This window comes from Notothenia rossii (genome assembly GCF_949606895.1).
Source record: "Notothenia rossii genome assembly, chromosome: 5".
Taxonomy (NCBI): domain Eukaryota; kingdom Metazoa; phylum Chordata; class Actinopteri; order Perciformes; family Nototheniidae; genus Notothenia; species Notothenia rossii.
In genome coordinates this window covers 71,821,585-71,965,763 of record NC_136903.1, presented here as the reverse complement: position 1 = coordinate 71,965,763, position 144,179 = coordinate 71,821,585, and the positions used below count along the sequence as shown (strand labels likewise).

The 144,179-nt window shown below is 39.7% G+C and overlaps 10 protein-coding genes and 1 long non-coding RNA gene across 15 annotated transcripts in view; 4 read left to right on the top strand and 7 right to left on the bottom strand.

Moving 5' to 3' along the window:
* The first annotated feature begins 6,384 nt into the window (after positions 1-6,384).
* Positions 6,385-10,832, top strand: apof (apolipoprotein F). Of its 2 annotated transcripts, none has more exons than XM_079683398.1 (2): positions 6,385-8,022; positions 8,660-10,832. In XM_079683398.1, exon 2 carries the CDS (start codon positions 8,693-8,695, stop codon positions 9,986-9,988), a length of 1,296 nt encoding a protein of 431 aa, XP_079539524.1. In that variant the 5' UTR covers positions 6,385-8,022; positions 8,660-8,692; the 3' UTR covers positions 9,989-10,832. The 2 variants fall into 2 exon arrangements, with proteins under 2 accessions (XP_079539524.1, XP_079539523.1); XM_079683397.1 differs by having other exon boundaries at positions 6,386-8,022; positions 8,657-10,832.
* LOC307040508 lies at positions 9,882-18,435 on the bottom strand. The gene is made up of 6 exons (XR_013808524.1): positions 18,365-18,435; positions 16,788-16,856; positions 16,550-16,618; positions 16,119-16,274; positions 15,849-15,908; positions 9,882-10,017 (listed from the first exon to the last, which is right to left on the bottom strand). It is a non-coding gene; the product is annotated as an uncharacterized lncRNA (long non-coding RNA).
* A 6,547-nt stretch (positions 18,436-24,982) lies between these two features.
* stat2 (signal transducer and activator of transcription 2) lies at positions 24,983-37,045 on the top strand. 2 transcript variants are annotated; one of them, XM_079680664.1, is made up of 24 exons: positions 24,991-25,217; positions 26,046-26,183; positions 26,291-26,435; positions 26,592-26,687; positions 27,532-27,624; positions 27,723-27,801; positions 27,955-28,034; positions 28,158-28,309; positions 28,544-28,702; positions 28,797-28,886; positions 29,339-29,398; positions 29,539-29,559; positions 29,650-29,743; positions 29,960-30,007; positions 30,116-30,199; positions 30,349-30,447; positions 31,116-31,251; positions 31,521-31,573; positions 32,650-32,735; positions 32,824-32,960; positions 33,045-33,233; positions 33,432-33,486; positions 33,684-33,775; positions 36,178-37,045. In XM_079680664.1, exons 2-24 carry the CDS (start codon positions 26,053-26,055, stop codon positions 36,411-36,413), a joined length of 2,415 nt encoding a protein of 804 aa, XP_079536790.1. In that variant the 5' UTR covers positions 24,991-25,217; positions 26,046-26,052; the 3' UTR covers positions 36,414-37,045. The 2 variants fall into 2 exon arrangements, with proteins under 2 accessions (XP_079536791.1, XP_079536790.1); XM_079680665.1 differs by lacking the exon at positions 33,684-33,775 and having other exon boundaries at positions 24,983-25,217; positions 36,178-36,375.
* A 2,089-nt stretch (positions 37,046-39,134) lies between these two features.
* On the bottom strand, positions 39,135-41,745 carry gpr84 (G protein-coupled receptor 84). Its single transcript, XM_079684438.1, has 2 exons — positions 41,607-41,745; positions 39,135-40,601 (listed from the first exon to the last, which is right to left on the bottom strand). Exon 2 carries the CDS (start codon positions 40,598-40,600, stop codon positions 39,362-39,364), a length of 1,239 nt encoding a protein of 412 aa, XP_079540564.1. The 5' UTR covers position 40,601; positions 41,607-41,745; the 3' UTR covers positions 39,135-39,361.
* A 1,969-nt stretch (positions 41,746-43,714) lies between these two features.
* On the bottom strand, positions 43,715-81,536 carry LOC307038981 (zinc finger protein 385A-like). Its single transcript, XM_079680666.1, has 8 exons — positions 81,129-81,536; positions 59,405-59,550; positions 55,315-55,425; positions 47,764-47,935; positions 46,837-47,151; positions 46,064-46,251; positions 45,719-45,805; positions 43,715-45,584 (listed from the first exon to the last, which is right to left on the bottom strand). The coding sequence occupies exons 1-8, from the start codon at positions 81,139-81,141 to the stop codon at positions 45,348-45,350; spliced, it is 1,269 nt and encodes a 422-aa protein (XP_079536792.1). The 5' UTR covers positions 81,142-81,536; the 3' UTR covers positions 43,715-45,347.
* Positions 81,537-90,217: 8,681 nt separating this feature from the next.
* Positions 90,218-91,405, bottom strand: LOC307038982 (neurogenic differentiation factor 4-like; the record flags this gene model as incomplete). Its single annotated transcript, XM_079680667.1, has 1 exon — positions 90,218-91,405. One exon carries the CDS (start codon positions 91,403-91,405, stop codon positions 90,407-90,409), a length of 999 nt encoding a protein of 332 aa, XP_079536793.1. The 3' UTR covers positions 90,218-90,406.
* Positions 91,406-97,448: 6,043 nt separating this feature from the next.
* Positions 97,449-102,267, bottom strand: endou (endonuclease, polyU-specific). The gene is made up of 9 exons (XM_079683131.1): positions 102,050-102,267; positions 101,433-101,555; positions 100,718-100,840; positions 99,010-99,190; positions 98,720-98,925; positions 98,264-98,377; positions 98,067-98,173; positions 97,828-97,970; positions 97,449-97,740 (listed from the first exon to the last, which is right to left on the bottom strand). The coding sequence occupies exons 1-9, from the start codon at positions 102,105-102,107 to the stop codon at positions 97,620-97,622; spliced, it is 1,176 nt and encodes a 391-aa protein (XP_079539257.1). The 5' UTR covers positions 102,108-102,267; the 3' UTR covers positions 97,449-97,619.
* A 4,594-nt stretch (positions 102,268-106,861) lies between these two features.
* On the top strand, positions 106,862-110,592 carry tsfm (Ts translation elongation factor, mitochondrial). Its single transcript, XM_079682545.1, has 6 exons — positions 106,862-107,015; positions 107,284-107,433; positions 107,536-107,664; positions 108,162-108,284; positions 108,656-108,737; positions 109,525-110,592. Exons 1-6 carry the CDS (start codon positions 106,968-106,970, stop codon positions 109,917-109,919), a joined length of 927 nt encoding a protein of 308 aa, XP_079538671.1. The 5' UTR covers positions 106,862-106,967; the 3' UTR covers positions 109,920-110,592.
* A 50-nt stretch (positions 110,593-110,642) lies between these two features.
* myl6 (myosin, light chain 6, alkali, smooth muscle and non-muscle) lies at positions 110,643-115,239 on the top strand. Of its 2 annotated transcripts, none has more exons than XM_079682546.1 (6): positions 110,643-110,774; positions 111,041-111,068; positions 112,428-112,571; positions 113,199-113,372; positions 113,915-113,992; positions 114,864-115,239. In XM_079682546.1, exons 1-6 carry the CDS (start codon positions 110,772-110,774, stop codon positions 114,890-114,892), a joined length of 456 nt encoding a protein of 151 aa, XP_079538672.1. In that variant the 5' UTR covers positions 110,643-110,771; the 3' UTR covers positions 114,893-115,239. The 2 variants fall into 2 exon arrangements, with proteins under 2 accessions (XP_079538672.1, XP_079538673.1); XM_079682547.1 differs by lacking the exon at positions 114,864-115,239 and adding an exon at positions 114,152-114,854.
* Positions 115,240-116,050: 811 nt separating this feature from the next.
* Positions 116,051-130,527, bottom strand: smarcc2 (SWI/SNF related BAF chromatin remodeling complex subunit C2). 2 transcript variants are annotated; one of them, XM_079682131.1, is made up of 27 exons: positions 130,486-130,527; positions 130,132-130,362; positions 128,732-128,851; positions 128,371-128,456; positions 128,151-128,232; positions 127,432-127,524; positions 126,154-126,223; positions 125,991-126,060; positions 125,703-125,778; positions 124,944-125,188; positions 124,654-124,778; positions 123,306-123,359; positions 123,031-123,068; positions 122,810-122,940; positions 122,321-122,392; positions 122,088-122,201; positions 121,847-122,000; positions 121,510-121,626; positions 121,363-121,425; positions 121,020-121,278; positions 120,351-120,512; positions 120,137-120,198; positions 119,925-120,045; positions 119,685-119,848; positions 119,466-119,600; positions 118,298-118,676; positions 116,051-118,087 (listed from the first exon to the last, which is right to left on the bottom strand). In XM_079682131.1, exons 1-27 carry the CDS (start codon positions 130,510-130,512, stop codon positions 118,023-118,025), a joined length of 3,315 nt encoding a protein of 1,104 aa, XP_079538257.1. In that variant the 5' UTR covers positions 130,513-130,527; the 3' UTR covers positions 116,051-118,022. The 2 variants fall into 2 exon arrangements, with proteins under 2 accessions (XP_079538257.1, XP_079538258.1); XM_079682132.1 differs by having other exon boundaries at positions 128,151-128,226.
* Positions 130,528-139,038: 8,511 nt separating this feature from the next.
* c1ql4b (complement component 1, q subcomponent-like 4b) overlaps positions 139,039-144,179 on the bottom strand; it is a 17,212-nt gene continuing 12,071 nt past the window's right edge. Inside the window, exon 3 of the mRNA XM_079680957.1 lies at positions 139,039-140,308. Coding sequence (XP_079537083.1) covers positions 140,129-140,308 — 180 coding nt within the window. The 3' untranslated portion in view covers positions 139,039-140,128. The remainder of the gene's footprint in view (positions 140,309-144,179) is intronic.

The following is a 144,179-nucleotide window of genomic DNA, read 5'->3' as shown; positions in this document are numbered from 1 at the left end:
AGAAGAAATACATCCCATAATTACTTACAAAGTAAATGTATTCATGTTCAACATAAGAACAATGACTGAATATAACAGGATAACAGTACAGAACTGTGTTAGCGTGTTAGACAAAAAGTGTGTGTGTGTGTGTGTGTGTGTGTGTGTGTGTGTGTGTGTGTTAGGGCTGTGCAATTAATCGTATTTTAATCGCAATTAAGATTTTGGCCTGCCACAATTACGAAAACATAATCGGAAAAAAATGAATTTTGCTTTGCTAGGTTGTGACACTGCACTACAACATATTTGATCTAATTAATTTTAGTCTAATTTATATTTATTTATATATGTTTAATAGCTTGTAGAAGTGCGCTCCAAAATATTTGTTGATCTTGTTTATTGGTATTTATTATTTTGATATTATTTATTTAAATGTATAATTTATTTTTGTATTGGTTTTTCAGTTGAATTATACGTTCAGGGTAATCAACAGAGAAAAAGATACTGTTCAAATTATTATTTGTTTTAAAGTTCAATAAATGGATGTTTTCAAAGTCAATGAATAATCGTATTTAATAATCGTGATATCAATTATTGACCAAAAAATAATCGTGATTATGATTTTTGCCATAATCGAGCAGCCCTAGTGTGTGTGTGTGTGTGTGTGTGTGTGTGTGTGTGTGTGTGTGTGTGTGTGTGTGTGTGTGTGTGTGTGTGTGTGTGTGTAAGAGAGTAACAAGAGCTATATTCAGAGCTCTGCTGCCTTGGCTACACTATTTCATCGTTGCTGTTGTGTGATTGGTGTTTAGCTACGGTATTTAGCGTCTACAGAACCTCCGCTTTTAGTGTTGCCGTAGACCCAAACGTCGCCCGGAGGTCCCCCGGTGTTGTTGCGGGAGCTGCTGCCCTAGCTAACGCTTCACTAGCTAACGCTACATTAGCAAAACAATCGCTAATTTATTTTGCAAAAGGTGCAGCGGGCTTCAAACACGTCCCCCCCACTGGTTTCAACCAAACACTAAATTAGATGTTTTCCAACCATACGGTTGAACTGACACTTCCCCATATTTATTTGTAAGTAGATTCGAAGATACCTGAGTTTCTGACTGCTGCTAACTGAAGCTTGGTTGCTAAGTTACTAGCTGGGTTTTCTCCGATAAGGGGCCGGGGGAAACAAAGTTAGTGATTACTAGTTCCATATTGATTTATTTCAATACAAATTGTTGGGGGGAACTGAAAGGCTATTACCGTACTGGTTACTTTGCAGCCCAAAACACATTGAGACGCGATCTCAACACAGAAGTACCTTTCAAATCATTTTAAAGACCTTCTAAATCATATTTAAGACCTTTCTTATTTTTTTGGTCATATTTAAGACCTTTTTAAGGCCTTAAATTCAGATTATCAAATGTAAGACTTATTAAGACCCCGCGTGAACCCTGTAAATAGCTAGGAGCTCTTCTTCGATAATTTGGCGTTGACAGAAAACCACTCTTGACCAAGCACCTGGAAGAACCCGGAATGTCCTTCCTGAAACCGCAAACTAGCCCCTGGCAACAAACCCAAGACCCGACCCCCAGTTCGCTGCCGAATCAGCTCACGTGTCTGACATGACTTAACGTGCCGAGATACATCTCTCTTGAGACCAGGCCAAAAAACATACCGCATCATGTACCCACATGTTTTACGGACACCCAGATGTCCCGACTGCCCATGCGCTTTCCTGAGGATCTCATGCAACATAGATCAGCTGCTCACGTTAGAGAACCTCCAGCTGCTCCTCTGAAGGTGCCCTAAAAAAAATCGTCCACACTCCCCATGTTGACAACACTGTGTGGCACGTTACGCTACTTACACAGCATACACGCCACCGCGGTCTGTCCCACTAACTGCCTCACAGAAACTAGCTAAACTCCCCAACTAGTCTTCAGGTGCTAGAACTATGGCGGGCACTTACGCACTTTATACCGTACGCTCAGCGAAGCGACCAGCAAACCGGCAACTCCACCTGTAGCCTCGTCGTGCTCCCGAGCTCATAGCTCTAACCACACTAACAGCCCCCCCTACGATCTCCAAGGAAGACCGTACTAAACCTAACAGGGACAGCAACCACGGTAACTAACATGACTGTGCTTGTACTCGCTGCCATACATTCCCTGTACATTTAAACTGCAATGCACTAACCCCCGTAACGCTACTCCCAAACAATCAGCTGCATTCCGCGACAACAGCTGTGCGTAATCCGCTTCCACAACGAACATCCAATAACAAACGTTTCCCAGGTCCAAAACAACGAGCCCCCATCTGTTACAACCCGGCTCCTGGACTGCAAAAAAAAGCAGGGAGACGAGACGAGGGATAAGAATATAACAGTTGTTTATTCTCAATAAACAAATAATGCAAGGAACCAGCCACAGGTCCCCGAGGCTTCTTCTTCTTCTTCTTCTTCTTCTTCTTCTTCTCTTTAATGGCGATTCTTCTTCTTCTTCTTCTTCTTCTCTTTAATGGCGGATCGCTTCCACTTGGAGCATATATCGCCACCTACTGTTTAGTTATTAAATGTTCATACTAAATCCTTGTCCTCAGACCAGTGCTTTTGAGGAATTTGAAGATCAGCTTGTTTGCTTCATTTCTTGATTTACTTTCAAATATTGCCTTGAAATCCATGTCCTTGATGTTGAGTTGTTCCAGTGATTAATGGCGATTCGCTTCCACTTGGAGCATATATCGCCACCTACTGTTTAGTTATTAAATGTTCATACTAAATCCTTGTCCTCAGACCAGTGCTTTTGAGGAATTTGAAGATCAGCTTGTTTGCTTCATTTCTTGATTTACTTTCAAATATTGCCTTGAAATCCATGTCCTTGATGTTGAGTTGTTCCAGTGCAGTTTTCAGAATGAATCTTTGTCTGTTATAGTCCGGGCAGCTAAAAAATACATGATGTATTGTCTCTGGTTGTTGGCAACCATCACAATTGCCATTTGGATGTTTTCCAATCAGATGCAGTGATGAGTTTAGTCCAGAGTGTCCCAATTTTATCCTGCTGTTGATGCTCTGCTCTCTTTTACTACTCCCCCAAGTGCTTCCTGTTCCTACTTCCCTTTGTATCTGATATAAATGTCTTCCTTTGGTGTTACTGTCCCATAGTTTTTGCCATTGTTGCTTGATAACCACTTTAGTAAAAGATTTGACTTCTGCTCTACTGATGGGTACCATAATATCAATCTGGTTTGCTTTCAAACCACATTTTGCCAGTTGATCCACTACTTCATTCCCTCTAATGCCCACATGCGCTGGAACCCACACAAATTGAACAACAATTCCCAGATGAACTAACCTAAACATGCTTTGTAAAATTTCATGTAAAATATCCTGACGACATTCTGAAGAGAAGTTGTTTATACTCTCCAGAGCTGCACTGGAGTCAGAGCAAATGACCACTCGCATTGGCTGTATTTCCTCTACCCACTGAAGTGCTAGAGAGATAGCCATCATCTCTACTGTATATACTGCAATGTGATCACTTGTACGCTTTCCCACTTTGACTTTTAACTCAGGAACATAAAATGCACAACTCGTTAGACCATTTTCTGGATTTTTGGATCCATCAGTAAATATTTTTATAAAGTGCCCATATTGTTCATGTAGAACAGTGTTCACATAAGCCTGTACATTGAATTTGTTTTTCATTGAATGTACCCGTTTCAATAGTGATAAATCTACTATAGGTTGAGGTAGCAACCATGGTGGAACAGCTGATAACAACACCGTCGGACTAATATTCCATTCCTTAACTTTGAATTCCTTACATATTTCCGAAACACAAAAACAAAAACTCTTTTTTTATTTTGTTACTTTCCCAACTTGTTTGTACAGTTTGTTTAGTAGGGTGAGTATCTTTATGACCCTGTAGATTTGCCCAGTAATGAACAATTAACTGCTTTCTCCTCAAAGAAATAGGTACTTCTCCGACCTCTACCTGAAGTGCCGACACTGGTGTAGATCTTACTGCCCCACAGCATATCCTTAGTGCTTGTGCCTGGACTCTATCTAATTTTTGAAGAGAAGAGTATGCAGCTGACCCATACACTATTAGTCCGTATTCTATGGCTGATCTAATTAAGGCCGTGTATACGTTCCTCAAAGCAGCTTTATCAGCCCCCCACTTAGTGCCTGCCAAGCACCTCATAACATTTAAAACCCTTTTACATTTATCTACGACTTTATCAATGTGAGTACTCCATGTGACTCTCTCGTCCAACCATATTCCCAGAAATTTAAATGTCTTCACTTTCTTTAGTTCTTGTCCATAAAGTTTTAACCTAACCTCCTCACCTATCCTTTTCCTCGTAAAAAATAAAGTTTCAGTTTTTTCCACCGACAATCTAAACCCCCATGTCAGAGACCAGCTTTCAATTTCCCTAATGGCTTCCTGAATCTTAGCTACAATATATTTTACATTTCTGCCCCTTTTCCAAATAGCTCCATCATCTGCAAAAAGTGACTTACCAATATCAGATCCTACTTGTGTATATATATCATTGATCATGATAGAAAATAAAAGAGGACTGATGACACTCCCCTGCGGGGTTCCATTTTCAACTTCATGCCTTCGAGAATATGACTTGCCAACTCGGACTCTGATGGCACGGCCAAACAAAAAATCCCTAATCCAATTATATACATTACCTCCCAGACCCATAATGTCCAGTTCTATTAATAATCCTTCCTTCCACATCATATTGTAAGCTTTTTCCACATCAAAGAATACAGCTACAACACACTCCTTGTTCGCTTGGGCTTTCCTGACTTCAGACTCCAGGCACAGCAGTGGATCTAAAGTACTCCGCCCTCTTCTAAACCCACTCTGATAAGGAGTCATTAGTTCATTTTTCTCAATGTAGTATGTTAGCCTTTCTGTTATCATTCTTTCCATAACTTTACACAAGTGTGATGTCAGAGCTATAGGCAGGGGTGCACATAACTGGTACGCAGGTACGCATGCGAGGCAACAATCTGAAATGCGTAACGTCACTTGTGTCACTACGCGCCTTTGCGTACCTGATAGGTCATCAAAACAAAACACATATTTCGTCTACACGTGTTTCTTGTCAACACTCAGTGGAGTAAATTATTAGACATGTCCAAAAAAAACAATGACATTAAGCAGCCACTTTGCCGTTTCGCTCCCTGCAAAAATCTTCGGACTTTCTATGACTGATTGAACTGGGTGCTGGCCGAGCCGGGCAGGACATAACCGACGGACCTGTGAAGCTTCACAGGAGAAAGAGGCTTAGATCACTAGACGACAGAGTTGTTCATCGTGTGCACAGACAGGGCTGCTGTTAACGTCAGTGTGTACAACAGAATTGTACCAAAACTATGTCAACTGGTGGGGTGGGAGACTCCCCTGTGCACATTCTGTGCCCCGCGCACACGCTAGAGAACTGCGCAAAATCAGCTGATCACAACGTTCACGCTCTGTGGTCAAGCTGCTGCAGTTTTATTTACAACAAAGTGGAGTAAAACACACTGCAGACTTACTCAGGCTGTTAATTGAAGAGTTTGAAATCAGACCAAGGTGGAAGAAGTGTTACTCAAGTAAAATTAGAAAAGTATTATCATCAAAATTGTAGTTAAAGTAGCGACAGTAAAAGTAGTCATTTTGCAGATTGGTCCATTTCATAATGTATATGATATGTTTTATAATTATTGATCATTAAAGTGTTATAAAATGTGTTTGAATGACTTTGTATACTGCAGGGTAGATTCTGAAATTTTTAATTTTAAGTCTGATTTAAGACTTGATTATATTTCACATCATTAATCCAGATCTGTAAAGTAACTAAAGGTATTAAATAAATGTAGTGGAGGAAAAGTACATGATTTACCTCTGAACTGTAGTGGAGTAGAAGTACAAAGTAGCATAAAATAGAAATACTCAAGTAAACTACAAATATCTTAAATTGTACTTAAGTACAGTACTTGAATAAGTGTACTTAATAACTTCCCACATCTGAAATCAGATATGACTCCAAGTCGTGATAATTTCTTAGTATTTGATCCTTCAACTTGGCCTCAGGAAATGCAAGGACTTCACAGTTTTGGCAACAAGTTTCGGAGAAAGCAAATCGGAGGCTTAAAAAGAGACAGGGAGGTGCATCTTCATCATCTTCATCATCTAGCATGCAAGAAGTGTAAATAGAGGACAGTGAAGGAGACACTGAGGAAGTCAGTGAGGAAGACTGCACTTATCATGTGGGGTGAGTACCAAACCCTGTCTCCTGGTACTCATCTGAGTAACTCACTAAAAAAGTTATGTGCACCCCTGGCTATAGGTCTATAACTGCCTGGACTGGTTGGATCTTTCCCAGGTTTCCTAATAGGAATAATGACTGACTCTTTCCATATTATTGGCAGCTTCCCTTTCTCCCAGATCTTATTGTACATCTCCAGCAGCTTTCCTAATGCAAAATCACTTAATTTGGTCAACATTATATAACATACATTATCTTTCCCAGGAGCAGTCATTTTACACTTACTTAATGCTCTTCTCAACTCTTGAATAGAGAAAGGTATATTTACAACACTCTGCGACGAATGTCTTTCTTCATATACATTAGGATGCTCATCTAACACTTCCTGCCTCCTGATCTTACCTTCTTCTGTCAAATTTTCCGAAGAATGAACTTGTCCCCGAGGCTGGCACGGAGAGAGTGCTTATCAGCTCTCACACAGGTGCAGCTCGTCAGGCAATGGAACCTGCAAACACAAACCACACACGCACACAACCAGACGGCACCCCACGTGGTGTGGAGGGATCGTCACATACTGTACAGAGGACGAAATGTTGTAGTGATTATACAACCAGAAGATCTATGGCCATTGAAAAAGCCTCCACTGATGGTCAAGCAGCCACAAAATCACAACAATAATAAACTCCTTCAGTAGCCACAGTTCACAAAGTAGCAAGAGCATTAAGGACTGATAACCTGGACTAAGTTACCTCTGACACAGGTTTTTGTGCTGCTGTCTTTGTTTTTGGCTACCTATGATAATTTGTTCTTGAATTAGCCTGCTGCACTCTCGCATTGTTTATTCTATTGTGCATATAATCATCAAATTCTGCATCCTTTTTAATGTTACATTAGATCTTACTTTTAACAGAGATGTATATTTATAATGTATAATGGTGCATCATTGCTATCCAAAGAAAATCATGTATCTACATTTTTGGATTTTCATTTAGGAGTGTTCTCATGTTCAACATTGTCCTACTTCCTGAGCTAATGTGAAAGAAAATAGAATTATCTGAAAATAGGCTCTTTTCTTTAAACATAATTTTTTTTGAGATACACTTTTTTCACATGACAGCAAGAGCCTGCTGCAGGGTAAAGTCCTGCTATTCTGGGAGCCAAGTCTTAGTGCGAGTGAATGGGGCTTCACAACATAAAGGAAACCTTTTTCTAAAGGAAGTAAGAACAGGAAAGTTATGTGTTAAGATTTCAAAAACAAATATATATGTATGGACAGTAAGAAATCCTGCACTAACAAAAATACATCCATTATGAAGTGGAGTTTTGTTTATATTTTAAAACCTATTTTATTAATTAAATGTCAGTCTTAACCTCAGATAGCCCCGTTTTCCTCCCCTGTCTTGAGTGTGTAAGAGATAAATGTGCTCACGGCATGAGGGGAGATTTCTTTCAAGTATTTGGGTCAGAAACAAAACATAGCGACTGAGAGAGAGCAGAGCGCTGGGGGAGGGATGAGAAGATAGCAGGGCAGACAAACAAAACTGCTTAAGAACACATGGACTTTCCCCACTTGAATCAATATTCAAGCCCCGATCTCCCTGTTGAGCAATGAGGCCGCAGAGAAGAGGGAGCTGAAAGACAGATGAGACAGAGGGAGGGCTGTGGGATGTCATGTGTAAAGAAGGAGATTCTCATTGGAGGCAAAGAGAAAGAACATCGCTATACACGCTGAAACCATCTCTGTTGCACTGCTGCACTCTGGACTCCACATCCTAGTGTTTTAAGGTAAGTGCTGGACACATAGCTGCCAATAGATACAAAGATGAAATAAAAAAAGATGAAGGTTTGGATAAAACAACATTTTTATTTTTAGTTGCAGTTTGTTCAGGGGGAAAAAAGACAAACTCAATGTCGAGGCTTCATGTTGGGATGTGTTGCATTGTTAAAGCATGTTTTAAAACATTTTAAAATGTAGTTTTTATTTATGTTTGAAATGTGTGGTTGCACTATATATGTCCCTGTGGCAGAATGTGAGAATCTTGACACTGGATAACATTTTCACTCACAAATTATAAAGCAAAACTGTTTTTCATCAATCTTCCTGATAAAGATATTATGATTTCTCTTCTTGTAGACTAATAAACTAATTAACTTTGAATGAGCTTTTTTTGCAGGAGGACTGCATTACAATTCTGAAATCATAAATTATACATACATCATTTTTACACTAGAAATGTTACATAATGAGAGATGTTCTTAGTGTGTAGTGTGAAACAGGTGCAGCCACAAAACGTCCTAGTATAAATCCAGTTCATCTCTGCATGAGTGTAAGAGACAAAGTCACTTAATTGCAGAAATAAGAGAACAAAGATGACTCATTTGGTTGTTTTTCTTTTTGTCCCTCTTGTGTTTAATGTAGTAGCTTTGGAGGAGAACAATCTGTAACAAGACTGGCATGATGTCCTCAAAATTGAAGTGGCTGATTGTGATCCAGCTCTTGCTGAATGAACAGGCTTTGTGTAGGGTCCCTCCTCCTCTGGCACTTAGAAACACTCTTCTTCCAGAAGCAGATTTCAATGAGGTGGGAGAGGAGACAGCCAAACAGGAACATCCATCTCTCCTTGAATCCCAACTTGATGTCCCATCTGCAAAAAAACCTGAACCTGTATTAGGGGTCGAACAAAAAGAGGAGAGAGTTCGATCTGCCCAAAATATAACATCCGTGCTCAGGGCAAAGCTCGTGGGGAAGATTCAAGATCATCTCCACATCCAGGGGAAGGTAAGCTGTGAAGAGCTGCTGTCTGCCAGCACTGTGGACGACCCATCATCCTCTATGTTCCCCCAGGAGCTCCTGGGGCTTTCTTTAGTGCCCGTGTTGTTGGTGGCAGGCTGCCCTCAGGAGGCACACACCTTGGTGCTCAAGCTGTACGGCCTTTTAGGAGTGGCTGACACGGAGGAGCTCCTGATGGAGGTAGAGGGTCTGATGGAGAGGAGGATGATCAAGTCCACGCCTGCACCGGCATATGAGAGGGATGAAGCAGGGCGCCACATAGAGGCTGTGATGTTTAACATCCAGCAGCTGGCCACGGTGGGGGAAGATTCCTCCAAGCAGGAGGGTCATTGTGAGGGTTGGAGCAGGGTGAGGGGCACCATGCTGGCAGGAGCAGCAGTGGAAGGAGCCACAGGTGATCTACAGGAGGCCGTGAGCTCCTGCGAGAGGCTGGGGGTCCTGTGTGCCGGTGTGACCAGCAGTGGACTCAAACCTGGGAAGTACCTGGCAGTGTTTAAGAAAGGCAGTCGTGTCCTGCCCTCTGAATCCACAGTGTCTGAGTGTTGGATCCGTCAGTGCAGCACAGATGAGGATGTTTGGACCTCTGCTGCTTCAGGTGGACGTCTGAAACGCAGCCCCAGAAGCTGCATCAACAAAAGCGAGCAGCGCGTGTACAACGTGGTGGAGTGGATCCCTGCGGTCAGCACCCTCTACAATCTGGGCACAGCTGTGTACTACGCCTCGGTCAACTGCTCTGCAACCGCCAAGGAGAGAGCCATCCTCAGCGCCGTGGACCTCGGCACCGACGCTCTCATGGTGGCCACGGGGGGGACGGCGGGAGTGGCAGGCTACGCCCTGGGGGCAGGGATGAAGACCGGTGTGAAAGCTGGCGTCAAGTATCTGCTCAACTCCATGAAGAAGGATGATGATGTGCTGGTGAACCAGTTCAGCTGGGAGGACGGTGTCATCACCATCCAGTAGACTGGGGATCAATAAATTAAGCTGCAACGCTTGAGCAATAAATATTGTTATAAGTAGTTCATTTAAAACAACACAGGATCAATGTTTGATGATTGACATGGTTGAAGATTAATTGGTTTGTTTTTTAAGGAACAAGATTACACATTTTGGGGATTTTCAGAATCAAATTGAAAAGTACAAATGTTTTGTCTGTGTGAGCGCACACACACATTTAATTTGTAATCTATTAGACACAATGATTATTCTTCTTTTTTTTTTTATGACGACAGTGATTTTCGAATTAGTATGTAACTCATGTAAATTAGTTTTGAAGTTCCTTTGGGGCAGATACGCCTAAAATGTAATGAAAATTCAATTACAGTAAAAAGTTGATTACATTACACTTTAATCTCAATGTAAGGAATAGAATTAGGGCCATATGTGATTTTTGTTTTGTTGATCTGACCAATTTTTGTTTGTTTTTTCAGTCAGAACTCAAAATAAAATGATGTCAATAATATAAAGGAAAAAGAAACCAGGTCATAAAGTACATTTTGAACATGTTAGCTTTTCGATAGCGTCTTGTTTGGATAATGGCTAATAGTGTAACATTGTTTTATATTAGGCAGTAACGTTTGAAGAACTGGTCTCAGGAAATTAAACCTTTAATCCTCAAGAATTTCATTTTGCTTTCCATCCAATGTCTACATTTTGTTGTTACCTATCTGTGAAGACATTTTGTCAGGTCAGTCATATTCCCACCTCTGGTGTTAACTGCAGGGACAATAGACAGAGAACTAAATAATGTTGTTATATATGCTTTTTCTTTGTTTAAAAGGTCAATAAATTGTACATTTAAACCTTAGAGTGACTGTCAGTGTTGTAGTTTTGCACAGACATAAAGTGTTTGTATTTGTATAGTAAGATGGTCTAATGGTTACAAAACAGTTGGCAATTGACAAGAACATACTATTCAATGTGCCTTTTCACATAAAACTATGATTTATATGTATGAGTCATGGTGTGCATACTTAGCTCTAGCCACATCCAGTACTTATGTCTAAACAAAGTTTTTATTTAAAATATGTACAGTATATTTTAGGGTATACAAATCTTTACCACTCGGCATCGGTTGAGACTAATGGGTTAATGTGAATGGGGAATGGAGTAACTGACTTTTCAAAGCCTGTTAAAGGTCCCACATGCCTGCTGCTGATTTACAAATACACAATCTCCTCCAAGAAGAAACTAAATCAGCTCCCTGCAGACACGAATGAATGTAAATAAAAACATGTCTGCCTCTTCAGATCTCAACATAATAATGATAATAATAATTTCGATTTTTATAGCACCTTTCAAGAAACCCAAGGACGCTTTACAATGGGAATAACAAAACAAAACAATTATAATAATCACAGACACACAGGTTGAAAAACAGATTGCTGGGTACTGCATTTTAGCTGGGGCCGAAGGCCTGAGTGAACAGATGGTGTTTCCCAACCCATATTATTTCCTAACAATGCTAATAGAACATAGGAGCACTTTTGATAATGCTGATGTGTAACTACTCACATGCTGTGCTACAAAGTGCAAACCATGGTGTACCACCAAATGTTGGTGTATCATACCGTTTCACCCTGTGATAGAAATTTGGCCTAAGTGGGATCTTCTTCTTGTCCAATTCATACTGCAACCAGCAACCTGTCCCAAACAAGATATTTCATATGGGCCCAAATGATTATCATAAACAGACGTGAGTAATGAAAGATGAACAGTTAACCTGTTAAGCCCCAAGGTCCCCGCCGGCGGGTACTTTTTTTTTTTTTTTTTTCACGACACTTTTTCTCAGGGGATCCTAATATTTAAGAACCTATTAATGTGTTATACCAGATTAACGGGAATAATCTCAGCTAACTGACGAGACAAACCATTGTTACCAAAACAAAACACAAGTCTCATAAGAAGCATCTAAATGACCCCTGAGCGAAAAATGCTAACGCACTTTGGCACAGAACTCAAGATAAAAGATATCCTTATTACTTATTGTAGCTCAGGGGCGTAGCTGTAAATTCTGGGCCCCATGAAAGAATCTATTTGTGGGCCCCCAATCCATGCGAGTGCGCGTTAGCGCGCACGCTAAAACATTTTTGGCCATTTATTTATTGATGAAAACGCATAATATGGTTTTTACCTATACATTGGGATCAGCAGTTCAGCACCTGAACTGTTGGTGGGTGAGCCTAGTAAAGGATGTCGCATTGCGTTCATCTTCCATGAATGGACCAATGAAATAGTCTACCAAAGAACCTTGAGTCGCACTAGCTAATGTAGGCATATTTTCCCCTATTCTTGTGACAATGTTTTCTGATACTCAACATACAAAAGCTGTTACTTGTCCTGTCTCTCTGTAATCCCATCTCCAACACAAATAGTCTACTCAAGCACACTATTAGGTTGACAGACACATACATTTTGATGTGCTCTGTACTATACAATCGTTCCCTGCTTGGATATACCTTTTACGAAGCAGATTTTGAACTGTCGCGGGCAGAGCACTAGCTTTTTTGCTGTAGCGGCCGGGTTGCTGCCTTTCTCAGCAGAGTGCTAAAGCCCTACCTGTTACACGCGCAAGTAATTCGAGGAGGCGCGAGTGACAAGTGTTGAGCTATTGGTGGGGACAATTCAGGATTCTTGGATACTGGTGGGGTCATGACCTTGCGTCCACCCCCTAAATGACACGATGACCCAACCTTGAAAACCCTGTTGAAGTTAATGAACTGTAATGGACTGCAAGAAATCAACATGCACTGACTATCAACTTTATCTTCTATCTATTTAATTGAAAATTACACCCAATCCAGGAATGAACAAACAAAAAATCTCAACATTCTTTGACTTATTAAATTAAGATTTGAACAACACAAGGACAAAAGTATAAATTAACTGAAGATTTGAACACAATTATAAAACAATAAAGTCTCAGGACATGAACACACTTACAGCAAACAATGAAAAATGTAGTGCTAGAGGACTATGCATCAGATAGTAATTGTTCACAATGTGGGCTATAGCCTGTCAGCTTACGAAAGGGAAACATCCAACAATCCTGTCATAGACTGGATTTTTATCCCTAAATCCCAAACGCCAATCGCCGGACCTTCTTGGTGGCAAAATCTTTTACGAGCTCTTTGAAATCAAGTGACAGAGCCAGCTTGCTTTCAATCGATAACATTGCAAGGCTGTTCAACCTCTCTTGCGACATGGTAGATCTTAAATAGCTCTTGATAAGTTTAAACTTACTAAATGATCTTTCACCACCAGCTACGGTAACTGGGAGCACCAAGAAAATTCTGAGGGCAATGCAAACGTCTCGAAAAATGCTCTGGAGTTCCATCTTGTATATTGCATTCAGTAAATCAAGAGAGCTACAATCAGGGGGGAAAGTGGCAGAAAATATTTTATTGAGATGCCTTATCTCACTCTCAAACTGATCTGTGAGATCCTGTGAGTATTTCTCCCTCAGTGGCTGACACACAGAAGCCATGACACTGTCACTCAACTTCCCAATTTTAAGTATGGCAGCAAATTCTTCAACAATATTTGCTGTTGTTTGGAACCGAGTGTCCAAGTCACTTATGATCTGGTCCATGGCAGTGAGAAACACAGTGTTACGGAATGTTGTTTCTGGCCTATCCTCCTGACCTGTTCCTTCAGCAGTTTCATCATGAAACCTCTTCCTCCTCCTCTCACGGCAAAGTTCTTTTTTGAAATGAGGTGGAACCTCCATTTCCTTAGCTACCATTGATGCCTCAGACAGAATAGCATCCCATCTATTTCTGAGAGTCTGCATCTCATCTCTTAGTGCAGCAACATTACCTGCCTCCACCTCTATTGAGATTTTCCCTGACTGGAGTATCACATTTCTGTCATCAATAGATTGCAATACTTTCACCCAAATGGTGAGAAGGACAATGGCATCAAATGACATGAGGTAGTTCCTTAGACCAACAGCTTCAGATCCGGCTTCACCTGTGAGACTGCATGAGCTCAGTATGGTAGCAAGGGCTTCAATGACACCAGGTAGGTGCTTTGCTACAGATTTCACAGCATCAATTCTCGCACTCCAGCGAAGGTCAGATAGCGTATGTACAGAGCAACCTGTTTTCTTTTTGTATATAGACCAACGAGATGGACTGGCACTTACAAATGTGTAGAGGCGGTTAATGTAACCAAAAAAGTTGGACACCTCAGTGCTCGATTCTGCAGCATGCACGCCTACCAGATTCAACGTGTGGGAGGCACAAGGTGAGAAAGTAGCAAGATTATTCTTTTTCAGTATTTGGGCTTGGACTCCATTGATTTTCCCTGACATATTCGCTCCATTATCATACCCTTGCCCCCTGCAATCACTAATGTCTATCCATAGATCCAGAAGCACACTCTCCATCATGCCTGCTATTTCACATCCGGTTTTTCCGTTGAAATCTTTGAATTCAATAAATCTTTCAGTGATCTCCCATTCGCCTGTGTCTTCATTATAATGTACATATCATATTTGCTCGGTGTGGGAAATGTCAGGCGTTGCATCACAAATGATTCCATAGTATATGGCATCCTCCCTTTCCGTCAGAATGGTTTTTAAAACCTTTCCCCCACACAATTCAAAAAACTCGTCCTGGATGTCTGGGCTCAGATAATGAGTTAGCTGGCTTCCTTTTTTGGATGTCCTGATTTTGTCTCAGTGGTCTTTCAAGAGTGGATCATATTGTGACAAAAGTTCTAGCGTACCTACAACATTTCCATTGTGGACATCGCCCAAAGCATGTGTTTTACCTCGGAAAGCTAAATTCCACTTTGCCAAGTGCAGAGTGACATCAAGGAGTCTCTGCAAGATAGCTTTGTTTTTCTCAATTTCAGACGGTAGCTCTCTCTGCAACTGATGATCAACGCCACATGCAGTCATAACCGAACACTGTAGGTGTTTCCATCGCAAATAACAGTCCCTGTGATTCCTACTTGTTTCATGGCTTGGGAATTTATCATACATGCGACGCCACTCAACGTCACACATCTTGTATCCCTGGTCACTACTCAAAGCACTAAGAGAGGGTATTTTTTGCTCCTTGGAGAAAAGAACACATGGTATGCAGAACAGTGCATTTGCACTTTCACTGTGAATCAACCAATCCCTTTTCACTTTTCCCCTACCCTTATCTGCTTTGGTGTATTTCAAGTAATCTGGAAATCTCTTTCCCTTTGAATCATGTGGAAATTCTTGATCTGTTTCTCGCATTGCTAATTTCTTTACAATAGTTGCCCTGTCCTTGTCAATCATCCTAGCTGGGAACAACCCTGGGTCAAGTGATAGCAGATCTTCTATCTCAAACACCACTACAGGTGGCTCAGTATCTGTGGCATCCTGTGTCGGAGCCTCACTTTGTCCCTGACATTGACTGTCCATAGCTGCTTCCTCCTCATCTGTGCTGCTTTCATGGTCCTCGACCTCTTCTTGTACTGGTACTTCTGCCTCTTCAGCTCTGCTCTCCTCCTTGGCTGCCTCGCTCGAGGGCCCTGGCTCTAGAGTATCCATAGTGTACATAATTTATAAAATGCCCTATAATAGTAATAATACAGTACAGCTCGAGCTATCTCTTAATTGTTATAATAATAATAATATTAATAATTTGTATAGATATTTTCCAATTGCTCAAATCTAGCTATAGCTACTGTAACAACCTCAATGTAATGTGCCAGTGGTCAATGGTATTGCAATTACTGGAAGAACTAGAGTAACTAAATGTGAATATTACCTAAAGTTGTATTCAATGCATGGTAAGCATATTTAAAATCTGTTTGTTAACCCCAAGCCCTGCTGCTTTACCTCCCTCTCCTTCAACTGGGAGCTGGCCTGAGGGAAGGGGTACTGATCCTGAAGCCGCATCTGTGCATTAGAGCAGATGTGATTAGCATGTAACATTATACAGGTTAGGTTAGGTTAGCTAGCCATAGCAAAAGGGCATAGCTGCTGGATACAAATTCACTGGGTTCATCTACACTCATCTAATTTTTGATAGCAACAGGTAGCTAACGTCAGCCACAAAATGTTGGCCAAGCTGTTATGGGCTTCAAAACAAGTTCTGTCAATAAATACCTTTCTTGTGAAAATACTTGGTGACTAGCTGTCGACCTTTTTTATTATTTTCCTTTTGCTGACATTTTTTCTTTCGTTTCTGAGCTCCTGATTCATGAGCTGTAGAGGACATTTTCCTGTCAGTCTGTTCAAGCTGCTGGTGCGCTGCTGTGCCGCCTAGTTATAGTTGAAAGTGGAGGTGCAAGATTAGTAACTGGCAGGCAAGGGGTGGTTTGGAGTGGGTCAGGCACGACCACCTCCATGGCAGAATTTTTTTAATTTAATGAACACCTGTACGTGCAATTTCCTGCAATATAGAGCACAGAACTGTCTCAAAATCCTATGGGATCCTAAAGGATTCCTATAGGGTTCCAAAAACCTATAGAGATTCCTATAGCATTTTTTGACTAGGGATGTTATCCTACACTTTAAGCTGTCTGATATCCCATTACCTGTAACTCTTGGGTCTCTTTCTCACTTCCTCTGCCTCCTCCCTGAGTCTGCACAGTCACCACATCACTCTACATTAAGGAGAGCAATACACTTATGAGTACACTGAACTGGTTTGAATACACAATCTTTATGCTACTCTGTAAAGAAAGGGAGAGAGGGGGGAATATATTATCCAAGTATTCGTGTCTTAATTTGTTATGTTATCCTACACTTTAAGGTGACTGATATTTCCATTACCTGTAACTCTTGTGTCTCTTTCTCTCCTTCTCTGCCTCTTCCCTGAGTCTGCACTGTCACCACATCATTCTACACAGGAGAGCAATACACGTATGAATACACTGAACTGGGTTGAATACATGATTTTTTCTTTTTTCTACCATGTTCTACCTGGTTGGCTGGCTACACACACACACACACACACACACACAGTGTGCAGGTTAGTTACAGTAGGAGATGGGCTTCTATCATATTATCTTCTATCATTCTATAATTCATTCTTCTTTTATTTTCATTTCAGGTAGTTGTACCTTAAGAGAATTGAAGGCTGGCATCTGTAAATGCAGATGGATATAAGTACTTTATTCTTATTTTATTATCATTATCTTATTTCCAATTAAATGAAATCAGAAAATAAGTGGTATAATGGAAAATATGAAAGTCAATGCTTGAAGGAAAATGGACTTCCGAAATCAGTTTTTTATTTACTGTTCTGTAAAAGTCTTGTCGAATGTAAGGTTTTATGTTTTGTGTGGACCCCAGGAAGACTAGTGTTAAATGTGTTCTTTATTCTCGCGTCCAGGAGAGAAGCTTTAAAATGAGACTAAATGGAGTCTCTGAAAAGATTCAAATGGGATACTTTAATTAAAAAAAGGCGCGGTAGTGTTACAGACAGAATATTGTTCCGGCAGAAAACAGCTGTGATCTGGTTCTCCTGAGCAAGAAGAAGACAGCGGATCTCTCCTCCGGCGCTGCTATATATATCCTCTGCTGGCTCCTCCCCGCCAGCCGGCTCACCTCGTCTCCAATGTCCGTTATTGCATTTAAACAGAGGATAGGTTCTTTTCACATTCAATATATGCTTAACACGCCGTTTCTCCTCATATTCTCTTTCATCACTTTTCATTTAACACATTCTAAACGCTGTAATCAATACTCTAAACAATACTTCTCGGCTCGTTTGGTTTCCGGTCATTCCGGATGTTGTCACATGCTACTCTCGTCTGTAAACAATAATGTATTCAAATAAACTGTACTTTCATTTAATATTCAACATGGTAGTATCTCGACATCTATCGTTGTAGTGTTAAATCAGTAGGTTTCGGTTTTCACCACACCAAGTCATTTCGCTTCTCAATTCACCTCTTTAGGAAATCGTATATTAGCCACATGCTACATGCTAACCGTAGATGAAGGATTTTCAGAATAAAAGCTTAACTGCTTGTGCACAAGAATTTCTGGTTTTTCAGTATAAAAGAGCGTTTAAACTGACGGTATGTTTAAGCTACATTATACCATCAAAACATTGATTTTAATTTCTAACACTAGTTGTTGTCATGCAACAGCTAATGGGGATCCTAATAAACTCAAACTCTAATGGGCTTCGATCTACCAGGTAGCTAGCTAGTCAAACACACACACTGGTTGATGTTACTACCTAGCTAGCAAACGTCAGCTAACCGCTAGCTAACATAAAGAGTGACCTGTAATTCAATGCAGCGAAAATGAAGAGAAGGTGATGATTATAAATGTGTTTTATTGTATTGAGTGGTAGAAGTAAAGACATGTCTAACATATTCTTTGTTTGAACAACTTACTGAAAAGGTCTGCCACCAATGACAGACTAGTCGCGGGGATTTACACTCAGCCTACATGCATCAGGATTCCTGTGGGTGGGAGGCAGTTGATCAAACCATTGTGAGCGAAATGCGGGGGGGGGTCACAATCTTTGGAAACTTAAAAACTCGCTATTAAGTGTCTATAATCAGCACAAGTTATTTCATTGCGTATTGTTAATTCGATTGAAATGACATACTTATGTTTACAGTGATATATTGGGGGGGACATATCATATTTTTCATATGATCAAAAAGTGGGGGTGCAAAAGCACACGTTTGCTCCCCCAAGGTCAATTGTGGGGATGCACCTGCTCCGCTTGCTCCATTGCTCAGGCGCCCATACCATGCAATGAATGAAGGGAGGTGTGCTCATTCTGTCAAACAGAGTAACAAGCACCTGTTTGTTTCTTTTGTGACGTTTTTTTTAATGCAAGCAATTATACTTTTGAGTCATCTACATTAACTTACTTTAGGATAATAATAAAACCATATTAATAAAAAAATAATTCAATTTGTATGTAAAAATTGGAGAGTAAAAGTTAGCTGCTAATGGTAGCCACCAGAGTTATCGCAGCTTCCGGTCTTGGCTATGCGGCAGTCTCACACCAAGCCCCCAGGAAGTGCGCCGGAGTCTTCGTTGTGGCCAAACGGCAATACTACACTTCCGTTTGGTTGCTGGTCCCGGAAACACTTTTTCCCATTGACTTACACTGGGAAAGAGTGGTCTGTAACTCGTTGGATAATTTTTTAAAAATTAAATAAACTACCCAGTATGAACGTTTGTATAGCCCTTATGAAAACATTCGTTCCTCAAGTTGTAAAAATGTGCTAATAACGTTATTCTGATAGTTATTTCCCTCTGCATTATGAACGCGCATCTAACCCACGGACCTCGCTGCCCGGCACGTTCATGTGACATGTTCAGTACTACATGAGTTTGTCTTTACCCATGGATGCACAATAACAACGGACCATATCGCCTTACTGCCATCCCACGGAGCTGTAATAATGGATATATTGCACATGTTTGCTGTAATTCATCATTTGTAAAATATTATACTACATGGGCTGTATGATGTAAATCTTGTACCGTAAATGTTGTATTAAATAAAGTTAATATTACCGACGTAGATTAAGGTTCCTGTAGCTTCTTATTGCACTTGCAATATACCATTAAAATAGTTGAACGTAGCTGTTTGCTATTAGGCCGAATATATTTAGTCGTCATATTTATACATATATCATTAAAGATATGTGTCAAAGCTCTAATCAAATTAACAGTTGTATTAATTATAATTGTATATATACATATGTATATTGCCTGTGTTGTATATGTATACACACAAATGAACAACCTTGTGTTTTTTCAAAAGTTTTACAAGTTGTATTGTAGTGTTTATTTTAGTGTTGTTTTATTCTTATCCACATTTTGATTTCAGAGCACAGGACAGGAGAATGCTGGGCACAACATCACGCTCAACAGTGAAGCTGGCAATGCTGAACAAAACCAGTTATAATATTTATTCCGCTGAAAAAGTGAAAGCTTTACGAAAATGTAATTAAAAATACATAAGCATTTCAGGTAGAAATTAGCATTTTATATAGAAATTCACAAATATAAGAAATGAAACCTAAAAGAGATGTTAAAAAATGTATACCTCTGATGGCTGGCATAGTATAACTAGGTGAACAAAATAGTGACAACAAATGTTAATACAATTTATATAGATTAAACGGTAATATAATATTGATTACAATTATTCTATTAAAAAATCCACCAAACATTATCAACAGGAAAGCCCTCTGAAGGCATGTTATGGTTTGAAAAAAGTTGAGGATGGGGTCCAGACAGTTCAATCAGGAGAGACTTCATTTTGTTTAAAGAACATTTATTGACACATGTCATATGATAAATGTTAAGTCGTTGGCGATTAGACCCCGGTCCTGAAATCGTATATATAAGAGGGGAAAAGCAGCCTTGAGCATATAGGGAACCCCCCGGGTTCTAGACACTGGTGATAATGCTGAAGATCTGGATTTGATGAGGAGATGGGATGAAGAGGAGGTGTGATGAGGTCTTTGGATTAGCACTCCTGGTACTTGACATGATGAAAGGAGGTGGATGGGGAGGAGGCGGACGGCAGCATGAACACCTGGAATCACAGTTGACTGCAGGAGAGAGGAGAACCATTTTAAAAATTGTAATAATGTCAGCAAGACATGAACATATATAACCACTATCATTCAATTCTGTAATTGCAGGTTTGTTAGCATGATATTTCAAACATAAATGGCCTGTCTTAGTTTAAAGCCCACTCACCACGTCAGTGGCGGTTATAGACCAATTTGACTGGGGGGGCCACTGGGGGGCCAGTTATTTTCTGAAGGGGGGGGGGAATAAATGCAGGACGAAAAAGAGAACTAGACAGTATGAAGTAATTGCGCATAAGAAAACAATGCAATACAGTTATTGGTATTTGTTTCAGTACACTTCTTTATTTCAGATATATCTTATAGTTATTACTGTTAGCTTCAGCTTAAGTTATAGTACAATTTTTGCACTAACACCATATCATATTTATATAAAAATAAAGGCAACGAACATTTGTAATCTACAATTACACGGATACAATAGTTTAACTCACCTTCAATCATCGTGGTAGTCTCTCGAAACGTTCTAAACACCGCTCTAATGGGTCCTGAGTGCACCGCTCTAATGGGTCCGACTAGAATGACGAATAACGTTAGTTCCGCCTATTCCGTCATTCAATAAATCGTGTAATAAATCATACATTTTTTAATTTTTTCACTTTTAATTTTTAGGGGGGCCACAGGGGGTCAGAGGTCAGTGTTAGGGGGCACTGCCCCCCCCCCCTAGAACCGCCCCTGCACCACGTCAAGGTGCAGGCCACGAGTGAGGACACAACAACGATCACAAACAGTACATACACACAAGACAAAACTTACATACATATAAATAACTTACATATAAAATGTTTGGGTAGTTATTTTAATACATTGAAATACAATGAATACATTTAACAAATTGAATATATTTAACACATTGAATACATTTAATACATTGAATTCTTTGAATACTTTGAATACATTGAACACATTGAATACATTAAATACATTTAACACATTGAATACATTGAATACATTAAATACTTTGAATACATTGAATACATTTAATACATTTAACACATTGAATACATTGAACACATTGAATACTTTGAATACATTTAACACATTGAATATGCTGCTATATGCCGCTATATGTTGCTTGGATATCACTAGATCCTGATGTCAGCGTAATATAAAAGTACATAACGATTGATGTGTAATTTAGCATAATTTACTAGCTAGCCGCTAGCTGCTAACTGCCGCCTCGTTAATATAAATCCAGTACCATGCTGTCATGAACGCGCGGTGCTGTTACGTGTACGCAAATTCACGTGCCTGATGTGAACGAGCCTTTTGGGCGGCGTGGTTAAAGTTGCGCACGCTCTATGACCGCACATACGGTTACTTCTCAGGCATGCCGGGTAATCTGTGACGTTTCGCTCTCTCAAAAGTTGGGCCATTTTGTCATCATGCGCCATTGAGCAACTCTCATAGGAATGAATGAGGCCCCGCCTCCCACGCTGTATCCAGTTCTTATTATACATCCATGTCTCACACACACACATTACCAAATAAGGAGTATGTGGGAGTTTCCCTCGATTCCATTGGCTCTGACGGTTAGAAAGAGATGTCAATCAGCAAAATCGACCAAGGGGGGCCAGAGATATGGAAAATCCACCCAAATGACCCCAGAAGTGTTTTTTTTGTGCTAAATCTCTCTAGAAAGGTCAAATTTAACTTGTTTTGCATCAATCTTGATACAGGGTACTTATTATATGTTGTAGTTTGGATTCCTAAAGCTTTTAGTCTACCATCCCATCATTCAAGGGTGGTTTTCAGGAGTACAATTTTTTTTGGACGGACGGACGGACACAATAATTTGCATTTTTTTACTATGTTCAATCTGAATTTACTTTAAAATAAAAACATCTATATTGATTCTGACACTTCTGAATCCAACTCACAGATGTAACCTTGCTTTGAGAAAAAAGATTATTAATTTAACCCTTTTAGAAGGGAAGATATGGTCATTTGTTCTGGGAATGTCATTTTCGAGCCTGAGACCTGAAAAACAGGCTCGGGGCTTAACAGGTTAATGGTTTCTTTTTTCTGTCCTGTGAACTTTGCTCTTTGTGCAATTGTTGACTAATTAATTCTCAGTATCAATCCATAACTCTCTGCTTGATAAAGCAAACGTCCTACCTATAACTATACTATAACTGTATTTAGAGTATCACACATTACATGATCTAAACGCAGTGGAAAGAGATGAGTAACAAGCTTAGTATTGTTTAATCAGATAAGTCCAGTAAAGCACACCGCCTGCTTCCTGTTAACGGAAAGGGATTTTATTAGAAGAGTAACAATGTAAGCTCCATTTAATAATGTTGGAGAACATTTCCTTTTGTGTAGAGGGATGACAATCTCAGTTTGAAATCTGTCGTTTTCTCCCATCTATCCACATCACAAATCTAACATTAACAACATAACATCAACAATTTTATTTTGTTTAATTTAACAATTAATCAAAACAATGTGTTTTTGATGGTATCAAAGGCAAGTAGGCTGAAGAACAACATTTATGGGAATTTGGGGCTGACATTTTGGAGAACCAACAGTTCTATGAGTTATATATTATAAAAATAACCTTGGTTGAATAACGATATTTTGTACATTCAGTGCCCTTAAACTGCCTTTGAACAAACGCAAATAATAATAAAGAATAAAGAATAAAATGGACAGAGGATCTGAGCGCAATAGATCAAATTCTTTATATAATTCTGCCTCAGTTGATATACTTCAGGGAGGGGGCAATTTCTAAATCAGGACCCCTACATTTCTGCATCCAAATATGTGAAAGGTTTCTGCACTGGGGATTTAAATGTAGTCATTTATGTAATGGTATGGCATGGGTGACATCTAATGGTAAGAGTGGGAACTGAAGGAATGAGTGAAATAAATTATGTTATTGGTATGACAGCCACACATGTTTAAGTTTACATTTGGGGGAAATTGTAAATAATAAGTTACCTTATATTTAGTAGACACAGATTTATACGCGTATTTGGCTAATGTTGTAACCTATTATATGTGTTTACCTTTTTCATTTAATTGAGATTCTGCATACAAAAATGTTAATTTTACATTACTTTCAAATATTAAAGAGTGGGGATTGTGTCCTGACTAGACTTTTAGAGATACAATATGAAGGGTGGAAGTAACCATTTATAGATAAAAGTGGAGTCATGTCATGGAGTCAAAACATTGCCCGTCTCCGCCCATCACTCTCCTCCTCTGCTGCTGAAACCCTGATTCATGCATTCATCACTTCACGACTCGACTACTGCAATAGCATCCTCTATGGCATACCATCCAACCTCTTCGATAAACTCGAACATATCCAGAACTCTGCTGCCCGCCTCCTATCCTACACCCGCTCCCGAGACCACATCACTCCCATCCTCCAGAACCTCCACTGGCTCCCCGTCCGTCAAAGAATCCACTTCAAAGTCCTCCTCATTACTCACAAAGCCCTCAACAATCAGCCCCCCCCCCCCCCCTAGCTCACAGACCTGCTGCACCACCACACCCCTTCCCGCTGCCTCCGCTCATCAGAAGCCAACCTCCTATCCATCCCCACCCGCACCAATCACCGGACCTGGGGGGACAGAGCCTTCTCCGTCGCTGCCCCCTCCCTCTGGATCAGAGACTGCACCTCACCACCTTCAAAAAACTCACAAAAACTCACCTCTTCAATCTGGCTTTTAATGTGTGATTGTTTTTGTATTATTTGACCTTAACTTTAACTATATATTTATTTGTTGTTCCTTTCTTCTCTTTTCTTTTCTCTTCACTATTATATGTAAAGCGTATTTGAGCACCTGTAAAAGCGCTAACAAATTAAATCTATTATTATTATTATTATTATGTGAATTGAAAAAGGATAGAGGGGTAGAAATGAATGTGAAAGAGAAAAAATAGTGGTGAAAATGATGAAACATGGCTTTGTTTTCATTACACCTCATAATGTTTTATTGAACTTGGCATTACATTAAATTCCTTTAAATAATGTATTAATTATGTTATCATTATTGTCACTTGACTTAACATTTCACCTTCTTTTATTGTGTCCTGTGAATGCATAAACAGAATGTGTTTTCTTTTCTTTTTTGTGCGTCACATGCTCGCGTAATTACATCACAACCTAATTTCTCGGGAAATCTCGATACAAGGCATAGGTTTCTATTTTGCTCAGCGTCACTTCCCTCGCTACTGATTGACGTGGAAAGCGTGCCAACAGCGCGTGCTTTGCTGTGTCCGGCTCGACCAATAAGCTGTTAGTTCTGAACCCACTAGGAAACTGTGCTAGCGGTTCCGGACATTTCGGATCTTCAGTGACTGAACAGCAGTGATGTCAGAGCCAAAATGGTGCCCACTCTTAGAATAAGAAGAACCAATTGGGAGGGACTACTAGGTATCCAATGAAATGGAAATACAAAAAAAAAAGTGTTTAAGGAAATAACATTCACGCTCCTGCGTTTTGTCGGAAATTGTTTTTGTTTTACCAGCTTCTAACAACGGATAGCAGTTAAAGCTAGAAACAAGACTTAGCCAACCGTTAAAACTATAGTAATGCGCCTGTCTTAAATGCTAGCTATTTACTAAGACATTTATAACTGGTCTCGGACTGACAGCATAAAACAAGGTGAGTAAACATGTTGTTACTAATAATAGAACATATCTAGGCTGTAGACGGATAGTCAAAGACAAGCATAACATGCAAATACAGTATACTCAGTCTCAACTGCATACCACAATACGAAGTCATGTCATACAAAAGTAGCTTACATAATAAGCAGTCACAGGTTGTCCCTGTTTTCTTTGCTCCAGCTTCCTTCAACTGTTGATGATATAACTAATAGATCGGATTGTTACAAAGCTGTCATCGCACCATGTAATAACTTACATGGTTAAAAATGTTATGATCTAACGTTGAGCGTTTTATACTGTACAAAGAGCAACACAATAGTTTCCTAGCTGTATTCAGTGGTTTGAAATGAGAGAGACCGTTTGTGTTTAAGGAAATAGGTTTAGAAAGCAACTCAGGATTAGATACATCTATTTGACAGAGATACATGCACATGCAAATCTTTCAAAGGGGTTAACGTGTGGAATGGATGTGACATTGAATAAATAATGGTAGGTAACTTTGCAAATTAAAAACAACTTGGCAAACACACAAACAACTGAGTCATACATATTGTGTAATAAACAATTGGGAACCCGTTTTTGTAAACCTAGTCATGAAAGGGTTAACTAATAGAATGTGAATGTTTAAAGGATTGGTAAGCATACCTTCAACTTCAATCCACACCTTCTTGGTCCATTTTTTGTTTGTTTTCGATTTATTTGAATGCCTTACTTCGGAAGATTGTCAATAAGAACACAAACAAATCACTAAATGAATACAAAACTACCATTAATACTACTAACATTCTTGAAAATGTTTTACTCTTTGTGTTCCCTTAACCAGGGTTAGGATGGCTCAGTGGGATAAACTGACAGAGCTATCTGATGCGTACACGCAGCAGTTACATGAGCTCTATGACAGGGATGATTTTCCTATGGATGTGCGGCACTACCTCTCTGTCTGGATAGAGAAGCAGGATTGGTAAGGCAGCAGTGATATTATTCAACCAGCATTATATAATTCAAGGATTAGAGTGAAATGCCCTGTTTGTAAAATACTTCTGTTTTTCATTTCCTTTTTTTCTATAGGCAAAGAGCAGCCCGAGAACATGACTTTGCTATGGTGCTGTTCCAGGTCCTGCTGGAGAATCTGGATAACCAACACAGCCGCTTTGTCCAGAAGGAGTCATTCCTACTGCAGCACAACATTCGTCGCTATAAACAGGGCTTTCAGGTTTGATTGGATGGCATTTGTAATAGAGCAATAGCACCTTTGGGTGCCCTATTTTACTTTGAATTGGAAAAATCCACCGAAAATATGAAGATCATAATGGTTCTGATCCCATTGGTCATTGGCTTTGGCATTCATCTGACCTCTCTCCCCTGACAGAGGTACCTGGATGACCCCTGTGCCTTGGCTAACACAATCCTTTGGTTTTTGAGCAAAGAGAAGGACATCCTGCAGAATGCTGAGCTGGCTGAGCAGGTTGAGAAAACGTTTCATCAACTCATTGACACGCGTATTAAATGAGACACACCCTAGTAAATACAACATTTATTGACATAACAACCAAACTGATATTGCTCTATAATAGGCACTACATATAAATCAAATTAAGCTGTGTAGTTTGCTTGGCTGACAATATTGCATGGGCTTAAAGTTCCATGTATAAATATAACCTTTTATCTTGCATACAATACTTACCTTTGTTATATAACAACATATAATCATAGGTAACTAGTTTGCTGTCATGTAAAGGTGCCAAACAGGGATTAAGGTGAGCTAGCTAATTTGATTGCACAAGGATTCTTTTGTGTAACACTATGAAGCATCCAATTTGTCTTTTTGGACATTTGTTAATGTGACATCTAATTTTAAAGAATTTTTAAAAACTTTATCAAACAATACTTAATCAGCCCACTGTAAAATACCAATGCTATAGAATAATGCTAATGGAAAATGACATGAAAATGTGGTGTTTTTACAAAAAAAAATATGTATCATGTATTTGGTCATCCACCATAAAGGAATGGGCTGTGTTTCTGCAATACTATAATTCATAACTATTAAATATTTAAAACCAAGTTTACAAAGGACATGTTTAATGTGTCCTGTGTGAATTTCTCCCTCTGTGCCAGATGTACTGAACACATACTATGAACTCAGTGTGTGGGCTAAAAAGCAAAGATTTTCCACCAAGCAGTGATATCTTATTAACTGCCACTTTCACTCTCACGTTTCCAATACCAGGCGAAAATACTACCCTTCATTTTTTCTGAAGACTCTTAATCTCTATACCTGCTCCTCCTACTCTTTTGCTTTGTTTCAGGTCCAGTTGCTGTGTGTAGAGCAGGAAGCCATGGAGACAAGCAGCCAGCATGACCTTGAACGTAAAATGGTTGGCCTCAGAAATGAAGTGCAGGTGCAGATAATGTTGCTTGATGATATTATGCTTGGCTTCGTATTTGAATGATATTGCAGTTCATCCGTTTTCTTTTTCTCCGGACCTTTGGGACACAGTGCATGGAACATACAATATTGTGTCTGGAGGAGCAGCAGGACGAGTTTGATTTTAAATACCAAACACACAAGATGGAAGGTAAGCAGATCAAATCCTGGTTTAATTTGCCTTTTGTGACAATGTTCTTTGAGGAAGAGTAATAAAGAGGCCTGAATCACAGCCTCATGTTCTCTTTTGTTTTGATACATCTTGTATGGAAACTGTAATCCCACTGTGGAAACTTTTATGCAGCTGTGGTGGACGAGGCCGTGAAGAAGGATCAAATGAAAGTTCTTCAGAGTCTTATCAACAGACTGAATGACTGTAGAAAGGTACAGAGTTATCCCTATTTTTAAAGAGTTTTAAAATGTAGGCCTTTTTGGAAAATATAATAGTCTTCCTTTTTATATATATATATATATGTGTGTTTTGACTCATACAATCACCTTCTCTAGGGTACACTGTCAGACCTCAAAAAGCTCCTGGACAGGACTGAAGACCTGATCAACATTTTGGTGAAGAAGGAGCTGGTGGAGTGGCAGAGGAGGCAGCAGAAAGCCTGCATCGGATCTCCAAACAATGTTTGTCTGGATCAGCTGGAGAATTGGTATGTCCGGTCCCATTAGCTCCAAATCAACTATTATTTTCTTTGACCTTTAATGTAAAAATATATCAATAATCATTATTTTAATGAAGTGCTAAAATGCAGAAAACAATGCTGTTTTATAATTGCAACTGGGGACTTCCACAATCCCACTAATATCCCATATGTTGTGTTTCTTTGTGAGTTTTTTTGTCTTTTTAAGAATCGTCGTTTGCTATTGTCTCTCTTGTTTGGTAGGTTCACCTGTGTGGCAGTGTGTCTGTTCCATGTGCGTGAGTTCCTTGGTAAACTGGAGGAGCTTGTGGGAAAAGTGTCCTATGAAAACGACCCTGTGAAGGCAGAAAAACCTGCACTGCTGAGTAGAGCAGATACTCTTCTGAAAGAATTACTCAAAAGGTCTCACTTTTAGGAAACACTCTTAAACTCATTTGCATTCTCATGATTTCCTTGTGAAGTTTCCTGACATTATTGTTTTTCATGTTTCCTGAAGTTCCTTTGTGGTTGAAACTCAGCCATCCATGCCTCAGGGGAAAGGACCTCTGGTGCTCCGCACAAACGTCCAGTTCTCTGTCAAGACCAGGTCAGTGTGACACTCCAGGCAAACAGTATATTACCTTTTCTTCACTTTAATGTATGTTTGTAACATACTCTTCATGTATAGACTCAAAATGCACTGATTGGACCTTTTTTGGCTGTTTCCAAGTTCTAATGTTGATTGCCAAATCTAATTATCTTTCTTTCTAAGAACTATATACAATTGACAGAATGCACATATTAAAAAAAAATGTTCTTCAATTATATGTTCAAAAAATAAAACATTTACTATTTTATAAATAACATGTTTTTTCAAAATGTAACAGGAACTTCTTTCACTCTCACTTAATCACATCTTCAATTAAAAAGGCTCGAGCTTGCTTACATTCAAGACCATTTTGTAAACTTTGTTTTATGGATTGTTCCTATTTGTTTTGTTATTTTCTTGTTTCCTCACAATTTATTTCTGAAATCTTCAAACTGTCATAATATTTTCAGGCTTCTTGTCAAATTTCCTGAGCTGAACCACTCCATGAAAGTGAATGTATCAATGGACAGGTGAGACTCCTCCTTTTAGAGTAACGTTCCCTACAAACACAGCAAACCTGCAGCCTTGAATTATGAACTTCAAACTATACACAATGACGTTTTTGTTTCCGCACATTCATCACTGATTTTCTTTTCCCCCTTGAAATTAGGGAGGCTCCTCAGATCAAAGGGTGAGTGTTTTTTAAAGATAATCTAATATTAATTATTGAATAACTGTATTAAATTGAATTAGTTTTTACTGAACTCTTGTATGTTTATAGTTATCGACGTTTTAATGTCCTGGGGACCAAAAGCAAGGCATTGAACATGGCAGAAAGCCAAAGTGGAGGCATGGTGGCAGACTTCAGACATCTTGTGAGTCGTACTTTATTATTTGCCCCTTTTGTTTTGTTTGTTTGATGTTTGTTTGTTTGTTTGTTCACAATGTAAAGCGGCCTTGGGTCCTTTGAAAGGCGCTATACAAATTTGATCTATTATTAATATTTTATATTAAAAGATAAAAACAATTATTAAAATAAAACTGTTATATTGTGGTTTTGACTTATTTCATTTTTTCGTATTTGTCTATAGAATCTGAAGGAGCAGAAGTCTGGAGGTGGCGGCAAAGGAGCCAGTGATGTGAGTTGGCTTAGAGTCCAAAAGATACCGTCATTACTTGCTGTTATAATCAGTCAGAACTCAAGAAGATGTTAACAACAAATAATGTGTGTGTTTTTCCGAGGACAGGTTTCTCTCAGTGTTACAGAGGAGCTTCACATCATCTACTTTGAGACTGAATTTGAGATGAAAGGCGTGTCCGTTGCGTTGCAGGTGGACTTTATACTTCCTGTCTCGTTATATTGTCACGCTTTATCAAAATAAAAAATTAACTATATCTGCAATGTTAAACAATTAAGCATCATATAATTTATCTCATTGCCTTATGGAAAATGAGATTTCAATTTAGTTTTTTTTTCTAGGCCTCCTCCATCCCGGTGGTCATCATCTCCAACTCCAGCCAGCAGCAGAGCGCCTGGGCGTCGGTCCTCTGGTTCAACATGCTCAGTCTGGACACCAATGTGAGAGATCCCCATCACTTGGGCAATACATTATTGGCATTATTGGGCTCAAAATCAATAATAACCTCTTAGAATACATTAAATGAGAATGGTCTAACCGAAAAACTGTTCTGAACCTCCTTTTGGCTCTGCTTTAAAGATTTTAGAACATGTAGACCGTAAGTCACGTTTCAACGGTGAAAGATTTATTCAAAAGAGGGGTTTCTTTAAGCATAAAGAAACTATTACAGCATTAGACACACCTGCCTGCACTGCATAGCAAACCAAAAAGGAAGAAGGACTTATCAAGAAGAGAGTCCGGAAGTATTGGCAAAGCATTTTAGAGATTCAATTTTGCTTGTTTAGTCTTCAGGTCACATCTGTGGCTAGTCTCATGATGGTATTAACAGCATTTTCTTTGCATCTATGAAGCGTAAGAGGGGGAGCTGTGGAGAACAGCTTTTTTGGCAAACTTCTCTGTTAGTTTGTTGGGCTATTTAAGAAAAAAAGTATGCCTGAGGTACCGATTTAACAAGTTTTGATATAATTTTTGCCAAATAATGACAAAAATAAACTGTCTCACCCAGCTTTTGCACACACCATGTAGCATGTTGAAGTTTAGTTCTGCGATTGTTAGGAATTTGAAAAATATTGTGAAATTTTTTATTGATATGTGTCTGTTTCTCCAGGACGTCATGTTCTTTGCCAACACTCCTCCAGCCACTTGGCCACAGTTTGGAGAGATGTTGAGCTGGCAGTTTCTCTCTGCCACTAAACGTGGTCTGGATGAGGCTCAGCTGGAAATGATTGCACACAGGCTCTTTGGTAAATATTGTTTCTCGGTCAAAATCAGTTAATCAATTCAAATGTATTATATATATACTGTTGCTTTTCCTAAGTAGAAACTAGTGTTAAAGTTACTTGATTGGTATTATAACAACCAGCAGGACTTTCTCCCAGTTCATATTGATTTGGCAGAATATCATAAAAGGATTGCACACTATAATTAAGCATTCTCTATTGATTTTATGTATGTTTAATTCAATATTATGAGTGAGTTTTATAATGCATCATTTATTTTTCTATCCTACCAGGAAAAAAGCAGAACTATGACGCCTGCAAAGTAGCTTGGTCAAAATTCAGCAAGGTAAGAGTACTGATTATTAGAAAATATTTATCAGCATGGCTCATAGAACAAACCCTAAGCACAACACTCACTCACTATATAGATCTTAGTGAGCCCCCATATTCTTCCTTTATCTCCACCCTGAAGTTTTGTTGTTATTTGGATTAAGATGTTGACGATTTGATTTATTGACTTTATTTGGTACACACATTATTGTTAAATCTCGTGTCCCGATGGCAATGCTTTTCTCCTGTAGCGCAAGGTCTAATCCAGTGGTTCTCAACCTGGGGGGGCACCAAAGATTGCGGGGGGGGCGCCAGGCCTCAGATTATTTGAGGCCAAATATCATATTTATCCTTTTTTTTTTTTACATATAATTGCAACACAATACATGATTGTCACTAAAAGTCTTATCTCTACATTACAATAAAATATAAAAAATAATTGATTAATTAGTTTTAATAAAAATTCAAGTTAGTAGCTATTAAAGGCATAAAAAGACAGAAATTTATAATTCTTTCTTTAATAGAAATGTTTCTTCTACCCGTAAAGTGTCCAAACCAGGCTTTTCTGGATAAGCGCATTTTTAAAACATAGTCATTGTCCATGCTGGTTTCAGGGGGGGCGCAACTTCCAACAGGAGTCATTTGGGGGGGCTCTTGGGAAAAAAGGTTGGGAACCCCTGGTCTAATCAGGTCCATTGTCAGTTTGTTCGATATCTTAGTTTAAAACGAAATACCTGCTAAAGCAATGACATCCCATGTATTTTTCTTTAGTTTGGATGAATATGTCAGCTACCTAGCATGGTAAATGAAGGTATTAAACATGATTATTATTACCAGCATGTTAAAATTGCGACCATTACACACTAACCTCAAACATTTTAACATTTAATTTACTTTGACTAATTAGGATAAAAACAAGCTGTGCACTTACACTTTTATCCATGATATAATTTGGTTTTCATTACAATACAATGATCATTTCAGCCTCACAAAGCATTACGCTTGGCTGTATATTTTTTGTTTGGTTTAATGATTGTTTGTGAGTATAATGTATGTTGGAATTGATTACCTTTTCCACATCTTTTCTTACAGGAAAATCTTCCTGACACCTTCTGGGTGTGGTTTGATGGCATCTTAGTGATGGTTAAAACGTACCTTGAAGACCTTTGGAGGGATGGGTATGTTTTATCTGCATTTAGCGGAGAGTATTTAAGCAAATGCCAAGTTTCTTGTTTTATGTAAGACTTTTTTGTATCTGTACTCTAGCCTCATCATGGGTTTTGTGAGCAAAGGCAAAGAGAAGTCCCTCCTAAAGAAGAAACAGAGAGGCACGTTCTTATTGCGCTTCAGTGAAAGCGTTATTGGAGGAATCACCTTCTCCTGGGTGGAGACCACCATAACTGGTGAGTTATCTTTTTAACCATAATTGTAAAATCTATTTTGAACTTGTTACATGGTAGACAGTCACCATCCTCTGTGTATTGTAGGCGAGCCTGACATAAAGACAGTCCAGCCCTTCAGCAAAGTCGACCTCTGCCAGATCCCTTTCCATGAAATCATCAGGAATTTCCAGATCTTAGAAGCAGAAAATATCCCAGAAAATCCTCTGCTTTACCTATATCCAAACACCCCTAAAGATGAGGCGTTCGGAAAATACTACTCTAACAAGACTGGAGGTAAGGGCATCAAATATTTTTGCTGCTTTTTGCTTATCTAAATATTTGCAAAATGACACTCCTCTCATGACATTTACTGTTCTTGACCTCTGCTTTTAGAGTGTTGTTCTTGTCATGAATTCGTCGTAGGTATAAATACAATGTATTGATGTGTGTGTTCGCGACAACAAATTAATTTCTAAACTCATTCTCTTTCAGCTGACAATCCTTACTTCAAGTACATCAAAACCAAGCTGGTGTTTGTTTCAAAGGAGTAAGTATATTGGGTGATTTCCTTAAGATTTGTTCAGTATGTTGCTTGTTTGAATTAATACTATGTGCACTTTGTACAGAAACCAAAATATAAACTAAAAATGCACTTAATTAATCTACTAAGTAGTGTACCAACGCCCTTTTTTTAAGATGTCATCAGCATCTGGTTGTAATGACTGCTTGTCATTGGTCATGTAGGAACACACTGGAGGCCAGATCACCCATGTCCTCTGACATGGCACAGGGTGAAAGCCTGGAGCAAAAGAATGGCCTGTGTGGAGAGGCAGCCGGTGAGTCATGGCTCTCCTTGCTGTCCAATCCAGCTAAAAACCTAATCCCGAAAATTGCTCTTTCCTTTCGGCCTTGTGTTGTAAGAATCAGATGCTGTCTAGATATATGTCAGACAGCTATGAAATTGGTTAGCTTCTAACTTACAGCGTATCCTGTAAGGCTGTGGGCTGCTTCGACTGCATGCACATGTTCAGTGGTAATTCTCTACTGAACATAAACTCTAACAGGTGTGAAGATGATTGGTTTGGGCAAACTAACTAACACGTTAGTTTCTTATAGCTTTCTAACTTCTGATGCTTGAATATCGTGCTTGTTGCATGTATTAAATCAATGAATATACACCTAAAACAAAAACACCACATAATGAACTAATGCTATACAATATCACCAGTAATGATTACGCATGAAATCAAATATATTTTGACCGTATGATTTATTTGTTATACTATTATCAATAGAAGTGATTGTTGTAGCAATAGCATTTCATTTTCATTCAATCCAATGTAAATATATTTTTCAGGGGAAGAAATGCATGGAACTTCTCAGTCAAGTAAATACTGAGCTGGACTTCATGCAGATCAATGCACTATTATATTCAAAGAAAAGGTTTGGGACCATTGGGAAATACACTTGTACAAACGGTTAAATAGTTAAACTACCAGCACCTCAATAACTAACAAGTTATTGAGTTACCTGTTAAGCCCGAGCCTGTTTTCCAGGTCTCAGGCTCGAAAATGACATTCCAAGAACAAATTACCATAACTACACTTCTAAAAGGGGAAAATTAATAATCTTTTTTCTCAAAGTAATGATAAACCTGTGAGTTGGATGTAGAAGGGTTAGAATTAATATAGATTTATTTTTATTTTAAAGTAAATTCAGATTGAACATAGTAAAAACATGTAAATTATTGTGTCTGTCCAAAAGAACCACATTACTTATAGTGAAAACCACCATCGAATGATGTGATGTTAGCCTTAAAGCTTTAGGAATCCGAACTACAGTATAACATATAATAAGTATCCTGCATCAAGATTGATGCAAAACAAGTTAAACTTGACCTTTTTAGAGAGATTTAGCAACAAAAAAACATTGATGATTTTGATGATTGACATCTCTTTTTAACCGCTAGAGCCAATAGAATCGAGGGAAAGTTACACACACACACACACACACACACACACACACACACACACACACACACACACACACACACACACACACACACACACACACACACACACACACACACACACACACACACACACACACACACACACACACACACACACACACACACACACACACACACACACACACACACACACACACACACACACACACACACGTACGTTACCAAATAAGGAGTGAGAGTGACGCGTAGCAAAAACCGGAAGCTGCGCTAACCTCTGGTGGCTATTTATTCTCCGATTATTGCATAAAAATGGAATTATGGATTATCAATAATTTGTTCAAAGTGACAGACACATTGGATTAACCTATGGATTAACCTTCAGCCGCATTTTTTGTCGTTTTAATGCCATTGAACACAACTTTTGATCAGAATAACAGCTAAAGGTGAGCATATCTCCGTGTTTTGCTACCTAGAGATTTCTGTGCTAAGTGCGTTAGCATGTTTTCACTCAGGGCTCATTTAGACCCTTCTTGTGAGACTTGTGTTTTGTTTCGGTAAGAATGGTTCGTATCATCAGTTAGCTGAGTTTCTTCCTGTTAGGAGGGTATGACACTTTCAAAGTTTTTTTTAATGTTAAGAAGCCCTAAGACACAGTGTCGTGAAAAAAAAAAAAGACCCGCCGAAGGGGTCTTTGGGGCTTAACAGGTTAAAGTCATTCAAAACTTGTGTGTAAGCACAAAAACAACAGAAGGAGACAGAAAACAAATTAAAGCTCAGTGAGTACTTAACTTATTTGGCCGAAAGCAACTTTGTACTTGCCTTGTGAAAAAACAACAACAATCAGAACCAAGAAATAGTGATTTGAGTATTTATCAGTGGTGGTGCCGGTGTTTAATGGATAAGTAAACATGAACAACTTTTCTTTTATGGCTTACAAAAGGTATAGAGTACTTCAGGTTGAGCTTTAAACAACCTCTTGAACAAACTGAAAAGAAAATGCAAACATCAAACACAAATACAAAAAGTGTATTCATGCATGTGTTATTGAATAACTTGATGACCTGAAGGAAAAATACCAACTCTGCATGAAATTCACGAGAATTCTTCACAAAATCAAATCCTTCCAATCTAATCGTTTCATCCTTTGCTTTATTTTTTATGTTTTGGGTTTGGCACGTCACAGTTTTTGTGTGAAAACAACATAGCCAGAACACAGCCATGGCAGCAGAAACCGTAACTTTCTCTCTTCCCTTTCTTTGCTCTCAGAACTAAACGAGAGTCCTCATTCTCTGCAGCAGTCACTTCTGGAAATGTATGACCCTGATGATCCAATGCTGTCTGGCTCTCTTGCTGCCACAGAGGACGATTTACTGACATATCTCAACAACCCCAACGCCTTTGTTGACCCTGATATCTTGCAGGAGGAGTCGGGGCTGAGTGATTTCAGTCTTTCAGGATTTAATTGCCTGCCCCAACAATCCTGTGGCAGCATCTTCCAATAAGTCTCTGTTGTGTATAGTTAACATAACCACTATGTTATTCATTGTCTGCTCTACTTTCTGGCTTCTTACATTACAACACACATCATGAAATTGTAGCATAGGTAGCAAATCCACTCTACATACAGTACTGTCTCATGATTTGAAACCACTCTACATGGGTCCCATGCAACCTCATCGAGGCGTGTAATTATTTTTTCTTCCATCCTGCTAACAAAGATATGATTCAGTGAGACTATTTGAAGACACAAAAGAAAGCAAATGTAGCTAACTCCAATTGTGTGCAAGGCATCTGTACTAGATCCCTCAACTATCATGATCGATAAACTATTATTTATGAACATTTTTGCATTCCAAAGCTCTGTTTTAAATGAATATCTGGAATTATATCTAACTGACCATGCAAGCAGTTTCATAATGTTTCTTTTTATTGTTGGGAAAATTCCGTGGACTGCACATAATTTATTGTTTTAATGTTTGTTTTGAGCCCATTTGTTCTTGTTTTATTGTTGCTACCTGCAGCGTGTGATATTTTGAAATAACACATGGCACTTCCTGCTTTTTAAGTTATCTTTTTATATTAATTAACCCGTTCAAATATGTTATCACCAATAAAAGGGAAATTGCTGATTGTATGTTCCATTAATTATTAACTGAAATGCTGTAAATGAATACATTGGAGAAATAGCTTATGTTTCCAGTATTTCAAACTGCAGCGCTGATCTTAATCAAAAGTGTATTTTAAAAATAATAACAAATACTGAAATAAATTCAAGCTGTGTGACTGAATTGTAGGTTCTCTTACAACTTTGTAAACATTTAAATGTATGCACGTTCAAATTAGGTGAGAGGTCTTTTTCACCTTCCGCCCGGGCAGCATGGACACAGGTTGCCAAGAATGAAACACCAAACAGCTAGCAAGCTAAAGGACTGGATATTTTACACAGAAGGAGACGCAACAACAAAAATTAAAGCTCAGTGAGTACTTAATTTATGTGGCCGAAAGCAACTTTGTACTTGCCTTGTGCCGTATGTCTACAGACAAGTCTGTACTTGCTAAAGTGTCAGTTAAGCTAACGTTAGCTGTTGTTAGTTGCGCTAAATTATCTGTAACTAAGTTAGTTGAGGCATTGAGTAATTATAATTATAAATACATCATAGGCCTATGACTTAAATGTTTTTCTCAATTAACTTGAAGTGTGTTGTATTTATTTTTATTACTAAATTTACCTTTTTTCCTACCCTAAATAATGCTATGCTTTGACCGCAAATTGTTAATCCACCGGCAGATCACCATAGTGAAATATAATAATACAGTTTGGATTGACTCTTGTTCAATTTGGGATGAAGTTAGGATGAACGACTTTGCTGATTTTAATCTTTCTTATTCACACTTACCAAGCAGAACGTTTATGAAATAATAATGACATAGGCTACACACTGTAGTTTTGCTAAAACTAGCATGATGTTAAAAGTTTGTCTGATAGAAAATGTAACTTTATGATATCAGTAATCAAAGCTCGCTTAGTCTATGCATGACGAGACGTGTCAAGTCGAGTTGAATTATAGTCAGGGGTGCACATACCTTTTAGTGAGTTACTCAGATGAGTACCAGGAGAGAGCGTTTGGTACTCACCCCACAAGAAGCGTGGTTTTAATAAGAGCAGTCTTCCTCACTGTCCTCATCAGTGTCCTCTCGTTCCTCTTCTTGCATGGTAGATGGTGAAAATGCTGCAGATGCACCTGCCTGTCTCTGTTTAAGCCTCCGATTTGCTTTCTCCAAAACGTGTTGCCTTAACTGTGAAGTCCTTGCAATCCCTGAGGCCAAGTTGAAGGATCAAATACTAAGAAATTATCACATGACTTGAAGTCGTATCTGATTTCAGATGTGGGAAGTAACTAAGTACACTTACTCAAGTACTGTACTTAGGTATCATTTTGAGATACTTGTACAGTACTTTACTTGAGTATTTCTATGTTATGCTACTTCTACTACAGTTCAGAGGTAAATTGTGTATTTTTACTCCACTACAATTATGTAATACCTTTAGTTACTTTAGAAATTTGGATTAATGATGTGAAATATAATGAAGTCTTAATATACTACCCTGCAGTATACAAAGTCATTAAAACTAGCTGCACCTTTACCAGCTTTGAGAACACTTTAATGATCAATCATTATACAACATATCATATATTATATTATTCTGAAATTGAACAATTTGCTAAATGATTACTTTGACTCTTGGTACTTTAACTATATTTTGATGATAATACTTTTCTACTTTTACTTGAGTCACATTTTTAATGCAGGACTTTTGGTAAAAGTAGACACTTTTTAGTGTTTTTTACACAAATATGACTCAACCTCTACTCCAGATCATGACATGTGCCACTGCCAGGTAGTATACGATTGATGATTGTAATTTGGCTTTGTCCGTTATAAATGCTTTGACACTATTTAAACATGCTTAAACAAGCACACTCCACCCACATGTCAAACCCAAGGCTAAATCACCAGAAAAAGTTATCATGAATCATGTATAATCAGCGCATCAAAGGCAATACGTGGATGAAACACAGTCATACAGTAGGTTCCTTAAATACTGAAATTACTTAGGCATGTTTGTTGGACAGTAATATCTTGTGCTGATGTTGTAATTTGGTGGTTTCTCATAGTCACAGATAAAACTAGTGGTGGTGAAATATTGGCTAACTCAACAGTCTGTATCCAACCATGGATTGTTTATTACAAAATGTAATTTATTCCATACAAGACATACAAGACATAAACATACATTTTATATGGATATTGTGAAGTAAATGTAGCCTGGAATGTTGGCAATGCACGTAAATGCATTATAGGAAACAAATTTAAAACGTGATTGTTCCTTAATGACAGCTATTTATATCAGGAGGAGAAAGATCTGGCAAATTTGAGCTCAAAGAGTTTAGAATCTCAGCGTTGACCTCCAGGTCCAAAGGCAGGAAAAAGGTGAGGCAGCCCTGGTGAGCAGCACGTGGTAGGCCTGTCGAAACTGTCTGTTCATGACGGCATAAAGCACGGGGTTTATACAGCTATTGAGCCAGGTGAGGTTTGCACAGAACATGTGCAGTACTTGAGGGGCGCGGTTCTGTTTGTCAGCTATGTTGAGCAACAGGAAGGGGACAAAGCAGAAGACAAAACACAAAAAAACAGTAAAGCACATGCGTGTCACCCGCTTAAATTCATCAGCATCTCCTGAAGTTGCTGAGTTGGAGGAGGGTGCTGCATTGGCGGGAGCAGGTCTGGTTGAAGGTGATGTTTTGACAGTATCAAGGGGTTGCTTAGTTACTGATGGATCTAGAGCCGTCACTTGGGTAGATTTGGAAGGTTTTTCACAGGTGATCTCATCTGTATTTTGAGTTAGATCCGCCTGGCTGCTCATCTCGCAGCTACATGTCTTTGCCATGCCACTTTCTACACCACTGTCATCGGTCCCTTGTGTCGAAGAAGCTGGTTTCTTCCTGGAGGATCTGCGGCTGAATCTGTATCGAAGCAACGATTGAGACGCAATCCTGACACGTCTGTAAATAAGGAGGTAGAAAACACCAACAAAGCCCAGCCCAATGAAAAAGTAAAAAAAGAGCAAGATGGTACTGTAGGGACGACCCCTGGTGCGATGGAAACTGCATGTGCACACCTGTGGCACAAATACGTAAACAGGCCAGAGTGGGCCAAAGCTGGCCAAACCCAGTGCCCACGTTGAGATCAGTAGTAAAATAAGACCACGGCTAGAGAAGACACGATCAAACAAAGCCCTTTTTGCCACCAGAAGATATCGGCTCACAGCAACTAGGCAGAGGGTGATAATGGATACAGAGTTGGAGAGGAAGAGGAGCAGGCCGAAGATGCTGCACCAGAGCTCACCACTGCGCCATCTGAGGTGTAGATAGGAGTCGACTGATATGGGCTGCAGTATGGTGCAGTATAGGAGATCAGCTACAGCCAGGTTGAGGATGAGCACGTTGAAGCGAGTCCTCAGACGTGGGTCTAGAGCAAAGGCCAGAATGGTCATCAGGTTCCCCACCGTACCAACGAGGGTCACCGTACATCCCCACAGCACGGCAAAGTACCGGTAGCCCACGACTGAAGGACTGTAGCAGGAGAAGAGGTCCTCCTCTGTTTGGTTTGTGTAGTTCATCAGCATGCTGTCAACCAACAAGATTCAGAATACAGGTAAGCTTTTGTGTAGTGTGCCTACAGAAAGTTACACTCAAACAGAAACCAAGTTGTCCCCACCCCTCTTTGAAAAAAACAAAAGGAACTCACAGGTCGTTACTGTGCTTCACCACTTCCTTTCAACAAACTTCTCTTTCAAACCTTTGTTTGCAATCCTCATTAAGGTTATTATTATTGTTATGATATTCGATATTACTGAGCAAAAATGATATTTTCAAAGTTTGTTTTCTGCAGTTTTAGGATAATAGAACTTCATTTAATTTACGACTGCTGTGGTTTACTGACCTAAAACCAATGGTAGATCAGTAATACTCAGTTATTTTAGTTAAGTGAAAATAGCATTACCTCAACAAAGAATTACTGCATTTAAATGTTGTAAAAGTCCTGCATTTATTATAGAATCATAATATGATATATTATTGGATTGGAATCATTGATGCACTAATGTTTAATTACTTTAATGATGCAGCTGGGAAAGGGGAAGCTTATATTCAAGTTTATTGTAATTATTTGATATATTGCTCAGTAACTTCATATAATATGACATCATGTATAAGGTGATTTATAATGTGTATCAATAAGCTGAATCTGCAAAGTTACAAGTTATTAAAACTGTCAAATAAATGCAGTGAAGTGTTTCTCTCTGGTATTAAGTCAAAGTATAAAATAGCCCTTAATGAATGTATAAATAATAAACAATACAATAATACAATGGTCCTGCATTTAACAGTTACTCAAAGCCCCATCGTTATTTGATATATATTATTATCCTCTTAGCCTATGTTCAAATCAGTGCGGTCAATTCTGCACATAACTCAAATAATAAAACATACCATACAAAAAAGCAAGAATTAACAACATTGATAAAACAGACAATAACAAATATTTTAAGATATTTTAAATAAATGTATAGATTTATTAAAAATGTATAGTGTAAAGCCTCTTATTATAACATATCATTATACAGGTCTTACCTTAAAGCAGAAGATGTGGCCAGTCTTTTAATTGTGTGTGTGTGTGTGTGTCATTCTCTGCTGTAATCTGGGGCTCTGAATGTCAGGCTTCCTGCTGGTGTTACATTTTATGTGCATCCTCTGTGTTGCCTAATAACCATCTACCCTCTATTGCACGTTATGAGGTAAGGTTTTTCCAGTTCAAAGCTATATTGGGGAAGAGAAAGTTTGCATATTTGCTAAACATCATTTTCATCAGAATGGAATAACCATACTGCATCTAAGTCACTTAAACCTAGGGACTGTATATTCATATATATTGTATGTATATATATATGGAAAGTACTTATTGTCTGCAATTGCAATGATAAATTAGTGATGGACATATGAGACTATAAAGGCTTTAATACACAATTTGACAATTTTTCTGATTCACATAGACATTTATGTCAAACAGTGGTGGACCAATCTATATCGAACCAAGTGTGAACATCTAGTCATACGGCAAATACCAAACAAGTACTTTAATGTCAGTGACTTTTTCCGTTTAAGCCACAAAAACAGAACTCAGGTTTTGCTATAATGCTGCTACTCAGTTGTATTGAGATGACTGTGTTTTTCTGATGGCTTGATGTGATAAACACAATGTTTGGCGTAGTTGATATTGTATTAATAAACCTTTACACCCACTCATATCCTATAATTAATTTGCAATTCTCCCCACCAAGTGAAAGTAATGGAAAAGTGGAAGTAAGTACCCAATAACTGTTAATATAGAAGTTAAGACATCTTAAGAGCCACAGTATGGTTGGGGGTTTCCTAAATGAATTTTAATTGTGCACATCAGTAATATAGATTCCAATTCTTGCAACTTGTCTTTTGTTTAAGAATAATACAAGAAACATGACTTCAACATCCAGGAGTTTTGGGTGACAGCGATCATGTTGAGAAACAGGAAGGGGTAAAAACAAAACACACAACAAACAGGAAAATGCTTAAACATGTGTCACACATTTTATTTTGTTTCTCATCCCCTAAGTGAGTAAACCAACAGGTTTGCGATGGTGGGAGCAGGAGTTGTTCAATGTGTTGTTTGAACAATATCAGGGTAACTTTGGAGGGTTCTTCAGAGGTGATGTCTTGTGCTGAAGAAGCTGTTTTCTTTCTTTGGGCCACGAAACACTTTAGCAGGAGAAGAGGTCAACCTCTTTTTGGTTTGTGTGGTTCATTAGTATTTTGTCAAGCAACAAAAGTCAGAATATAGGTTAGCTTCTTTGTAGTGTGCTTATGGAAAGTTAAACTCAGACAGAATCACAGCCCATTTTTGAGTGTTCCAGGTGAAAGCAAACTCAGGTTGTTGCAATAGTTTACCGCTTCCTTTTGAACAGAAATCTCTCTGAAAGAAACCTTTGTTTTCAATCCTCATTATGTCTTTTTTGTAAGTTCTGGCATAGCTCAAGAATAGCTTTTTACATTAATCGCACAAAATGTAACTTCACGATAACATATTTCAGTTGTTACCAATGGTGTCAGTTCACATACATATTAGTAATCTCCTAATACTTTGTGTAAATGATAAACAAGAATAAAGGTATGTTGGGTCAGAAGGGCGTCGGAAGTAGGGGCTCCAAGTGGCTCCAAGTGGCTCCAAGTGGCTCCAAGGGGCTCCAAGGGGTTCCAAGGGGTTCCAAGTGGCTCCAAGGGGTTCCAAGGGGCCGCAACTTACCCTTTCCCACATTTCGAACAAGAGTATACTGTATAAAGGGAACGATTTCAAAAATTCCACAAGCTTTGATACTTGCTGTACTTTTGTGTGAAAATGACCACGGCTGGGTTAATAAATAATCAATATATTTACAAATGATACTGTTGGTAAGATCTAATGTTTTGCACTTTGGCGCTCTGACAGTTCCATGATCATCAAATGTAATTTATATTACAAGTGTTGTTCGGCAAAAACATATCAAATATTTCGGACTGTATGTAAAAAAAGTGACTTGAAATAAGTAGTATTCGATTATCCCGTTACTAAACTACTTGTACAACCAAATACATTAGGGATTTATTGTTATTGTCATATCTCATTACATTTAAAAAAACTGAAAATAATTCAAACAAATCAACATTGCTTACAATGGTAAACTCAGTTTATTGATTTGATATAGAATTTAGTTTAGTTAACAACAAGTTAACAATTAGGAAGCCCCAACATGTACCTTTTTCATATGTTTTCAATAATCTACAGTTACACTATATGTTTTAATACACTTGTCCTAAATAACAATTCATACATTTGAAGACAATAGTCTTTTTATTGCAGTTAACAAGAAAAGTTAGCAGGAGTGCTTGAAGTATTGCTACTGTTTCCTAAAACGTCCCTCTAATGTTTCACAAACCATCATGATAGTTTCACAGGGATAGATCGTGCTCATGTAGGGTCGGAGCGCACAAGGCAGAGCAGAAAAACGAACAAATGTTAACCCACTACAAGCCTAAAATACTAGCCAAAATGTTGTGTTGTTTTTTGCATACAACTACTCAGCTGTGTATGTGGCCCTTTTCCGTCTGTAACATATATCTGGTGTCCTTCATCCCCCTTGTTTTGGTGAAAATGTTGTAATTAAATGTGCATATATTGCAAAGACCTGCTACTAAAGTTATTCATCAACCATGTTCCTCCTTTGCTCACAGTGTTGAAACGATCTGATTGAGACACTTCAAACTGTCTGTGATGCGTAGTGTGGTGAAAAAAAACATATACTGTCATTTTGTGTGAATTTCAGCTGTTTACATTGAGAACATTCAACACGTACGTGCTTTGTTGGATTTTATGCACATGGTTGTCAGTGGCCATTTAGGGAGAACATGGAGAATCATCTGGAGAGACTGTTACATTGTTGCCTTCACTAAAGAAACTAATAGCATAGGTTTACCTTCTTTTCTCCAAACTTACTGCATTTCACACTGACACTGACACTGATATCTGCATATTGCACATGTTTACTACAACTACGCTTCCCAAAATGTAAATGGGGTTGACATACACATCAGTACAGTTTTAAGACATAATGTAAATTCTTCCCTTTTTCTGTTCCTCTTTTACTTGCTCTTTCTGTTCTTAAGAGGTTAATATACACCACCTGGGACGGCTATGAAAATGTAGACGTACAGTACAGACAAATGTTTACCAGTAACTGCAGCAACAATATGGAAATGATTGGTACCTTTTTGTCTTAACAGGCCACAAAACAGAACTCTACAGTGGTATATTCTACTATACTGTGACAGCTACTTTATGATACCAGCTAACATCAGACGCAATGACTATATCTAACCCAGCGGGCATGTTTCTGACAACAATGATGCTTTGGATATGTGATGAATTCTTGCAAAGATTAAAGTGAAAAACATAGGAGAGGTAGGGTTTTGAGACGGATACAGTGGATCATATGTCAGATGAAGATAATGATTTGGTTGCAGATTATCCAGACTCTACTTGATGATTGGCAGATAGTTGATTGATGAAGGAAACTGGGGAGGATGGAAACATACGGACTCATGTCTCTAGTTCTCCCTGCTAACGTAACAGCAGCCATCTGCAACCTCAGAATGCAACATTAAGAGTCATATTTATGTCCGCTGTTTTCATTCTATTGAAACAGCAGCTGCAGCCACAGCAGCTGATTGGCTCCTGATGGCACAGGGTTGCAGGCCTCCACTTCACAGTGTGCTTCTTCCTCATTCTACCCCGTTCTCTCACCGTCAGTAAGGAGTGAACAGGATTGGCCCATGCGTGGTGCGCATGGGGCCAGGGGCGGGTCTCAGCAGGCTGAGGGGGGTTCCCTGTAAGAGGTGGTGGTGGGGGTGGTGGGGGTGGTGGTGGGAGGTTGGGCAAGGGGGACGTAGTGCCAGCTGATTGGAGGAGACTGCGGCTGCCATCGCTGCAGCCAAAGCCAGGGGATTTGGTAAAAGTCCAGCCCCCATTGATTTTGGAAGTTCCTTAAAAAAGGTAATGGGAAAAAAAGGACATTTATTGAGGCATGCAATCCTTTCCATAACCTCTAAATGATAGTGTTTTATGGTGCGGAATTGATAAATATGGAATATGTGAGAAAGATAATCTGAGTTCTTACCATAAAGTCAGTGCGCTTCTTGTGCCGACTGAGAAGGGGATTGGGTTTCCCTGCAATTCCATCCCGATGCCTTCGGCTAGATATATGCTGAAAAAAAATGAAAAAGAATGATAAATATAATTGTATTTATTGGGATTGCTAGTGCCATTATAACCACCGTGGTTAACCACTATTCCCTGTGTTTAATTTTTTTATATTTCTGTTGTAAATTATTGTCTTTTATTGTGATTGTAGTAATGTGTTTTTATGACATGTACAGCACTTTGGCTCGACCAACAATCGCTTTTAAATGTGCTTTAAATAAAACTTGATTTGATTTGATTTGACCGTGTGGGTTTTTCTCACTTGTTTGAGCTGCAGTTCTGAGTTGACTCTGACATTGCAGATCTCACAGTGGAAGGTGCGTTCCTGAGTGTCGGGGTCAGAGGACAGCTCCCCCCCCTGCTCTGGGCTGAGTTTAGGGCCCAGACGTGGGTATGCTTTAATGGGCCCCAGTCCACTGCGAGCCTCCAGAATGGTTTTGTGTTTGGTACCTTGAAACAATAAAAAAACGGTTTAATCTACAATGGCAATTAGGGGGCGTAACTTTGTAATGCATACACTGAAAACTAAGGCTATTTCAAAGTTAACGTTGACGACTAGACATTAAAGTGCAAAAAAGGAATGACACTTAGGAAAACTACATCAAGTGATATGACAGAGCTCTCCAGAACATCTACTAAAGGACCTTGTCATGACATTGTTTGCTTAAGCTGTGTCAATGTTATAAAAATATATTCACTTGAGGTATGAGGGTTTTCCTGTTATCGCATTCACTGCCTGTGACCATATATAGTGTAGGTGGTAGGAGGTCAAGTTTTTATGACCACCAATATAACCATTTAGATCATGCCGTTTTGAACCTATCATTCTCTCCACTAAGTGGTGCTAATGCACCTGGTTTAGCTTTTAGGACTTAAAATGCAGAATACAAGTGCTTTGAAAGAGCCATGCTTCAGGGTTTCTGAAGTTTGTTCTAAAAGTGAATAATACTTAATGCTGTTGTTTATCGGGATTAATTTCTTGCATGTTTGGCATACTCAGTGATGTGATGTTCTTGTGAGCATGTTCACTCCTACCTTTGTTATGTGCCTCCAGTTGTGAGAGGGAATTCACAGCGACTTTGCACAGGGAACAGTAGAGAAGCTTCTTGGCTTTCTCTTCCTCTGATTCTCCTGAAGAAGGGCTGGGTGCTGGAGACGGGGTGTCGGGAAGACCCGCTGCTGGTTCTACTGGGGGGGTGCTGAGGAGCGCGGTGGGGGAGGGAGGGGAGGGTAAAAGTGTGCTGACAGAAGGCATGAAGGGACACTCTGCATCTGAGCTCAGTGTGGGTGTTGGAAGGCAGATAGGTGTCAAAGGTGAATTGTTAAAGTTGGGACAGTTTAGGATGTCATCTGTAAAAAGCACAATGTTTTCTGATTAGTCAACTATTTGTCCAAAGTCAGCCATATCATTAAGTTCAACTCTAATTGTCAAGATATAAAAGTATGAAAACAACAACTTTAAAAAATATTTGAATATCTTCTTATTATAAACTTGGGCCTGGCAAAAATTACATATGATAATCTGTTATATTTCAAGGCAATCAAATCTTGATGAAATCCTATTTGAAGATATTGTGATACGTAAATACCTTGTGTATATCAATAATAACAAGCATATACTAACTCGTATTTCTCAGGAAATATGATGCAAAATATTTTTGAGGAATATAATATGTGTTGCTTTCTGTATGTTACCTAATGTAGTTATTGACCGGAGAACATGCTATATCGAGATGTAGATAGTTTTTGAGATATGAAACTAGCTACATTGGGAAAAAAGATTTTGGCCATTTTACCCATGCCTATTAGAAAGCAGGGCATCAACACTCATCTCTGCTTACTTTCTATCCTATTACTTCACACAACAGCTGTGCTGTGCATCTGTGCCATTTAGAGACAGATTTGAATGTGTGTGTGCATGTGTGTTTGTGTGTAACTTCATATGTCACAGGTGATGCTCACCCTGCTTATTAGGATCAGGCTCAGGGCTAGATGGCGACATGCCTGGTGGGGAGGGAGATGCAGGGGGAGGGTGCTGCTTGTCGCCATCTTGGAAACGAGATGTTTTGGATGTTTCAATCCCCTTCACCCTACGAGCATGGCGGTTCCCCTTGTAGTGGGCCTCTGCCTGGCTCTGGTGGAAAACAAGACATATCTGAGGTAAAATGAAATCCTGGATTTCATTTGGCATGACTTGATTCATGAAAATGTATCTTCCTCCCTTTTTTCTTTGACACTATGACCTTCAGTTAGAGAGTCATTGAGGTCAATAAAGAGAACCACACTCCAAGTGAGCTCTGTTCCATTAGTAACACTGGTATTAAACATTTGACTTTTTTGTTGCCTTCGACCTTTGGCCTTAGTTACATTGTTGTGCCATAATTAGTTGTTTGTCTGTTTATTAGTAATTAATCATAACCTTTTCAATGTAATGGATAAACATGGGCTTGATAGTTTTCTATTACCAAAGAGCCTCATCCAATACAGGTAAATGTAACACCAGTTAAACCTTTAATATGTGATATGTAAGTCCAATATATATAAGTGAACAAAGCAGAAAGCACCCACAGTAGATGCAAGAGCTATCCAGTGATGCAAGTGTGGATGTGTTGATAAAGTAGCAGGAAGTGATCTTTGGTTTGATACGAGGGGGGCTCAGGAGACTTCAGTGGACTTGTATAAAAGAAAATGTTACTGAACAAACCCATGTCTTTTTTGTCCCATGTATACTCCAATAAATCCTCACAAATTACGGCAATCTGCGTTTTCTGTGTTATATTATATATGGGAGGCTCTGGCACAGTGGATCAAGGGAGCACAGGTTCAAACCCCACTGCAGTCAGCATGTCGTGTGTCCCTGGGCAAGACACTTCACCCCAAATTGCTCCTGTGGGGATTGCCCACAGTATTGAGTATGTAAGTCGCTTTGGATAAAAGCATCTAACAAGTAAAATGTAATGTAATGTAATATTAACTGGCTGTGGAGACGATGGTTTGCGGGTCTGATGTGCTGATGAGGTTGTCAGGGAAGATTAGCCTCTAGAATATTCTTGTCTTTCAACACTACTGGTGTAATCACTGAACTGGCCTGCTGAGCTCATGATGATTATTGAGTGGTGGGATTATCTAAAATGGGTTGGAGGGCTGGGGGCACCATTGACAGTTGAAAGCTACTGAGAGAAAAAGGGAGACAATCAAGAAGTGTTGTTATCTGGATGTTTGCCTGCTTGTCCATGTAAATTGCAAGGGGTTAGTTTAGACTCAAGGGAAACATCAAGAGGAGTGGACATTTCAGTAAGTCCTCAGTAGTAGGCTACGGGTTGTAGAGTTTGGTGTCAGGTTATCAAAGCTAAAGTTAAAGTAACAGTAGACTATATACAGTACGTGTTTAAGATGTAATCCTTAAGATTTGCAGGAAATCCGACCCCATTTTGTTACTATTTTTAAGGTTGGCTTTTTCAGCAAAAGCCATTTAATATATTTACAATGTGTTAGTGCCTGTACTCTATACAATTTGTATTTACAGAAAACACTGTACGAATGTAATCCAGTGTTTTGTGTTCATCTGATTGATAGCAGCCTCACTATTTACTGTTCACTCACTCAATATAAACATTTTCTACTGCTGCTTCACATTCAATATATTCAGCTGGTGGAAACTCTTTTATTGTGAAGCAGTGACAGGAAACAAAATGTATTGGTCAGAGCTGACAGCGATCATTCATCAAATCTGCACATGACGACAATAGACTAACTGCTTATGGAGAGATCAAGGTTAAGGTAAATAAACTATTGTTTAGAACATAATTAATATTTGGCATCTAAAACAAAGACAAAGGCCTGTCCACACCATGATCGCTTACTATTATGATATCTACAGTAGGCTATACATTTTAACAATATGAACATTGGCTCCAAGCTCCAGCTGAACCCCAGAATATGTATTGATGAGCTGTTCCTGCTGTGTTTTGCTAAAAAAAAGTTAAAGAAATTAAGATAAGAATATAAATAATGAGACTAACAAAGCTGTTGGAGAAATACTGTTTTCTCCACTCTTTGGGTTGTTTTAATGCACTGATATCATGTGTGGCTCTGAAACGTGTACGGCCTTGCAGCTGCCTCTTTATGATAAGAGAAGGCAGAGCATTTTAGGTTGTTGATCTAAACTGAGGAGACAGGCACATACTTGTTGTCTCCTACATTATCTCACATTGCTGGGAGTCCAGAAGTCGCAGATGACCCATCCAGATGACCCAACTTTCCGACACCCGCGGCTGACATTCCGGCACCCCCGGCCACCTCGATTTACGGCTTTGTTCTCCGTGTTTTGGACTATATAAGCCTGATGTTTTTTGCTGCTCCGTTGAGCAACATATCTCATGTGTGTGAGTTAACCCATATCCTTTGTATGTGATTTAACTCTGCTCCTTCTTGCAAGAATAAACTAGAACCTGATTATTGATTCTCAACCTGGTGTCGAGTGATATTTTCCTAACAAAAGCGTTGAAAAGTTGCCGCTGCAGTGTCGCACAGTGTGGGGTCGAAATATGCACAGTATTATAGAGGCGACAAGAGACCGATGCTGTTTATTCCTATCTATTCTTTATTGCTGATAAAGAAATATGACCAAAATGTATTAATCCACCCTCAAAAACAAATACTCTTTTGTATTTTAATTGTCTCTCAGAGTTTGTATCGGTCATAAAATTGCTGTGATCCCAAAAACATAATTTCCCACTGTTGTGGTTGTTATAGTTGTAGTGAGGACTCTTGAGCTAAACTATTTTCAGAAATTATATATTATAGTTATCTTTTTGATGTGGCCAGCCCTTAAGGTTTGAGAGGTTGAGGTTCTGGTTGTATAGTCAATAAAAAGGTCTGTGTTGGACGCCAACTCCTGCGCTAGCACCTTATATTGGAGTTAGATCTCAATTGTGAGGTCCACTCCCAATCAAGTGAAATAAAATTAAAGAGTGAGACTTAAAGGCAAATATATAGTTCCTGTTATCTTCTCTCTGTTACAGTAAACACAGATTATATGTGACTGTGTGTGTATGTGTATTCACAAGCCGAGGCCTGCCGAAATATTATAAGGTTTCATTATGTCAGTAACAGGACTGAGGGACCCGAGGCACGTGACAGGTACATGTTGACTGAGGGGTGGGATGCTTAACTGAGGCAAAGGGCCCACTGGGACGTGTCCGCAATGCCTCTGTAAGCTGGAGGTATTAACTGCCAATGATAGTTACGCATATAGCCCTCATCCTGATTGGTGATGACAGAAAGGCAGATATAGCTTTGCCTGTGTAACCCAACTCCTCTGGCTGCTGCTATACCCAAAGCCCTGCAATTAGACAAGGATATGAAGCCCTACAACTCCAGGAACAAATGACAGCAGAGAGTTTGAAAAGCTGACGTACTCAAAGCTACTTCTTCTCTTCGCAGTGCACACAGTGCGCTGCCATCCTACTTATTTTCCTCTCCCTTACTGCAACTCCCGATTGTTTTCTTTCTGCCCGAGCTTTGATACTTTCACTCTCCCTGTGACCTCCAGTGTCAGATCTTAGGAAATCAATGAAGGTGTGCCATCAATTCAAGCATAAAATGCCTGATAGCCTCAGAGGTGGGGGATGAAAGCAGTTGAAACAATAGGATGTAAAAGAGATTAACGCATCCAATCTTTTGAACAAAAGTGAATAATGATAACATATAAAGAGAAGCTACGAAAGGAGCCTATGGAAATAAGGATTAAGATGAATGAAGAAGCAGAGATGGGATTTAAGAGGAAGAAAATGAGAGCAAGTGAATGTCCCTGAAATCCTTTTTTTCTCTAAGCAGGATGTGCTTTGATGTTTTATCTATAAAGCGACAAAGGCACAGAAAGCAGAGAGAGTGGGTCTAGCGAATCTACTGTAGGGGGTATAGCGACAGGAAGAGGGGGTGGGAAGTAGCTGGAGAGGTGGAGAGAAGGACAGATGATACTGTATACCCCACAGAGGGGGAAGCACAAACAGGAAAACTGACAAGGTAAATAGTGAGCAAACTGACTTGCTGAACAGACGGGAGATATGAATGAAACAAGGTTTGCTCTGGGCCTGAGAAGTAGACGGAGTGAGCAAAAGAAAGAGAGAAGTGTCAAGTATGTTACTGCAGTGGTGACGATGGCTAATGCAGCATGGTGTGACGTCAGCCTTGCAGCAGAGCTGAGCTCTCAACACTGGCAGGCTAATCTGTCCTCTGTGGCCAGAAATGAATTGCATTGTTATAATTGCAACATGTGTGGCTACAGCATAGTAGCAGTGAGAAGCACCTGCTACTGAATGGCCACTATCAATCAATCTGCCTCTTTCACTTTCTGTTAGTGACCGGGGACTCCCATTTAATCCCCCACCCCCTCAGTAATATACATGAAAGAAAAATGTTGGTTTTATTAAAGCACTTTATTGGCATATGACCGGAAGAAGTCTTGAGTGAAAATAATGAGCGTTTGTCTGCCTTTGAAGTGCAGCCCAGCCCAGACAGCGTGAGTAAGCCCAGCGCTGTACTGTAAGCAGAGTATCCTTCATTATTAAAGAATGTCCACCGTGCTTTAAGCTCCCAGTCTCTCAGGTTACTGTGCAATGTGCCGTAGAGCTGCAGCAGAGCAGATGCACACAAGTAAAACAGCAGGCAGGACAAACAGGTGGCTCAGTATTAGACATCCCATGCATCTCACTCACAGACGGGACACCAGTTACAGACACTCCGGATATACACATATGTGGGATTTTTTTAATTCTCATCCAACTTAAGTAACTGTTTAAAAACAATCTCTGTCTACATCAAAACCACAAAACCACAAGAGGCTGAACACACACACCGTCAGCGTGTTGGTGGGTTCTTTGTCGTGGGAGTGTTGGGTAATGAGTCAGTGACCTCTGTGGCGCATTCTGGCTCCTTATATAATGGAAGAGTAACTGTACCTTAAATTATATATACTTGTTTAAAAAGTCCTTTTAGAAAAGTTAAACCAACCCTACTTTGTAAATGTCACATCATTTTTGATGCTTCTCAATGGAGGTATTGGCACAGACTCTGATATTAAAAGCAAAGACTGATCAAAAGCTCAGTTTTCCTTGAGCACAAAAGGCAAAATAAAGCCTGGGACTCGTACACATGCTGATTTTCATAGATAAACATGTTTATATTCATACAGTATGTAAATATGAACATGCGCTTTGCGGCCCCCAGTCATGTTCTGTATCCCATCATGCTCATATAGACCATGTGAGAACATGCAGGTCTGAGCAGGGGAGATATAATCAAGCGGCCCCTCACAGAGAGAACAGGGCAGCGTTACACGAGTTTCAGATGACTCCCTCCCTGCTTGTGTCCTTTACACACCACTGCATTTAGAGTGCAAGTATTTAGCACTTCATCCCTGGAATGCATTCATATTTTTAGCCAGTCTTGTATGTCAAGCTTTTGTTTGATTTCCACTCATGTTAAAGTTAGAGTTCACAGTGTAGATCTTAAAAAGCAGGAATGTTTCATCTTTAAAAAAAAATATTAAATTCAGATTCAAATTCTAACCCTTAAAAAGCACTGCATTCAAATTCAGCTTTTTCTATAGAAATAAATGTATAAGAGGCCACACATAGTTGATATGTAGAGAGGCAGCATGATCAGAAATGTTGTGGTCCACTGGGAAATGTGCTGTTTGGTTTCAGATATCTCCATGCTAAGAAGGAGTCTCAAACCATCACAAATATTTCTTACAAATAGTACTTACAAATGCACACACACCCACACACACACACACACACACACACACACACACACACACACACACACACACACACACACACACACGCACGCACGCACACACACACACACACACACACACACACACACACACACACACACACACACACACACACACACACACACACACACACACACACACACACACACACACACACACACACACACACACACACACACACACACACACACAGTGTAAGAGGCCCAGTACTTGACTCTCAACACATCAGTCATGTCATTCAGTAGCCAGGGTTTGGATGTGCACATTATGAGTTATTTGCTTTTCAACTACTGCCTCTTTAATGGGGACACTCAAATCATTCCTCTAGAGTTTCATCACTTCTGTCCTTTTATTTTGGTCCCTCTGCCTCATGTTGGCATAGTGCCGTCTGTCAAGTGTGAAAGGCAGAAAATGTGCTCCATCAGCTTTAAGGCATAGCTTTGAGGACAAGCTCTTGTAAGCTGTCGTTCACTCTCACATGTCTCATACCAATTATCACATTGGACTTAGATACTTGTTAGGCCTATACTCAAATGTGTTTTCCAAGACTCAGCTCTTCTAAAAGAAAGGTTCTTCAACTTGCTCGCTCTCCTTTTTGACGCCACAATCCCTTTAAGGCTTTGGTTCTCGAGTGCAGAAGGACATCAAAAATGATACTGGGACAGTCACAGAATAAATTAGGCAGGCAGGGATTTTCTCAGTCGCCCTCCCCCACACCTCTTCCTGGACAGGCTAAAATTAGAGCTGTGAAACTGTGAACCAAGTTCTCACCTGCTCCAGCTGTACAGTCAATCACCAACTAACTTTGACTCCAGCCATCAACGTTTTTGGGTCTTGATTTAATGCACCATGACTGCAGGTGCAGGGCTTTGCCACGTATTGGCTTTTGGCTAAGCTCTGCTGGACTCAATTACTGTTGCTACGGTTGTCAAGCTTACTGTTGCCTTCACAAGAACGGTTGGGTTTGGCAGCTGAAATGACAACTGCCACTGACCAGGCCTATGCCAGGCCCTCAGAAATGGCACAGGGCAGTGAAGTGATTTTAACATAGTGGCATCAGTGATTGTTTCAACTTCCTCTTTAGAAGGAATAAGTAGTTAGTCAATCGCGTGCTTGATTGCTACTGTAAGCTAGTTAGCCGGATATGCTAACATTTGCAGCTAACAATTGAGCAGTTCAAGATTAAAAGGTTTTAATGTCATATGCACATAAATACAGTGTAGAAATGGAAATGAAAATGGTATGACCCGAGCCAATGATGCAACATATATAATAAATACAAATAAAAAATATTGCAATAAGTCTATATACACGTAAATAGAATATGATATATATATATATATATATAAAGAACAGAATGCAACATTTAATATTGTACAGCAAAATAAAATACGGTGTATTACGCTGATAACTATTAAGATAAATAAGTCAATTGCAGGATGACAAACAGATTAATGTTTATCGAAGCACTGAACAGTTTGTTAAATTAAACTGTTTAATCCATTTCTTCCATTTTGGCCTATATGTTCTCAAGTTGAAAAGGCCATAAGAGGTTAACGTTCCTTTAAACTCTTCAAATGTCAAGTTTCACTCTTATACCACCCGTGCTCACTGCTCTGGTGTCTTTTAGAAATCCAAAGGTTAACAGGTCTACTGTGCCATCTGCTATAAAAGAAAATCCTTCACTTGAAGTATTTAAGGTTTCATACCTCTGAGTTGAAGCGTATTTGACAGACATTGCAGGAGATGATTGGCCGCTTTGTCTTCACCATAGGAGGCCCAAAGGTGTGCGTCATCACAGCTTTCTGGACGGGGTCCATCTGAGAACAGACAACCCAGAGGTCACATCGAAGATTCAGCAACACAGGAGGAGCTCAGAGAGGCTGTCCAGTTATTGTGGATGAGAGAGAAATGTTAAAGGAAAGGTGCAGGTGAATGACAGGGGGTGTCGCTGAGGGGGGAGATAAAAAAGAGTAGAGTGAATTGTAGAGGGAGCAGAGATTGATGTGGACAGGAGGGTGTGTGTTATCTCAGTAGAAGCTGCTGCTGCCGAATTCTTTGGCATGCCTAATGACAGACTCCCTATCACCAAAAATGCGTTCTTTGTTTGCGCTACGAGTCGCTGCTTTTCAAAACATCCTGCCAGAATATTACAAAAAACAAGAGAGATATTTTCTGTAAAGTACCTGTGGAAATGTATTTTAGATAAGTAGGGACAGTAGGGTTCTTGCTGTGAGAAAAGCAATCAAATATGTCCGCAGGGTGATTTAATTTAACATTACGAATAATCAGCACATTAAATAATAAAAATACAGAAATAAATGTTAATTGTAATACAATACAATTAACATATAGAAAAAATACAAGAATGGTTGTACATGAAGTTTGCTGAAAAAAGAAAACTGAGATTTGTAACATTTATTGATTAATTTGAGATGTATTACACTTACAATACATATTGGGTATACATATTAATTTAAAAGATTTTAAATTAGAAAATGATTAGAAATGTATCCTATTTATCATAAGTAAATCCAATAACAGTATTAAAACAATCATAGAAATCTATTAAAATAGATATAACTGAACAAATGGACATTTAAATGATAAGTAAGATTACAAACAGTATACTCTAAACTCTTTATATTTACATATGAAAAACAATGGGATTAAAGACTTGGGTTTCTCCCTCAAAATTCCAAATTTAAACATCTGACTCTTTTCCTTAAATAAACCGACCAACCCTGTATTTTTCGGAACAAGCACAGATACTGCATGTGCCACATCACTCTGAAGTGTTACCCCATTTCTAGAGGACTTGAAGGGACACGTGTGAGCTCTCTGACCCTTTGGCAGGGTTAAAAAACCACAGCTCTGGGTGTTGCCCTCATTAAGCAGCCAAAAGTGCTTTGTGGTTTTACTCAGCCTCTCATCTCTTGCTCACTGTGCTGACTGTGAACGTCTGCTGCCAAATGAGAGACTGTTTACGCTCTCAAGCTCCAGGCACAGGGGGAATAGTATAATTGGTCTGAAAACATAAACCCTGTTTGAATGCATAGTTCTGAATATTTATAGAGTTCACCCTCCTGCCTCTCTAACTCATGCCTCCAGTTCACCTATCTCTTGTTTTGTGCTTGTATGTTAAGACCTGTAACACCTCCAACTTGGTTTGTTTACATCTGTGGCAACATGGTGTGTGGTTGAGTGTATGACAGCCTTTGTGTGTATCTGAGTGAATTCTGTATGTGCGTTTCCATCCACCTGTTTTTAATGAGCACATTGCAAAAAAATGTTTTAACGCTTGGCCGAGGGGGAAAAGTTGTTGTTTCGATAAAAGCAAAATACAGCAAAGTGCAAAGGAAACACATTTAGTGAATTTAGGATGACATACATTGAGCATGGGACTTCCACATCCACTAAATCTTCTGCTCTTCTGAAGAGTCAAAAACAGCCTGAATGCTCCACACAAATCAGATGTTACCGTCCTCACATTAATACATGAAATAAACAAAAATGACATGGTTCTCCCTAAAGTTACGATAGCAGTTAGCATGTTCTGTCTGTACAAATCAAATGCACCAACAACTGTTTATCTCGTTTAACCAACTCTCTACTTTGCATTTTCGTTTTTACAATTTTTGAATGGAAACTCGTCTGATGCATCCCAATTTGCGCGCTAACAAGGTTTTCAGTATCATGGGAGGAGTAATGATTGATGAAGAATGAGTTAGTATAATGAAAAAAAAGCAGAGCCTCTGATCACAGTTCCTTTCTGCCATTCTTTAACCACCTGTTCTCGTCATGATCTTTTTCTTAACACCTGTCCCTACTGCAATACCCTCATTAACCTATTAGTCTGCTTTCTGTCTCCTCTCTCTCTTTTCCCTACCTCAAACAGTGGAGATGTTGTAGCAGCTAGCTTACACTGTGTCATATTGATAAATGTGGCTCTCTTCAGCTCCATTCCTAAATATCAAATGTACACTGTATAGTGTGAAGAGTAAGATCATTCAAGTATTCCTAATATTTTAGTCTTGATAGATTTGGAGGTAGCAACTAATGTATTTTTGTATTACAGGTTCCATTTTTCTGTTGAAGTCGTATGTTATTGACCACAGGCTGTAGTGAGAGTCTCCACAATAGAAAAGCAACTAATTTAACTTTTTTTTATAAAGACAACTAAAGATGACAGGAAGCTTCTTAATCTGGCGCAGTGCTCTTTGACAGCTAGTTGCCGTTAGAGAAACAACTGAGCCAATCAGTGCTTTGCAGGGAGAATAAGGATTGGGGTCGACATCTGCGCCAGAGCCAGGAGAGTGTTGACAAGGCTCCAGATCCATGCAGTCATACTGGCTCATTTTAGTAAACTTAAAGTTATATCAGCTCTTAAATCAATAATATAACTTCACTCAACATGAAAATTGTAAACTGCTCCCGGCAAGCTGTCCTGCAGCTTCTGTGTCAGCTGAAAAGGATGTGGGACAGATATACTGCCTGCTTCTGATTGGTTAGGGGGAAAACATACATACATACTCTCCCTCACAGAAAACTGCCGCTATGTATTATTATTATTATTATTGCAGAAGGGGTGTATGAACGCAAACTGGATTATAGAGAAACACAGAATTACAATTGTAGTCTGTTTATCGGGTTAGTTAGCCATTATATTTGACAAGGTAACAATTAACTATTGATCTTAGCATGTACTACTGAACACGTCCGATATGTGCATACATTGTTTCCTATCAGTTTATTGATATGCAAGGCGAAGGGTTGGTAGAATCTATAGAAACTGAAACCATAAACAATATCAAAAAGAGGTTTGATATATTGAAAGAAAAATAATTATAACTTTGAAATAATATTTATTTTCCACACTGAGGAACTATAGATTGTACATTAAACTTCAGCTTTAAAGAAAATGTATTTACTTGCATAACTCCATACTCCACAGAAAGTGTATACCCCAACTGAAGCATAATACAGGAATATATTTTGGTAGTTTGTCCTTCTCTGTGTCCTTTAAGGCTTTAAAGACGTGTTGTCAGTTTTTTAAATTAAGACTTGCTGATCTGCGGTGTTCTATCACTGGATGACAGCTGTGTTTTAAACTTGTTTACATTTTTACTGTGCTGACAGAGAGTGATTTCAATTTAGGTGGTCTGGCATTAGTGGCCACACTCATGTCCTCGCTGAGGCAGGATGAATGATTGACCTGCTGAAGGGTCATTTCGCCCGAGTGCATAAAGATAAGCCTGATGATAATTTGTGTGTGTGTGTGTGTGTGTGTGTGTGTGTGTGTGTGTGTGTGTGGGGGTGTGTGTGTGTGTGTGTGTGTGTGTGTGTGTGTGTGTGTGTGTGTGTGTGTGTGTGTGTGTGTGTGTGTGTGTGTGTGTGTGTGTGTGTGTGTGTGTGTTGCATGTGCATCCCTGTTTTCCGCCACGCTGACCTTCACATGGAACCCAATCTAGAAATGAGAGGAAGCTGCAGAAAATGCTGACTGGAGAATCCAGCCCTGTGCCTCTTATACAATTGATTAGCTGTAATTCATTTTATTGCAGTAAAACAGTCACCAGGGCATTTTCTCAATTATGCTGAAACTCACTCTGCGGAATAAAAAGTAAACAGCTGTCACCTTATCATTTTAGATTATACAGTATAAATCCTCAACACTTTATCACTTGGAGGCAACGCTCCAAAACCACAACAGAATACCGACTCTGTCTTATGTTAAGTGAAACAAGACAAATATCAGAGGTGTGTTAACGCTCGTGTGCAAGTAAGGCTGTGAGCACTCACTGTATTAAAGTTGTGGAAGAGGCCAATGCTGGCGGGGTGAGGCGACTCCAGGGGGAACTGGAGGAAGTGCTTCATGTCCAGCGGGGTCGGGAAGACAGAGGGGCTCCTGAGGAATGCAGGGACCGGCCCCGGGCGGTTTACACTTCCTGTGAAAGAAACAGGGAAATAAGAGAATACAAAATTAGAAAACAATAAAGCCCTATTAGTCATTTATAAGTGTTGCTCTAACAGACGAGAATCACAAACTGAAACGTGTGCACAAGGTTTGTTGGTGAACATTTTTTCTCAAAGGACTAAATGCACATTTAGATACCAACTGGGAAAAATTTTGAAAATCATGATGGTGAACACAAATCAATAGTTTACATTTTGTGACTATAACAAGAAATGCTGTGAGACTGGGTTGTAGATACAGCTCTCATAACATGTAATGGGGACACAGATGGCTCTGGCCTGGCTATGTCCAAAAGGTAACACAATATGCCAGGACCTCTAAAGGTCACTTATTAACAAGTAATATCTTGTATGTTTATTTTGTACTATAAACGTAAGTGTAAAATTATATGTTGTGGTTTCACAGGGTGTTTGCAGGATTTCTTGGCCGGGAGCAATAAGTTCCCACAGTACATTTAGATAGAGCCAGGCTAGCTGTTTCCCCCCACTAGTAATGCTAAGCTAAGCTAACCAGCTGCTGGTTACATAATTACTGTTTGAACATAAGAGTTGTATTGAATTTATCATCCACTCTCGATAGACTTATACTAAATCTCAAACTATTTATTTAAAGCTAAGTATTATATTATAAGTACCTGCTAATCTCATATCCCCCTTTTTCTCAATGCAAACCCTCATCTTCTGCGTCATTTTCCCCTATTGAGCCCCGCTAACCACCCACACTTCTCCTCTCTCTGCTTCTCGCTCTCACTCTTCCCTCAGCAGTAGCTCAGCAGCGGTGAATGCCTGCACTTGAGGAGTCTTCTGTGATGGGCAGGGGGGCTAAGCTCCTTAAGCCTCGCAGCTGGGGTGCTGCAGATATCTGCCTTTTCTCCATTTCTGCCTGTCTCTCTCTCGCCAAGCACAGTATTCTATCCCCATTTCATGGTCCCATACTCTGTCTGCCTGCCTCTGTATCGCTCATCTCTACTTCTCACTCCAGCACTAGTCATTCTAGCTGTTTTGTTTCTTCCCCCTCATCCTCTTTCTATTTTGCTCCCTCTCCATTTCTGCTTGCCATTGTTCTTCTTCAATTTAGTGTTAAAAAAAAAAACAGCATGGTGCTTCAAAACACAATATTTCTATACAGACAGAATTTGTATAATCTTTTCCCCTGAGATTAGATGCAGTAGACATCTTTTATTGTCACTGCTTTGTGATGGCTTCTTGCCAATTTCGTTACATTTGAAAAGAAAAACTGGTCTCTTGTCAAAGGGAAGGGAAGAAAAGGCTATTTTAGTGACAGCAGAGGAGGCTCCTTTCACTGACAGCAGGGGAGACGTAAAGAATGTGCTGTCAGCATCAGAAATAGATGGAGGGGAAAGTCTCTCCCTCCTCAGACTGCTTTAGTCCTTGGGAGGCTGTGGCAGCGGAAGCTAAGCTGTAGCAACTGTCACTGCTGCTTGTGCATAATGCTGCATGAGAAGTATTGAGTTCACAAGGTAATCTAGGAAGCAACACAAGATATTAGAGTGGAGGTCACGGTTTAAGTGTCCTTCAGGCATCCCATGGACCCCCACAGCTCACATGGCGGCCATTATCACCTCTGTAAACCAAGCACAGCAAGGTCTGTGCTGAGCAAAATAAAGCGGTAATAACACACCTCCTGCATGTTCACACCAGCGTACGAACATGCAGGAATGAGTGAACGCTCAACACCAGATATCCCAAAAGAATGTAAGCTTAAAATAAGTGGTACTACACTTTAATGATGCCACAAAGTTTGACGTATTTGTTATTCATGTGGTCAAAAAGGTCAATATTAAAGGATGGTGATATTCTTCAGTATATTTTAAGACATAAAATCCCATAAAAAACTGACCAAGCCCCAGCCATTTTGTTCCTACTGATAAAAACTAAAACTGATAAAAACATGACACAGATAAAGACTTTGATTTTTAAATGATGTAGAGTTTTCTTGAAAAGATGGACACTGTTGTTTGTAGAAGCAGGAGTAATTATGATTCTGTTGGGGAGCATTCTCCGCCAATGATTTATACACATTTTGTGGGCTACTGAGTACGGTGTATGTGGGATTGACTCAAAATCAATAACCCATATTAACGGTATAGAGAAACATTTCATCCAGTCCAACGGTGTGTTTCATTTGACCACAGTGGAGCTCTACAGCACAAACTGTATTAACTAGATAATCAGGCTTTATCTACACAGTTCCTTATTAGTAGGATCAATGGTTTTGGTCTTCTCGTGGGATTTGTGCAGAAAAATATAGAATATTATAGACCTCTCCTTTTACATTTCTAATATTCTTTATGCACCTAATTATTATTTTTTGAAGCTATAAGCAATAAAGGAGAAGGATACATTTTCCAAGAGGCAATTAAACATGTGGTTAACAAAGCATATAGTGGGACAATAATGTTTCAGCTTGATGGATTGGCTGAGAGGTATCATCAATGTGTGTTTGAGGCTAGTGAAGCGTATTCCCGGCAGCTTCTGATAAATCCGCAGCTCATTTTACGCCACATTACAATTTAAAGGTCAAAGCGTGTCTGTCGTTACTTATAAATCTGCATTTGCTGCGCAGACGCTCACAACAGAGTAATGTATTTAATGCTGGCACACAGTCTTTTCAGGGTCAAATTATGCACAGCAGCTCGATGCAGTGTGAGTGTAGCGACAACATCCCCCGACCTACCCTCCTCTTGAGGGATTTACAATGACATCAGATAAGTGAAAGCCACGACTCTTCAACAGCGTCCACGCAGAGAGGGTCTGCATTGATTGGACACATTCTGAGGAGTGTTAAAGTGTTAAAGTGCTGCCAAACTCTATAAATCCAACCTTCACCATCTATCTACACTGAAATGAACAGACAGGGTTTTCTCACCCAGACCCTCATCTTACTGATTTTTTTTTTCTAATGCAAATGTTTGGGCAAGAAAAAGATCAATCCCTGTGTAATAGCTTATTGAATTTGTGTGTAGATTGTGAGCAAGAGGTAGTAGGACAGAAATTAAGAGACGCAGAGAGGGGGGGCAAAAGACAACAGACAACCAGAGACTCAATCTGATTGTCACAGTAGTTTTCACAAACCCTGACGTGTGCACACAGAGGCATGCACACACCAATATGCTGTGACTAAGGCCTCTCAAATTGGCAATTCATTTAGCCAATTTAGGTTTAATCATCACAGAGGTAATGTCAATGTCAGTGAGGTTCCTGGAGCCTCTCTGTATTCTCTGCCTGCCACCATCTTTGTGCTCCATGATGGGACAGGAGACTGGGGGACATGCTGTCTGACAGAAGAAAGTCTGACGAGAGGCAGAAGCACTGCAGGGTCCAACCGAAAAAAGATATTGAAATAAAAAAAGAAAAGAAAGCCAGCCACCTTTTAGTTCCAGCTCAACACTCGAAGCTGGCTTGGCACACGATGCCAGTCGCCTCACATCTGCATCTCAATGGACTGCTGTGCTCATAAGACTCTGAAATGTGCTTCTGTGCTAGATTGCTCAGCCTCCCCTGACAAAACCCATTGACTGGAGATATAAAACCAAACACAAAGACAATTCTTGACGCGGTTCGTCCGTTCACCTAAAAACCAACGGATGTGCTGTGTTCTTCTTCATATTTGCCCTAGGTTTTGTGTACAAGGCTATGTGAAAAAGAGTGGATCCATCATTAGGCAGCAGATGACACCATTAGTATGTTGACGATCGTCGTCTGTTCAAGTGATTTATGACTTCAATTTGTTGTTATGTGACAGGAATGCTTTGGCACCAGGTGACATTTTAACCAGTTCTCTGTGAGATAAACATTTTAAATGATTTGTCACATCTGCTATTTCACATGTGGTGTAAATGTAATGGAACTGTGTTAGGTGGTCTAACATTTAAAGAAACAGAGTGCTAACTTTGTGGTGATGCAGGGGGAAGATGGCTCTGTCTCATTGTCGCATACAGCTGCTGTGAAGGACTGAGCATAAAATCCAATTTACTGCAGCACAGCTTACCCTCAAGTCAAAAGCAGCTATTTCAAACTAAGCCGGGGAAAGGCGACAATACACACACACACACACACACACACACACACACACACACACACACACACACACACACACACACACACACACACACACACACACACACACACACACACACACACACACACTAACCTTTGTAGTCTAGAATGAATGAAGCTCTAAATGACCTAACGTATAGGTTCAATGCTGATTAATGTTGTGTTTGTCTGTGTGAGATCTGGACAGTGAGGAGGGAACACGATGAAGAGGAGAGCTGAGTGCTGGCGGTGAAGGAGAACACAGTTGATTTCAGTCTGCACTTTGTTTTAATGATAGAGGCTCTGTGCCCCAGCGGCCAGGCTTAAATGCTACCTCCAAGAGAACTCTCAGAAGACCTCTTTCACTGGAAGTGTGTGTGTGTGTGTGTGTGTGTGTGTGTGTGTGTGTGTGTGTGTGTGTGTGTGTGCGTGTGTGCGTGCGCGCACGCGCGCGTGTGTGTGTGTGTGTGTGTGTGTGTGTGTGTGTGTGTGTGTGTGTGTGTGTGTGTTTTTATGCAGTGCTCTTGAGATCAGCCAGTCCTTCTGCAGCCTCACTCTGATTTCATGCAGTATTTGCAACTAATGAAGACTTTAGTTTTCCCCAACAGATTTGCACTGCTCTCATTAAAATGAAAATCATTATGTAATGATGGAAGTACGTTGCTGTGTTTAGACTATTCCTGGCTAACAATTTCTCAAGAAAAAGTCTGTCTGTCTTTCCGTGGTGCCAGATAATGAATCATCACAAAGAGGTCAAAACTCCCTGATTGGCAAGAAAGTGGAGATGACGAGCAAAGAGGAGCTTTGAGAGAGAAGATGATGGCAGTGGCAACCGGAGAGAGTCGGTTGAGCGAGGAAAAGAGGTCTGGACGACGGGGGTAGATGAGGGGGAAAGAGAAGGAAAGCATCGAGGTGGGGGAGGGAGCCGCATGTTTTGAGGTGAGTCCAAGGTGACCAGAGAAGGTAAAGAGCCATGTTAACCTGCAGGTTAATGTGCAGAGAAAATGCCATCTATTTAGAAAGCAGTTGTAACCCCCACAGCTAAACAACATGCTGTATTGTCCATGTGCTAAATTCTCATAGAAGTGTTTTCAAAATGGAGAAAGCAATCCGATCGGTACAGCTGCTTATGAGGGTTAACCTTTGGCTGTCACATGCAAAATGTTATACATGCATGAACAATTTAGGGTTATTTAGTTGCCCTCCCTGTAGCTTGTCTGAATGTCATGTCTTGTTTTAAGCATTTACAGACATCTTGAGACATTGATTTGGGAAGACAGGTCATCTTTGTTTGTTTTTGTTTTTTTAAACCAATTCAATTGTATTGAATTTATTTACAATTGCATTACGAAATAAATCAATTCTCTCTTTCCCTCACACATATACAAACCAATTCCCTAAATAATATTTAGGTCTCCTTTGCAAATTAGACAGACATAAACAATAATGATAGTGATTAGGGGTGTAACGGTATACGTATTCGTACCGAAAATATTCGTTATGGGCCCTCGAAGTGTACTGAACAAATATAACGTTACACGTAAACAATTTAGAACGTGGAAAACTTTTTGGAAGTAATCTCAGGTGCAGCGTCGCAGCGTTGAATGTAATTTGCTCACATTGGGTTCAACGCGTCATAGAGCGACCAAGTCTACCAGGGATGCGTTCAAATTTTGTTTGAGGAACTGTCGAAATTGCGAACGCAGATAAAGTTGAGCTCGAAAATCCTTCAGCATCATTGAAGTCTCCGGTTTGAGAACATTTTTGTTTCGCAGTTACGTACAAGATGACCAAACCAAAGCTGTTTGTCTGCATTGTTCAACTAAAATTGGTTACACGGCTGGCAATACATTGAACTAGCACACTCATTTGAAAAGGCATCACCAGAACGTGAATACGTTACCACAAGAAAAATGACTGAAATGCAAACCCAACTCCCACTCGCATTTAAGCCTCCACCACTCGCAAAAAGTCCAGTGCCATGTTAGCAAAGCGCTACCTGGCTGTATCGGCTACCTCTGTCCCTAGCGAGAGGGTGTTCTCCACAGCAGGAGACATTGTTAGTGCCAGCAGATCTGCCCTTTCGGCAAGCAATGTGGACAAGTTAATTTTTCTTACAAAAAACATGAAAATACAATGACAAGCCTAATGTCAAGCTGGCTGCTTATGTGAGTACTAGTGCAGTAGTTCAAGTACAGATTATTTCAGTTCATCGAAATGCTGCACCTTAATGTTCATTTTATTATATTTTGTATCTATTTGAGTGAATACATTATTCACAGTTTAATAATAATTAAAAACCCCACAAAAAATATTTCGTGTGTTTTGATAATTTTTTCTGCTTTAACGAAAACGTACCGCCGTGACCTAAAAACCGAGGTAAGTACCGAACCGAAATGTTTGTGAACCGTTACACCCCTAATAGTGATAATAATAATCATAAACAAATAACTAAATACAAGTAACTAACAGGACATACATCAAATAACCATTGGTAAAGTGGACTAGTATTAATGTAACAAATTGCGTGTTTGCAGCTTTGTTTAAATTGTCAGTAAGAGTGGGAAATGTTTTACTACATTAACTGTTGAGTGTTTGCATCATATTAGAATTGTAGAACTTGATTTTCTACAAACATTTTGACAAATGTTCTTGCATTGTGGTTAATAGAAACAAATGATTTTATTCCAGGCTTTCTGTAATCACTTTATTTCGGACCCTCTGTGTGTTCATACAGAATCTGGATTTTCATGTGATTATCTAATGCCAGGAAACGTGTCACTTACAGATATTAATTGTAACACTTCAGACGGACAGATCTCAGAAAGCACTAGAAATTCCACTTCTGTTTGTGTTTTTTTTTTTTTTTTCCTTACTGTATATCTATATCGAGGAAGTTGAATTATAGACTCAGGATCAGCTAAAAAAATGTCTGCTCGATTTGAAACATTTTCGTAATACTCTCCTGAGGAAGTCGTGATCTTCGTGAACAATGATCTTTCCATAACCTTAATTAACAGTTTAATAATGTCACCAAGATAATGAGGGCCTGGCCAACAGCCTATCATGTCTTTAAATGTTTGTATAAAGGGTAAAACATTATTCAACTCATGCAGATGCGCCTTTGTCTAATTTAAGGTGATACAGTAGGTAGCATCTATTCACGCACACTTTCATTATTTCCATAAGCTTTGTATGAAGTCACGCTTATGCAGTCATGAAAAAATAGGGTGCTATTTTTGCTGGAATATGTGTTACCTAAATATCTAGAGCAAAGTTGTGAGTAAAAAGTTATCATTCCCAGTAGTTACAAAAGATAGGAGAAAGCATGGTAGACAGTTCATACTGGATTTTTAGCAGTATGTTACCATAGTTGTAATGATATAATCCATCTGTGCCTTTTTGTTCTGTAAATGGTAACAACCTGGCTCATGAATATCTGTAGCTCCTCTCAGGCTTCAGCTCTGTAGGGCGGTGTCAGAACATCCTGAACCTGGCTGTCAGCCCTGCGGTCATGATGTAGCACAGTTTGAGGCAAACAGAGAGCACTACCGCATGCAGAGCAAAGTAAGAACCATTAAGGGATCCACCATGTTAACATCACCTGCAGCCCTGCCCCACATCATCATTCTGTGTGTCAAACCATTTACACACCTGCTGGGAGCTGGCAGGACGCACGGCTGCAGATACAGACCTACAGAAACCTGAGCATGTAAAGCACACAAGCAAACACACAAAGGCACATGTGCAAAAGGATGAACAGACAACACGACAATGGCATCGGACGTAAAGAAGCCAGGTGCATGTCCTTATGATGTTAAACAATAGAGAGCACACAAAGGCAATGAATACTTGATTTTCAATAGGCAGAAAAATCGAATCAAACAACAGGAGTATGTATGCAGCTGATCTACATATAGCACATTGTTTGTTCCCGCAGAAGCAGAAATGATAGGCTTCGTTTTGGAGTCTTGAGGCTAGAGTGTGATTTTATGCTATATGCTTTGTGCTTGTCTGGGTTGTTATGCTGCATAAAAGGCTGGTGGCTGGTGGCTCAGCTGTGGCCTGCATACCTTCAGGACAATAAACAACAAAGATACTTTATGCCCTCTTGCCATTTTTGGCATCCTTGTAACCAGTAAAGTAAATACACTAGTGTTTTGTGCTGCAGCTATTCAGGCCTTCTACTATTTATAAATATGGTCAAAAAGTCCTTTCAACTTATTGACTAATATGTCGTTGTCATGCCTTCCAAAACAACATATACGTCAATATCTTCTGATCTTACTTGCAAATCAGCAGAATAAGATCGTTTTCACCTTTACATCACCACTACTAAAACAACAATGGTTAATACTAGAGTTTAGTGATATGGCACTGCTATGGATATGGTTCAAGCTAAAAAATCTTGTTGGTTAATGTTGGGATCAGTATACACATATTTATTGTGTATACATGTTTTGTCCAGAGTGAAATGTCTCAACAACTACTGAACAACATGTCGTCTACTGTTCCAAAAGCTTGATGCTCAACACTTGTATGTTGACTCTACATTTAAAATCTTAGTCTGTCCTGCTCCGTTAGCATTTATTTTCTAGATGTGCATACTTTCTAAATACTTAGATCACCGAGTGGCTGTGATTCCCAGACCCATCTGATAGCACTAATACCTCCCATCTTTAATTTCCACATGTTTACAGTTGTGTGCACAGGGGCACTTTGGAGCGTTATTAGGCTGAAAGCATGTAGTGAGATGTAGTCCTGGCAGAAGGTCAGACAACCATCTTGGTCATGGTTGATGTTGACTGGGGTATTTAACGGGAATGTGTCCTGTATCTCACATTGTTTGGACATCAATCCACCCCAAGCTCCTCTAAAAGGTTGCTTTTTAAAGTCACTCATCATTTTCCTTACGTTTTGAAAGACAAGAGTCATATGTTCGATTAAAGCTTGTTGTCAGATAAAAGTTAAGGTTGTTTTTAAAACACTAATAAACAACAATTGCTTTATCTTGTGCGGAGAGACAGTATATACATACTGTAACTATGGCCCATCTAAGGTACTTGACCTTCACTTCGTTGCTTACCATTGCTGGTTTTACTCCGTGCGTCAGTTGGCGGCTTCAAAGACGTTTGAAATCTGTGTCAGTTTGTCAAACACACAGAGTGATGCACTACGCATTTCTTCATTTTAAATGTCAATACTTTTCATCCCTCGTTGCAATGTCTCTATTCAAAGGTCATGTTGTTTATCAGGAACAAAAAGCACCTGCAGGACATTAATGAGGGAGGGTTTTCTGTGTATATGGATTACTTCATATTGGTTGAGTGAACAGTGATGCAAGCTACGAATCTTTTTTCATAGGGCTGAGTGAGGTCCTTGCGTCATTCTAGAAGAAGCTGTGGCCTATTTTTTAAATAAATAAAGACCTGAAACCTCTGGGTCTGAAATATTCATCATAAAAATCACTAAGTTGCTAAACTGCGATGCACGCTGCTCTGCATCAGGGGAGATAAGCCTGCTTTAACACATTTCTTTCATACTTCGCTGCTGATCGTGTAGACGTGTTTGAATTTGGCCTTTCATTAAACAAATACAGTATTCAGATGGCAGTGAATGGATTGGGAGATTTGTTTGTGTTGATGGACAGCCGGAGAGGAGACTTTTTTCTCCATGTTTGTTTTTCCATCTCTTCCTGTCCACACTGTCATCGCCTTTCATAGACACTATTTTAGTCCCTGGATTTACATCTATATCTCAATAAAAGGAAACTAATACAGTATATAAAACCGGAGCCCCATGTTGATGTGATCTTGTGTCAGTGTGTTTAGTATCTAGTGCATACAGAGTTAAAGCTTCAGCTCCAGGGAGGGATTACCACAAGCTCAAACCCACACTCAGATCACAGGAAGACTGAGGCAGGGGTAAGATCAAGCAAACAAAAATAAAGTATAAGTACATGGAACAAGGTCATTGTATTTAATGAAATGTAAGACGAGAAGCAAGTATCAATATTGATGAACTAAAAATATAAAATGTTTAAACTAAAAATCTACTGTTTAGGACTGCGTCACATGGATACAAAATAAATATTTGATCAAATCTGCATTTTAGTCTATTAATAACATCCAGGACAGGCTGTGAAAAGCATTAGGATCACTCAAAATCATGTATTTTATCAAACATATTTAAACTAGATACATACATGATTTTTACAAATAACAATTAAGACATAATTTGCAAATAACTATTATTATTATTATTATTATTATTATGTATACAGTATCAGTGTTATTGAACCGATTTGGGCTTTTTTTAAGGAAATAAAATGGATAAGCAAATGGCCTTTTGACCTCTTCTTTTATTGCTATTTTGTTTCAAAGCTTGTAGGACACGGAATTTAGCGACTACAATATACACATGTGTTTATGAACAATTGTGACGACTGCAGGATTAATGATGAAAGTCATATGAACAGGAACAGCAAGGAGCCTCGCTCACATCATCCTACAGATTTTCCAAAGAGGGGAATCCTTCTATCGTGCATCGGTCTTCTTTTCATGACTATGTGACAAAGTCATCTAAGATGGATCTGAGTTTCCCAAAGCAGCGCATGCAGCCAAAAGTTTGTACCAGAGATAAATGATAACCTTGGCATAAGAAGAATGTAACTGTGAAAAAACAGATCAATCGGATCAACGAGAGCAAAAAGAGAAATCCTTTCTGATATCCTCTTACCCAAGATCATCCTGAACACGTCCACTGTCAACTTCTTGGTCCCACGTTCTCTCCTTGCTCAGTTCCTCTCTCCCTCGATCAGCAGTGACTCCAACCTATCTGGCTCTCAGAACTCAAAGTGAGACAAAAAAAGACGTCTCAACACCACAACCATCACTTTGCATCCTGCGCCGTGTCTCTTCCGCTGCCTTCGTCCACATGAGAAGCTTCTCCTTCTTCAGATCTTGACACGCTCAGCCAGCTGTTGCCAGAGCACAGCAGAACCCCCGACTGCAACACCACACGCACCCAGTCTACTGCAAGGCAGCCTGTAATGTATTCACTGTTATATATATTCACTCAGTGGAGAAACACCACAGCGTACAGCTGAGATGGAGCCCTGCCTCACTGGAGGAACCTCTGCACCACAGTGTGCATATCTCTCTTCCTCTCTCTCTCTCTCTCTCTCACTGTCTCTCTCATATTTTGTGGTTGGGTACAACCTAAAGGCACCTTGCATTCCTGAGCAACGATTCGCCGGAGGCTCGGCCAATGAGAAGAGGAGGTGCTGAGCATTTTCTTGATGTGTTTGAATGAGGAGGCAGAGTGATAATGCTGCTGTCGATTTTGCTTTCCCTCTCCCTCTGGCACCCCTTTTCTGATGTTTACTATTGACTTTCTCTCATGTGTCTCACTCTATGCCTCACATTGACGGCATCTGAAACACGTGTGCCGTCAAAACATCCCCCCCACATATGGAGGATTTATGTAGAACCTACCTGTATGTAGTGTCAGGTGTTAAATTGTGAAAATACTGACACACAGTTCACACCACAGTGGCTTTTCCAGACAACTGTTTGAACAGAGAAAAAATAAAAGCAGACACAGAGGTTCAACAGAGACTGACAGCTCCAGAGACTCTATGAAGCAGTGGAGGGAGGGGGGAGGGGGGGGGGGGGGATTGAGGTTAACGCAGGCTGACTGGGGATGAAAGCGGTGATGAAATGTGGAAGATATGATGGAGCAGGAGGATGAAGGGGCGTGCAGACAGCTGTTTGACAGGCAGAGTGCTGAATGAGCACAAAAAGAAGCTTACTCAAATTATTCAAAGCTTATTTTCCAAACTTCATCAAACTATTTCCCACAAGATCCGGCAGCATGCCCTCCAGCTTTAAGCAACATGAAGCGACCTATTTCTACATCATTAATAACAAATAAATACTTACAGTGAATCCGATAATACTCTGTGACAGACTGCGTGTGTGTGTGTGTGTGTGTGTGTGTGTGTGTGTGTGTGTGTGTGTTTGTGTGTGTGGTGTGTGTGTGTGTGTGTGTGTGTGTGTGTGTGTGTGTGTGTGTGTGTGTGTGTGTGTGTGTGTGTGTGTGTGTGTGTGTGTGTGTGTGTGTGTGTGTGTGTGTGTGTGTGTGTGTGTGTGTGTGTGTGTGTTTGTGAGATAAGGTTTCCTCATTAGTTGAGTCGGGCTGAATAATGCAGGTAGGGGTATTGTTGTTTCCAATGGGCCAGGTGCTAATGTGGCTGTCAGAGGGTAAAGGGCCAGACACAGCATGACTTTAATGGATGTCACCATGGGAAACTGAAACCGGACCAGTGGACTCAGGTAACACACCATCCTGTGTGTGTGTGTGTGTGTGTGTGTGTGTGTGTGTGTGTGTGTGTGTGTGTGTGTGTGTGTGTGTGTGTGTGTGTGTGTGTGTGTGTGTGTGTGTGTGTGTGTGTGTGTGTGTGTGTGTGTGTGTGTGTGTGTGTGTGTGTGTGTGTGTGTGTCCTGTGGCTTTAAGTTGTTCACTTATTAAAACACTTTGCTGGTTCTCAGAGAACAGCTTTAGGGTTACAGGATGTTGGTGCCAAGTTGATAGAATACAGTTACATGTATTAAAGAATGAGCTGAAATAAGCTTTTACTATTCAAATATATGCACCTCTTCATGCCTTATTGCATGTAGGAGCAGGAGTAATGTCAACGTTATATTAAAAAGCTTTGACAAAAGAGGTTGCAATTGTTTTTTTTAGTGTGGAAAATGTTCTGGAGTAGTGTCAGTTTAAAGAGGAGTGAAGTCTTTCTACAGTATATGCCTAAAATATTTTCTACATGATTGTTTCTGTATTCTCTAAATTGATTTACATGTTACTGACAATCTATCCGTCTAGTTAAGTGGGCTATTGATTTTGACAAAACTCATCTTTCTTTTTCTTAAAAAAGTCCTAATGTCGGGTCCTAATGTCTTGCTAGGGGATGAGATTTTTCCCAGTGGAGTGGCCGTTTGCCAAGTACTGCTTTATTGGATACATCTTGTCTTTTTATTAGACAGTTTACAAAAGATCAACTGATTTGAACATATACATCGCTTAAGGGTTTCAGGCAGATGCATTGTAATATTTCAAAGTCAAGCATAATTTGGTTTTAATATTCAATTTAATTGTGATTCATCAAATATCATTTGCAGAGAGATTATGTGTTTTCTTTTATATAAGAAAACACATTTTCTGAGTCGTTTCTGTGTCTAATGCAGTGGTTCTCAAAGTGGGGGGCGCGCCCCCCCTGGTGGGCGCAGAGGCATGCCAGGGGGGGCGCGAGAGACCAGGAGGAAAAATGGTTATAAAAAAAATAAAAAAAAGATTTAAAAAAAAAAATAAAAAAAATCATAATTTGAAAAATTATTGATTCGAAAATAATATGATGCAGTACAGTACTATTACGTCTGGGTCTCTGTTTCATTAAAGCTCGGCTCTGTGTGTGTGTGTGGAACGAGCCATTTTGTGTGCGCGTGAGAGAGAGAGAGAGAGAGCGCACCGGTACTGGAGATCGTTGTTGTTAGCTTCTGGTGCTAGCGAGCTACGCTAACGGATATAAGGAGTTTTTTCAACAACAAAGTGGAGGAGAGTCCTCTCCTGTCAGACTGAGAGCTAAAGGACTCTCTCAGTGTTATCTCAGTGGGTCTCAAATGTTTTGGTCACCATTAATGTAAATAATTATTTCCGAGGCACACGGTTATATGATCATTATAGTTATAAAAAAATAAGAGAATAAATGAAAAACAGGTATGAAATACTATATGACAGTAAAACAAGAATAAAGTTTAAAAGGGTGATTTGTAAAATATCCATCAAGAAAAAGTAAATCTGTTTACATTTCTGTTTCATATGGGTGTTGAGAGATGTATCCATAGATCTCTTCATTTCGCTCTCAAAGTGCACCAGATTAATGCTTTTAACTTCAATATTTAAAAATAAATCTTCCCGGGCAAGCTTGCCCCCGGACCCCCCTATGTGACGTCCACACATCACCTATAAAAATAGCACTTTATCCCTGCTTACACCTATATGCCGTGAGCTGAATATCGAGCCTTCATTGTAACAGTCGCGGGTACGTTGTGTATTTGCGTGGGGATTGTTGCAGTAGAAAATTCCACTGTAGCGACCGGTACATTAATGGGAAACCCTAAATGTTTGAGCACCCTCTATGAAACGTCAAGCTACCCCACAGCACCCCCAAAATAAATCTCTGGCGACGCCACTGAGCCTGATTATTCGTTTTGGGGGGGCCCGACTTTTTTTTTTCTCCAAAGGGGGGGCCTGACAGAAAAAGTTTGAGAACCACTGGTCTAATGTAATGTAACCGATACTGGCAAAATAGCAAAGCATAGTAAATACAGCGCATATACATTCGAGTTGTACTGTTTCACACAAAACTCTACTTTTCTTTTGCATAAAAAAGTCTAGATATATTGAATCCAGTTTGTATCGGTTGTGCAGTGCAGTCAGTGTACCTGCTCTCCGTGTTATTGAGAGCATGTGACCTCAGCCATCCTTTCATTCTCTCGCCCCTGGAGGCCATAAATGTGTCGACAGGCTTGTTGAACTCTAATTTTAGCCGTAATCGTTAGCGGTGAGTTCTGATGAGGCCTGCCAACATTTAATGAAGTCTTAATTTCTAGTGTAACTCTGATGAAACAGCCTAAAGCATTGTGTTAAAACAGCCACTTACAGGTTCAAGTGGCCAAACAGATTAAGATAAAGAGATAAAACCAACCTGAAAATCTTTGTCATTTACTATCCTGCATGTCCAAGTATAATTTAGTAATGGTATACAAAAAAAGTATTTGTGGATTTATTGACAAACCCTAGTGACTGATAACAATATTATAATTCAAAGATGTGTCGTTTTGTTACTGGTTTTACTGGTTATGCTGTTTGAGCTGTGTGGTCAATCAGCTCAGGTCCAGACACAAAGTGAAAAAGTAGCCAGCTGTTTGTGGTTGTACATCTGTCAGATGGAGAGTTTCTCCTCTCCTGGCACAGTGAAGGAGGCACAGAGCTCACTACCACTCGTCTCTATACACTGACTGTAAGATGTAGTGGTTCACCACATGTACAAAAAAAACATGCTTTGTTAGGGAGGGGGTCGACTGGTCAATGTTTAGTATGCTAAAAGTCTTTATTTTTAAGTTGAATTTTTCCAAACATTTGTTATAGGCTATATTTTGTCAACTTGTCATGAAAAATGTCTTTGACTGAATTAAAAACGGTATACTTTAACAAATCCTCCCACTCTGACAAACTGAAGTTCAATATACAAAAATCAGAAAATACAAATAAATAAATAAATAATTAAAACATGAAACTCGATTCAGAACTGCACTTAAAGGTGGGGTAGGTAATTTGGGAGAAACCAGCTCGAGTGCGCTAGAATTTGAAAATACACAGCCGGAAAAAATCTGCCACTTCTTTACAGAGCCCCTCCTCCAACACACACGAACGCGCATATGACCAATGAGGGCACGAGATAAGTGTGTGCACAGATCGTCTATGGCACAGATGGAAGGCTGACAGGCAGGTACTGTAGGCCTTCCAGTTATTTTAGCCGGGCCGGCTAAAATAATTGGTCGTGCTTTTTACAATACTACGGCTTTCACAGATTACATTTTTTTTAATGGATTTTTTGTCAAAGCACTTATGATATTCATTGCTATCGGGATGTTAAGAGCATTCCATGGACAACCCTGTCTTCTAAAAATTACGTTCCCACAGAGCTGAACTGCATTCTCAATTACGTTTAGCAAGAAACGTATTTTCTCCCACGTTACGTTCGTTATGAACGTATCTCAAATACGTTTATTTTCTACATATCTTCTCGAAACATATTTTCTCCCACGTTACGTTTCTTATGAACTTCTCTTAAATACGTTTATTTTCTACATATATTTGCCATTTACTATCTTGCTTATAATAATGATAATATTCATGTATAAGTATCATTTTAGAGCACAGATTTGAAATCAGTAGGCAAGGCTGTAATTTCGCCAGCTGTTACTCTTATGGGCGAGGCAGAAAATAATTATTTTAACATGCCAAAAAGCTGCTGTGTTGTTTATTTCACCTCAAACATAAAAACAAATCCAGAATTACGTGTTTCTGTAATTCCTCTAACAAGAAAGGACAGTAACAGAAGATCTCTGTGACGCCAGATGTGGTGTTGTTAATGCGATATGATATCCGGAAAAAAATTCAGTTTAGGATGGCCGAAGACACTACACTACCCATAATCCCCAGCTATCGTTTGGGACTACAGTCCCGTTGACAAATCCTGTGATTAATCTTCAAGCTCTGGGATTGGTTGTTGGAGTGGCAGTGTGCCAAGGTTACGCCGAGCGTCAAACTCTTTGAAATGGAACGAAACCACGGCAGACTATTCAAAACTGGACTTGAACGCCCCCCCAGAACTACACATGCTGGCTGTACTGGGAATTGTAGTTTTAAAAAGACGTTTTCGTTTTCCCAAAATTAGAAGTTGACAGTATTAAACTGTGTACAGCCCTGGAGGTTTAGGCGATACGAAACCAATTGGTGTGCACAAATTTAAAACATATAATGACTAAATGGGTGAAAATCGCTTGTATCCATAATGGGCAGCATTAATATATTACCCACATGACAGCTCATTGTTACTTTGTAATTCTACTCCAGTACAATTCAGAGGTTAAGCTGGTAGTTTTACTCCATTAAATTTATTTTAGTTACTTTGCAGATTCTGATTAATGATGTGAAATATAAACAACCCTTAAAGCAGACTTTAGTTACACCTTGAGTAAAATTCAGGGAAGGTGATTGTCAAGTGCCAACAATCAGGCGAGATATTTGATTGTTGGTGCTTGAGAAGACTAAACATTTATCTACAGATCTCTATAAAGTATATTAATTACTCTTTATTTTTCTAGTAATAGTTAATTAAAAACTGTATATAATTGCTATTTTGCACATCGCTTTCAAGATTTCAAGAATTTCTAAGGTTTATTGACATATCATATACACAACTACGGTGTAGTTATGCAATGAATGAAACACTTGGGTCACAGGTTCCTCAACAGCGCATTACAAGACATCTATCAATATGTGTGTATACCTCCACCATTAAACTGTCATATTCTGCACATTTCTTATACTATCTACATACATAAGAGTATAATTAATGTGTATAATATCAGTTAAAATAAGTGCTTCAACATAGTTAACATTGCAGGAAAGCAATATATTAGTACGTTAAGTACTTAGTCAGGTTTAATATTTATCTGTAGATAGATACCCCCAAAGCTTTTTTCTTATTTGAAAGAAGACCTTAACCTAAAGTATTCTTAAATGTGTCAATAAAGGTTCATTAGTTTGTCTGTTTTGCACATCCTCATATTAATATCTTTGTACATCCTGCACTAAACTGTTTTATTGTAGAGATCACTTATAGTATCTTCTTGATTTTTTATATTCTATATTTCTATCATTGACCTTCTACTTTCCCCCTATGAAAGTATGTACTCTTAATATTTGTTTTCATCAAATAACATTATTCAACAAAAATAACATTATTCAACAAAAATATTTCAATAACGCGCTTTAACCACTAGACGGTACACACAAGGTACACACAACATACTAATAATAACTTTGTATTATTAGTGTAGGACACTTATGTATGTATAACATCTTAAGACTAGTTTTATTCATGTTTTTACATAATTTTACAGGATATTGCTATACTATTTCTCACGTTTTACTTACTACACATTAATATATGATTTGTAAAACATCACAGACAGAAACGTATATCTGTCATTTAATGGTAAGCTATTGAAATTGTGATTCCATAGATGTGTCTCCCATCACCCAAATCCCCTGACTCTTCTCTCAATTCAGTATTTACATTCTTATATTCAAAGAAAATCAGTAATATCTTTAAAAACTACAAGTCCTTTTCTATCAGCTGTGCACCGTTATAGTGTAAATACAGCCTATCTACCAATTGGATCAAATATAAAAGTCAGCCGAATTACTATTGATATTGCAAGGAGACGTATTTTGTGAAAAGAAATGCAAGATGTTGTTTAATTGGTGATATATTTATGATCCACGTCACATATTAGTGTGTTTTGGCGGCAGTTCTTCAAGTTTGTCCAGAAGTCTTCTCATCAGGGCTCTATAAATAAAGAACTACGGCATATGTGTAATATTTAATGCAGCCGAACCGTGTATTACAATGCCGTCATATGATGAATTCCAAAGAAAAAAGCAAGAACACTAGGAATAAAGTATTATTTTATTTTTTAAAAACGTTTTCGGATATCATATCGCATTAACATCATATCCCAACATGCATTGCGGCTAAAACATCCAATCAACGAGCTTCAAGCTGAGGATCTTGGGTAATCTGTTCAGTGGGTGGTTTGTGGCATAGATATATATAAACACGTGTTTATATATATCTATGGTTTGTGGTGTGTATCGCTCTATATGTCCCTTATACACAAGTTATTGAGCCGTTTCCGCTCTACATCCTGAACTCCTCCCTTCGATGCAATGCACTTCCGTTTTGGCGGACTGGGTTTGTTTTGCTAGCTAGCTCCGTTGTGCCGACAAAGCACTGATATCGCAGAGACAAAGAGGATATAACAATTACAACATGAAGAAAAGTGGTTCGGGAACTACGTGTGCGGTAGTTGGTTGCAATCACTCGAGAAAGCACCTGAACGAGTGGTTAGATAGAGAGTTCTACGACCACAAACCAGCACCCAGCACCCAGCCATGTTGTTCATTAAATACAGATAAACACAACAAATACTGCATGCATTGTATTTTTTAATATTATATATGAATATTTTCATAGTGATGTAATTGTGTGGGCTGCTTTTATATTTTAATTTGTAATACCTGTTAGGATTAAACATGTGATCTTTCTTGTTGAAGCCATTTCTTTAGTTTCCTCTCAACAATTAATTAATTCAGTGTTATTTATGTACAGTATGAGCTTAATATGAATGATGAACTGTGTTAAAAGAAATTGTAGCACTCTAAGGAACATATGAAATGCAATAATGCAATAACAGTGCAATAATGAAATTAAATTACATCAAACTTTATTTTCACTCAAACAGTACAGGCACATATGATATATTGCACAGCATAAAGAGATCATGTAAATTGTGCATTATGTAAACAACAGACAACTGTTGGCTCCTGTGGGCATGACCTAAATAAGGCAGTTTATTTTGGTTTTATGCTGGGCCACGTCGTCATGTTATCCTCCCAGTTTTGCACTGAATTCGGGTGGGGGAGAGTAACGCCATCTCCAGTCAAAGAAGTAGAATCGTGTTCCCAAGCTAGCATCACTGTTAGCATCGAAATCGCTGTGTTTACACCAGTGCCCGTCTGACTGTTTACATCGGTTTACACCGACAGACGCTGTGCAAAAGACTTCCGGCGGAAATGAAGTGCATTTGTGTAGTGTCATGGCGCTACCCGTGTTTTGGCGCGTAAACTTGTCTATAGGCCTACGTCTGTTTCTGGTGACTTTATTTACGGCTAAAAAGCATGCTAAAAAGCCCAAGATTGTAGAATTAAACGAATAAATAAAAACAAGGATAATTGTGTGTTATTGTTGAGTAAATAACAGTGTGTTATTTAGAAAGGAATAACGAATTAGAAGGGAAAAAATATTTCAGTATTTTGAGGCTCTAAGCCCCATTTATTTTCCTCACAGACGGGAAAAAAAAGTCAGACATTATACGATTTAAAATAAAAACAAATAAATAAAAAGATCAAACACTGGCATGTAACTTACGTTAGAATAAATAGAATGGTTTTGAATAATATATGAGAATAAAATCTACGTCACTTTACAGCCCCGCCCACTTTTGGGGAAACCAACGCTTTAATTTCAACGGCGATCAAGCCTGAAGCCACAGAGCTCTTATTTTACTGTCCTTTCTTCTTAGAGGAAGTACAGAAACACGTAACTCTGGATTTGTTTGAATGTTTGAGGTGCAATAAACGACACAGCAGCTTTTTGGCAGGTTAAAACTATTATTTTCTGCCTCGCTCATGAGAGTAACAGCTGGAGAAATTACAGCCTCGCCTACTGATTTCAAATGTGTGCTCTAAAATGATATTTATAAATGACTATTATCATTATTATAAGTAAGACAATACATGGTAAAGATATGTAGAAAATAAACTTATTTAAGATACGTTCATAACGAACGTAACGTGGGAGAAAATACGTTTCTTGCTAAACGTAGTTGAAATGCAGCTTAGTTCTGTGGGAACGTAATTTTTAGAAGACAGAGTTGCCATGGAATATAACAAAAAGTGTATCTCGAGCCGGTTTCTCAAATGTACCTACCCCACCTTTAATTGACTAGATGTCCATTCACTAACTTTTGTAGAGCATTAATAGCCAACATTAGAGACAGAGGTTATAATCCCCTATGACGGACCAACCCATATCATGACCGGATTTCATTACTCATATCAATAGAGCAACTCCCTCCACTGAAGAAGTTGACAAGGTGAAGTGAACCTAATATTATCTTGCTTTTGTCAAACACACTAACATAATTTCAAATGAGTTATGTTTACATGGAATAATGACTAATGACTTAATCCTCCTGACATCTGATCAACTCCTTTCACTCTATATAATTTGCTCTTTTTTAATTCCAGGCACATTTCAACGTGTTTATGACGGGGTGAAGGGTCAGTGTGCTCAAGTCAATGAACCTCAATCTAATCAACATGCAAAAAAACACACAACTGTGTCTGTTATCTGCAGTGAGAGTTTAGGCTGACACTGAATTAGTGTGAATCTTGCAATTGAGTCCCCCTACACCGGAATCAGTACACCCTTGATTATTAGTTAATTTGCAAAGCTATAACCAACTACAAGTCTTCCTCGGGCAAAATGTGTTCCTTGTATTGCATTGATTTTTTTGGTATCCTTTACCCATATCCTACTGACACTGACAATCCTCATTTGAACCAGAAAACTTCTGCACACATTGCTCATTATTTCTCCTGAGTCTGCCTAATTCTTCCGTCATGTTGTTAAGTAGCTTTCATTAGGGATGTAACAAAGTACAGAGACAGTGCCCTCTATATAAGCCTCTGTCTTTTCTCTCTTCCCCTCCCTTCATCCATGCACCACACCGATGATGTATGTGAAAGGTCGGGGGTCAGACCAGGTCTGAGTGCAACTCTTGTCTGACGATGACTGCTGACATTTGTTAAAGACCGCCATAACACTCATCAAAGAGAGAAAGCTTCAAAGCCTCATGGAGGTCTGTCACTGGCGCTTTATTTCTGCTCACAATATTGCAATAATGAGGGGATCCTGGCTTATCCAGCTCTCGTTCATTTTAAGGTGATCAAAGGAGGAATGCTCAGAGTTGTGGGTGGGTGAGCATCGCTCAGAGGTCCATGATGTTCTTACCTGAGCCCCACATTGGTTGCCTCTGTTCCTCACCAGGGTCGAAGGGATCCAGTTCTTGAGTCCAAAGGTCAGTGTGTCAGCAAGTTCCTCTTTGAGTGCGATAAATTAAAGTTTGCTCACGTTACTGTGAGGAGATAAATAAAATAGCAATGAGCGACATTAGCGCAGACCTTGCACCGGTCAGCTGGAGAGCGCAGAAACGCTCGGCACAAGAAGCAGCATGCCCACAGTGAAGCTGCATCAAACAGAAAGCTGCATGATGTTCAGTTTCTTCCTCTTCCTCTTAATCCTCCTCTGTGTTTCTCTATATTCTCTGTTTGTTGTTTTTATTTGATCCTTCCTGCCATCAACTCTTTCCTAGGAGCTAAGGAATCAAGTGCATGAGATTCCAGAGGCTAATTCTGCCTCTTAGAACGGGGGAACCTAATATGTGAGGACAACTGTGGAAGGAGGGAGATACAGGCAGAGAGAGAGAGAATGTGAGGAAAAGGAGGGGCAGGACCGAGAGGAGGGGGAACCAGCGACGGATGGCAGATCAGACGAAACAAGTGTGTGTTGTCGAGGAGGAGCAGGGTGGCAAGGCGTTGAAACTTGAGAGACATGAAGCAGAGCAGGAACATGTTGACATGGTGAAGCATAGAAGAATATGATTGGCGGATGAGTCAGATGGCTTACAGGCAAATAGGTTGTTTGTTTTAGGAAATGGGTTCCCCCAGAATTGGCTCTGCCTAACAGGTTCTTTCCTCAGATAAGGTTATTGGCTTGAATAAATGGTTTCTTAAAAAAGTAAGCCATTAAATTAATTAGAAATAAGGCCTCACATGGTCTTAAACTGTCTTAAATACGTTTTTAAAACATGGGAAGAAGGTTTGATGACACACTTCTTTCCTGCCATTACAGCAAGTCAAATATCAAAATAATTGGTAGCATCACTTTTTTGCAATACATGCGTTTGGGATAGCGGACAAATAACAGTTTAAATTCCTCTTAAACGTATTTCTCTGAGGCTTTTTAAAAAGTCTTAAATAATCTTAAATCTAACTTGCCTTTAGCTTGCGGAACCGTGAATAAATTATACAAAAAATGTGCCCTACAATTTTTCAAACCATGGCTGAGGGGGAAAAGACTCATGAACTTTTGTGCTTTCATGCACAATTTTGAGCTAATATGGAGATGAAAGCATTGCAAAAAGCTGTAATCACATGGACAAATCTTTAAAGCAGTGTGCTCATATTTTGTCTGATTCTTGCCTTTCTTTTAATTTTTTAATCACCTATAAAATTCCCAACTGTTTTTACAGCCTCCTGTTAATGTTGCTTTTTCACTCTCACATCGCACAGTTAAAACATAATTTATCAGTAGGTGGCTCTTTTGTTTATTTGCACATGCATGTAGAACAGAATCAGGAGAAAAATCCTTTTTTAAGACATCTGCTCTTTTAAATAGCAAGAGTTAGACTTCGTAACAAATAATAGCAAGATGTATACAAAAACGGATGAAAACAAAGTAAAAAACATTTTTAAAGGGCCCATGTCATGCTTTTCCGGTTATTACCCGTCCCCTTGTGTGTTATGAAGGTTTTTATGCATGTAAACGGTGTGCAGAGTCAAAACCCTCAAAGTACACTCTGTAGTGAGTAAAACTCTAACAAAGAAAATACCTCACCAAAACCCCTCGTTGGTGAAACGTCATCATCCATTTGATTCTTCCGGGTACGAGATTACGTAAGCAGTTACACATTGAGTTGAGGTGCATGTTTTATTAATGTTGCTAATTAAAGTCCTTAAAATGCTGATCCACTGCCATGCAAGTCCAAAACTCTCTCAGCCTCTCAGTCATCCATTACGCAGTTAGTCATCCACTGAAACACCCAACGTGAAGTGCTGAAAAAGCTGGGATGATTAAACTGTGGATGGCTGTGAGATGAACAGTGTCTGACAAAATGTACAAACATGATACTGTTGTGCTCCTGTGTGTGCTAGCATGTCGATTCCTCTCTGCTGCCAGTAAGTGTATATTCAGATTGGATATCGTAAATGTGCTTGCAACTGTGGTTTTAGGAAAGTATACGAGTATAAGGTGGAGGAGCATGAGGAGAGGCCGGAGGTGAGACTGACGCATGGCGCAATGTCGACTAAATGTCAGCCCAATTCTGATATGCTAGAAGGCGGGTGAAGAATCGATCTACATTTTACAACTCACCTTGCAGGACATGCCGGATAAATGTGGGGTTAATTACAGGCTATCAAATGTAAATGAACAGTTTATTGGCATTTACTATATGAAGTGCTTTTGTGTAAATGAGAGTGAGGCTGTTTAGTTTTTCTAAAAAAAGTGTTTTGATGTTGGCATTAAAAGCAGTTCAGTGCCGTCCTGTCAGACTTGGCAGGGTCCCACTGTGACACTTCAGAGAAAGAGATGCCCATGTAAACTTAGAGCCTGTTAATTTGAGGCAGACACCTTCCCTTTATTTCATTTGCATAATACACACACACACACACACACACACACACACACACACACACAAACACACACACACACACACACACACACACACACACACACACACACACACACACACACACACACACACACACACACACACACACACACACACACACACACACACAAACTCACACACACAAACACCCTCTGGCAATATCCCACGTAGGGGTTAGGTTAAGGGACAGTGGGGAAGGACAGCAAACTGAAGCAGTAAGCACATTTCATCAGGGGGATACAGTTACACACACACACACACACACACACACACACACACACACACACACACACACACACACACACACACACACACACACACACCCCTCCCCCTCAGGCTTGCTGTTCTCTATCCAAGCCATTCTCTCTCTCTTTATCTGCTATAAAATGTTAAAAGAACGCCCAGCATTACTTCCGGCAGAGAAATGCAGGACGTGTCTCTGTTTCTGATCTATAAATGACTCATCGATGTTTACGTACGTTCCCATTCCACTTGACATGTGGATCTATTTGGACTGAGGCACCTCATCCAAGCAGCTAATTAAAAGACTGTTGGCCGAAACGATGCTGTTACATTTTAACGGCCCTCTGCTCACCTAACTTTTAACCCAGGTTGACATTTGTGTCACATAATTAATAGTAACAGGACACCTGAGACTAAGTTGAGATAGGGGATTTCTGTCCGCACAAGGTCAAGGAAGGTTGAATTGTTGGACACTTGCTTCAGAAGATCATTAACTTCTCATAATGGACCCTTTACTGTCTTCTCCAAAATGATTGAACTCCAAAATCAATAGTATGTACTGTATGTAAGGATGAGAGATACAATTGGAAACAGACCATATTAAAGGTTGTCAATGTAAGATCATTGTACACATTTGAAAAAGAGATAGATGTTAGATAATAAAACGAATTTGTGTTGTTCATAAGTATTCAAATCTTGTTCTTAAGTAAAAATAAAAACATGTTCAATTTTGCATAGACTCACCTACATCAGAATCATTTTTCTCATTGTATAAACAATAACATTTAAACCAATGAAAGAGTTTTACTTCAAATAGTAGTTGTGTTGTTCCTTCCATGTTTTTGGCCTCTTTTCAGCCTACCGAGCCAGCAGTCCTGGAGAACACTGTCTGTTTTGTTCTTGTTTTTTTTCCTCCGCAAAGATAAAAGCACCAACCACATCCCTCTTCCCTGTTTTAGACCTTGCTCTTCAGCGCCGCCTTTGAAGATTTAATCAGTCAGATTTCCTTGATTAATCCTTTTTCATGTCCTTTCACGGTAAATAATTACAGATACGATCACTAGCTGGATAGAGAGGACAGCATGCAGATTTCTGATAGAGCCGAGTCCCCAGGTACCTTCATTAGCCTGATTAGCCTGATCCAAACACACTCCATCAACCAGTTTACATGTAAATAGGTTCATTTCATTCCCACTCCTCGCTCACTCTGCTAGCAACACTGTATTTAACATTGGGAATCTTACCAACATGTGTCTGTTTTATTTAGTCTTTACCTTGTGCAACAATACTGTCAAATGTTTAATTTGCACATTAAAAAGGCTGATATTTAATCCAGCTGATTGTGTTTGACAGATGACTGAAATGCAACCTCTTATGAAGCTCAAGAACAGGGACTCTCTTTCTCGACTACAGTATTTCTAGAAGGAAGACCCCACAGTTACAGCAGGTTGTCTAATGGTGACATCTAGTGGCCAAAATACCCATCATCATCATCATCATCATCATCATCATCATCATCATCATCATCATCATCATCATCATCATCATCATCATCTTCATCATCATCTTCATCATCACCATCATCTAGTTTTAGGATTTTATTTCAGTCACAAGCTTTCACCACTTGGTGGCAATGCAACTCTGCCTTTGACATTCATTCAGTCAGCACTAACACATTAATCTCATGACAGAAACATTATTTCTCATTGGTATAAACATAACAGGCTGATGCTTTTTCCTGAACTATGAGTTAAGATACTTTTATCTGTGCCTGGGCGAGTCTTTAGCATCATTGGTTCTTTGTTGTGACTGTAGCTGTGAGCCGTTGTGAAACAGAGGAGAAGATGATCTGCTGCCCCGACTGCCCCTCTCCCCTCAGGATTAGTGAGTTAATGCAACCATTCAGACACTGAGCTCCGATCAGCTGCTTAATACTGTTTTATCCCAAATAACACAACCATGCACGCAGCATGCTGCTTCACAGACGCGCACATAAACATATACCTACTTAATCCAACAGATTAAATATACATTTTATATGTTTTTGAAATGTCGATCGCTCACTCGAAGCTACAATATGAACAAAAACTCTGTGAACGCTTTGTTTTCATGATTTCTAATTTCAAAGAATTGTCTAAATATTTCCCAGATCTTAAATCCAAAGAGTTGTTAAAAATATAAGTCTCTTTGAAAGAGGTGCTCCATTTCACCCATAGTAAATATTAATGTTTTATTTTAAACTATATTATCCATAAATAAAAAAATGGTATTTGTACATTTGTGTATGCTCAGTTGACCTGCAACAACTAAAAGCCACGAATGCAAGGGTTAGGGTTGAAAACGGTCTCTTTTTTATGATTTTTACCAATTTACCAGAAGAAAACATAGTATTTTACATACATGTATAAATGGGATTTTACATTAGTTAGCACAAGATATTGCTTCTGCCATCATGGTCTTATTTAGATCATTTGTCGTCACAGTCAGAGGGGTCAGGGGTCAAAAGGGACAAATTCAGCCCTTTGTTTATCTTGGGTGAAAAAGTGGCCTTTCAAATGGCAAATCCTTTCCCCCCTAAAACCCTGGTCTATCCGCGGTCTATCATCTATCATGAGGGTAAATCAGGAATATTCAACATATCGTGTGAGACGTCCTGTGCCTTCAAAGAGCAGAGAGATGCCCTGCTTTTTGTTATTCATCCGGCCCCTTCAAAGTCACTCCCTGGTCCCCCTGGTTAGTAGTGCAAATGCACTATGAACACACACACACACTCACACACACACACACACACACACACACACACACACACACACACACACACACACACACACACACACACACACACACACACACACACACACAGGCTTATCCTAATCCTTGTGAAATCAAAGTCATATATTTTTCCCACCGCGGGTCAGGCGTGGGATGTTCATCAGCATGTTTATCAGGATTATGAGTATTTCATCCATAATATAACCTCTCACATCATACTTACCAAACACTCCAAATGTTCCAAATGAAAAGCTGTAATGTAAAGCAGGAATAGATGATGAGTTGACCAGCAGAAAGAGGACTCTACTGGCGACCATGACTCTTTCAGACCATTCCCACCAGTGAGCCATGACCCAGTGTGACCTTGTGACCCCCGCTCACTGACCTCTCAGTGGGTGGCCCTCACACTGACCAGCGTGGACCATGAATCAACACAAGTGGCTGCTCTTAGATCAGATCTTTGTTATTTTTTTGCCATTGTCTTCTCCACTTTGACAGTACATTTCCAGCCCGATATATATCTACTTAGTCAGCTATTTGTTATAACGTTGCCCTTTTCCAACTGTTGTCACTTAAACACGCATTACTTATTTTTCTGCGCCAAGGGTTTCTCAATCAAACAATAGCAGCAGACGGAGTTTGATGTAATCCATTTCACTCAGATTTGTTGAGGAGGATTCAAACAGCAACCAAGTTATCTGCCGATGTCTCCACGCCAAAACAAACTGATACCAGTTTTAGCAGTTTAAAAATGTAGTTTCCTCCGACGGTGGTCAACTGCTCCTAGCGTATGCTCAGATTATCTTTCTGTCCTAAAATCTAAATATCCAATGAATAAAATCCTTCCAGCAGTTATGACAGCTTTTGGTAGACAACCACAACGATTCTTTAATGAAACGTACCGTTACAGTACCTTGTTTTAAATCACAGATTGCTCTTGGTTTGCAAATTGTTGAAACATGTATGCAAATGTAAATGTTTATGACTAAAAAACATAAATAAAATAGGTCTGGTTGTTTTTAGACTTTTAAATGTGGAAAGTATATATATCATGACCTAAATGTTTCTCCATTACTTTGTAATCCTCAGATTCACTCGTGCGTCTTCGTAGAAAAAATGGAAAGTCTTATATTTCCAACCCTATACATCCTGATTTAGATTGCATTAGGAATGTGTGTGTTCCTGAATGTATGTGTACAGTATATATGAAAGGTCACCAGTGTAAATGTAGAGACATGTGTTTATTACATATGTGAAGGTTAAGTTGTGGTCTGAGTGAACGTCATGACGGGATTATGTCGTCCCAGTGTGAGTACAGAAGAAATCTGTGTGGCTGGGCAGCCATGTTAATCATAAATCTTTATCTTACAATCCTGCCTCGCACATCCGCCCTTTCATTAAAAGACGGCCAAAGGATTAGTGAAGCTAAACCATTGAGATCTGGGGAGAAAAATGAAAAACAACGTAGCGAGTAACAAGGATCCTCGCCCTGTTGATGGTGCTGTTGAATTGATGGGTTCATATGAGAAAAAGAGGAAGAATAATTGCAGTGATATATAATGTTAATATACTTTATGTCTACCTACACTCACCTAAACAAGCAACCAGAGTAATGACTCATAGCATGCTAAAGTCCATGAAGTACATTAATCTATCATAATCCATGCTTAATCTTAATACCGTTTACCGATGGTAAAACAGTTGTGACTTGTGTTCTTGCATTGCAAAGACTCTATGCTGCATTATAATGGGTTGTCATGTAAGACAGCAACATGTAGGGAATCCCAAGTAACCTGTCTCAGCATTTTTTATGGGATTTTAAATGAATCAGAAATCTACATTTGTTTATGGTTTGTTAGAATATTCACTTTTAATATCTGAAATAAAAATATACAAAATGTCTATCTTCTTTTTTTAAATTGTTATATATATCAATATGTCTTATACCCTTAAGTACCATTCCGAAAGCAGACACATTTGACTTGCGTCTGCATTCAGGTATCTTCCATAATGATCACACACAGTATAAAGCAGCATAGATTATTTTAAATGGTACATTTTGGGACTATGTTGGATACAAGTTATTTCACTTGAACATGTTAACCTACATTTATTGTATGATAAACCAAAAAAAAGGTCTGTCTGTCTGTCTGTCTGTCTGTCTGTCTGTCTGTCTGTCTGTCTGTCTGTCTGTCTTTCTGTCTGTCTGTCTATCTGTCTGTCTGTCTTTCTGTCTGTCTGTCTATCTGTCTGGCTGTCTGTCTGTCTGTCTGTCTGTCTGTCTGTCTGTCTGTCTGTCTATCTGTCTGTCTGTCTGGCTGTCTGTCGGTCTGTCTGTCTGTCTGTCTGTCTGTCTGTCTGTATGTCTGTCTGTCTGTCTGTCGGTCTGTCGGTCTGTCTGTCTGTCTCTCTGTCTGTCTGTCTGTCTGTCTGTCTGTATGTCTCTGTCTGTCTGTCTGTCTGTCTCTGTCTGTCTGTCTGTCTCACTGTCTGTCTGTCTCACTGTTTGTCTGTCTCACTCTCTGTCTGTCTGTCTGTCTATCTGTCTGTCGGTCGGTCGGTCGGTCTGTCTGTCTTTCTGTCTGTCTGTCTGTCTGTCTGTCTGCCTGTCTTTCTCACTGTCTGTCTGTCTGTCTGTCTGTCTCACTGTCTGTCTGTCTGTCTGTCTGTCTGTCTGTCTGTCTGTCTGTCTGTCTGTCTGTCTGTCTGTCTGTATCACTGTCTGTCTGTATGTCTGTCTGTCTCACTGTCTGTCTGTCTGTCTGTCTGTCTCACTGTCTGTCTGTCTGTCTGTCTGTCTCACTGTCTGTATGTCTGTCTGTCTCACTGTCTGTCTGTCTGTCTGTCTGTCTCACTGTCTGTCTGTCTCACAGTCTGTCTGTCGGTCTGTCGGTCTGTCTGTCTGTCTGTCTGTCTGTCTGTCTGTCTGTCTGTCTGTCTGTTTACAAAAAGCAAACACAAAATCCACAGACTGATTGATTTCTTAATATTTTAATAACATAGAATTTTCAAAAAGACAACAGAAATGAAAAACACTAACAAAATGGACATGTCCAAAGCAAATGTGTTTTTCATATTTATTCATGAATAACCTGAGAATGACATTTCTGCTTCTGCACCTTGATCCTTGAATCTTGATGTGTAATCAATACATCTTTCTTCTCCAGACAACAGCTTCCGAAGATCAGCTACACCGCGCTAGGAATTCTACATCTGAATTTGTTTGGAGTGCAAAACATGAAATAATGTAACGAACAACAGAGGAAATGACACAAAAGTAATATAATAGATGAACTATCAACAAAGAGAGGCCTTGACCACAAATATGTACAAAAGGAAACCAGACACACAACTGGACATCAGCACAAAGTTCATTTACACTGAATTAAATAAGAGAATAAATAAAAATGCTTTTAATTTATGTCGAATATCTGATGTTACCAAAGTTAAATTAGTGCTTTTATCACATTAACAGGACTTCTGGTCCAAAAGGTCAATGCTACGTTTCTTGTAAAGACCCTTGGAGGTTCTTAATTTATTTGGTAATCAGATATCTAAATGTTTGTATTGGTTTCAAATACATTTCCTAATTTTAACAAATTCAGCCGTGCTATTCTAGGTGCACAACACATGCTAGCAAACCGTGTTTTATGCTACGGTTCCTTCACAAGCATAGAGACTGATCCTGCAGTCAGTCAGTGTTCATGAAGGATCAGATCAGTTCATTGAGGGTTTGAAGCAGAATCGAAACTCCTGATCCGTCTTAGTCTCTGTAGACGGAGGTGATCTGTCGGGGGGGCATGTGCTGGGGGTGGTAGGAGTCATACGGCCCCTCTAAGTGTACGTCGTAGCCAGTCTGAGTCTGATACAGACCCTGCTCCACCGGGGAGGGGGAGTAGTGGTGTTGAGGGGGGTAGTGCGGTGAAGGCTCCTGTTTGGGCACCAGGTTGCTGCTGATGCTCAGAGGCGGTGTAGGGGGGCCGTCGTACGGAGGGGTCCCCACACCACCACCATTATACTCCTTTGGGGAGTGATTCTCATAAACTCCTCCTTTCATGGCCCTCAGGTGAAGCATGTGAGCAGAGTCAAACGTGCCGTACGGGGGGCTCGGCAGGCCAGGAGAGGAGTAGCCCACTACGCCACCGAGAGGAGCAGCTGCCGCCCGGACCCTGTGTCTGTCCTCAGGCCTCATCCCGGGCCCAGACCCCGGCCCCAGCTGCAGGCAGCCCGCCACCAGGTTGCTGGTGGGCTGTGAGAGGCCCTTGCACAGGGTGTCCATGAAGGACCTGCTTTCTGTGGAGATGCCCCCATCCAGGGCTTCGGACAGAGCGCAGATGTAGTTGCGGGCCAGCCGTAGCGTCTCGATCTTGGACAGTTTCTGTGTTTTGGAGTGACAAGGCATGATGGTGCGCAGGCTCTCCAGAGCGTCGTTCAGGCCGTGCATGCGGGAGCGCTCCCTGGCGTTAGCCTTGACTCGCCTCACACGGAAGCGCTCCTGCCGTGCCTTTGTCATGCGCTTTTTCTTTGGCCCACGTCGTTTGGACTCGTTTTCATCCCCCTGTCCCTCCTCGTCATCCTCCTCGTCTTCTTCGTGAGCATCCTCGCTCCCCAGCTCCCTGTCCTGTTCATCTCCTCCATCTCTGTAGTGGTGTGATGAATCTGATGCGTCTCCATCAGGCGAGCTCATGTCTCCGTCCACCCACTGCAGAGGGCTGGCGGCCTCCTCTCCCTCGCCTTGTCTTACATATGGCTTAATCATCATTGTACTGTAGAAACAAGAACAAGGGATTGTCAATTTCATGTGCTGTGCAAATAGAATCATCATTACCATTTTACAGCCAAAGAATGCCATTGGATAAAAGCTCATATTTACTGCATGTAATGCTAAATAAAACTAAGTAATGCACTCACTGTGATTCATATTTTATGCTACTACACCAATAGCAGCGGCAAATGTTGTTCTTTTGATCCATATTTAAATGGTTTATATAGATATAGATGACCAGTTTATAATATATGTATTGTTTAAAGGTATGTTAACACAGCTACAACCAAATTATGATGCATTGAAATGTAGCATCAATGCTTTTACCTAAATAAAAGGTCTGATTTGTGTCCCCTTCTAAATATCTCTTCCCATGGCTTCTTCTGAAAAGACACTGAGATCAAGTCCCTTTAATTCTTTCTCAGAATTGTGTTAGTAGGGCAGGACAATCACATATTAGAATTTAAAACATGTGTGCATGTATAGGTTATAGATTAAAGACTGATTAAACCTTAATGTGATTGCTTTGATTGAAATAAATACAAAGGATTCTGTATTTCTCCACCTCAGGCTGTGAAGAAGGTGAGCCCTCATTTAAGATATAAAAATATACGGAAATGTAACAGTGAACTGGAAAAAATAATCAGAACACTAAGAACATTTCTTTGGTGTCTTCTGGTGTCTAAGGAGTTTAAGGGGTTTATTTGGGGTTGTAACCTGGAGCCAGGTAATTTTTACTTTTTATTAACCAATAATAATAATAATCTAACTTCTAAACCCTGCCTGCCAGAAGTCCTCAAAGTGTTTCAGCACCGGACAGCTCCCTCTCGCTCCTCCGCCACAGGTGTCGGTGCTGTTTAGCCGACACATGCGCAGGGAAGAGATTATCTCAAACGAATGACCTTTATAGTGAGCGTTGGAAATGTGAGTTTTCATAGATGCATGATCTATTTTCATTCCTTTTCTCCCAGCTCCCCCTCCCCCTTCACAGTAATCCCGGTTAACTTGTGAACTAGTAATGCCCGGCCTGCGAGATAAAGTCAATGACAGGACTTCAATCTGGGGCATCGCAGGATTTTCTCCGTGGATGAAGCGACAACCATGGGATTAAATGAAAGATCGACGTCCCCAGATCAGCAACAGACAACTCAGAGTGAATTGAAATCAGACCTTTTCAAAACGCACAACTATTAATGCCTCGACACAAATTGCTTGCTTGAGCTGCTTTTTGCTAAATGTCAATATTAGAATAAGCCTCTTTTACTAGTTGTATACTGTCTGTTGACTTGTTGTGTTTACCAGGAAATCATCAGACAAATAAAAGACGTAAAACCCATGCGATTGAAAATAAACATGAAATCGAGTAACTTTAAACCAGCCAACATAAATAACTTTAACATTTTAAAATCATACCCGTGTTAATATGTCCCGGTCCTCCACAGAAGGTCTGGAGGATGATACTCGTTTTTCAGAGTTATTTCTCTGTCAATAGGCGGTGAAGTGTCGCTGTGTCCCACAGTGTGAGCCTCAGTGTGGGACACTCTGCGGGGGATCTGGATTTTAACCTCCCCGGTGAAGCTCCTCCCCCCGTCCCTGTCCTGCTGACGCGCTTGAGCTCGCGCGTGGCCGGCCCGTGGCTCAAGCTCTAGTCGTCGTGTCTGTGTGTGTGTGTGTGCGTGTGTGTGTGTGTGTGTGTGTGTGTGTGTGTGCGTGTGTGTGTGTGTGTGTGTGTGTGTGTGTGTGTGTGTGTGTGTCACTTAAACTCCAGACAAACAGGAGAGGCCCGGGCCTTTGTTGCTTTGCGCCAAATCCGCAGCACGTTCGCATTGAGCGGCGCAGAGACGCGCTCAGTCGGCTGAGCCTAACTGTATGTGACAGCTTGAAGTTGCGTGTGAGCAGGTGTTTTCTCCATCCCTTCTTCCGTCCAGCCATCCATCCCTCTGCTCTGCGGAGACAGGCTGTTGAACAAGTTCATCTCACCCAGGCGGCAGCTCTGAGCAGCCGGGTGAGTTTGCTCTCATTGCAGCATCAGTATATCTCTGGGACTCTTTAATGGCCTCCTCTCTGCACTATGGAGGTCCTTCTGCAGCTTAAATAACCACAACTCACACTGAATGTTCTAGCACGACTTCTGATTGAAGTGTCACTATATATATCATAATATAGTGACCGGTAATATTATATTGATATTATTACAGCATTTAAAAGCTTTTAACAATCTTAATGTTTTGATTTACAATTAGGTTGTCTTAATTGATCAAAACAAGCACATAACTCAAAACTCTCAGTTGGTCTGAGCACACGCAGTTCAATCTAACTGCTTAATGTGATTACTTTAGTATGTGTGTGTGTACGCGCATGTAAACATCTTTAGCTGTAAATATGATTTATTTGTCTATACAGTAATTTCATTTGAAACGCTTGTTCTTAAGATATATACTATTTATTTATTAAAATACCAGAAAACTTGAAAGTCAAAGTATGATGAAAGCAAGCTGAGATTATTCCATTTTCAATTAAAATAAAAGGAGGTATAGGATTTGTTCATTTACCAATGATTTAGGCGGTACATAAAGCTGGCAAAGAAGCCCCAACAAACACTGCTTTACAGTAAGTGACATCACTAAAGGCAATTTATCAGACTTCATGCAGCTCCCTGCAGCCACAAAGCTTCTTAAACAACTTTTAATCACAAATGCAATAAAACGCATTAAAACATGTATTTGGGTAAATTATCCCATGTACTTTCTTAACCATAAGGATTGTGGCCGTTCTTGGAGTGATTGTTACTGTGATTCATCACCCCATAATAATAATTATAGATCAAAGTTCAAACTTAATTCTAGTTGTAGATATGGCATTGATATACATAATTAAAGTGTATGGATACATTAAGGGTTGCAACTAACAATTGTTTTTGCATTGTCGATTATTTTTGCAGATTATTTTCTACATTAGTCAGAAAATAGGAACAAATGTCCATCCCAGTACCTCAGAGACTTAGGTGATGTCTTCAAAAGTCTTGTTTTGTCAGTCCAAAACCTAAAAATATTAAATTGAATCCGATAGAAACCCAAGAAAAGCAGGACGTCTTTACATTTGAGGGGCTGAAAACTACTTTTTTGCATGAAAAATAACAGAAAACAATTAAAAAGTGACCAAAACAGTTTGTGATTACTTTTCCGTCAATAGATAGGTTTAATTGTTGCCGTTTAACATTCCTTAAATATTAAATTATAATTGAATATTTCTCTGAATCACACTTCAGTGACAAAGACGTGCACAACAACATTATATATTATAGACCCTCATCAACACTGATCGGGGAACAGAGAGCAGGGAATGTGCATGATTTGGAAACAGAGCACCACATGCCCTAACAGGGAGAATTGAGGTAGGTCACGAGGTTATCCGCACACCCAGACAAGGCTCTTCTCGATCCCCGTTCACTCCCAGGCCGACCACCTTCCCCACTGCCCCTCCCTGTGGGTCTCTGCCTTTCCTATTCCACACCTGCAGCCTGAAATGGGAATAGTAGAGCCGGGCCTCTTGCATCCCAGGAGTGGTACTAGCAGGGGAATATAAGAGCTGAGGCCCTGTGTCCCCATTACTTATACTCATAACACCTTTAATACAACTTAGTCAAATCAGAATTTGTATTTGAAATTGTTTTAGGGCTATAAAGTTGCATACATAAACACCTGTAATTTTGAAACTGAAATGTTTCCTTTATTTGTATTCTTCTCTGTTTGACCCACTTACTGTGTATCACTGTCTTCAGGTGGGGCTCAAGTGTAATTCTGTATGTGCGCCATAATGTCCCATAAGATCCCTCAGTGCTGACCACACATGATGAAGTCCTGCTGCAGATGGCCCTCTCTTAAACATATCTCTTATTTTAACAGTCTGTGGCTCAGATGCTCATCTATTCTCCACCGGCTGCTCAGCGCACTCAGCATGTTCACATGGCTCAGAGGACACCGCCTCACCTTATCTAGGTATGTTCGTGAGATGGGAATTCAGTTTATTATAATGAAATACGAAGGACAGATAAAACTTCACTCCAGTACACACACAAACATGACCTTGCCATGAATCCCCTGTGAATCTGTTTGTGACAGTGGGGGAAAGTGGGCTTTTTCCATCTGTCATACTGGAAGTCCTCCGAGAGATGTCATCCCCACAGCAAGAGGAGTGAGTGCATGTCAGTGTGTGTGTGTGTGTGTGTGTTTAGAGTAGTGGAGGGATTGCATATGCAGCAATCAAATACATTTTTCCTCCAACAATATCCAAAGCCTATAACAAGGTCAGCGCAATGCATCAAGATTTTATCCATCACTCTGCATATGTCAGCAACCACTAAGAATGACAATGCGGTCTCCAAATTGTTTGGAAAGCACAAAAACAACTCCAGAGAATGAACGTTGCTCTGTATTTCATGGTCCCGCATCAACTTTAGAAAAGGCCGGCATCTAAGCCAAAACCTGAACCTCCCTCCAGCCGAGCACCGACCCTGGGGAGACAGGGGTGATGTTGACCATGTGTCCTACTAATCATCTCAATGATCGACCCCACGACTGGGTAAAATAGACACCCCCCTGCCTGAACCCCTAAACCCCCTTAACCCTTCCCTAAACCCTCTGTTGGCCCCCCGTTGTGCATGCTCATTGGCTGACCGCCTTCAGGCGTCCCTTTTCCACGGGCCCATTGTCTGGCCCCATAAGCAGCTTTGTTTCTGCATGTGCAGCTGGGCTGGCCCGCGCAGCCATTAGCCACAACACGCTAAAAGGAGAGCGGGATAATATAATTACAAAACAAAAGTCAGGTGGCTCACGAGATCTGCCAGAAAAAGCCCATTTGGGGGAGATGCGAGGACACGCTGGCGGGTGGCCAGCTATAATTCGATTATGAAGTTGTGTGAGTGACAAAAGAAACAATTGAATCTTTTTTTTCTTTTATTTGCCACACTGTGGTCTAATTTGATTTCATCGGGGCCTTAAAAAGAAAGCAGTCTGAAAAGAGAGAAGATTTACTCTTCTAATTTCTAGAGTCACCGGCTCAGAAAATGTAATATGCTCTGACAAAAAAGCGAGAGAAATTCTTCCCTGGGCTGACTTTATTGTTGTTGAACACTTTGACTGCATGTGAGGCCCAATTCAGATAAATCGCTGAGGTTTTCCTGCAAACTGGTCTTGTGCTCTTGCTTTGCATGAATGCACACTGACGGGCGGACAATGGGATCAGTGGCAGATCCATCTCCTGTTATACTTTCTTCAAACAGGGTTGCAAGTGTGTCCCCCTGTTCTGTCGGCAGACCAGAATTTATCCTGTTAGTCACCCTAGATGAGTGAAAGACTAAAATCAACCCCCATCCCAGCTGGACACACACACACACACACACACACAGACACACACACACACACACACACACACACACACACACACACACACACACACACACACACACACACACACACACACACACACACACACACACACACACACACACACACACACGCACACGCGCACACTTTACCCCACACTGGGGAGTTAGACACACAGCTTTATGGACAGCTGATAAGAACAGGTTTAGCTGGTGGCTACTGTTTGAAGCAGGTCAAGCAGAACGTGATCTGTTAATGTCTTTTTGTTTCTATAGTTCATTCTGAAAAAGACTGCTTTTTTGTTTTTTGTTTTGCTGTTTTTATAGACAATAAGCAATTGTGTTAGATGCACACATGCTCTTAACGCTGAAGGGTTGGTGTCAGTATTGTGCCCACGCGGGGTGTGTAAATGCCCATTTTTTGCTCCATTAGGCACAGTTTGATCGTGCCCCTGGGAGATCAGCACATTCTCTTGGTCTGTGAGACTGTTCACGTGAGGCTACCCTGCAGATTAACCAACTCTCTGATTTACCGTTTTATTTGTACAAGTGGAAGTGCCACTGAGGGCTTGAGAAGCAAAATGTAAATATATATGTTATTTTATTCCTGCTATCGAAACATTTCAGGAAACAAAATAAGCAGATGCGAAACATTGATATATCCATAAAAATCTTTTTTATTTGTATTTTATTTGAAACTGAAAAGTTGAATTACATTTATGAAGACCTCTCACTGAGAAAATCCTTTTTCTTGGGAATATTATTATTTCAAGTGATTACATAATGAGGGTTATGACATTTTTGCTTGTTATTTAGAAGATGTCAGCTTTAGTTCCTGGGGGTTGCAGGAAAGGCAGAGCCGATGTACTTCTTCCCATTGCCGTAGAAAGAGTTTTCCCATGTGTAGGTTTGGATCATGAGCTCCTTCCCTCCCAGGCTCAGGCGACACCTGCGGATGAGGGATAATATAAAAAAAATCGGAATCAGAAACGATCTACATGCAAGAAAACATTGCAGGTCCTTTAGGTATACTCACTGTTTTCCAGGGCGAGTGATGTAGCAGAGGCTGTACAAAGCAAAGTCAAATTCAGGGCTGCAGCCAATGACTGCAGATCCGACCTGCTTGAAGTAGCCCTCCCACATGAACTGCATTCCCAGGATATCAGGGTAGGAAGTCCACTGAGAGCAGGGGAAAGAAAGAAAGGAGAAATGACGGAGTGCTACACATTTCACATTTTAAATGAACACATTGAGGTCTGTGTTGTGTATGCTTACAGGCCCATTGAAGCTGTGGCTGTAGTAGTTCAGCTTTCCGCTTTTCTCCAGAAGGTAAAACTGGATCCAGTTGTGGAACCCAGACACTTTTCCTCCCTTGATCTCACCTGTCACAGAATGTGTTTCTTAATTATCATGAAAAAACGTTTTGGGGCAAAACATCTGTGCTTTTTGGAAGAAATGTGCACTGTCCGAACCTGCAAAGATGTGTTCAAAGCCGCTGGAGTCCTTCTTGTTGTTGCTGCGAGAGTACAGACCAAACCACATCATCTTCAGGTCCTGAAGGAACTCTTCCTCTGAAGCGTAGACGCCTTACAATATAGAATCATACAGAACACTGTAAGCACTATATATGTTAAACTGTGAGAGAAATACATGAGGCAAAGATACTGCACGTGTAAAAGGCAATCGTGGAATTTTAAGAGTCCTTTAAAATCCTTTTACCTGTAACGTTATCCAGTAGATTAATTTAAACACTGAAAATAGGACCATAGAGCTCATCTGATACTTTAATGGCGCCAATTTGACAACATATAAACAAATATAGTCTTGAAAGAAAACAACTGGGCTTAAATTTGTGATTACAATTTATTTTGTAATGTTGGCATGTGGCTGGTTACTCCCCCCCCGCTGTTACATGTGGACATAGTTACCCTTGGTGTAGAGGAAAGCAAACAGCTCGCGGCCCAACTCGGTGTTGGCCATGGTCTCCCTGATGAAGTCTTCCTGCTCGGCCAGCTGCTGCGGGCTGAAGTATTCATTCTGACCGGTCATCCTGTTATAGTTGTCCAGCACCGCCAGGAAGGCAGTGTAGGTGGGCCTGGAGAACAGAACCTTCTCGTTCAGGTATCGGAACAAGCTGGGGGCACAGAATCAAACACATGATGAGACAGCAAAATAGGGTAAAATATACTGAACATTAGGGTCAAGAAGATATCCTCACTTTCCAGAGGAGAGATCGTTCATGGAGCTGGTCTGAGAGTCGTGCACCAGAGCCTGAGGGTTAATGATCAGCTCCGAGGACGAAGCCTTGTTTGAATCCAGAGCGTAGAGCGCCTCAGAGACAGACTTGATCTCAGCATCAGTGATCACACCACCACTGCCGCCGTCGCCTCCTCCATCACCTGCACAACACCACACACACATTATGTCTTCATCATATTAGTGTTTCAAATGGGGACCAGGTTAAACAAAAAGAAAGCTATATGAAAACATAGGTTTACAATGTCTCCCACAATTTATCATTATTTAATAAAAACACTTTCTCAAGTCTCACACTTCAACAAGCTGAACTACTCCATGCAAGTCCTGTTTATGCAATATTCTACTGATAAAGCATGTGTTTGGGAAGTGGGCACACAACTGGAAAATGAAACTTTCAAATTATACTACACAAGAGTTTGTAAACGGGTGTTTTCATATAGTTATGCTGTTGTCCAACGGGATCCTAATTGGGTTCAATTTATCAAGACTTTCTCTGTTGATATTTCATTTACCGCGGAGGCATGCAAATGAAACAGTTTTCTTGAAGAATTTAAGGTAACAGGTTGAGTGATTTAATATACTAAAATATTGTTTTGAGGGTTAAGTACATTATATAAAATAAAATGGTAGTTACTAAGTTCCACCTTGAGCAACTTCAAAGTTAAAGTTAATCTTCCCTCATGATATTGTAATGATAATATAAAACACTCAGCAATGGTCATTCTTCACAATGAGTACTTTTACCTACAGTTCAAGTTGAATTTGTAAGTAAGACTTCTGTAACTTTACTTTAGCACATTTTTTAAGGAAAGACGTGTAATGGAGTATATTTATATTGTAGTATTTCTTTTTATATTATAGGAAAGGACCTTAATACTCCTCCCACCACTGAGTATTATAACTGTTGAAGAATGGTGCAGTTCAGAAGGAAGAGCAAACTGAACTTTGTTCTGCTTGCAGTAGGTTTTATAGCACAACAGCAGCACCTGCTGGTCAAACACTGAAAAAATATTTGACACAAGGGAGTTTGGCCACTAAAGCAAACAGTGTTAAAATATTCAGCCTTCACTGAAGGACATTTACTATTACCACCATTTTAAAGATTTTTATTACGAGTACGTTTCTTAATTTAACATTTTTCTTTAATTAAAGTTAAGATTAATTATCAGCAAAAATGTAGGCTACTTGAAGTATCAAAAGTAAAAAGTCCCTGTGATCAATATGTTGACATATTTTAAAATAAATGACTTTATTAATACAAATGCATACTTCCTCTACAGTTGGGTAGTTTAGTCCAGTGGTTCCCAACCTGGGGGCTGTGACCATACAAAGGGTCCAAAACAAATCTTAGGGGTCGTGAGGTTAGAAGGAGACTTAGAAAGAATAAAATAGTTGTACAGTTTTCTTTGGATTCTTCTATCATCTTTGCTTTTTTGTGAAATGTTGGATTATTTCACTCTTGAAGCCTCGAATTGTTGTTTAAATGACAGTATAAGGGATAATCTCTTTTTAGCACAACTCATGGTTTCTGACTGTTTTCAGTGCAGCGCCATGGGACTGATGACGGGTTCGATTCAGTGTCCACCATGGGAAAAGGACCAGGTGTCACGAGTAGCTGCTTACGAGAGACAAACAAATAAACACAGGGTGGGGGGGGGTGGTCTTACTGTCACAGAGGTCTGCGTAGTTGCTGCAGCAGTTTTGGTGCTGGGCACACTTGGAGTTGCAGTGGCACTCGTTCTGAGAATTGAATTTCTCATCACATCTGCCTTTACAAGATAAGGCCGAAGCTAGAGAGGAAAATAAACCGTAAATTTTTCCACAGAAGTCTACTGAGTGATAAAAAAGAATTAAACCCTCATGGATGAAAATGTAATATAATTGAATCTGTGATACAAACAATAAACATTAAGCTTGTATCTCTACATGAAGATATTATTTTTGAATTAATCTGAATTCTATTCAAACAGAAGACATTGTGCATGTTTTCTCAACTGGATGTATTTATGTAATGTCTGCATATCTTTTTAGCTACACCCACACAAGAAACAACAAGAAGTATCTCTCAACCTCCAAATGCACAATGGAAAATATTGCTTCACTGGAAAAAGTGAATGCTTTAGCAGTAACGGTTAAAAGGTATTCAAAGGTCTGAATCAAACTGGAGGTGTAATCTATTATCAAATGCACTGCCTGTGGTTTTAATCATTATCCAGTACTATTAAATTATGTCTTATAATAATTTCTAAGTATTGGTTTTGCTTACATACATAATAAGTCAACTTAAAATAGTAAAAATATCCTGCTTGATTTGCATGATAATGAAATTCAAGTACATCATTCAGAATATTTTAAGTTATAAAACAAGCTTTTGTCACTCACTTTTACAAACGTCGGTGTAGTCAGAGCAACAGTCTTTGAAGCCCTCACAGGACGGGTTACACTGACAGGAGAAACTGTTGTCGGTGCCGTAACCACAGCGACCCACACATGTGTCCAGAGAGTCTGAGGAGCAATTCGACACATTAGCAACTTAAAAACAATCCTATTTTAAACTGTAATCAGTGTTTGGGAGGCTACTTGGAAAGCAAGGTTTTGCAAGCTTACGTCACTTTTGAAAAGGTTGAACTACAGCGGAGCTACCCTAGGGAGGAATTTAGTTTAACTGAAGTTATTGAAAAAAAGTTGTTTAAACTAATCTGTTGGGGGGGGGGAGGTCAATACAGGCCTATGGAGACAAAAGCAAATGACATAATAACAGGATAAAGTCACATGCCAACAACCTTTTTAAATATGTAACTGTATTTTTATGGCAAGTTTTTGGGATATATTATGTCGTTAATTACACAAAGAAGGCAAAATAAATATAAATGTAGTTGAACCTCTACCACTATAAAATATAGTTAAAATACCAGTCCAATCACATGTAGCTAACTTCTCCCAAAACAGTGCCTGTAGTAATAGCTTATGGTGATAAAAGAGCATAAAAAGTATCTTACTGCTGTATCCCTGCTGGAACAGGGTCACCCAGAGTGCGAGGAAAGCGATGACCTTCATCTTGCAACGTGATAATAGACTGACTGTTTCAACGTTCCTCTTTTATAACAAGTTTTGCATGACCGACCCAAAACTGAGTTAAATCCAGCCCATTAGTCAGGGTGCATCACTTCATTGCAATGATGTCCCAGATAACTTATGTTGTCAGGTCTTCCTAACTGTGAGGTTTTGTTCCATATTGTGATTTGTGAAGGATTAATAATCGATATGTTGTCGAACAGGACGTCCTATCAATTATTTATTTCATAAAGTGTAAATAGAACTTTCTATTTATCTCTTCCTTGTGAAACTGCTCACCTGTTTAGCACACAGGCGGCACTTTAATGTATAAAAACAAATCCATATCAAGGTGCGAGCTGCTACCAAAAGGTCCAGATGCTGCAGTTCACAGGCTTTGTGCAAGGTCAGTGGACTCAGAATAGCTCACTGCCTCTCTGTCCGAGGGCACATGCTCCCACACCACAAATATTACACTGTGAAGATGCATGTGGGCCCTCAAAATAATGAATATAAGTATACAATAAAATGGTGATTATTACTCTGAGGCTTTTACATGCTTTAAAACAGACACTTACAAAAGAAAATGACAGCTGAATTTCAGTTAGAAACAATAAGAGATAACCTCAGTAGATCAAGAACAGTTTGCAGTTTTACCTGGGAGTTGATGCCTTTCTGTCAGTGTAGTTTGAACAGTAAAAGTTGAGGTATTCAAATATTTTACTGAAGTAGGAGTAGTGAGACTGCAGTGTAGTTAAATTCCTGCATTCAAAAGTGTACCAAATGCAGTTATTTAATGAAATGTACTTTAATCACCCATCTCTGTTTCCCCAATAAACATAAATTAAATTGTAGCTTTTTATTTCCCTTATCAAGTATAGTGCCCATAGTGAGTTAGAAAAGACAAAGATAGAGAAAGTGTTTATTTCACAAATTAGAAGCATAACCCAAAAGCTAGTTAACAAAAATAAAAAAGAGTATTGTATTAAGAGGAGAAACAGGAAAGGTGAGATAGAGGTACGGGTGAGTGGGGCTAAAGAAATGTAAAAGAAACAGGTACGAACAAGAAAATGGCTAATGTATTTGTTGTTTTGTCTGACTGTTTGTCTGACTGCCTTTTGTTTTGTTTGTTTTGACTCCTGTTTATCTTTGTAAAGCGACCTTGGGTCCCATGAAAGGTGCTATATAAATCCAAGCTATAATTTATTATTATTATAATTGTGATTTGAGTGATAGTATCCGATGCTCCCACTGTATACTAGAAGGATAAAGCAACACGATACAATTTGATTACTATAGGTAAAATCTGAAATATTATTTTTAATTACTTTACGAACTGCTGGGTAAATGTATCATTAATCATTAGTTGATTTATATTTAATTCGGATTCCCCAAAGTTACTGGTAACTAATGTTGTCAATTATGTAGTATTTTAAAAAGTACAATTTCTGCTGTTCAAATAATAGCCTTTAAAGTAGCAACAGCGACTGGGTACTTCCTCCGAAGCCAAACTTTAATGATAAAATAGAGACTACAGACACAGGATGATTGGATACACAAACTGTAACTCCCTCCCAAGTACGGGCAAGCACAATGCCACAAAAATAATAAACGCATCGACCACTGACATATTGCAAACTGACATATTGCAAAACTGACATATTGCAAAACAACCACTGACACAGGAAAAACAACGGCATCAGATCTATCTTAAAACTAAAAATAGCAATAGTAGGCCTCGGGACTGTACATGGTGTTCGTGCATGAAAAAAATGTCTTACCTTAGGCTAATACTCCGAAGGTGTTCTTGCGCTCGGGATTCATACTGAGGAAACTTTTCATCATGTCCTGTATATCCATTTGTTCAACGATGTCTCCGTGCACATGCATGAGTGTAAGGTGTGTAAGTCTTTTCTGGGACATGCTGCTCCTCAGCCAGGTTTTAAGGCGTCTGAGTGTGGAGAAACTTCGCTCCGAGGATGCAACTGATATAGGAAGGCACATGCAGAGTTTCATTAGCCTCTCTGCTTCTCCAAAAAGAGATCTTGTCTGAGGATGAAGTTCTGACAGACCTTATGCAACCTCTTGTACTGTCTTGTGAACAGTCTCTTTAAAGGCACTTCCCAACATCTGGAGCTGCAGTTGCAGTCGGCCTAGGTCAAACCCCGTGGGTAATTTCAAAGCCTCTGCGTCCAGTACCGCAACCGGCTTTCCGTTTGCTGCGTCAATTGCGATCTTCTCCCTGAATGCCGCTACTCTCATCCCATCCTGGTCGAATCTCCTGCTGAGCTCAGTGAACCAGATCCACAGCCTCGTAAAATTCAGTCCTCCATCTGACATCATACGTTGCCTGTTGCAGAGATTCAGCCTCTCTGGTTTGACGATACCGGGCAGGTGTTTTGCTTACCCTCACCCTGTATTCATTTTCATCAGGCATCTTTAGGCCGTACCGGGTAGCACTCTCTTTCACTTCGTTGATCATACCGGCCACACCATCAACTCGCAGGGCACTAACGCGGTCCATCAAAAGGTTAACACACTCAATGGCACCGAGTGCACTTGCCTTTTTGCTCTGCAGGGTTTTCGCGACAGCCTCACAAGGGCCAAATAGCGCTTCAAATGCGCGGAGGCTGAAAAGAGTTTTGCCTTTGAGGGCCTGTTTGTGAAGCCCGGCAACTTTGGCCCTGGTATCCCCTCTCACACTTCTGTCCTCCTTCAAACTCTCCAGTGTTGCCAGTAAGACAGAGTATGATGCGCAACAGCGTTGAATTGCTTTGGTGCGCACACAACATCGCGTTGGGCATAGACCCAGAATGTTAACAATGACGTCTTCACAGCCAAATAGTGATTCAAACAATTGCTTGCGTTTCACAGCAACACTCTGCACAAAATTGAGTCCTTCTGCAATCAGGTTTACCTCACGTGCAACTTCCTGGAGTACAAGATCCAGGGCGTGATTGCAACAGTGTACATACAGTGAGTGTGGGCTCGCTTCTTTCAGCCGGGCCTGAACACCGGACAAACGGCCTGACATATTGGCGGCACCATCAAAGCAATACCCCTGTAGATGAGCAATAGGAATATTCAGTCTCAGTAGAATGTCTTTCAAACAGGTAAAAAGTGTCTCTGCTGTAGTGTCTGGGCAGTTGTAAAATCCTAAAAAGTCAGTGTGTCTCCAGATCCTTGTCCACATACTGGAGGCAGCAGGAAAACTGCTCGTCAGTGCTGATATCGGTTGTACCATCAGCTGTTAGTCCGTAAAATTCACTGACAGACGCACGGGAAACTATTGTCCTTTGAACAGAATGCGCAAATTGGGAGATAATCTCATTTTGTATGGTGTTGCTGACCCAGTTGTCCCGCCTCATAACGCATTCTCTTTCCTTGTGTAAATTATATGTCCTTTCCAACATCAACTCGTAGAGAATGCCGTCGCGCATTGTGTCTCCTCTAAATGGCAATCCCTTTCTTCCAAGAAAGGAAATCGAACGGAACAAAATCTCCAGGACATTTCTTGCCGTCTGTTGTCTTTTAACTACACCATCTGAAAGGAGTGCAGTTATTGGAGTTTGCTGTAATCCAGAAAGTTTCCTGATTGCCTCTGTGTGTATAGGCGATTTCTCGTGCAAACTGAATTTAGCAGTTGCTTTTTGCCAGTTGGAAAATCCCCTCCCCACAAAAAACTTATCACCATGGTCTGACTCTGAAGATATTAGTTTTTTCTGCACAGCCTGGAGGCATGCAAAACAAAAAACGCTATCAGTCTCTATAGCCTACTGTAGGTAAGCCATCTCCACTTATCAAACCAGCCGGGTTGAAAAGAACGGGAAAAGTTTTCCTTTCCGAAATGCCTACCAGGGAAAACGTGGTTACGAGGCTGGCACGACGGATGCGTTAAAGTTGCAGCAGCCTCACTTGGTTTGGAGCCGTTGGCATTAGCTCCCCCCTCTCCTCTTCGCACTTGGCTGCTAGCGCTAGTGCTAGCGCTAGCTTCATTCTCTCTTTGGCAGCTGTCAACGACTTCAACAGTGTTAAGGACGTTCTCTCTTGGCAAAGAGTTTCCCGAGGTACTTGGGCTTGAGCTATTGCTTGGCATGCTGTCCGAGGTTGTGTTGCAATCAATTTTACATCTTTTTGAAGGATTCGAAAAGAAATCTAATATTCGCTTTTGTGCCGCCATTATAGTATGTCCGTCCTGTTACTGTACTTGTACTGTACTTAACTTGTCTGTATGTGCTTGACGTCATTTCCGACCAGACTCAAAATGTGTAAAATAAGATCTTAATTTTTTAAACCACATCCTATCATTTAAATATTGTCAGTATATGAACATAACCAAAACAATTGAATGAAACTGTTTTTGTATTATTAATATATTTTTATTATTTTTTATTTAATCTTGTGGAAGTGCAAATTCCCTGTCCTCCACCGGGGGGTGCTGCAGCACCCTCAGCACCCCTACTTCCCACGGCCCTGGGTGTGGGGGCGTGTGGCGCAGTGGATTTGTGGTGTTCGGATCAGGGGAGCACAGGTTCAAACCTTTATATACAGTCTATGGTTCAAACCCCACTGCAGTCAGCATGTCGTTGTATCCCTGGGCAAGACACTTCATCCCAAATTGCTCCTGTGGGGATTGCCCACAGTATTGAGTATGTAAATCGCTTTGGGTAAAAGCGTATAACAAGTAACATGTAATGCAATGTATACTGTATGTAGCCTACTCCCTCCCGCTCTGTAGGGGGCGCTGAGCAGCGATAAGAGCCTTCTCACAGTCTGTTTGACACTGCGCGGCTTCCGTACACAGCGTGGATTCAATGACACTCTGAGCTTTCATAAGTCATTTCAGTCCAACAAGGTTTAAAGATGTCGTTTACCTTTGTATTCAGAAAAATTACAAGAGATCTTGCAAAGGTGAGCACGACTAGCTTTACACTAAGTCTTATTTGTATCATTTTACCTAAAGCTCGAACTGTCATTCACTGGTTTGTTGGTTAGCTTCATTACTTTCTGATTTACCGGCTTAACATTACTGTGCCAGTCTCAATATGTTACCTCGCTAATATATTCTTAATTCATGTGTTATCTGATATCACTCTTGTTAGACGTCTCGCTGTAATATCTACTCAATAGATCAACTGGATTTTTGAAGTTATGCAATTATCCCTTCTGTCATCCTCAGGTGAACACTTGCCATGTACAGTCACTACACACAGGTCTCCAGCTCCTTGCAGCTGATAAATCCCTGCTGATGAAACTGCGGAAAAACACCGGCTACACTTTCATTAACTGCAAGAAAGCCCTGGAGAAGTTTGATAATGACATGGCACAGGTAACCCACATCTCTCAACCCCTCTGCACAACAATATCTGTATGTTGTCTGAAACTACTATCTTTGTGAATGTGTTACTGATGTTAATGTCCAATCTTTCAGGCAGAGACCTGGCTGAATGAGCAGGCGCAGAAGGAGGGCTGGAACAAAGCAAACAAGCTGGAGGGTCGCAAAGCCAAAGAGGGGCTGATTGGCCTGTTCATGGGAGATAAAGCTGCAGTTATGGTGGAGGTAAGGCCCGTGATACAGTGCTTAAGGATGCATTATACATATTTCTACATTTATTTTCTTAATAGAAGAAGACTTTTATATTATTTGACTCTTGAGAAACAAGCCAAATAACCCTACCTCTGACGTTTTAAACCAAGCTACATTTTGAGAATCAATGATTTGTTTGGTGGAATTTTTATGTATTTAGCATTAGTGTTTTTAGTGGGTGAAATCATAGGGTCGGATTGTTTTAGAGAGGAGTGTACCTCTGGAGATAATTTGTCTCCAGGTAAAAAGCTACTGAACAATGAACGCTGAAATAATTCTAACCGGTAGAAGCACTCTCAAACTTTGTCTTTTGTCATTCTCTTAAATAAGTGATCCCCACTTATAGATAACAACATATTATCCTTTTAATTACCAGAAGAATCAATACTTAAATTGATCACTTTCTAGTTTGTTTGATGTAGTTGCATTCAGATATATCTGTATCTTTTCTTCTTGTGCGCTTGGTGCAGGTTAACTGTGAGACAGACTTCGTTGCCCGCAATGAGAAGTTCCAGCAGCTGGTTAAGGAGGTGGCGCATGCAACCTTGGCTCACCATTGGAATAAAACACAAAGCCAGGGCGGATATGTGAAGGTAAAACCACATAGTAACTTCAGGAGCTGTACATGGGGAAATTCCCATCATTCAATGTCATGTCGTTTGATCAAAATATGTAAATAGAGACATACAGAGGCCTAGTTGTCTGGATGAGCCTTTTGTGAGAGAGATGCAAACAGCAGGACCACAGGCCGAGCACGGGCACTGCTCGAGTTAAACCAGTCAATACATCTTCATAGTTACAAAGTTATAAGTATTGCAATTACTTTACATAAATACACACTGCTTCATCTGCATACTACATTTTGGTGTTTTATAAGCAATTTTTCATATTGACTTCTTAAACATGGTAAGGCTGTTTTCTTTGCCCTGCTGTAATGCTGCTTCCATACATTGTTTGTTTCCAGAGTGTCCTGGTAGGCGATGAGTTAAACAAACTCAGCTTGGAGGCAGGAGCTTCACTTTCTGACAGGGTGGCTCTCACAATAGGTCAGTAAGAAAATGTTTCTTTAATTATCTCTAAAACACTGTTGTCTTGGTTTCAAACACATATACCTCCTCGGTCCCTCTACTAGAATTTTAAGTTTTTCTTCAATTTGGGTTTCATGAGCAATGATGGCAGTATAAAACATAATTCGGAAATAAAGTTAATGTTTTCTTGTAAGTTTGTTTCCATGGATGCTTTACATTCGAAACATTGTTGGGCATAAACATCCACATCGTATAACACAACTGAGAAGTGTGAGAGGGATTGTGACAGATTTACAGTCACACAATATCATTGAAGTTTTGTTAATATAACAGATGTTAATTATGTACAACTTATCATCAATTAACAGCAAAAAAAAGAACAAACAAAACATGTTTTGACCTATACTATAAATATTCCATATCCCATAGTCACTATGAGTTACATTAACGGTAATGTCCCATTAACCGGCATCTAGTGCCTATGTTTGTGTCCTTCTTGATTCTCTACTGTAAACCTTTGCATATTCCTAGGACTATTTTACACATCCTTACAACACTCACACTTTTATTTATTTGTATATTTTATACTACTTTTTACAATAGTTTGAATATTATTTCTATATTTGCTCTTTTTTTACATTTTAATTCCTCTTACTGTGTTTATGTACGCACCATTATACACCAAAGCAAATTCCTGTCATCTGTAAACCTTCTTGGCAATAAACCCGGTTCTGAAGTAAAACACGTTTTGCTGAAATCAGTATATTTGCGGTTTATAAAACATGTTTTCCCTCTTTCTCCCCAGGTCGCCTCGGTGAGAACCTGTCAGTGCGGCGGGCGGTGGCGGTGGGTGTCCCGGCTGAGTGGAACATCGGCTCGTACGTTCACGGTGGTGTGAGCGGCCAGACCGAGGTGGCCATGGGTCGGTACGGCGCACTGGTCGTGTTTCAGGGAGGAGAGGAGGGAGCCCAGGAAGTCCTGGGGCGTAAACTGGGACAGCACATAGTGGGAGAGTCCCCGGTGTCCCTGGGCAACATGGATGACCTCCCCTGTGGGGAAAGTGAGACCCGCCTGCTGCCTCAGACCTTCCTGGGAGACCCCAGCAGGACCGTGGCTCAGTTCCTCAAAGGTCAACAGGCTCGAGTGCTGGACTTTGTCCGATTTCAGTGTGGCGAGACAGCCAGTGAAGAAGCCAAATGAAGGATGAGAATGTATCTAAAATGATTTGTCATGTGTCTTACTTAAACATGAAAATGAGATGCCCATTTATCCAACAGTCACACAGTATTCGTGTGAATTACAAAGATATACATATATACAGGTCAACCAACAAATGACCAATCCAACAATAAAATGTGTTTGCTTTTCTTGGAAATCTTTGTCCAAATGAATTTGTTTTGAATTGTAAGACTTGTTTTTAATCATGGGTCAACCTGCTGACATAATTTACATATTCTTATGTTTTCTTAGTTCCTTCTATCCTTGTGTGTATGTATATGTTGTTGAAATCAAGAAAATTAATCAATTTGACCTCTGAGATGAAGTGGAGTGAAATTATAAAGTAGCACAAGTAAATGCAAGTAAAGTACATTACCAAAAGAGTTGTACTTAGCACAAAACTTGTAGTATTTAATAAACATTGCATTTGCTTGAAGCTAAAACTAAATGTACTATTTCTAAGATTACTTTTATTAAACGGTGTGCCATTGATGTATTTTTTTTGTAATGAACCATTTTTTAATCACAGACATGGAATCCTTCTGTCAATGGTAGAAGAATAAGGTTGTAGTAAAATATGATCGATATTGTATAAAATAAACTCATGAAAATGCTTTAAATCATAATAAACTTAAACACAACATAATTGTAAAAAGGGATGGTGGGGCATTTTGTTGCTGCACTCCAGCAAAAATGCGAACTATGCAACTGTGAAAAGGAGGACTGTGATTGGCTGTTGCAATAGAAGCTGCAGTGACGTCATCGTTGATGTAGTGCCGGTGTCCTCATTGTTTGAGAGACCCTGGCCCCTCTGTCATCACAGCCACAACAGACATGGTGAGTACAGATATTTCGCAGACTAATTCATAGAAATAGCTCAAATTAATAGATTCGTAATAAATGAAATTACGTTGTTCTTCATTCAGAGATTTTGAAGCGAGTCGCACAGTTAACGTTAAGCTAGCTGCGTATCTGCTGGCCTGCTTCTCTCTGTTTAAGCCTTTAGCCACAATCCTTGGCTTTACACTGGCTCCAATGGAGGATTAACTTGAAGCATCTGAATAACACTAACAACGGTCTGTTTTTCCTTTTGTCTCTACCAGTCTGACTTCACAGAGGACCAGATTATAGGTGAGTTAACATCTGATTACCAAAAGGGATTTCTCTTTTTTATATATTAGGTTATATACACATACCCTGTCGTAGCATTTTTACAAGCTTCATTAATTCGTCCATCTGACCCATCTGACCCTGTAGTTTGACTACTGTCTCGCTGGACCCCTTCAGGTAACTCTGACAGACTGGGATAAAACATCACATGTTCTAACCGTGTGAGGTTCAATGCTTGTCACGATTTACACCTGGTAAATACCATCTGAATTTATCACAAGCAGTAAAGAATATCCTACCAACCAGTTTCAAACATGTCAGCAGCAGTCATAAAAGTGTAGACAGTAAGTGTTGTTTTTAGCCATATACAGTCTATGATTTTAGCAGACAGCATAAGGTTCACTTCATGTTGCCAGCAGCGGGCGCTATGAAAATGATTTAAACTAGTCTTCAGATTAGTCGTTTTCCTCATGAAACTTTACATTTGGAAAAGATGTTGAGTGCTCTAATCTCGCCACTCTACTTAGTCCATACACCCAATGGATCATGGTGTAGGCTCAGCCTTAAAGGCGTGGCACTAAAACTATCCTTTTGTGGCACTAAAACAGTTTGTCAGAACATAGTATGCATGAATGATTCAGGTCACCAGCTACGTGTTGTTTAACATAACAAGTCTTGTTGGAGTTGGAAACAATTGGTGCTTTTAAGAATAGCATTTCTCCAACAACCCCCACCACCCACAGGCACAAGAGCTGCTGCAGGCAGTGAGTGTTGTAGATTATGTGATAAAACACAACACAGCATGTTTCAGTTTTTCCTTTAAAATGGGTCAGCTGTTGATCTGATGCAAAGTAATTCCCATGACAAGAAAACCTACTAGCCTATGTAAAGCTGCAGATAACATTACATTAAATGTTATTTGGCTTTCAATTTTTTCTAAAGCGACTTACATACACTTACCATGTAGAAACAGTAGCAATTTGAGGATAAGTATTTTACACTAACATGTTGACGGCAGGGAAGGGATCAAACCCTAAAACCTCTGATTGGCAGACGTGACGGCATCATTAACAGACCAAAGTACTTTAAATAGGTGCTGTGTTATTGTTAGCAGCACATTGCTATAATGCTTTTGTTGTTGTTGAGCAGTTTAAACTGATAGGACTCTTCCCTACACAGAAGTGCTCCCGCCATGCTACTACAGAAAAGAGTAGACTTAATGACATGTCTCAATGACATGTGTCAAATACAACACTTTTATTCAATGAAATTCCACATGCAGTGTTTTGAGCCCTTTGGTGTTGTGCATATGTGTTTGCGAATAATGGTTTTTAATGGTATTTTCAGCTAAACCTGACTACCTCTTTGTCTCCATATCAGAGTTCAAGGAGGCCTTCCTTCTGTTTGACCGGACGGGTGAGGGGAAGATCACCTACAGTCAGTGTGGGGACGTGATGCGGGCCCTCGGACAGAACCCCGTCAATGCCGAGGTGCTCAAGGTCCTGGGAAACCCCAAGCTAGAAGGCAAGGCTCAACTAAAATAGACCATTTCATCTTTCTACATTATCGTTCCCTTGCCTAACAGTTAGGTCGGATGTTGTGTAATCATTATAGCCCCTTATGGAATCATGTGCTGAACTTCGTTTTTTGGGCTTGTTTAGGGTATATATATTAGCATTTATTTGATTTTTGATGAGCCATTAAAGCCTTTCATATTCACTACACAAATAAGGCCTCTTTTTTTAACTCAGTAAGGTCTGTATGAAGGTCTGTGAAAGGTATGCTATTTAAAATCAATGAATATATATGTTTTTTTTGCAATCCATGAATTTATGCATATAATTAGTTAGAGACCATCTAGTAATGGGATAATCACCCAAGCCCCTTCCATACTCATACCCCCTACTGAAAGCACCTATTCTTGCACCCTTCTGAAATTTCAACAACCTATTTGTAAACTTTAATCTTGCATGTTCTGAGGCTATAACGTTCGACAATATCTGTCCACCTACAAACAGACACTTATGTTGTACAAGTATTTTCATTTTTCTTCCCGAACGATCTTACTGACAGCCATACTAATACACACCATTTCATAACAGCTCTATAGTTGTTTTAAATTAAACAACACTATGATTCATTCCCCTGCAGATATGAACTACAAGATGATGGACTTTGAGCAGTTCCTGCCCATGCTTCAGGCCATCGCTAAGAGCAAGGACCAGGGCTCCTTCGACGATATTGTAGAGGGTCTGCGAGTGTTTGACAAGGAGGGAAACGGCACAGTGATGGGAGCAGAGCTGCGCCATGTTCTCACTACACTGGGTGAGTCAAGAAAAACCTGCAAAACGAGAAGATCTTTCTTTCATCCTGATCTCGCTGAGAGGACCCATGTCTGTCCGTCTTACTGTATCTCCAAAGTGAAATCCCTACAGGCACTTATCTGTGGCAAAAACTTTGTAAACAAGCGGGCTGTTTTCATCTTATGGCCCTCCGTCTATGAATTTTTTTCATGGCATCCTATACTTTACTTTTTTTTAACTTTCTTTAACATATTATACTATAAATGTATTGACTTTTTGAATGATCTTCTTTTGACATTTTGCACCAGGACATTTTTTACTTTGTGACAAAATATTACTTTTTCTATGACTTTTCTGCTACATACTAACATAAACAAAACATAAATAAATACAACAAATAAAATATTAAATATGACCTTTTTTCACATTTGTACATCATATACTAGGATTTTAGTACCATCTGATACCATTCCTTTTCTCTGACTTTCTGATGACACTTTTATCACATCTTATGTGATGACATGTATTACATTGAAATGCATTGTAATTCTTTGTTTGTTCCAGGTGAAAAGATGTCAGAGGAGGAGGTGGAGACTCTTTTAGCGGGACATGAAGACGCCAATGGCTGCATTAACTATGAAGGTAAAACTGCACAGTGTATGAAGACACTCTTAGACTATTTGTTTTCAAGTACTTTACTGTTAACATGAACATACACTACTGTTCTGGATAGTCAGAAAACAACTAAAGCCATTGTGTTTTTGTCTCCTGTGCTCATTAATCCGTGGTCTCGTTCCAAAGCATTCCCCCCCTTCGTGTCCTCTAGCTGAGCAGAGTAAGAGCAGACCCCTAAAGCCTCCTTAACTGCCTGTATCAGGGAAGCCCATCACTGCTCAGGGGCTTCACTTTCAGCTCGAGAGTGAGTGAGTTCTGAAACACGTTGTAACATGCAGAGGGAGCGCAGTGTAGCAGGCTTACTAACAACAACAGATGTGTAGGTCAGACACAGTCATTCACATCGGGAGATGTGCTATTAGTGGCAGCCGACCTGGCCAATAAACGTTCATTCCCTTAACCAGAAGAGTAATGGACGCTTTGCAAACTGTTTCAGAACTACAGCCCCTGCACTGAGAATATGTTCAAAGAAAAGATTCATTGTAGCCATTTCTGTAAACAAATTTGTTGACTGATATGATGGTTAAACTATAGCTTTCTTATCAGAGCCTTTCATTCAGACATTGGAATCCGGACTTAATAATAAAATTGCCTGAATAAATAAATGAAAACCACACAACCAAAACCATAGTTACAATAGACATTCTGGCTCTGTAAACTAAAGATAGTTTTTTGTTAATATTGTAAATCAGGCCAAATGCTGATCAGATCTGATCATTCTAACCCGTCCAAGTGTTCCAGGAAGGAGAGACCTTGCATTCTCACTAACAGATGTTTTATGTGCAGTTTTTTCTGACATTCTTCAGATGAAATGCTGATGTTGTTTCTCTTCTGACAGAACTCGTCCGGATGGTGATGAGCGGTTGAGGATTTCAGAAACACACTTCCAGCTTTAATTCTATTCCTAAATATTTTTGTATTGTTTGACCGTTCCATCCAAGTCACCCTATACCTCCAACATGTCTGTCTTTTTCTTTTTTCACATCTTTATCTTATTTTGAAAGTGCCTTTTCTGTCTAATGTGAAGAAACCCTCTCATGTTCAGCCTCACAGGTTCAATCGGCACGAAGGTAAATGATTTCACTTTCCATTTTAGTTCATCAGCTCGTCTTGCTGTCAAGTTTTCTGTTGTTTTCTTTTCATTTGGATGGCTATGATAATGTGACATGTTACACCTAACAGTGTTGAATAAAAATCCTGCTTTCCAAAAAGTCTTTCAGTCTTTGAGTCTTCAGCTTGGGTCAAATATTTTGTTATAGGTTTTAGATCACATAATAACAAGATATTATGTGTAAAATTGGAAAAAAATATATGAAAATATATACCTGTATAAGTAGAATAATATGTATTAATATATAAACATATTTGATGTATTGTTGAGTAGTTTGATCTTCTGTCCTGTTAAAAACACGTATCTAAAAGCTTTCATGAGCTCAGAAAAACTGCCATCTTTTCAGCTTTGTGATGATACATGTTCCAGCTGCTCAAAAGAGCTTTTGAAATCGTTGATTTAGCTCAAGAAGTAGAAACATTTTCTGATATATAAAGGGACACATCGTCTTTCATTTGATCTCAAATATTCAAAATAAACACGCCCAAACTAGAGATACAGCACATGGTCTCCATTGGATAGGAGATGGGAGAAAGATGTGTAATCTGAAAGGAACTAAAGCTAATAAATGTAGTTGAGTACATTATTTCCATATGAGATAGATCAGTAGAAGTGTTAAGTTAAAATGGAAAATAATGCAATAAGACCAAGTACCTTACGTTTGTGCATAAGTAGTGCTTGAGTACATGTACTTAATTCCATTCCACCACTTTGCTTTTCCTACTGTGAACACGTTTTAACAATCCACCTACACCTGGTAGCCAGTCCATTACATAACAATTACATTCAATAACAGGAGTGTGACCTTTAGATATCCTGACAAACCAGTGAGATACTTCATTATGTTGTACCTTCTCATATCCTGTTACCAGTCTGCTAATTGATGACAGAAGAAAAACACTCATCACAATCACTTCCTCTTCACATCTTTATTTTTCCCCCAACATTTTGTAATGAAAACCTGGACCTCTTTTCTTTTGCCTCTTTTTAAAATACAAACTGCCAGACCAACTGTCAGCACGAATGCGATGATTTACTGAGGAAAAAATGATTTCTACCGTATAATAATCAATGCAATCTGCTGCTAGCTTCAGCATAGTGAAAAACATACAGAAACTAAACATACACTTATTTCATATCACAAAGTCCACACAATGTAGTAATTACACAGTTAAAAGAAGTCCATGTATGCTCACGGCTGTGGTGAGGTCTGTAATACTGGCTTGACGGACACCGACTGTAGAGCTTCACCTTCTGACTGGATTATATTTCATGACACTGACGTGGTGGCCGTGTGCACAATGAAGCCTGCTTTTTTTTATTTATTCTGGAAACGCTATGACACACGGCAAATGGCACTGGAAATAAAAGTGAACGGAGGTTTTACAGATGTTCATGGCATGCGTTCACATACACACATGCTCACACTCACATCTGGACGGATCCAACAGACCTGCCTGAATCATACACAACAGTGGAGAGGGTAAATATAGGCTACAAATGGAATCATATACAGGTACAATGTTGACATATAAAGAAAAATGGAAAAAACGTACAGTAAAAAATATAAAAATTGATAGGATATAAAGTGAGGATATTGTTGCAGATATTAAGGACACAATTCTCCATCGTCAGCTGTTTAAGGTGCGAGCTCCCTTGTTTGTTTTTCTTGACAGCATTTACATTTCTTCCATGTGTAACTTGAAATGCACCAGAGCTGCTAAAAAAAAAAAATCCTCTTTTTACCCAAGAAACCACAATAAAACTCACTGAATAAATGTGAGATAAAAATGATTATAAAAACCTTTTGGTTTAGCAATGAACACAAATCATGAATAAAACACTAATGCGGTCGCTGGTGGAATTATCATTCCCAGATTTTCAGTCATTCCTTCTGAACAAAACTACATTCCTCACAAGTCTAGATGCTTTGAATACACCCAGATTTAGAAAACATGAAACCCTTCGGGACATGTTTTCTATAAGTGCTGTTGAAAAGACGGACATTATTGAGATAGATTTAAAGAGAGCACTTTTCAGAATTAAGATCTCACGGGGTCAGTACTTTCAAATATCATGGTTATAGAGCAACACAAGGTGTGTTCGTAACAGAAAACCCAGTCTACAGTACATTTCCTCAAACTGTATCCAAACTTAATTTCCAACCGGCTTTTGATTTGTTTCCATTCATTACTGACGCAACCTTCAGGCCATGCCCTGTAGAGTGACCGTTTGACCATTTAACACAAATAAAGGTAACATTCCCAATCAAGTTTTCAAAACCTCCAGCATGAAAAAGTATTTAAGAGAACAAAGGGATAATATAAGTGCTAAAGTTCAATTTCATGGATGCGTCAAGTCTTTCAATGAGAACTTGGGAAACATGTTAAAAGTGCATTTTTTGTCTTACATATCATTTAACTTTCGTACCTTCAGAACAAGCAGGGGAACTCTGGAGAGATTGTGAAGCTTAAGACTTTACAAGCAAACTGTTGCAGACAATGAATGCAACCATTTCTAAAACACTGAAAACAAGATGAGTCTTTTCTCCTCGAGAGGCAGCATGTCGGTGAGACTCTCCTAGTTCAAATATGTCGTGAGATGTTGCTGTCCAATCGACCTCACCGGAGGGACAGCTTCTGTTTGAAAGTACATTTCTTCATTGGCAGATTACATTTGAAAGAGACTTCTTTTTATAACAGAGTCAAAGTAGAGCTGGTTTGATTTAGTATTTTTTTCTTGCATTAATTGTCCTGTTGGAAAAGAAAACAAGAGCTGGACATGTGAAATGTGTTCTCTTCCTTCATGTCATGACTTCTTCATTTTAGATAATACCGGCAGGATTCAAAGTGGTCAGAGTCATTGGGAGTCTCAGGCAGGTTTCTCTCACTGCGGAGGCGGGACGGGAGCCGAGGGGTGGAGGGTTTCCCCGGAAAGAGGGGCGGCGGCCTCTGTGAGGAGGGGTGGGAGAAGAGCAGGAGAACTTTTAACACATTTAAAAATAACTTAGAGATTGAAAAGCTGATAAAACCTTAACATTCATACATTTAAGATGTTGTCCTTCATGGAACCTTTTGGCGCTAACCCAAACAGGCTGCTCACACATTGTTCTTTCATTTCCAGACTTCTCCGTTTATTTTATCATCAACATTCAAGCTCACCATGGAGTGGAGTAATGCTGGAGCTGGAGCTGGAGTTGGAGTTGGCAGCAGGGGGCCCGCCGGGGGGGCAGGAGGGCGAGGTGTGAGCACTCTGAGGGGGCTGGGACTCAGGGGTCGGGGCAGAAGCTGAGGCTGGAGGGGCGGGGCTGGGGACTGGCTGCGGCGCTGGTGTGCTGGGAGCCGACTGACCTGCGGTGGGACCCTGGTTCGGTGGGGTGGGGGCCGGGGCCGCCTGGTTGGCATGAGGCCCCCCCGCCTGGTGCTGCTGGTGCTGGATCTGCTGGAAGTGCTGCTGGCGGGCCCTCATCTCCGCGTACTTCAGCTGCTCCATGTGGAAGGACTGCCGGTCAGCCAGCAGCTGCTGACGCTGGTACTCCAACTACACACACACACACACACACAGACACACACAGACACACACACACACACACACACACACACACACACACACACACACACACACACACACACACACACACACACACACACACACACACAGACACACACACACACACACACACACACACACACACACACACACACACACACACACACACACAAAGTTAGTTACTCAGCCATGCTGCTGGAGAGAATAGGAGGATTGATGGTTCATCTTTCTCATGTTTTCTGGTTGTATTCCCCCTAGACACCTGCATCTTCCTTTGGGGATTGATAAAGGTTTGGCAACAATCATATTAAAAACATTCCCATCTCTTTAACTTCAACACATATGTACATCCTTAGGCTCTTGCTGGCAGCAGGTAAAAGGACATTACAGAATTCTAGCTTCAGAAAAGTTGTCCCACTTCTTTGACAATATTTTTGAAGCAATCAATCTTCTAGAACCGTCCACCTTATCCATATGACTACAAATAGACCAGGGAGGAACGGTGGCACAAGTTGTGTGCTTATTTGAGACAAACTTTTAATATTGTTTTATAACAGTATGCAATATGTTAATTAAAAATAGTCAAATCTGCTTGATTTACTGATCATCCCATGACCTCATCTTTGTTTGCTTTTTGGTTTCTTATCATATCTTTTAGTTACTGTTCTTATAATGTGACTTTTTTATGTGAAATTCATACAAGTATTTGTAATGAATCGTTTTGCACTCTAGGTTGTCTACTTTCTTGAGATACTACATTTCCCAGAATCCCTCACTCACAGCCTCCCTCTCTCTGTCCATGATGGTTTCCAGTTCTTCGAAATGTCGCAGTTTAATCTCCAGCTTCTTCATTTGGGTCTCCACCAGCAGCGCCACGAGAGATTTGATCTTCCTCTCCTCCACCGCAGCCAGGTGCTACAAAGACAGGAGGAGGAGCTTAGAGAAGAGACCATTGGAAGCAGACCGGGAAGAGTGTGCTACAGGACACGGCTGGTTTACCTTGGCTTTGACAGCAGCAGCAGCGAGGGCAGACGCAGCGGCGGTGGCCAGGTTCCCCTCTCCCACGTCTCGCTCCACTTTAGCCTTCCTCTCTCCTTCGCTCTCCGCCTCTCTCTGCCCTTCCTCCGTGCCCTCCTTTCCATCCTTCTCCTTCTCCCCATCGCCTACAAGCGGGAACAAAGTTACATCTGTATCACCTTTCACACGGAACCTGTATTCACTGTGTCTGCTTCTTCTTACCCATCTCTGCCTCTGTTTTGTCCGCCTCCCTCTCTCCCTCTTGTTCTCTCCCTCTTTCTTCTTCCTTCTTCCCATTCTCTGGCTGCTTCTCCTCTTCCTCAGTTGCTCCATCTTTGTTCTCCTGCACGGGAAAGCAAACAGGGCACAATGAGCTTTGCAACCGCAGAACTCACAAATCAGAAATACAAAATAATGATCAACATGCGTCATACCTTGGCCTCCCTCTTTTCTTCACTTGGCTGGTTGTCACTCTTGCTTTCATCGCTGTTCTCATCTTTAAGACAAATGACTTATTATATTCCAGTGCAAAGTATGTTACATTTTGTAATGCTCTTCTGTGTGTGTGTGTGTGTGTGTGTGTGTGTGTGTGTGTGTGTGTGTGTGTGTGTGTGTGTGTGTGTGTGTGTGTGTGTGTGTCCGTCCTACCAGGTCTCTCCCCCTCCTCCAGGCCGGTGCCTGCGATGCCGCTCCCCTCCAGGCCGTACAGAGGGTCTTGTCGCCCGCTGACCCTTGCTGCCTCCTCCACCCTCCGGACATGAGCCTCCACGAGCGCCGCGGGAACCTCCTCCTTCATACGAGAAAACTCCTCTGAGAGGGAGGAAGACAGGACGAGGTTATCAGTGGAAGGGTAATCAATAACTACATTTATTGGAGACCTTGTAGGAAAAGTTTGGTATCTCTAACAGTAAGACGTGACAGGCAATGTTTATATAGTATGTGAAGCCGTTTATGGCAACTTGCCAGCAGATATATCTTCCTTATTGAATCCTTCCTATAGTCTTGATTTCACTTGTTAAAGGGTTTAGTTAATGCTTAAAGTCCTGGGTGCAAACTAAACCTAGGAAAACTGCTTTTATCTTTTGTGAGATACACTTATTTTGTAATGTTTTACGTTTCACAACATTCATCAAAATGTACCAATGTAACCGTTTTGAACTGTTTTCTGTTCTCTGGTTGTTGTTTTTATGTTTTATTGTGTTTACTACAGGTTTAGTATTTAAATACAAGTGGAATGAATAATGACCAGGAACATTTTAGTTTGAAATAAAAAATAAAACCCTCAAAAAATGAAATTCAAAATAAGCTTCTTCTCACCCAGAGCAGACTTGGCTGCAGCCGAGGCGACGCGGGGGTCGACGACCGAGGCGAGGAAGGCTACCGAGCTCATCACGGGGTTTCCTGCCTGGCTGAAAGGAACCGGCTGGAAGGCGAGCGGCCCCAGGGACGAGGAGTTTTCCTCCAGGTAAGGGTCTTCGATGGGCAGCCGCAAGAAGTGCAGGATGCACTCATCCTGCGTACGGCTGCCCACGTGTTCTGAGACCTTGTTCCAGTCGTCCTTGAACATCTCCAATCCCTGAAGGGAGTAGGGCAACATTTAACTTCACATGTTTACTTGTGAAGTGCATTCTAACACAATTACTTTTAGAATCATTTGTACCTCAAGTAGTAGAAGTGTTTCTTGTTCTGTCCACTCCCTCATAGAGCTCGCTGTACTCTTGCTCTGTGCAAAGACACCACCATTTGTTACTATGAGCAAACAATAACAGCAAACATTTTACCATCCCGCAGCTCCCTAGACTTGTACCTTCACAGGGCCCGTCTTCTTGCTGTACATGTCAGTCCTCAGCCCAAAGTTCTGCAGATCTGCTGGTTTCTCCTTCACTTTATCAGGGAAGGAGATCATCTGCTGGGTGGCCGGGGTCTACAGGTGCATAAGGTAACATAGGGACGTGTGTCAAAAATAAATACGAAGGGTTAGGGAAATGTTTGCAGCCTATGGCAAACAAAATACCAGAGTGTTATTGGTTCCACTTTCCTGATCAATGAGTTACTTGTATCAGAATACCATTTTTTAAAGTAACGCTCCCAACCCTGCATGTGTCTTTTTTGGTGTGGGTGTATATGTGGGTGTAAATGTGGACCTGGGACGTTTTGGGCTGCAGGGGAACCAGACTGGACGGAGTGTCTGCCAGGACGTGGAAGTGAGAGGTGGGTGGGGGGCCCATGGGTGTGGGTCTGCTCTCAGAGTCCACCTGGTAGTTGATGAGGCCCCACTGCTCCAGGAAGGCATGAACTCTGGACGTAAGAAGCACAGAGTGAGCACGCTGACGGCAGTTTGAGAAAACACGTGAGGTTGTGTTAGAAATATCCACCTGCACCTACCTCATGATGGCACAGACGTCCCCGGCCAGGTTCCTGCGGCAGGCGGTGGACGTCAGGTACTCCTGAGGGTTAAGTCTGTAGGTGTCAATCATGAAGTTCCTGTACGCCAGGTAACTGAAAGAAGCAGGTGCATAGAAAGATATTTCTGTAGTCCCACATGTGAATCATTATTTTGGTGTATTTAGTGGCATGAAAACATGTTATATTGGGATGTGTGCTGATGAAATACTTACATCTCCGGAGTTTTGGATTTGTTCTTCCCATTGAAGAACTCTGGCAGGGCTCTGCGCTCAATGGCATGAACACTGTGGGAAAACAATTACAACATGGTGAGGACTCAAAGCAGAAATACTAATAACTGACTGACCTTTGAGACATGTTACATCATTTGAAACAATATTGATACCAGCTGATTTCAACCCATGCTTCTTCACATGTCTGATGTCTGAATTGTATTATAACATTACAGATATCTTTACTTTCAGATTATCCCAAACATTCATACATGTCATGTTCACATATTAAACGTGTAACGTATCACCTAATGTTGTCTTACCATCTCCTACTACTTGGCATGTCTATCCTATGTCATATGCCTTTTTTGTTTGCACATGGAAGGTTATCCAGTGCAATAAGTGAAATGTGTGTATATGTAGATATTTGTATTTATCACTCAAACATTTTGTCCATTACTGTTGCATCGCAAATGTATCTTTCCTCACCTGTTGTAGTCGAACCAGGCAGCGTAGCTGGGTATGATGATGTGATGAGTCTGCTCGGTCACGTTGTCCTCGTGGAGGTCCGAGCCTTTCACTGGTTCACCCTTCACGCTTGGAGAGCCTTCCTCCTCCTCCTGTTAGAACACAAGCACACAGTCATGTTGATGTATAGCTTTACTGGCATCATGTTTCCATCTTTTCCTGCACTTTACAAACTGCCTTACCTTGCCTGTTGTTTCCATGGACTCATCCTCTTGCTCGTCTGTTCAAATCCAAAGATAAAGGTAAGTAATTATAAAACGGACTGCAGACGAATGACATTTGCTTATTATGAAATGGTTCACAGAGACAACAGTCATGTGAAAAACTATTTGATCTAATAAGAGAGAGACCCAGATCAAAGATAAAGTTATACAATGATATCTTATGACCTGATTTCATAAACAGACAATGAGGATCACAAAGCATTTAGAGGCGACCATTGTGAACTTCTGCTCACCCAAATCTGCTCCCCCCTTGACTGGAGTTGAATCCGAGTCTTTCTTAGTGTTATCTGCAAAAAGAAAGAATGTCAGCCAGAAGAAGACAACGACTCATTTAATGTCTAGAAAGTTAAAACTGAGGATAATTTATTATTATATTTAGGTGAGTTTTGAAAATAGGTGTACTTGTTTTAGGTGTTTTGAAAATAGGTGTACTTGTTTCAGGTGTTTTGAAAATAGGTGTACTTTTTTCATGTGTGTTTTGAAAATAGGTGTACTTGTTTCAGGTGTGTTTTGAAAATAGGTGTACTTGTTTTAGGTGTGTTTTGAAAATAGGTGTACTTGTTTCAGGTTTGTTTTGAAAATAGGTGTAATTGTTTCAGGTCTGTTTTGAAAACAAAGTGTACTTGTTTTAGGTGTGTTTTGAAAATAGGTGTACTTGTTTCAGGTGTGTTTTGAAAACGAAGTGTACTTGTTTTAGGTGTGTTTTGAAAATAGGTGTACTTGTTTCAGGTATGTTTTGAAAATAGGTGTACTTGTTTCAGGTGTGTTTTGAAAACGAAGTGTACTTGTTTTAGGTGTGTTTTGAAAATAGGTGTACTTGTTTTAGGTGTGTTTTGAAAACGAAGTGTACTTGTTTCAGGTGTGTTTTGAAAATAGGTGTACTTTTTTCAGGTGTGTTTTGAAAATAGGTGTACTTGTTTCAGGTGTGTTTTGAAAATAGGTGTACTTGTTTTAGGTGTGTTTTGAAAATAGGTGTACTTGTTTCAGGTGTGTTTTGAAAATAGGTGTACTTGTTTTAGGTGTATTTTGAAAATAGGTGTACTTGTTTCAGGTGTTTTGAAAATAGGTGTACTTGTTTCAGGTGTGTTTTGAAAACGAAGTGTACTTGTTTCAGGTGTGTTTTGAAAATAGGTGTACTTGTTTTAGGTGTGTTTTGAAAATAGGTGTACTTGTTTCAGGTGTGTTTTGAAAATAGGTGTACTTGTTTTAGGTGTGTTTTGAAAATAGGTGTACTTGTTTTAGGTGTGTTTTGAAAATAGGTGTACTTGTTTTAGGTGTGTTTTGAAAATAGGTGTACTTGTTTTAGGTGTTTTGAAAATAGGTGTACTTGTTTCAGGTGTGTTTTGAAAATAGGTGTACTTGTTTCAGGTGTTTTGAAAATAGGTGTACTTGTTTCAGGTGTGTTTTGAAAATAGGTGTACTTGTTTTAGGTGTGTTTTGAAAATAGGTGTACTTGTTTCAGGTGTGTTTTGAAAATAGGTGTACTTGTTTTAGGTGTGTTTTGAAAATAGGTATACTTGTTTCAGGTGTGTTTTGAAAATAGGTGTACTTGTTTTAGGTGTGTTTTGAAAATAGGTGTACTTGTTTTAGGTGTGTTTCCCTCTTCAGATGCTGGAACGGGTGAGGCTTCATCCAGGTCTTTGCTGGGGTCTTCCTGCTCCTCCTCCCTTTGGCCCCGTTTAGACTTGGTGTACGGGGTCGTTGGCCTGCTCACACAATAAAATTGAAATGAAATAAGTCCACACACACACACACACACACACACACACACACACACACACACACACTACATAAAGTCTCTGAAACAACTGGCCTTGCAACACAAAGCTCTTCAACGGCTGAAAGATAGATCGTTTCCTCAAGGCACTGACCCTTTTTTGGTATTCTTCTTCTTGCTCTCCTGAGGCGGGGGGGTGGGGGAGGGGGACGGCGACCTCTTCCTCTTCTTGGCGCTGCCTGGTTTCTTGTCCCTTCGCTCGTCTGGTGTGGTCACCTCATCTGTCAGGGTCTTGGCGGAGATCCTCTTCCTCTTTGGGCAGCCTTCGCCCACTTCATAGTCTTCCTCGTTCATCCACTCGTTATACTGGTCCAAGTCTAAAATCCACTTTGCATGGACCTGTGAAAAGAAAGTGTACAACAAACTTATTCCACAGTTCAATCAGGTAATAATGCACGTTTTCAGCCACTTATTCGAAATATCATCAACAGTCTATTTAACATTTAATGTCACAATGTAAGCTTCTATACATGGATTTGAATGCCTAATCTGGAAATGAAATTAACGTTATTTAAGCGTAGCAACAGCAGAGATTACTTATAGGGTGTTTTCAGATTTTCCTGTGCGTCCTCCACAGATTTAGATGCTTCACTGCTCTAATTATCATGTCCTAGTGAGTGCTTCATGATTTAAGAAAATGTAAAAGCAAAATGCTCTGTATAATTAATAAGAGCATCTCACTGTGCAATAATTTACAAGTAAGCGACAGAAAGTTCTCTCACTCTGGTAGGTTTTTATAGAGAGCGTTTGTTTGTTTGTTAAACTGGGCACGGATTTCAAAATGTTTGTATTGGATGACAGAAGAAATAGAGATAAGAAATAGCAAGCAACAACAAGTTGAGGAGGTAAATACCTTTCTGGGCTTTTCTGGGCTGGGAGGATCCTCCACTGTAGCCTCAATCTCACTGGATGGGATCCAGGTGTCATAACTAAGTGGTGAGAGGAGAAAGGTCAAAGGTCAGTTACAGGGTAATGACTCCACGTTTGTGCTTGTAAAAACATCTTGGGTAGAATAAGGGGCAACTTAAGCTTGTAGAGTTTATGGCAGTCTGAAGCTTAAAGAACGAAATAAGCAGATTCCCTTCACATTGCAGGAACCGTGTTATACTTACAAAAATGTTAAATTCTGATGTTCACCTACCCGTCAGGAAAATATCCCCAGTGGAGCAGCACTTGCTTGTCTCTCTTCATCACGGGACGAATCCATTCCTCTGGACCGAAAAGAGAAATGGATATTAGCCCAAAGCGAGCAGAATCACAGTGAATAAACTAACTGTGCTTAAAAAACAAAATGTGAGCCTCACCTTCCTCCAGGCTGGTGGGAATAGGAACGACAACATGGGAGCTGGAGGCCTTCTCCTCGGTCACTGAGCCCTGCAGATGAAGTCACCAGAAATATTGGTAAAGGCACAACAATTAGGATTTGTTGGTTTGTAAACAAAACATTCAGTGTTGGCACCAGCTCCCCATCTCTAGAGCACTGTTTCTCAAACGTTTTCATACCAAGGACCACTTAACCAATAAAAAAACACTCGCGGACCACCTAACTCCACAAATATCCAAAATCACATCGTTTTTCTAGAACAGATTACAAATCGCCTGAAAATGGTACAAACAAGTGGCAACATGTGTGATGAAAGTGTTGCGCTGGGCTACATCATGCAATCGAAAGTTAAACCTAAGCTCGCTCCATTGCAGAGATATTCTAGCGAGAGTGCGGAAAACTGGAATGTATTTATTTATTTAATGTGAAATGTTACCAATATACTCACGGACCACTAGGGGGCGCTCACGGACTACCAGTGGTCTGCGGACCACACTTTGAGAAGAACTGCTCTAGAGCAGTGGTTCCCAACCTGGGGGGGCGCCAAAGATCGCAGGGGGGGGTGCCAGGCCTCAGATGATTTGAGGCCAAATATCATATTTAGATTATTATTATTATTATTTGTTTTTGTACATGTAATTGTAACGCAATACATGATTGTCACTAAAACCCTTGTCTATACATTACAATAAAATATAAAAAATAATTGATAAATAATTTGAATACAAATTCAAGTTAGTAGCTATTAGGCATAAAGAGACAGAAATGTATAATTCTTTCTTTAATAGAAATATTTCTTCTGCCCGTAAAGTGTCCAAACCAGGCTTTTCTGGATAAGCGCATTTTTAAAACATAGTCATTGTCCATGCTGGTTTCAGTTGGATTATTTGTCACAGTTGCTCCGATCAGATCGGTCTCCTCCATTTTGTAGATTATTTACGACTTTTGAATCCACATAAACACGTCGGCAAAATCCGGCTTACTTTGAGCATGTGTTTTAAACAGTTCAATCCCTTTGTGAAATATTTCCACTTGCACCGTCCTTTAATTTCTTCATACAGCGGGAATCCAAATGAATTAATCCTGAGTCCAATAACCATCAGAGTCACTCCAATAGTGCTCCTTAATTACGCTTTCATCCTCCTTTAACAAAATACTTCACATTCATCCAGTTTCTGACAGTAGTTGTAGCATTTTGAGACTTTGAAAGTTTAAATACCGCTGTTGTGACTTTTAATAAACACAATAAAATCCACACCTGATGTCTTTTGATGATGTCTTTCAGTTTCCCGAGCAGCTTGGGCTCTATGTCAGAGCTCAGGTAGATGACTGGTCTGCTCAGGCAGTTGTTCTGAAATGAAAAAATACAACATATACGTGACTGAGTAAAACCCATACATTTAGAATGAGCAGGAAATATCTAAAAATATGAAATATTTAAATATTTAATATCATGTGATCTAAAACAAGAATCTGTGCATTGGAGCTCTTCAGATTAGGGGAGCTGGATGATTGTGTGGTGTAACTGCAGGACTGATTAAGTCCTTAAGTAGGATTACTGCTTAGGTCACATGACTGGGTGCAATTCATTATTTCTATCGGTAAAGCTCAGGCAGCCTGATTCTCCGACACTTCACAAATATCATGTAATCACAGGAGCACAGGAGTATTTTTCTTTGCCCTCATAAAGATCTGGTGCTTTATGCTAAAAACTAACAACATAAATACATGACCTGACTCCTAAAGCAGCCCACAACAGTTAATCTCTTACAGAACAATAACAATAGTGTTATTATAGCATGTTATATTAAATGTTGTCTTCATGTTGTTTAAGTGTGTGAAGTGAAATAAGCTTTATTTAATCTAACTTTTAAAAAACACTGCCATAACACAACAAAACATAAAAAATCAAATTGTATTTTTCGCTGTCTAGGTAAAGTGTGTCACAAACCTGGATAATGTATTAGGTGAACTCACCTGCACTAAGGACTTCTCGATGGTCATGAACATCTCAACATTTCGGTCCATCCTCGATGGATTCTGGAAGTCAAACCTGCGCCTACCAGGAAATTAGACTGGAGTTACACACGAAACGGCAACAAACAAAATTGTGTACTTGAAGCACTTAGATAGCATAGTTTATTTTCACTTTGTCTGTCCAGCAAACATTAATGCAAGCTAAAAAGAAAAGCCTTACCATCCTTGGTCACTCTTGAACTTGTAGGCAGCGGCCAGGATGTGGCAGAGAGATCCTCCTGACTTAAAGTCCAGAAAACACTTCATCTGAAGACACATGGATTTAAGAATAATGAATCAGCATGTAAAACACAGGGTTGCACATCAAAATGCAGTTTTTGCTTAGTCCATTATGTTACAGATAAAAACCATGACAAAACAGAACAAACCACAATATGTGTAGCAGTGCATTATTGAAGGCCATCTTTTGGAGGAATGTAAAACAAAACAATGGTATGGGCAGATAATATAAAGGGCATCGTTTACATCAAAACAATTTCAAAATGTATGTCTTTAAATTACACTGAGATAAAGAGACATACTGGCAGCTTGGTGAGCGGAGGGTTGCTGACATGGCGACCAAACACCTCCTCCTGGAACTGGAGCAGCTGGACCACCAGGCTGGACAGAGACTTGTTGGTGGGGGGCTCAGCCTGGATGTACTGAGGGGAAACAACACAGAGAGGCAGTCAGAGCAGGGCCACAAGGAGGGAACATGAACGTTAACTAGTGTGCTGATAGGCAGTGGTGGAAGCTGTTTTCAGAACTTTAAATTAAGTAAAAGAAGAAACACTACAGTGTGGAGATAGATCAAATCAAATAAGATCAAATGTTTGGTCTGTCACAAAGCAACAGCAATGTAGCTTTGAAAAGGATCACTGTCAAACATACAATGCACGCATAAGTAATGCATTTAAATCTAACTTGAGTAAAATAACGAGAGTTTTAGCATTAATATATTTCCTTAATTGCCTCAAGTAAAAATACACATTATGCAGAGTATTCCATTTATGAGTAATGTAGCATACATTGCACTACTGGATTATAATGTATTGATGTGTTCATCACCTAATGTTGCAGCTGTTAAAGGGGGATCCCAATTTAATCACTCACTATATTCCTAGGGAATTGAATCCACTATATATATGGAAATGTGTTGTTGGTTAATGTTTTGCATAATAATATAAACCTATAAAGTAACTAAAGCTACCAAAGGAATACAGGGGAGTAAACATTACATTATTTCCCTCTGAAACTCAAGAAGAGCAGAAGTATAAAGTAGTACTAAAATGGAAATACTAGTCAATAGAAGTATCTCTAATTTTCATTTAACTGCAGTAGTGGAGTTAATGTTCTGTATATTTCACCTTTTGCTCATAAATGCTGTGTGTGGTGAGATGTGCTGAAAAGTGGAGGGAACATTTCAATCTGCATTAATATTATCAATAACATAATGCTTTGTACATCCTAAATGGGGATTTAATGTTAAATATGGCCAGTTCCATCTTTAATAATGCATTGTTTTTAAATGAATAACCCCCTGATTGTATTCAAGAGCCTCAGTTTTGATCCAGATGGGCCACGGCTTCAGTCCGCGCGGCGGCAACATCTGGATCTGAGCTGCATTACCGTTAGCATTAGCTACCTAGCTAGCTAGCAGGCTGGCCGGCTTTACTCATCCCTTTTGCAAAATACCATCCTCACAGAACTGATTGTGAGCTGCCTTTTCATTTGTTCAGCTCCAATAGCCCTAAAGTGATTCCGCCATGCTCGGCCGCATCTCTTGCAGCTGCCGGCTCAGCATCCTTTTGTATCCCGGCTCAAACAGCTGGATGTTCTCCTCCTCTCTTTGTCACTGCCTCTGCCCAATAGGTAAGTGACCACATTTCAGGTGAAAATGTGAAACCTCAGCGTGTGTGGATACAAAACATGCGGTCAGTACCTTTTTGTAATTCTTTCCCAGCCAGACGCGGACATTATCAAACTGAGAAACGGTATCAGACGCTTCGAAATATTTTACATTTGGGCCGCCGTCTTTCTTCCGCACCGCCATCTTTGACTGCAGACAACTGGTCTGTGCTGCTCGCCGCCCAGCGGACACAGCGCGGTACTGCAGCGCCCGGCAGGGGTAATAACCATGGTAGTAACAGCCACTGTCCAGCAGGGGGCGTGCCTATGTAGAGAATGAGTTTCAAATTACTTCTTTAATGTTCAGGATGCTAGAGATTCAATTCAAAGGTTTTATTGTCATATGCACAAAGCTACAGTGTATAAATGGCAATGAAATTCTTCTGACCTGAGCTCCTCCAGCAATGCAACACATATAATAACATACAAAATAAAAAGTAGTGTAAAAAGTCTATAAAATATGATATGTACAAGAACAGAATATGAAATTAAATAATGCAAATTAATAAATTAAGATTTGCACACATATTGCAATACGTATTCAGTATATTTACAATTAAGCAAGACCAACAACTCATCAATGTTAAAAAACACGCTCTGCATTTTTTGTACTTTTTACAACACTCACTGCATGTACTTCATGCATAATGTATGTACCTACTTTGGATTCACATTTCCAAATCGACGTACATTAAACAAATTCATAGTTATCCATATCTTTATAGATCTAAAGTCCTTCAATTTGACTTTATATTGTTTTTTTCATTTTTTTCTTTCTTACAATACTTATTTTATTATCCTTGAGTAAACTTGTACCTTTCCCATCCTGTGTTTCACTCTTATTAGTGTTGTTGCTATGACACCAGCATTTGACTATAAGGATCAATAAAGGTTTATCTTATGTTATCTTGTAGTTTTGTGTTAAGGGTATTTGTCACTCACGCACAAATCCTCTTTTTCATAAAGTTATATTTCCATATATCATCTCATTCCCTTTCGCTTATTAAAATTGTGTTACTGTGTTAGATTAACATTAACATGCTTATTGTAGTTGTAAGTGCACTGTCTTGATGGAGCATATGTGTGGGCTGGACCTGTATTATAGGAAAGGAGTGAGCAGAGGATAGAGTTGTTGATTCTTGTTCTGTTTTCTGTGACTATCTGCCTCACCCTCTCAGAATTTCAGTTGCACGCGCTACTAAAGAGACGCGCTACCATGGAAACCAAACAATGGTGTAGCTGTATTAAAGTCCGAGTGGAAACAGTCCCGAGTAAATCGGATTTAGTCAGAAATCGGGAGAAATGCGGGAGAAATATGACCCCGGGAGGAAACCGGGAGAGGGCAATGAAATCGGGAGTCTCCCGCGAAAATCGGGAGGGTTGGCAAGTATGTCATTAACACATATGCATATAATGCTACATTTTATTGTCATTTTATGGATAGAATTTTGTGATTCTATCATCGTTTATATTACCATCATCATTGTTGCATTAGTGTTAACATGTTGGTGGACCTTATTTGAACTTGCATGTGCTGCTGGGTAGTATAATCTTTACATCAAAAGTGATTGTGATTTACAGTATATGAAAAATACAAAAATGTAAAGGCATCTGTAATTATACCAGTTAGATACTGTAGATGTGTGCAAAAGTATTTAATTTTTTCAAATATATATTTATGTATATATATATATATATAAATATAAAGTTAAGTGCAAATAGAAAAACATGAAAGTATAGTTGGAGCATAAAGGGCCACAAGATGGTAGTAGTGCTGAGCAAGAGTAAATCTATTTCTAGCTGCTTATTACATTTTCTCTTTTTTTGTGTGTTTTACTTTGGTAACCTGTTCTTGGCTTGTTCTTCCCATGGTTCTTCCATGTCCTTTCCAAGATTGACATTCAAATAATGAACAATGTATTAAGAAAAAAGAAAAGAAAAAGCATTTGGCCCTGAGATGTTTTGTCTACAATCTAACTTGATGCCCCGTTTGTACTTGCAGAGAAAAAGCGACAACACAGTAAATTCAATGTAATCTAAATCGAACTCACTCAGCATCTTCACAGGGACGATCTTCAGTGGCAGTGAGTGCACATATTTCAGGTATCTGTCCGACATGTCCTGCTATCAATTACTTATTTTGATTGCATCCGACCTGAACTATTTGTTCTCTTCAAAACGTATGAAGTTCATTTCACAATTTTCACAAAATTCAGTTATACAGGAACAATGCGCTATATGTCTTGCTAATGATTTCATTTCATTTCATTTCAAACCTTTATTTAACCAGATTGGGCCCATTGAGATCATAGATCTGTTTTTCAAGGGAGACCTGCAGCAAATAGGTTCCACACATAGACTGTATATTTCCACATGAAACATAAAACAAAATAACATATATTTTGAGTTCAGGAGTCATATTGTGGCAGCAGCAGGAGAAGTGATGCCGTCTTATAGTGTAGGTGTAATTCCTTAAGTGTTTCTGGCTAAATTAAACACATGTTCTTTCTTCATCTGGCTTATAAATACATAGAATGTGTGAGGAACAAAATAAACAAAGGGATGGGATAATAACCAAATTTGCATTTGACTTTTTAAGTTATATTGTTCTAAACCTGAGGATGTGGGTCCCTATGAAGGGCTCACATATTTAATCTCAGTTGTCTTTGAATGATTAACACAATGAGAATTTTCTTGATACAAAACATTGATGTGATTTGTTTACACTCAAACTTGAATGTTTTTTAAAGACTGGATCATTTTCTCTTCAGGCCACCAATTAATTCAAATATATCAATGATGGAACTGCACACAATTCATCGGCATGTGCAACATTGACCAACTCTGCAGTCTTTCACTTTCAGATCATTATCTCAATTATGTTAAATATTGTCTTGCAGTCATCATTCAGTTTGATATCTGCAAATAATCCTGATTGGGTTAACAGGTACATACCTCCAGTTACTGCAACAGGTGAATAAGGTAAATGACAGACCTAAAAAAAAAAAGGCATGCTCTGGCACAGGCTTATTCTATTATGTCCAAACAAATTCAAATCATACAATGCGATATATTATTAAATATGTTTGAAAAACAAAGTAAAATACCTAATGCAAGCAGTGCCTATAGTCTGTAGGGAAATCTGTACCATGCATTACATTAAAAGAATATCACAGGATGACACATGTCTCCCCATAATGACTTACTCGAGAAAAATACTTTGTTTAAAAGTCATAGCAACTAGAAATTCAGCAGACATGAGAGTACCGAAATAACTGCCTTCATGTCTCTGACCTTTTAACTGGCTCTGTTAGTCAGAGGCTCAAATTAACCCTCGTTAACAGAGAATAGGTGTTTGTGTGTGTGTGTGTGTGTGTGTGTGTGTGTGTGTGTGTGTGTGTGTGTGTGTGTGTGTGTGTGTGTGTGTGTGTGTGTGTGTGTGTGTGTGTGTGTGTGTGTGTGTGTGTGTGTGTGTGTGTGTGTGTGTGTGTGTGTGTGTGTGTGTGTGTGTGTGTGCATGTGAATGTGAATGTGTGTATCTTACATGACCCAGGCTAATTTGTTAAAGTCTAGAGACAACATAGAAGAGAGTAGTGCTTCTTGAACTAGTATTCCTCAGGCTGTCTGTGTGTTTGTATTTGCTCATGAGCGTGTGTATTTGTGTGTGTGTGTTGTTCACCCGTCTGTGCTGAAGGAGAGAGAGTGAAGCCTATTGATTATTTTAATCCTCCTATTTGTGAGTCTGTGATCCTCTCTGCTCAGCCTTCCACAGGGGGATTGCTAATGGGGCTGAACGCTTCCCTCCTCAGCCCTCTCTCCCTGTCCAATTAACTTAACGCTGGAATCTGCGAGGAGGGAGCTCTGGGACTCGGAGGGTATAGTGCTGGAGGGGGGTGTGGACACACTGCTGAGATACATCCACCCCCCAGTCCAACATCTCCCAAACCTCTCGTTTGCACCACACGGCGAGAAGCTCAGCATCCAGAATAGTATTACCTCTCACCTTTAATTAAAGATCTATCTGCTTGTTTGATGCTGGCGAGGTGAGAACACGCTTCAGCCAGTGTTTCATTTTCACAGGGTGGCTTTGCAGAGGATAAAAGCATCACTAGGTGAAGAAGCAATTCGTACAATGTGAGAGCCGCCCTCAAACAAGCTGCTGCAGCTGTAGTTCTGTCAGATCTTACATATCAATAAGTATTTGTCCAATTACTGTAAAGGTTCAACTGTCTCTTGAAGCCTGGATCCAGAAAACCAAACCTTTGATTTTTGACTCGTTATTTAAAAGGTTTTACATTAAAAAATATATACATTTCATACGTTATATTAATTAGGGGGCATCTGAAGAACTTTACAGACACGTTCAACTGCTATTGTGTAAATTATTATTTCATTAGTGCAAAAAAATGTGTTAACAATTTGAAAAAAGGAAACAAGCACCCGGGGTGTAATGCACATTTACCTGTTGCACAATTCTTTAAAATGGAGGGTTCTGTATATAATAGCAAGAACTCAAGATAAAGTTGGCCCTAAATGTCTATTATACAAAATGCAGATATTAAAATACCACAACAAAAAAAACAGATACAAAAAAACTGGCCCAAATAGACAATTGAGATGAGATGAACTGATTCTGTTTTGTTAGAGAAGGGCTTCATTATTGGCAAAGCATTAATGGCACATTAATAGCAATGAGTCAAGAAACTGTTAGGTTTAGGAACCTTTATTAGATGGATTTATTTTGGCAGACTTTGAACTCCCGTTAATTGTAACTGCCCGGTTAGAATGGATTAGTTAAAAAAAATATATATATATATGTTTGTTAATGCAGCAACATTAGCGTTAATATAAATCTACAGATATTGAACAGCACATTGTGTAGCTATTAAACACTTACCTGTGGGCCTGTTTCTAACTTCCAGGGTGTGCTATTAAAAGATTCCCCGGAGAAACCAACACCTGTTTATCGTTCCGGTAGGGTCACACCAAGCAGCATTGAGAAGGGGATCGTGAATAAATATTAAATGTATGTATGGTAACTTTCTTGTCGTTTTCTATAATTATGTTAATTAATAATGTTGACTATTTCTGATGTCATGTTTATTCATGTAAGACTTGTGTTTCGTTATTACATGTCAATTTAAAAGATAATTTTGCCAGTAAAAAACAATTTTTTTTGTGTGAAACGCTGAATGAACTACATCTCTGGTCTCCCACAACAACACACGTCACCAAGATGGCCCTCACTACTGTCTTGCTAAACAAGGGGATTGGCTACCCTCACTATCATATCTATGCTCACTATCACCACAATGAAACACGTCCAGGAGAATGTCATGCAAAGCTGCCTGCCTTCCTTTGATTCTCTCTGAACTGCCTGGTCTTTTTAATGTTTAATGTCAACCATTTGTGCAGATAGCATGAAGTAGAAAAAGATTGCAGATGTTAATGTGCGTTAGTTTCAGTGAATAATTCTACAGAAAAGGTGGAATCTGGGTGATACAAATCTGCTGAAATATATTCCTTCTAAACACATCTAAAACTTGCTAAATAGCAGCAACTAACTCTTAACTTGATGAATCCACAACAAGTAGAGCTTAAAGTATTTTTATTATTTGTATACATTATACAAAGCTTATTTACATAGGAATGTCACTGGTGTTTCGTGTTACCAGGAAGAAGAGTAACACCAGTGACGGTAACACCAGTGACAAGTTGGAGAAAACACTACCATTTTAACAAAATGGCTGCAATGTGTCAGACCAAATATGGCTTCAGTCAATATCAAAATCGTTTAACTCTTCAATACAATACATTTTCCCATTCAAATGTTCAGGGCTATGACATTAGTAACACTAATGACTTGAAAGACGCACGTAACATTTTAAGATAAAATGACACCATTAACAAACAAAGTAAGAAGTATCTGACTTTCCTTATGTCTTTGTCCATTGCACTGCCTCAGATCTCTTGTTACAGGTGGCACTTCAGAGACAGTACATTACTTCAAAATAAAAGCGTTTTGTGTAGCAGTAACACCAATGACGTAATTTTGTGTGACTGACATTTATTGGATATTATTAATAATAATTTGCGGTTTTTTTTTTTTTACCATTTCAGTGTTATATTTAATGTATGTAATGTTATGTAAATATGAATGAGATGTATTTATTGAAATATATATATTTTAAATGAAAACTATAGGCTCCACTTCCATGTATGATGAAGGTGACAAAGCAGTTCCTTGAACTTGGCATTTTAAATAAATTGCAATTTATGTATAAAACAATTTTTTTCATTTTTTTATGTAGTGCCATTGCAAAGACAATCTCTATTTATTCAACATATATAATGAATGTGAGTATTAGGTCAACGTCATGTATTTAGGTGTCTGAAAAAGTAAGTGACAGTACTTCCACCTTTTCTGTAGAATGACCCTGGTAGCATTTCTCCCCCGGGCTTAAATGGTGTATTATAGAATGATCACAGCGGTGTGACAGTACTCTTCAAAGGGTTCACGAAATATGACTACTACTCTTACTGTTTAACATTTTGGGTTACTTAATGTTACTTCATGTTAAGGCTAATACAAATGACAAGGCTAAGGCTGTAATGCTAACTAACGTGCTTGCTACTAGCTAGGTAACTTGATCCAGCCACTCCTGGTCCTTTCATCAGACGGGAACGGAAGCGAAAGAACGAGCAAGACCCATTGTTGGTATGATAACAACTTGGTACTAAGCACACAGGCATCTCGTTAGTTATCTTAGCTATCTCAAAAACAAAAAACAATTGTGTAGTTTGTAGTCTTTCTAGTTGCGTATTTTTTTAAATGTTATATTTCAACAGTTTTACGACAAACTGTGACTTTTTTGACATGGAAATTATTTTTTTAAGATTGACAAACATCAATGTGTAATTCGTGGCACAATTCAAACGGGATCGAAAGATAAGTTTTCTCTCTCCGTAGACTTCAGACTTCAATCCATAATTTTTCCGAAATAAGGTCCCATGGACCGGAAGTAGATGGGCGTGACTTCGCCACTATATAACGCTGCACATTCTAACAGTGCTATATTCCATGATTTAAAAAAAAAGCTTTTGCATCAAATGGGAGGAGAACTTCACACAAATTGTGTTTGTTAGCAGTGTATCATTTACTTTTTCTTTATTTTGTTCTCGTTTTGGTCCGCTTTAATTAAACACAATTAATAAATGAACATCTATGCTTGTTTTTTCCAGAATGGCCCTGAAATGCTGTATCAAATTAAAATGTTTTAAAGGTCTTTATGTTAATTATATATCAATCAAGCAAATAAGTTGGGTACTTGGATGACCTTTTTGCTTTTCTTTGCCCCCCCCCCCCCCCCTTTTTGCTTCATTGTTTATTTGTCTTTAAGTTGTTAACTTAAGCATCTTAATACCAATGGCAAAATGATGTCCAAAAAGTCAGATGATGTAACTTATTATTTATTTTAAATGAGGAAACAAAGATATGCCTTATGTTTATTGTTTGGCTCTTGTTTAAAGTAATATAAGATATTTGTCAGCTGTTTTCATATCTGAACCTCGCTCTGTGATAGGTTTGACAAAAGCTGATAAAATCTTAAGGTGGTTGTAGAACCAAATACAGACCCTGAGCAGTGTGTGAAGCTATCTGGATATAAGATGTAAAGTACAAGGAAAGAATAAGACAAGCACCTGATTTACAGCAGTGACAGAAAAATAATTTCAGAATTGTCTTTTTTTTTTAATTGTGTTTCAGCATTAGAGAATGGGTAGAGGGCAGAGAAAATGTTGATTTCATACATAACAAATACACACAACTCAGCTTGCAAAGTACAGCAACATGAACCCAGACTGCTCGTGAACAAAGGTAACAGCGCCATAAAAACACACACAGTAGAATGCAGCATGACACAGATTATGTAAAGTCACTCATGATAAATGTATTTTGTACATCACAACATTTGGAGGGGATTTCAGTCACAGTACAAGAATAATCGTAAAAGCCCACACCCAAGTCTCATTGAGGTACAGTCATGCTATCAGGCTTCAAAGCTGGATCTGTGTGACTCGTTGGGCCAAGTTTTCTTCCATTGGCACTTAAACTACTATAAACCTAGGAGTTTTATATTACACCCATTTAAGCATTATATTATGGAAAAAAATAGAATTGCTATACATAATAATTTGGTTACATCTACCTATTTATAACTTGACTGGATGCAACCTTTGATCAACACAGTGACATGCATCTGTTGTTCCCATAGGTGTTTCCCACCAACCAAACAAAGCCTGGTCCCCATTTGGGCTTTTATTTACAGCAGTTACATCCAGTGACATACATATATTCACCATCATGGGCCTCAGTTAGCTTCTGCATTTCTTAAAGTTGTTGACAAGATTTGCATGGACTGTTGCAGAGGTTTTCAATGGAAATCCTCATCAGATTTATTATTGTACCAGTTTGTTTGCATGTCTCATGTATAAGAATGAAAAATATAGTGTAAGGCACGGAAAACCTATGGTTATGGCGTATGACAGTATAACATCAAGAGTCACATGCATTTTAAAATATATCCTTATATGGGTTACTTACTAGTACAATTAAAGAAATAGCTTGACACTTTATTTATTTGTTTTTTTGCAGAGTTAGATGAGATACAAGTTTAATATCCGTAAAGTTAATAGGAAGTGTCAGCTAGCATCCGGCTAGCTTAGCTTAGCACAAAGACCTTTAAAAGATATGCCAACCATTACAAATGTTTGTTTCTATTTTTTTGTTGTTGTACGAATTGAACAGACAACGTAGGCATCAGACTTTCAAAAGTCCCAGGCAAGCTAATTCTACAACCTTTCCAATGCTTGATAGCAGTTTATGTTTATGAGGGGAAACTCAGGCAGCTATCTAAGCTTCACAGTTTATCTTGCAAGAACCTACAGAACGTTCTGGTCTAACGCTGCCTGCGTCATAACTTAGTTGGTGGTGTTGTATGAATTTGGAGAAATCAAACCACTTTTTTTCTACTATAACCCAGCCTTTACAGTGAATGGGCCGAATCGGATTGATATCAATGTTCTCATCCAACTCCCGGCAAGAAAACAAACAAGCTTTTTTTCACACAAGGTTAAACTATTTCAGCAAAGTCGTACAGCAAACTGTGGATGGCAGATGTGAGTGTGACTTACAGATGAGGCTGCAGAGGAAGCCGCAGCTCATTAGCAGGACATCATGAGGCTCTGCTATGAGCTCTGGCTCAGGGAAAATCTCAAAGCTAAACCTCAGTATCGATATACTGTGTGTGTTAAGGGACTGTTACCAACAACCTGACACCCCCTCCCTTAACAGGAGCCAGAGACTGTGCAAGTCAAACTAACAGCTATGTGATGCTTTTACACCCCAACACAAACTGAAGGGTAAACACACGCGTACGCTCGCTCACAGGCATGAACACAGACATACTGCACACTGGATTATGTTCATGGTGTTGGCTGTATTATCAGCTAGGATCAATATATTCATGAGTTTTCTCGTTTGGAAATCCCTCTCACAGTGAAGGCGAGAAGCTGCAGTCGCACTTCGATTTACAGTCTACATTCAGAGATCATTTCAGTCGATTTCAGACCGATGGCTGAAATGGTCATCTTTTCTCAGCGCAACAACTGATAGGTAGAGTTCTATACATGTGAGCACCTCTCGTGTGAGTGTGTACAAGCTGATTGTGCATGTGAAACAGATGCGAGCCATTTGTTTTAGCCATGCTTACACATACTGTACATGGCACAGAATAATGATTACACAAGTGTGTATCAGAAGTAAATGTTAACTGGTAATATATACAATACTATATTCATTTTAACATACATTGTCTATTTGTTAATTGTGTTTGTGGTATTACATGTTTTGTGTATTTAACAGCATTGAAATGACAAATTACATCATGGCGTCATGGTGGTGTTAGATGCAGAAAGGGGAGGAAACGTTTTGCTTGATAACAGAGAGAGAGTATATAAATGTGGGTATACTGTCAGTCGGGGTAGATGAGGAAGCCAGAGAAGGTGCTGTATTTGTTGGTGTTCCCGCCGTGAACCTTTCCCCCATCCAGCTGCACACACACTTCGTCCCCCACATCCAGGTGCAGGATGACACTGTTGGAGGCATAGTCGTAGTTCTGATCTGCATCTTGAGCGATTGCACTGGCCCTCACCTGAGACAAAGAGGAAAGAATGTGTTAACAGGCTGCTAAAGAAAAACTAATAGAAATATGGAAAAAAAAGAAAGTTGATAACCATGTCATGTGGAGGTTAGTTGGCATTTCAAGCCGTTATTATGAAGGCAGAGAGATACTGTATATAACTAGGGTCTGGAGGTGCTGTGGCTGACAGTCGATATCTATCAATATCTTCAGCTCTGACTGTTCATATGAAAAAGAGTTAATGATTTTTGCCCAATTCTAGTTTTAATAGCTTGAAAAACTTCTCTAACAGCACAGAATTTGATGGGAAAACGCAATTCTCCACTGACATAATTTCTTTAGTCTGAGCTACTTTTTGAAGTGAAATGTAATATAGAGTTAGAGCCTCGGCATGAAAATGTGAGGCAGGTTACTTTGTGAAGGCAAAACAACTCAGCTACTACTAGCTACTCTTTACAAACACTATTTCATATTATTTACATTCTCTACAACTTCTTCTTTAGAAATGTCATATCAATAAAGTTCATTCAAATAAAAAATGTATTGCAATAAAATACACAAATACATCAATGCTACACTTTGATGTAGATTTTGCATTTAGCTTTGACGTATATAGATGCATTCACGGCTATTATCTTGAATAAATATGAATGATTGATTTTTACTGGCTAGTTAGCTAGCAATATTTCATTAGGGAAATTGATTGATCAGTCTCATCCATATGTCCGTACGAGCCTCTGCTCCCATAATCCTCTCTGCTGAATCTCAGCTCCTCTTGTAGCCCCAATACACTTATGATCACTTGCAAAGGAGGCATGTTCACTACAGCTATCTAAATGTTAATTGCTGGTTTGAGGAGATAGTCATGGCAGAAATATGGATTAGTATGTAACATTAAGAAAGTATGTATCCATATATACAGTGATTTAACGCAAAGTGGTTATTAAGAATAATCCTAATTGAAACAGGAAATGTTTAAGATTAAGTGTTTTATTTCACAGGCTGATGACTTTAATAGGTTTATTTTTTTCATCTATGACCCTAAAACCAGTGTGTTCATGTTATCTGGATGTTTCTGGTGCCATTTTATTTCCTGTTTCATTCTGTGATCTTGGTGTAATGTCATCAGTACAGATGCCTTCCTGTCCACTGGTTAGATAGATGAGATGTGCACTGATCTCTGGCCTCAAACCTCTATCTGAGAGCACAACCTTTCTTAGCCGCCATCAATTTTCTAGAGGATTGTTGCTCTCACACCTGATCCACCTGTAGCAGAGGAGAGGCTGATGGGGATTGCAGGAAGGGCATCAGGGAGGACATCAGTTCATTCATGGAGCAATATCAGTAAACACAATGAGCGTGCAGACATACACCCACTGGGTGCTGATATCTGGATAGTTTTGGTTGCAGCTAGTTTCAACAATTGTTTATTAGCTACCAACTATTTCAGGCAATTATGGTATTCAGTTTTCTAAGGTTGGCATATTTTCACCTTTTCGCTGGTGAACTTAATTGTAAACAGTTACCTATTTGTCATGGATATGGAGCAACATGAGCATGAATGTGTGCCCCTGATTAATCATATCCTATACATTTAGCTCTACTCTTCACCAACTCCTGAGAAAAATATCTGGCTCCTTGGCTGCTAAATAATTCTCTAGGTTTACCAGCAACTTTTTGACCAGCCTGCTACAGCCTCAGATTTTGCTGGTGATAATGAACCAGTGAGCTGAAACTTACAAAAATGCTTCACAGCCATACGTGGAAAATGTTATGTGGTACAGAAAGCGGCTTGACAATTTGATGAAACAAAATGTTATCTGGCCACCTATAACTAAAATAGATGTACAGCGAGCGAGTGAGTGGCAGTGAGCAGTTTAAATTGGTTAACATCACCGTTATCTTTGAGTTTTTAAATAACATGAGGAAACTGTCTGAAACACATTTAAATATGACAAAAAATGAATTAATATACAGTATATATGTTCATCTAAACATGAAAAATACACATTTGCAAGGACAAAGAGGGTTGAATGACACCACACCCTCAAAATGACCAATCAATGTAATCAACACCACACAGTTACAACCAAAGCCTGCTATTGTCAGCTTCATAAACTGCCATTCAGGTCTGCCATACAGCAATTGCTGGTATTCAAAACAAACAAACTGAAGATGCATCATCTAGTGTGAAGAACACACAACCTGGAGCCTGACACAATTTTAAAAAGTAATACCGTCTGATGAGCCATTCTTCACGCTTTTATCTCCATCTGGACAGGTTTATGTGGGAGGATGTCTGATTAAAACATTGGATTGAACTTGATGCTGGAGCTGTAATGGTAGTACCAGCTGTTAAAAAGGAAGTCGTTACATCTGAGGATTACCACACGTGTTTACATAGCACTTAACACAAATATGATACCGCAGAACTAATGATGTCTGCATAGTCCAAGATCATAATGTTCCCATACATGTTGCTCTTAAGAAGAGGTTTCATTATGACCTAAATCAAAGAAACACCTGCATTAGCCTTCCCAGTCCTAATGTTTTACACAAAAGATGTGCAAAAAGCTTTTTCTTTATTCATCATGAAGGTGTTTCTGTTAAATTCCAAGATGTTTTCGCATCAAATAAGCAAATCTGATAATAAATTGAACTATCATTTGGTAAGTAAGCAACTATTCAAGCAGACGATCCATTTAATACTGGAAAATAAAGTACACAAGCACATACATATTAATGAATGCAAATAGGATGCCCTCACTCTATCCTTGTCTCCTGCTCTCGTCCATCATCTCCACCAGTCATCAATAGGACAAATGAAGAAAGACCAAACAACACATTTTTCCTCATCCTCCATTAAATGGTGATTTTTTTTCTCCCACCCATTTAATCAATTCAACGCTATATATTTATCCATACAGGCGTTTCTACCACGTAAAGAAGGTGAACATTTTTATTCCACCTGGGGACAGAAATGAATTGGTGCATTTCCTTTGTTTTAATTCAACTCACATCACTCCATTAATTGTTGTCTCTCGCTCCACACCTCACACCCCTTCCATCACCTCTTTCCCATTTGCAACCCCAACGCTATCTCTTCATTCTGGACCCATCTATCCATCTTTTTGTGTCCTTACACTCCAATTAGATGCAGGTCACGTACACATTTTCTCTCCCCCGCCATGGCAGTGTTGGCGGGAGAAGCGACTAAGTGTGTCCCTGTCCGGTCTAAATCGGATTGATTAACGGCGTGCTGCTGTGGCAGGTCTCCTGAGGACCCCTACATCCCTCCCCACATCCCCCTCTGCAGCATCCCTCACCCCTCCCTACGCCAAAATACGTCAGGGTGGGCTATACATGGCTGCAGGCTACGGTAATTGGTAGTCGGATAGCCATGGCAGCTCCCGGAATAATAAGTCCAACTCCTCAATAACTTCATACAATCACAATAAATGGGGGCACAGGATAGGCTACGTTGGTCAAATGGGCCCATGAAACACTAGCAAGGGGTCACGATAAGATCCCTACATGCACACACACACACACACACACACACACACACACACACACACACACACACACACACACACACACACACACACACACACACACATACACACACACACACACACACACACACACACACACATACACACACACACACACACACACACACACACACACACACACACACACACACTCCATCTCACTCTCCCTTTACATCAGCTCTCTTTGTGTTTTATGAATCTCAAGTGAACACCTGAATAAAACCATGCAGCATACAGTATGAGACATTTGTTATTTTACTGTTGGACTGTTTTGCTCTGGAGGGACTGAACAGCTCCCCTGAGTAGACCTAATAGGTTTTAGGAAAAAT

Excerpts from the sequence above, each read along its gene's own strand:
- endou (XM_079683131.1), bottom strand. The coding sequence starts at position 102,107 with ATGAAGGTCATCGCTTTCCTCGCACTCTGGGTGACCCTGTTCCAGCAG. Across the intron at positions 100,841-101,432 it reads CTACACCGACGTTTGTAAAA|CTTCGGCCTTATCTTGTAAA; the intron begins GTGAGTGACAAA and ends TTTCCTCTCTAG. Across the intron at positions 98,174-98,263 it reads CTTTGAACACATCTTTGCAG|GTGAGATCAAGGGAGGAAAA; the intron begins GTTCGGACAGTG and ends ATTCTGTGACAG.
- stat2 (XM_079680664.1), top strand. The coding sequence starts at position 26,053 with ATGGCTCAGTGGGATAAACTGACAGAGCTATCTGATGCGTACACGCAG. Across the intron at positions 28,887-29,338 it reads CAGTTCTCTGTCAAGACCAG|GCTTCTTGTCAAATTTCCTG; the intron begins GTCAGTGTGACA and ends TAATATTTTCAG. Across the intron at positions 33,776-36,177 it reads CCTGTGTGGAGAGGCAGCCG|AACTAAACGAGAGTCCTCAT; the intron begins GTGAGTCATGGC and ends CTTTGCTCTCAG.
- apof (XM_079683398.1), top strand. The coding sequence starts at position 8,693 with ATGATGTCCTCAAAATTGAAGTGGCTGATTGTGATCCAGCTCTTGCTG.
- gpr84 (XM_079684438.1), bottom strand. The coding sequence starts at position 40,600 with ATGCTGATGAACTACACAAACCAAACAGAGGAGGACCTCTTCTCCTGC.
- smarcc2 (XM_079682131.1), bottom strand. The coding sequence starts at position 130,512 with ATGTGTTGCATTGCTGGAGGAGCTCAG. Across the intron at positions 128,457-128,731 it reads CTCCGCTCACCAAGCTGCCA|ATGAAGTGTTTTCTGGACTT; the intron begins GTATGTCTCTTT and ends ATGTGTCTTCAG. Across the intron at positions 126,224-127,431 it reads ACATCATCAAAAGACATCAG|GGCTCAGTGACCGAGGAGAA; the intron begins GTGTGGATTTTA and ends CTTCATCTGCAG.
- tsfm (XM_079682545.1), top strand. The coding sequence starts at position 106,968 with ATGTCGTTTACCTTTGTATTCAGAAAAATTACAAGAGATCTTGCAAAG. Across the intron at positions 107,434-107,535 it reads TTGATAATGACATGGCACAG|GCAGAGACCTGGCTGAATGA; the intron begins GTAACCCACATC and ends CCAATCTTTCAG. Across the intron at positions 108,285-108,655 it reads GCCAGGGCGGATATGTGAAG|AGTGTCCTGGTAGGCGATGA; the intron begins GTAAAACCACAT and ends GTTTGTTTCCAG.
- LOC307038981 (XM_079680666.1), bottom strand. Across the intron at positions 47,936-55,314 it reads AAATACGCTTCAACTCAGAG|AGCCAGGCAGAGGCCCACTA; the intron begins GTATGAAACCTT and ends GTTTTCCACCAG. Across the intron at positions 46,252-46,836 it reads ACTGGAGGCACATAACAAAG|GTACCAAACACAAAACCATT; the intron begins GTAGGAGTGAAC and ends TATTGTTTCAAG.
- myl6 (XM_079682546.1), top strand. Across the intron at positions 112,572-113,198 it reads GGGAAACCCCAAGCTAGAAG|ATATGAACTACAAGATGATG; the intron begins GCAAGGCTCAAC and ends ATTCCCCTGCAG. Across the intron at positions 113,993-114,863 it reads TGGCTGCATTAACTATGAAG|AACTCGTCCGGATGGTGATG; the intron begins GTAAAACTGCAC and ends CTCTTCTGACAG.